General features: G+C 46.7%; 1 protein-coding gene across 1 annotated transcript; it reads right to left on the bottom strand.

Annotated features, from left to right (window-relative positions):
• Positions 1-42,950: 42,950 nt before the first annotated feature.
• LOC138283070 (indolethylamine N-methyltransferase-like) lies at positions 42,951-104,963 on the bottom strand. Its single transcript, XM_069221220.1, has 5 exons — positions 104,779-104,963; positions 80,354-80,561; positions 60,261-60,309; positions 59,905-59,954; positions 42,951-44,111 (listed from the first exon to the last, which is right to left on the bottom strand). The coding sequence occupies exons 1-5, from the start codon at positions 104,924-104,926 to the stop codon at positions 43,676-43,678; spliced, it is 891 nt and encodes a 296-aa protein (XP_069077321.1). The 5' UTR covers positions 104,927-104,963; the 3' UTR covers positions 42,951-43,675.
• Positions 104,964-144,179: the final 39,216 nt, after the last annotated feature.

The following is a 144,179-nucleotide window of genomic DNA, read 5'->3' as shown; positions in this document are numbered from 1 at the left end:
AAGACTGTCTATCCAAATCCAGCTGTTGCTTTTTAAGCTTCAGTCTGGTTTGTTCCACCCTCAACTTATTGAGTTCCCTCTCTAACATTCTGTCATCAGGGTTGGTGGGAGGGACATTTCTAGAAACAGAGCTATGATGGGAATGAACAGAAGGAGATCTGTCCCTTACAGAAGCCAACTTAACAGCTTGGTTTACAGAAACATTACTACCAGTATGGTGAGAATAAATGCTTTTGCTATGATGTGAGACAACACTATTTATTTGGTGTGGCTCATCATCATTACCATCTATGCTAGATTGTCTAGTAATGGGCAGGCTAGGAAGTTTCTTTCCTGAATCTTTTCCTGGGGGAGTCCCTGAATCAGATTGGGAACTATTAGGTACTTTTTCAACAGATAGGGCACCTATGGCCTTATCCTGTTCTCTAAGCATGTTAATTAACAGTTCCAAGGCAGGATTCTTCCCTACACTCAAACCTCTCTCTATACAGAGACTCCTTGCTCTTTTCCAGCTAAGGTTGTCATATGCAAGTTTGGACAGATCAACACTTTGGCCTGTGCCAGACATTTTTTAGAGAGAGTTAAAGTGATAGAGAAAGAGACAAAAGTTTTCAGAACTTTTTGGAAAGACAGAAAAAAAACTTTTAAAACTTTTAAGAACTTTTTGAAAGTTTAGGAGTACTTTTCAGCACTTTAGAAAAGAGTGAAAAGAGGAAATGCAAAACTTTTTGGCTATGTGTATATACACTGACCTTGTTTTGTATATTTTTCTCTTATGAAAAGTACAATGACAAGAGTGGTAAGTAGTCTCAAGCACTTATCCCACCACTGCACAACCAATGTAGGAGGCTGGACTGGCTTGTATTGAGTACCAAGGGGTACTTGCACCTTGCACCAGGCCCAGTTATCCCTTATTAGTGTATAGGGTGTCTAGCAGCTTAGGCTGATAGATAATGGTAGCTTAGCAGAGCAGCTTAGGCTGAACTAGGAGACGTGTGAAGCTACTACAGTACCACTTAGTGTCATATGCACAATATCATAAGAAAACACAATACACAGTTATACTAAAAATAAAGGTACTTTATTTTTATGACAATATGCCAAAGTATCTTAGAGTGTACCCTCAGTGAGAGGATAGGAAATATACACAAGATATATATACACAATAGCAAAAATATGCAGTATAGTCTTAGAAAACAGTGCAAACAATGTATAGTTACAATAGGATGCAATGGGGAAACATAGGGATAGGGGCAACACAAACCATATACTCCAAAAGTGGAATGCGAACCACGAATGGACCCCAAACATATGTGACCTTGTAGAGGGTCGCTGGGACTATTAGAAAATAGTGAGAGTTAGCAAAATAACCCTCCCCAAGACCCTGAAAAGTGAGTGCAAAGGGCACTAAAGTTCCCCTAAGGACAAAATAGTCGTGTTAGAGGAATAATGCAGGAAAGACACAAACCAGCAATGCAACAACTGTGGATTTCCAATCTAGGGTACCTGTGGAACAAGGGGACCAAGTCCAAAAGTCACAAGCAAGTCGGAGATGGGCAGATGCCCAGGAAATGCCAGCTGCGGGTGCAAAGAAGCTTCGACTGGACAGAAGAAGCTGAGGTTTCTGCAGGAACGACAAGGGCTAGAGACTTCCCCTTTGGTGGACGGATCCCCCTTGCCTTGGAAAGTCGTGCAGAAGTATTTTGCCGCCGGAAGGACGCCAACAAGCCTTGCTACACGCAAATCGTGAGTTTGGCGTTTTTGGACGCTGCTGGGGCCCAGGAGGGACCAGGAGGTCGCAAATTGGACCTGCAGAGAGAGGGGACGTCGAGCAAGACAAAGAGCCCTCACTAAAGCAGGTAGCACCCCGAGAATGCCAGAAACAGGCACTACAAGGATGCGTGAAACGGTGCTCGCCGAAGTTGCACAAAGGAGTCCCACGTCGCCGGAGACCAACTTAGAAAGTCGTGCAATGCAGGTTAGAGTGCCGTGGACCCAGGCTTGGCTGTGCACAAAGGATTTCCGCCGGAAGTGCACAGGGGCCGGAGTAGCTGCAAAGTCGCGGTTCCCAGCAATGCAGCCCAGCGAGGTGAGGCAAGGACTTACCTCCACCAAACTTGGGCTGAAGAGTCACTGGACTGTGGGGGTCACTTGGACAGAGTCGCTGGATTCGAGTGCCTCGCTCGTCGTGCTGAGAGGAGACCCAAAGGACCGGTGATGCAGCTTTTTGGTGCCTGCGGTTGCAGGGGGAAGATTCCGTCGACCCACGGGAGATTTCTTCGCAGCTTCTGGTGCAGAGAGGAGGCAGGCTACCCCCACAGCATGCACAAGCAGGAAAACAGTCGAGAAGGCGGCAGGATCAGCGTTACAGAGTTGCAGTAGTCGTCTTTGCTACTATGTTGCAGGTTTGCAGGCTTCCAGCGCGGTCAGCGGTCGTTTCCTTATCAGAAGGTGAAGAGAGAGATGCAGAGGAACTCGGCTGAGCTCATTCATTCGTTATCTAAAGTTTCCCCAGAGACAGAGACCCTAAATAGCCAGAAAAGAGGGTTTGGCTACCTAGGAGAGAGGATAGGCTACTAACACCTGAAGGAGCCTATCAGCAGGAGTCTCTGACGTCACCTGGTGGCACTGGCCACTCAGAGCAGTCCAGTGTGCCAGCAGCACCTCTGTTTCCAAGATGGCAGAGGTCTGGAGCACACTGGAGGAGCTCTGGACACCTCCCAGGGGAGGTGCAGGTCAGGGGAGTGGTCACTCCCCTTTCCTTTGTCCAGTTTCGTGCCAGAGCAGGGGCTAAGGGGTCCTTGAACCGGTGTAGACTGGCTTATGCAGAATTGGGCACATCTGTGCCCAACAAAGCATTTCCAGAGGCTGGGGGAGGCTACTCCTCCCCTGCCTTCACACCATTTTCCAAAGGGAGAGGGTGTCACACCCTCTCTCAGAGGAAGTTCTTTGTTCTGCCATCCTGGGCCAGGCCTGGCTGGACCCCAGGAGGGCAGCTGCCTGTCTGAGGGGTTGGCAGCAGCAGCAGCTGCAGTGAAACCCCAGGAAGGGCAGTTGGGCAGTACTAGGGTCTGTGCTACAGACCACTGGGATCATGGGATTGTGCCAACTATGCCAGGATGGCATAGAGGGGGCAATTCCATGATCATAGACATGTTACATGTCCATATTCGGAGTTACCATTGTGAAGCTACATATAGGTAGTGACCTATATGTAGTGCACGCGTGTAATGGTGTCCCCGCACTCACAAAGTTCAGGGAATTGGCTCTGAACAATGTGGGGGCACCTTGGCTAGTGCCAGGGTGCCCTCACACTAAGTAACTTTGCACCCAACCTTTACCAGGTAAAGGTTAGACATATAGGTGACTTATAAGTTACTTAAGTGCAGTGTAAAATGGCTGTGAAATAACGTGGACGTTATTTCACTCAGGCTGCAGTGGAAGGCCTGTGTAAGAATTGTCAGAGCTCCCTATGGGTGGCAAAAGAAATGCTGCAGCCCATAGGGATCTCCTGGAACCCCAATACCCTGGGTACCTTAGTACCATATACTAGGGAATTATAAGGGTGTTCCAGTAAGCCAATGTGAATTGGTAAAATTGGTCACTAGCCTGTTAGTGACAATTTAAAAGTAATGAGAGAGCATAACCACTGAGGTTCTGGTTAGCAGAGCCTCAGTGAGACAGTTAGGCACCACACAGGGAACATATACATGCACACCTATGAGCACTGGGGCCCTGTGTGACAGGGTCCCAGTGACACATGCATATAGGCCACAAACCTATGAGCACTGGGGTCCTGACCAGCAGGATCCCAGTGACACATAACAACCATACTGAAAACATAGTGTTTTCACTATGAGCACTGAGGCCTGGCTATCAGGATCCCAGTGAGACAGTGAAAACAGTGACAAACACCCTGACATACACTCACAAACAGGCCAAAAGTGGGGGTAACAAGGCTAGAAAGAGGCTACCTTCTCACACAACCCCCCCCCCAAACGAAGGACAATAAGGCTAACCTTGGCCAGTTGAGACTTTATTGTCTAAGTGGTGATAAGTAGAGAGTAGCTCTGCAATAGACTGGTTACTCCCTTTATCATCCACTATATGGTTACTTCCCTGTGGGGATGTAAACCACCCTGTTTGAAGTTTTTTAGCTAAACAACAATGTGAAGATGTATTTTCAGAGTTTCTATCAGTAAGTTTTAGTTTAGAGCAGTGGGAATTGTCCACTGAACCTATTTGTAGTGATGGAAATGCCAGACAGGGATGCTGTCTCAGAAAAGCCATAGCTGGGCAAAAACTTTGTCCATCTGGCTGGAATAGAGAACAGGGATGCTGTTTCTCTTGAGTTGGAGCAGGGCAGGGATGCTGTCCTATGAGCTCCACACTAGGGCAGGGATGCTGTCCTAAGTGTTGTGAGGTAGTGCAGGGTTTCTGCACTAAAGTTTCTCTGGGAGGGTTGGAGGGATGCTCCATGTTAACTAAAATGGTGCTCTTTTTCTCACCAATGTTAGTTATCCCACAGAGAGGTACTTCCACCTCAGGGAGTCCAGCTTTGCCAGCTGATGATTCCCTTGGAACAGGTGCCACCCCAGGAGAGGTTTCTCCCACCACAGGAATAGTATCCTGAATGGTAGGGTGGTTAGGGGATACTGTGATACCCTTTTTACCTGTTGATGGAGAGGGATCCTGAGTTTTCAGGCCTTCTCTCCTTTGCTTTTTCATTTCACTTGAAATGAGAGGGAACAATTCCTCAGGGATGCCTAGCATGGCTGCATGGGCATAAAACTCTACATCAGCCCAACCTGAGGCCTCTAGGTCATTACCTAAGAGACAGTCTACAGGTAAGCTAGGTGATACCACCACCTGCTTAGGGCCAGTAACTCCACCCCAACTAAACTGAATTATAGCTAAGGGAAGAAACTTAGTGGAGTTATGGACATCAATAATCTTATACTGGTGTCCAATGATGTGTTGATCAGGGTGCACTAGGTTTTCAGTCACCAAAGTGAAACTGGCACCTGTGTCCCTGTAGGCCAAGGCCTCAACACCATTTATTGAAACTGTCTGCCTGTACTTATCCATTGTAAGGGGACAAGCAGCCAGTGTGGCAAGGCCAATGCCACTAGGTGTGACAGAAACTGTCTTGGGAGTGACTACCCCAGTTTCTACTATGGACCCAAAAGTGAACCCAACTACACCCTTTGCTTGACTGTTGCCAGCAGTCCCACCACTAGTACCACTACTGCTAGGGGCACTAGAGCTTGATGTATTAGTGGTGGTAGGCTCAGGGGGTTTACCTGGACAGGACTTATCCCCTGGCCTATGGCCTCTGTTTTTACACACAAAGCACCAAGGCTTTTTAATGTGTGCAGGTTGGGAAGAAGAGGAAGAATTTGTTTTATCCCCACCCTCTGAAGAGTGTTTAAGATTTGAAGTGGGATCTTTGGTTTTACCCTTATCCCCATGCTTATCTTGAGATTTTTCACCATCTTTCTTCTTATTGCCATCTTTGTCACCCCCTGTATGAACTTTTCTGTTCACCCTTGTTCTGACCCATTTGTCTGCCTTCTTTCCCAATTCTTGGGGAGAGGTCAGATCAGAGTCTACCAGGTACTGGTGCAACAAATCAGACACACAATTATTAAGTATATGCTCTCTCAGGATTGTGTTATACAGGCTTTCATAATCAGTAACTTTACTGCCATGTAACCACCCCTCCAAGGCCTTCACTGAATGGTCAATGAAATCAACCCAGTCTTGTGAAGACTCCTTTTTGGTCTCTCTGAACTTTATCCTGTACTGTTCAGTGGTTAAGCCATAACCATCCAGGAGTGCATTCTTAAGAACTTGGAAATTATTAGCATCATTTTCTTTCACAGTAAGGAGCCTATCCCTACCTTTTCCACTAAATGATAGCCATAGGATAGCAGCCCACTGCCTTTGAGGGACATCCTGTACAACACAGGCCCTCTCAAGTGCAGCAAACCACTTGTTAATGTCATCCCCCTCCTTATAAGGGGGAACTATCTTGTGCAGATTCCTGGAATCATGCTCTTTTGCAGGATGACTATGGGGAATACTGCTGCTGCCACCATGGGTATCTAAACCCAACTTCTGTCTTTCCTTCTCTAATTCAAAAGACTGTCTATCCAAATCCAGCTGTTGCTTTTTAAGCTTCAGTCTGGTTTGTTCCACCCTCAACTTATTGAGTTCCCTCTCTAACATTCTGTCATCAGGGTTGGTGGGAGGGACATTTCTAGAAACAGAGCTATGATGGGAATGAACAGAAGGAGATCTGTCCCTTACAGAAGCCAACTTAACAGCTTGGTTTACAGAAACATTACTACCAGTATGGTGAGAATAAATGCTTTTGCTATGATGTGAGACAACACTATTTATTTGGTGTGGCTCATCATCATTACCATCTATGCTAGATTGTCTAGTAATGGGCAGGCTAGGAAGTTTCTTTCCTGAATCTTTTCCTGGGGGAGTCCCTGAATCAGATTGGGAACTATTAGGTACTTTTTCAACAGATAGGGCACCTATGGCCTTATCCTGTTCTCTAAGCATGTTAATTAACAGTTCCAAGGCAGGATTCTTCCCTACACTCAAACCTCTCTCTATACAGAGACTCCTTGCTCTTTTCCAGCTAAGGTTGTCATATGCAAGTTTGGACAGATCAACACTTTGGCCTGTGCCAGACATTTTTTAGAGAGAGTTAAAGTGATAGAGAAAGAGACAAAAGTTTTCAGAACTTTTTGGAAAGACAGAAAAAAAACTTTTAAAACTTTTAAGAACTTTTTGAAAGTTTAGGAGTACTTTTCAGCACTTTAGAAAAGAGTGAAAAGAGGAAATGCAAAACTTTTTGGCTATGTGTATATACACTGACCTTGTTTTGTATATTTTTCTCTTATGAAAAGTACAATGACAAGAGTGGTAAGTAGTCTCAAGCACTTATCCCACCACTGCACAACCAATGTAGGAGGCTGGACTGGCTTGTATTGAGTACCAAGGGGTACTTGCACCTTGCACCAGGCCCAGTTATCCCTTATTAGTGTATAGGGTGTCTAGCAGCTTAGGCTGATAGATAATGGTAGCTTAGCAGAGCAGCTTAGGCTGAACTAGGAGACGTGTGAAGCTACTACAGTACCACTTAGTGTCATATGCACAATATCATAAGAAAACACAATACACAGTTATACTAAAAATAAAGGTACTTTATTTTTATGACAATATGCCAAAGTATCTAAGAGTGTACCCTCAGTGAGAGGATAGGAAATATACACAAGATATATATACACAATAGCAAAAATATGCAGTATAGTCTTAGAAAACAGTGCAAACAATGTATAGTTACAATAGGATGCAATGGGGAAACATAGGGATAGGGGCAACACAAACCATATACTCCAAAAGTGGAATGCAAACCACGAATGGACCCCAAACCTATGTGACCTTGTAGAGGGTCGATGGGACTATTAGAAAATAGTGAGATTTAGAAAAATAACCCTCCCCAAGACCCTGAAAAGTGAGTGCAAAGTGCACTAAAGTTCCCCTAAGGACAAAGAAGTTGTGTTAGAGGAATAATGCAGGAAAGACACAAACCAACAATGCAACAACTGTGGATTTCCAATCTAGGGTACCTGTGGAACAAGGGGACCAAGTCCAAAAGTCACAAGCAAGTCGGAGATGGGCAGATGCCCAGGAAATGCCAGCTGCGGGTGCAAAGAAGCTTCGACTGGACAGAAGAAGCTGAGGTTTCTGCAGGAACGAAAAGGGCTAGAGACTTCCCCTTTGGAGGACGGATTCCTCTCGCCTTGGAGAGTCGTGCAGAAGTTTTTTCCTGCCGGAAGGACGCCAACAAGCCTTGCTAGTCGCAAATCGTGCGTTTGGCGTTTTTGGACGCTGCTGGGGCCCAGGAGGGACCAGGAGGTCGCAAATTGGACCTGAAGAGAGAGGGGACGTCGAACAAGATAAAATGCCCTCAATGAAGCAGGTAGCACCCGGAGAAGTGCCAGAAACAGGCACTACGAGGATGCGTGAAATGGTGCTCGCCGAAGTTGCACAAAGGAGTCCCCCGTCGCCGGAGACCAACTTAGAAAGTAGTGCAATGCAGGTTAGAGTGCCGTGGACCCAGGCTTGGCTGTGCACAAAGGATTTCCGCCGGAAGTGCACAGGGGCCGGAGTAGCTGCAAAGTCGCGGTTCCCAGCAATGCAGCCCAGCGAGGTGAGGCAAGGACTTACCTCCACCAAACTTGGGCTGAAGAGTCACTGGACTGTGGGGGTCACTTGGACAGAGTCGCTGGATTCGAGGGACCTCGCTCGTTGCGCTGAGAGGAGACCCAAGGGACCGGTAATGCAGCTTTTTGGTGCCTGCGGTTGCAGGGGGAAGATTCCGTCGACCCACGGGAGATTTCTTCGGAGATTCTGGTGCAGAGAGGAGGCAGGCTACCCCCACAGCATGCACAAGCAGGAAAACAGTCGAGAAGGCGGCAGGATCAGCGTTACAGAGTTGCAGTAGTCGTCTTTGCTACTATGTTGCAGGTTTGCAGGCTTCCAGCGCGGTCAGCGGTCGATTCCTTATCAGAAGGTGAAGAGAGAGATGCAGAGGAACTCGGCTGAGCTCATGCATTCGTTATCTGAAGTTTCCCCAGAGACAGAGACCCTAAATAGCCAGAAAAGAGGGTTTGGCTACTTAGGAGAGAGGATAGGCTACTAACACCTGAAGGAGCCTATCAGCAGGAGTCTCTGACGTCACCTGGTGGCACTGGCCACTCAGAGCAGTCCAGTGTGCCAGCAGCACCTCTGTTTCCAAGATGGCAGAGGTCTGGAGCACACTGGAGGAGCTCTGGACACCTCCCAGGGGAGGTGCAGGTCAGGGGAGTGGTCACTCCCCTTTCCTTTGTCCAGTTTCGTGCCAGAGCAGGGGCTAAGGGGTCCCTGAACCGGTGTAGACTGGCTTATGCAGAATTGGGCACATCTGTGCCCAAGAAAGCATTTCCAGAGGCTGGGGGAGGCTACTCCTCCCCTGCCTTCACACCATTTTCCAAAGGGAGAGGGTGTCACACCCTCTCTCAGAGGAAGTTCTTTGTTCTGCCATCCTGGGCCAGGCCTGGCTGGACCCCAGGAGGGCAGCTGCCTGTCTGAGGGGTTGGCAGCAGCAGCAGCTGCAGTGAAACCCCAGGAAGGGCAGTTTGGCAGTACCAGGGTCTGTGCTACAGACCACTGGGATCATGGGATTGTGCCAACTATGCCAGGATGGCATAGAGGGGGCAATTCCATGATCATAGACATGTTACATGGCCATATTCGGAGTTACCATTGTGAAACTACATATAGGTAGTGACCTATATGTAGTGCACGCGTGTAATGGTGTCCCCGCACTCACAAAGTTCAGGGAATTGGCTCTGAACAATGTGGGGGCACCTTGGCTAGTGCCAGGGTGCCCTCACACTAAGTAACTTTGCACCTAACCTTTACCAGGTAAAGGTTAGACATATAGGTGACTTATAAGTTACTTAAGTGCAGTGTAAAATGGCTGTGAAATAACGTGGACGTTATTTCACTCAGGCTGCAGTGGCAGGCCTGTGTAAGAATTGTCAGAGCTCCCTATGGGTGGCAAAAGAAATGCTGCAGCCCATAGGGATCTCCTGGAACCCCAATACCCTGGGTACCTCAGTACCATATACTAGGGAATTATAAGGGTGTTCCAGTAAGCCAATGTGAATTGGTAAAATTGGTCACTAGCCTGTTAGTGACAATTTAAAAGTAATGAGAGAGCATAACCACTGAGGTTCTGGTTAGCAGAGCCTCAGTGAGACAGTTAGGCACCACACAGGGAACATATACATGCACACCTATGAGCACTGGGGCCCTGTGTGACAGGGTCCCAGTGACACATACATATAGGCCACAAACCTATGAGCACTGGGGTCCTGACCAGCAGGATCCCAGTGACACATAACAAACATACTGAAAACATAGTGTTTTCACTACGAGCACCGAGGCCTGGCTATCAGGATCTCAGTGAGACAGTGAAAACAGTGACAAACATCCTGACATACACTCACAAACAGGCCAAAAGTGGGGGTAACAAGGCTAGAAAGAGGCTACTTTCTCACACTCCCTAAAGCTAGGGCTAGTAGAAGCAAACCACTTCCTACTATCCCTCCCTCTACAGTGGATTCTACTTCTGAGGAAGAAGAATTTCCACCCTGTGCAGAACCTACACCAGAGGAGCTGGAAGCAGACACTGCTGAGCTTTTGGGTGAAGGGGGGCCTGCCAGGGAGGTGCTGAGTGTGGCACAGCAAACCTGTCCCACACTAGAGGGTCTAAGACAGCAAGCTGTCAAACAGGCTAATGGGGATGTCAGTGACTCTCACAGAGTTTCTGGGAGGACAACCTCTTGTACACTGAAGCAAGGGATACTAAACCTGGAACTGCCAGGAGGGTAGTGATTCCTCAGGAGTACAGAAAGTTCCTCATAACTCTAGCCCACGACATTCCCCTAGCTGGACATCTGGGACAAATGAAAACTTGGGACAGGCTTGTTCCCTTGTTTCATTGGCCTAGAATGTCTGAGGACACAAAGGAATTTTGTAAGTCCTGTGAAACCTGTCAAGCCAGTGGCAAGATAGGTGGCACTCCAAAGGCACCCCTTATTCCACTGCCTGTGGTTGGGGTTCCCTTTGAAAGGGTAAGGGTTGACATAGTTGGCCCCCTTGACCCTCCTACTGCTTCAGGCAATAGGTTTATCTTGGTGGTAGTGGACCATGCCACAAGATATCCTGAAGCAATTCCTTTAAGGACCACTTGTAGGAGGCTGGACTGGCTTGTAGTGAGTACCAAGGGGTACTTGCACCTTGCACCAGGCCCAGTTATCCCTTATTAGTGTATAGGGTGTCTAGCAGCTTAGGCTGATAGATAATGGTAGCTTAGCAGAGCAGCTTAGTCTGAACTAGGAGACGTGTGAAGCTACTACAGTACCACTTAGTGTCATATGCACAATATCATAAGAAAACACAATACACAGTTATACTAAAAATAAAGGTACTTTATTTTTATGACAATATGCCAAAGTATTTTAGAGTGTACCCTCAGTGAGAGGATAGCAAATATACACAAGATATATATACACAATACCAAAAATATGCAGTATAGTCTTAGAAAACAGTGCAAACAATGTATAGTTACAATAGGATGCAATGGGGAAACATAAGGATGGGGCAACACAAACCATATACTCCAAAAGTGGAATGCGAACCACGAATGGACCCCAAACCTATGTGACCTTGTAGAGGGTCGCTGGGACTATTAGAAAATAGTGAGAGTTAGAAAAATAACCCTCCCCAAGACCCTGAAAAGTGAGTGCAAAGTGCACTAAAGTTCCCCTAAAGACAAAGAAGTCATGTTAGAGGAATAATGCAGGAAAGACACAAACCAACAATGCAACAACTGTGGATTTCCAATCTAGGGTACCTGTGGAACAAGGGGACCAAGTCCAAAAGTCACAAGCAAGTCGGAGATGGGCAGATGCCCAGGAAATGCCAGCTGCGGGTGCAAAGAAGCTTCTACTGGAGAGAAGAAGCTGAGGTTTCTGCAGGAACAAAAAGGGCTAGAGACTTCCCCTTTGGTGGACGGCTCCCTCTCGCCGTGGAGAGTCGTGCAGAAGTATTTTCCCGCCGAAAGAACGCCAACAAGCCTTGCTAGGTGCAAATCGTGCGTTTAGTGTTTTTGGATGCTGCTGTGGCCCAGGAGGGACCAGGAGGTCGCAAATTGGACCAGAAGAGAGAGGAGACGTCGAGCAAGACAAGGAGCCCTCTTATCAGCAGGTAGCACCCGGAGAAGTGCCAGAAACAGCAACTACAAGGATGCGTGAAACAGTGCTCACCCGAAGTCGTACAAAGAAGTCCCACGTCGCCGGAGAACAACTTAGGAGGTCGTGCAATGCAGGTTAGAGTGCCGTAGACCCAGGCTGGACTGTGCACAAAGGATTTCTGCCGGAAGTGCACGGAGGCCGGAGTAGCTGCAAAAGTCACGGTTCGCAGCAATGCAGTCTAGCGAGGTGAGGCAAGGGCTTACCTCCACCAAACTTGGACTGAAGAGTCACTGGACTGTGGGGGCCACTTGGACAGAGTTGCTGGATTCGAGGGACCTCGCTCGTCATGCTGAGAGGAGACCCAAGGGACCGGTAATGCAGCTTTTTGGTGCCTGCGGTTGCAGGGGGAAGATTCCGTCGACCCACGGGAGATTTCTTCGGAGCTTCTAGTGCAGAGAGGAGGCAGACTACCCCCACAGCATGCACCACCAGGAAAACAGTCGAGAAGGCGGCAGGATCAGCGTTACAGAGTTGCAGTAGTCGTCTTTGCTACTATGTTGCAGTTTTGCAGGCTTCCAGCGCGGTCAGCAGTCGATTCCTTGGCAGAAGGTGAAGAGAGAGATGCAGAGGAAGTCGGCTGAGCTCTTGCATTCGTTATCTAAAGTTTCCCCAGAGACAGAGAACCTAAATAGCCAGAAAAGAGGGTTTGGCTACTTAGGAGAGAGGATAGGCTAGCAACACCTGAAGGAGCCTATCACAAGGAGTCTCTGGCGTCACCTGGTGGCACTGGCCACTCAGAGCAGTCCAGTGTGCCAGCAGCACCTCTGTTTCCAAGATGGCAGAGGTCTGGAGCACACTGGAGGAGCTCTGGACACCTCCCAGGGGAGGTGCAGGTCAGGGGAGTGGTCACTCCCCTTTCCTTTGTCCAGTTTCGCGCCAGAGCAGGGCTAAGGGGTCCCCTGAACCGGTGTAGACTGGCTTATGCAGAATTGCGCACATCTGTGCCCAACAAAGCATTTCCAGAGGCTGGGGGAGGCTACTCCTCCCCTGCCTTCACACCATTTTCCAAAGGGAGAGGGTGTCACACCCTCTCTCAGAGGAAGTTCTTTGTTCTGCCATCCTGGGCCAGGCCTGGCTGGACCCCAGGAGGGCAGATGCCTGTCTGAGGGGTTGGCAGCAGCAGCAGCTGCAGTGAAAAAACCCAGGAAAGGCAGTTTGGCAGTACCAGGGTCTGTGCTACAGACCACTGGGATCATGGGATTGTGCCAACTATGCCAGGATGGCATAGAGGGGGTAATTCCATGATCATAGACATGTTACATGGCCATATTCAGAGTTACCATTGTGAAGCTACATATAGGTAGTGACCTATATGTAGTGCACGCGTGTAATGGTGTACCCGCACTCACAAAGTTCAGGGAATTGGCTCTGAACAATGTGGGGGCACCTTGGCTAGTGCCAGGGTGGCCTCACACTAAGTAACTTTGCACCTAACCTTTACCAGGTAAAGGTTAGACATATAGGTGACTTATAAGTTACTTAAGTGCAGTGTAAAATGGCTGTGAAATAACGTGGACGTTATTTCACTCAGGCTGCAGTGGCAGGCCTGTGTAAGAATTGCCAGAGCTCCCTATGGGTGGCAAAAGAAATGCTGCAGCCCATAGGGATCTCCTGGAACCCCAATTCCCTGGGTACCTCAGTACCTGTAGGAGGCTGGACTGGCTTGTAGTGAGTACCAAGGGGTACTTGCACCTTGCACCAGGCCCAGTTATCCCTTATTAGTGTATAGGGTGTCTAGCAGCTTAGGCTGATAGATAATGGTAGCTTAGCAGAGCAGCTTAGGCTGAACTAGGAGACGTGTGAAGCTACTACAGTACCACTTAGTGTCATATGCACAATATCATAAGAAAACACAATACACAGTTATACTAAAAATAAAGGTACTTTATTTTTATGACAATATGCCAAAGTATCTTAGAGTGTACCCTCAGTGAGAGGATAGGAAATATACACCAGATATATATACACAATAGCAAAAATATGCAGTATAGTCTTAGAAAACAGTGCAAACAATGTATAGTTACAATAGGATGCAATGGGGAAACATAGTGGTAGGGGCAACACAAGCCATATACTCCAGAAGTGGAATGCGAACCACGAATGGACCCCAAACCTATGTGACCTTGTAGAGGGTCGCTGGGACTATTAGAAAATAGTGAGAGTTAGCAAAATAACCCTCCCCAAGACCCTGAAAAGTGAGTGCAAAGTGCACTAAAGTTCCCCTAAGAACAAAAGAGTAGTGTTAGAGGACTAATGCAGGAAAGACACAAACCAGCAATGCAACAACTGTGGATTTCCAATCTAGGGTACCTGTGGAACAAGGGGACCAAGTCCAAAAGTCACAAGCAAGTCGGAGATGGGCAGATGCCCAGGAAATGATAGCTGCGGGTGCAAAGAAGCTTCGACTGGACAGAAGAAGCTGAGGTTTCTGCAGGAACGAAAAGGGCTAGAGACTTCATCTTTGGTGGACGGATCCCTCTTGCCTTGTAGAGTCGTGCAGAAGTGTTTTCTCGCCGGAAGGACGCCAACAAGCCTTGCTACACGCAAATCGTTTGTTTGGCGTTTTTGGACGCTGCTGGGGCCCAGGAGGGACCAGGAGGTCGCAAATTGGACCTGCAGAGAGAGGGGACGTCGAGCAAGACAAAGAGCCCTCACTAAAGCAGGTAGCACCCGGAGAAGTGCCAGAAACAGGCACTACGAGGATGCGTGAAATGGTGCTCGCCGAAGTTGCACAAAGGAGTCCCACGTCGCCGGAGACCAACTTAGAAAGTCGTGCAATGCAGGATAGAGTCCCGTGGACCCAGGCTTGGCTGTGCACGAAGGATTTCCGCCGGAAGTGCACAGGGGCCGGAGTAGCTGCAAAGTCGCGGTTCCCAGCAATGCAGCCCAGCGAGGTGAGGCAAGGACTTACCTCCACCAAACTTGGGCTGAAGAGTCACTGGACTGTGGGGGTCACTTGGACAGCATCGCTGGATTCGAGGGACCTCGCTCGTCGTGCTGAGAGGAGACCCAAGGGACCGGTAATGCAGCTTTTTGGTGCCTGCGGTTGCAGGGGGAAGATTCCGTCGACCCACGGGAGATTTCTTCGGAGCTTCTGGTGCAGAGAGGAGGCATACTACCCCCACAGCATGTACAAGCAGGAAAACAATCGAGAAGGCGGCAGGATCAGCATTACAGAGTTGCAGTAGTCGTCTTTGCTACTATGTTGCAGGTTTGCAGGCTTCCAGCGCGGTCAGCGGTCGATTCCTTATCAGAAGGTGAAGGGGGAGATGCAGAGGAACTCGGCTGAGCTCATGCATTCGTTATCTAAAGTTTCCCCAGAGACAGAGACCCTAAATAGCCAGAAAAGAGGGTTTGGCTACCTAGGAGAGAGGAAAGGCTACTAACACCTGAAGGAGCCTATCAGCAGGAGTCTCTGACGTCACCTGGTGGCACTGGCCACTCAGAGCAGTCCAGTGTGCCAGCAGCACCTCTGTTTCCAAGTTGGCAGAGGTCTGGAGCACACTGGAGGAGCTCTGGACACCTCCCAGGGGAGGTGCAGGTCAGTGGAGTGGTCACTCCCCTTTCCTTTGTCCAGTTTCGCGCCAGAGCAGGGGCTAAGGGGTCCCTGAACCGGTGTAGACTGGCTTATGCAGAATTGGGCACATCTGTGCCCAACAAAGCATTTCCAGAGGCTGGGGGAGGCTACTCCTCCCCTGCCTTCACACCATTTTCCAAAGGGAGAGGGTGTCACACCCTCTCTCAGAGGAAGTTCTTTGTTCTGCCATCCTGGGCCAGGCCTGGCTGGACCCCAGGAGGGCAGCTGCCTGTCTGAGGGGTTGGCAGCAGCAGCAGCTGCAGTGAAACCCCAGGAAGGGCAGTCTGGCAGTACCAGGGTCTGTGCTACAGACCACTGGGATCATGGAATTGTACCAACAATGCCAGGATGGCATAGAGGGGGCAATTCCATGATCATAGACATGTTACATGGCCATATTCGGAGTTACCATGGTGAAGCTACATATAGGTAGTGACCTATATGTAGTGCACGCGTGTAATGGTGTCCCCGCACTCACAAAGTTCAGTGAATTGGCTCTGAACAATGTGGGGGCACCTTGGCTAGTGCCAGGGTGCCCTCACACTAAGTAACTTTGCACCTAACCTTTACCAGGTAAAGGTTAGACATATAGGTGACTTATAAGTTACTTAAGTGCAGTGTAAAATGGCTGTGAAATAACGTTGACGTTATTTCACTCAGGCTGCAGTGGCAGGCCTGTGTAAGAATTGTCAGAGCTCCCTATGGGTGGCAAAAGAAATGCTGCAGCCCATAGGGATCTCCTGGAACCCCAATACCCTGGGTACCTCAGTACCATATACTAGGGAATTATAAGGGTGTTCCAGTAAGCCAATGTAAATTGGTAAAAATGGTCACTAGCCTGTCAGTGACAATTTGGAAAGAAATGAGAGAGCATAACCACTGAGGTTCTGATTAGCAGAGCCTCAGTGAGACAGTTAGTCACTACACAGCTAACACATTCAGGCACACTTATGAGCACTGGGGCCCTGGGTTACCAGGGTCCCAGTGACACATACAACTAAAACAACATATATACAGTGAAAAATGGGGGTAACATGCCAGGCAAGATGGTACTTTCCTACAGTACCATATACTAGGGAATTATAAGGGTGTTCCAGTAAGCCAATGTAAATTGGTAAAATTGGTCACTAGCCTGTTAGTGACAATTTGAAATAAATGAGAGAGCATAACCACTGAGGTTCTGGTTAGCAGAGCCTCAGTGAGACAGTTAGGCACCACACAGGGAACACATACATAAAGGCCACAAACTTATGAGCACCGGGGTCCTGACTAGCAGGGTCCCAGTGACACATAACAAACATACTGAAAACATAGGGTTTTCACTATGAGCACTGGGCCCTGGCTAGCAGGATCCCAGTGAGACAGTGAAAACACCCTGACATACACTCACAAACAGGCCAAAAGTGGGGGTAACAAGGCTAAAAAGAGGCTACTTTCTCACACAACCCCCCCCCCCCCAAACGAAGGACAATAAGGCTAACCTTGGCCAGTTGAGACTTTATTGTCTAAGTGGTGATAAGTAGAGAGTAGCTCTGCAATAGACTGGTTACTCCCTCTATCATCCACTATATGGTTACTTCCCTGTGGGGATGTAAACCACCCTGTTTGAAGTTTTTTAGCTAAGCAACAATGTGAAGATGTATTTTCAGAGTTTCTATCAGTAAGTTTTACTTTAGAGCAGTGGGAATTGTCCACTGAACCTATTTGTAGTGATGGAAATGCCAGACAGGGATGCTGTCTGAGAAAAGCCATAGCTGGGCAAAAACTTTGTCCATATGGCTGGAAGAGAGAACAGGGATGCTGTTTCTCTTGAGTTGGAGCAGGGCAGGGATGCTGTCCTATGAGCTCCACACTAGGGCAGGGATGCTGTCCTAAGTGTTGTGAGGCAGTGCAGAGTTTCTGCACTAAAGTTTCTCTGGGAGGGTTGGAGGGATGCTCCATGTTAACTAAAATGGTGCTCTTTTTGTCACCAATGTTAGTTATCCCACAGAGAGGTACTTCTACCTCAGGGAGTACAGCTTTGCCAGCTGATGATTCCCTTGGAACAGGTGCCACCCCAGGAGAGGTTTCTCCCACCACAGGAATGATATCCTGAATGGTAGGGTGGTTAGGGGATACTGTGATACCCTTTTTACCTGTTGATGGAGAGGGATCCTGAGTTTTCAGGCCTTCTCTCCTTTGCTTTTTCATTTCAGTTGAAATGAGAGGGAACAATTCCTCAGGGATGCCCAGCATGGCTGCATGGGCATAAGACTCTACATCAGCCCAACCTGAGGCCTCTAGGTCATTACCTAAGAGACAATCTACAGGTAAGGTAGGTGATACCACCACCTGCTTAGGGCCAGTAACTCCACCCCAACTAAACTGAATTATAGCTAAGGGAAGAAACTTAGTGGAGTTATAGACATCAATAATCTTATACTGTTGTCCAATGATGTGTTGTTCAGGAGCCACTAGGTTTTCAGTCACCAAAGTAATACTGGCACCTGTGTCCCTGCAGGCCAAGGCCTCAACACCATTTATTGAAACTGTCTGCCTGTACTTATCCATTGTAAGGGGACAAGCAGCCAGTGTGGCAAGGCCAATGCCACTAGGTGTGACAGAAACTGTCTTGGGACTGACTACCACAGTTTCTACTATGGACCCATAAGTGAACCCAACTACACCCTTAACTTGACTGTTGCCAGCAGTCCCACCACTAGTACCACTACTGCTAGTGGCACTAGAGCTTGATGTATTAGTGGTGGTAGGCTCAGGGGGTTTACCTGGACAGGACTTATCCCCTGGCCTATGGCCTCTATTTTTACACACAAAGCACCAAGGCTTTTTAATGTGTGTGGGTTGAGAAGAAGAGGAAGAATTTGTGTTATCCCCCCCCCCCTGAAGAGTGTTTAAGATTTGAAGTGGGATCTTTGGTTTTACCCCTGTCCCCATGCTTATCTTGAGATTTTTCACCATCTTTCTTCTTATTGTTCTCTTTGTCACCCCCTGTATGAACTTTTCTGTTCACCCTTGTTCTGACCCATTTGTCTGCCTTCTTTCCCAATTCTTGGGGAGAGGTCAGATCAGAGTCCACCAAGTACTGGTGCAACAAATCAGACACACAATTATTAAGAATATGCTCTCTCAGGATCAAGTTATACAGGCTGTCATAATCAGTCACTTTACTGCCATGTAACCACCCCTCCAAGGCCTTCACTGAATGGTCAATGAAATCAACCCAGTCTTGTGAAGACTCCTTTTTGGTCTCTCTGAACTTTATCCTGTACTGTTCAGTGGTTAAGCCATAACCATCCAGGAGTGCATTCTTAAGTACTGTAAAATTATTGGCATCACTTTCTTTCACAGTAAGGAGCCTATCCCTACCTTTTCCACTAAATGATAGCCATAGGATAGCAGCCCACTGCCTTTGAGGGTCATCCTGTACAACACAGGCCCTCTCAAGTGCAGCAAACCACTTGTTAATGTCATCCCCCTCCTTATAAGGGGGAACTATCTTATGCAGATTCCTGGATTCATGCTATTTTGCAGGATGACTATGGGGAATACTGCTGCTGCCACCATGGGTATTTAAACCCAACTTCTGTCTTTCTTTCTCTAGTTCAAAAGACTGTCTATCCAAATCCAGCTGTTGCTTTTTAAGCTTCAGTCTGGTTTGTGCCACTCTCAACTTATTGAGTTCCCTCTCTAACATTCTGTCATCAGGGTTGGTGGGAGGGACATTCTTAGACACAGAAGAATGAACAGAAGGAGACCTGTCCCTTACAGAAGCCACCCTAACAGCTTGGCTAACAGAAACATCACTACCAGTATGGTGAGAATAAATGCTTTTGCTATGATGTGAGACAACACTATTTGTATGGTGAGGCTCTCCATCATTACCAACTATGCTAGACTGTCTAGTAAAGGGCAGGCTAGGAAGTTTCTTTCCTGAATCTTTTCCTGGGGGAGTCCCTGGATCAGATTGGGAACCATTTGCTACTTTTTCAACAGATGTGGCCCCTATGGCCTTATCTTGTTCTCTAAGCATGTTAAGCAATAATTCCAAAGAAGGATTCTTCCCTACACTCAAACCTCTCTCTATGCAGAGACTCCTTGCTCCTTTCCAGCTAAGGTGATCATATGCAAGTTTGGACAGATCAACATTTTGGCCTGTGCCAGACATTTTTAGAGAGAGTTAAAGTGATAGAACAAGAGAAAAAAAAGTTTTCAGAACTTTTTAGAAAGACTGAAAAAAACTTTTTAAACTTTCAAGAACTTTTTGAAAGTTTAGAAGTACTTTTCAGCACTTAGAAAAGAGTGAAAAGAGGAAATGCAAAACTTTTTGGCTATGTGTATATACACTGACCTTGTTTTGTATATTTTTCTCTTATGAAAAGTACAATGACAAGAGTGGTAAGTAGTCTCAAAGCACTTATCCCACCGCTGCACAACCAATGTAGGAGGCTGGACTGGCTTGTAGTGAGTACCAAGGGGTACTTGCACCTTGCACCAGGCCCAGTTATCCCTTATTAGTGTATAGGGTGTCTAGCAGCTTAGGCTGATAGATAATGGTAGCTTAGCAGAGCAGCTTAGGCTGAACTAGGAGACGTGTGAAGCTACTACAGTACCACTTAGTGTCATATGCACAATATCATAAGAAAACACAATACACAGTTATACTAAAAATAAAGTTACTTTATTTTTATGACAATATGCCAAAGTATATTAGAGTGTACCCTCAGTGAGAGGATAGCAAATATACACAAGATATATATACACAATAGCAAAAATATGCAGTATAGTCTTAGAAAACAGTGCAAACAATGTATAGTTACAATAGGATGCAATGGGGAAACATAGGGATAGGGGCAACACAAACCATATACTCCAAAAGTGGAATGCGAACCACGAATGGACCCCAAACCTATGTGACCTTGTAGAGGGTCGCTGGGACTATTAGAAAATAGTGAGAGTTAGAAAAATAACCCTCCCCAAGACCCTGAAAAGTGAGTGCAAAGTGCACTAAAGTTCCCCTAAAGACAAAGAAGTCGTGTTAGAGGAATAATGCAGGAAAGACACAAACCAACAATGCAACAACTGTGGATTTCCAATCTAGGGTACCTGTGGAACAAGGGGACCAAGTCCAAAAGTCACAAGCAAGTCGGAGATGGGCAGATGCCCAGGAAATGCCAGCTGCGGGAGCAAAGAAGCTTCTGCTGGAGAGAAGAAGCTGAGGTTTCTGCAGGAACGAAAAGGGCTAGATACTTCCCCTTTGGTGGACGGATCCCTCTCGCCGTGGAGAGTCGTGCAGAAGGGTTTTTTCCCGCCGAAAGAACGCCAACAAGCCTTGCTAGCTGCAAATCGTACAGTTAGCGTTTTTGGATGCTGCTGTGGCCCAGGAGGGACCAGGAGGTCGCAAATTGGACCAGGAGTGAGAGGGGACGTCGAGCAAGACAAGGAGCCCTCTTAGCAGCAGGTAGCACCCGGAGAAGTGCCAGAAACAGGCACTACGAGGATGCGTGAAACGGTGCTCACCCGAAGTCGCACAAAGAAGTCCCACGTCGCCGGAGAACAACTTAGGAGGTAGTGCAATGCAGGTTAGAGTGCCGTAGACCCAGGCTGGACTGTGCACAAAGGATTTCCGCCGGAAGTGCACGGAGGCCGGAGTAGCTGCAAAAGTCGCGGTTCGCAGCAATGCAGTCTAGCGAGGTGAGGCAAGGACTTACCTCCACCAAACTTGGACTGAAGAGTCACTGGACTGTGGGGGCCACTTGGACAGAGTTGCTGGATTCGAGGGACCTCGCTCGTCGTGCTGAGAGGAGACCCAAGGGACCGGTAATGCAGCTTTTTGGTGCCTGCGGTTGCAGGGGGAAGATTCCTTCGACCCACGGGAGATTTCTTCGGAGCTTCTAGTGCAGAGAGGAGGCAGACTACCCCCACAGCATGCACCACCAGGAAAACAGTCGAGAAGGCGGCAGGATCAGCGTTACAGAGTTGCAGTAGTCGTCTTTGCTACTATGTTGCAGTTTTGCAGGCTTCCAGCGCGGTCAGCAGTCGATTCCTTGGCAGAAGGTGAAGAGAGAGATGCAGAGGAACTCGGCTGAGCTCTTGCATTCGTTATCTAAAGTTTCCCCAGAGACAGAGACCCTAAATAGCCAGAAAAGAGGGTTTGGCTACTTAGGAGAGAGGATAGGCTAGCAACACCTGAAGGAGCCTATCACAAGGAGTCTCTGACGTCACCTGCTGGCACTGGCCACTCAGAGCAGTCCAGTGTGCCAGCAGCACCTCTGTTTCCAAGATGGCAGAGGTCTGGAGCACACTGGAGGAGCTCTGGACACCTCCCAGGGGAGGTGCAGGTCAGGGGAGTGGTCACTCCCCTTTCCTTTGTCCAGTTTCGCGCCAGAGCACGGCTAAGGGGTCCCCTGAACCGGTGTAGACTGGCTTATGCAGAATTGGGCACATCTGTGCCCAACAAAGCATTTCCAGAGGCAGGGGGAGGCTACTCCTCCCCTGCCTTCACACCATTTTCCAAAGGGAGAGGGTGTCACACCCTCTCTCAGAGGAAGTTCTTTGTTCTGCCATCCTGGGCCAGGCCTGGCTGGACCCCAGGAGGGCAGATGCCTGTCTGAGGGGTTGGCAGCAGCAGCAGCTGCAGTGAAAAACCCAGGAAAGGCAGTTTGGCAGTACCAGGGTCTGTGCTACAGACCACTGGGATCATGGGATTGTGCCAACTATGCCAGGATGGCATAGAGGGGGTAATTCCATGATCATAGACATGTTACATGGCCATATTCGGAGTTACCATTGTGAAGCTACATATAGGTAGTGACCTATATGTAGTGCACGCGTGTAATGGTGTCCCCGCACTCACAAAGTTCAGGGAATTGGCTCTGAACAATGTGGGGGCACCTTGGCTAGTGCCAGGGTGCCCTCACACTAAGTACATTTGCACCTAACCTTTACCAGGTAAAGGTTAGACATATAGGTGACTTATAAGTTTCTTAAGTGCAGTGTAAAATGGCTGTGAAATAACGTGGACGTTATTTCACTCAGGCTGCAGTGGCAGGCCTGTGTAAGAATTGCCAGAGCTCCCTATGGGTGGCAAAAGAAATGCTGCAGCCCATAGGGATCTCCTGGAACCCCAATACCCTTGGTACCTCAGTACCATATACTAGGGAATTATAAGGGTGTTCCAGTAAGCCAATGTAAATTGGTAAAATTGGTCACTAGCCTGTTAGTGACAATTTGAAATAAATGAGAGAGCATAACCACTGAGGTTCTGGTTAGCAGAACCTCAGTGAGACAGTTTTGCACCACACAATGAACACATACATATAGGCCACAAACTTATGAGCACTGGGGTCCTGACTAGCAGGGTCCCAGTGACACATAACAAACATACTGAAAACATAGGGTTTTCACTATGAGCACTGGGCCCTGGCTAGCAGGATCCCAGTGAGACAGTGAAAACACCCTGACATACACTCACAAACAGGCCAAAAGTGGGGGTAACAAGGCTAGAAAGAGGCTACTTTCTCACACCACTACAGCACCTGCAGTGGCAAAGGCCCTCCTGGGAATATTTTCCAGGGTGGGCTTCCCAAAGGAAGTAGTATCAGACAGGGGAAGCAATTTCATGTCTGCATACTTAAAGGCCATGTGGAAGGAGTGTGGTGTGACTTACAAGTTCACTACACCCTATCATCCACAAACAAATGGACTGGTGGAGAGATTTAACAAAACTCTCAAAGTCATGATTATGGGTCTCCCTGAAAAACTCCGTAGGAGATGGGATATCCTGCTACCATGCCTCCTTTTTGCCTACAGGGAGGTACCCCAGAAAGGAGTGGGTTTCAGGCCCTTTGAACACCTCTTTGGACACCCTGTTAGGGGTCCACTAACACTTGTCAAGGAGGGTTGGGAACAACCTTTAAAAGCTCCAAAACAAGATATTGTGGATTATGTACTTGGCCTCCGATCAAGGATGGCTGAGTATATGAAAAAGGCCAGTAAAAACCTCCAGTCCAGCCAAGAGCTCTAGAAGCAATGGCATGACCAGAAGGCTGTTTTGGTTCAGTACCAACCAGGGCAGAAAGTGTGGGTCTTGGAGCCTGTGACCCCAAGAGCACTCCAAGATAAATGGAGTGGACCCCACACAATTGTTGAGAAAAAGGGTGAAGTCACCTATTTAGTTGACTTAGGCACTGCCAGGAGTCCCCTTAGGGTGCTCCATGTCAACCGCCTGAAACCCTACTATGACAGGGCTGATCTCACCCTGCTCATGGCAACTGATGAGGGACAGGAAGAAGACAGTGATCCTCTACCTGATCTCTTCTCTTCCACAGAACAAAATGCTCTAGTGGAAGGTGTAGTTTTGGCTGATTGTCTTACTGCTGAGCAGAAAGACCATTGCATAAATCTCCTGGGTCAGTTTTCTGAACTCTTCTCTACTGTGCCAGGTACCACTTCTTGCTGTGAGCACACTATAGATACTGGAGACAGCTTGCCTGTCAAAAGTAAGATCTATAGGCAACCTGACCATGTCAGGGACTGCATAAAGCAAGAGGTGCAGAAAATGTTAGAACTGGGAGTGGTTGAGCACTCTGAAAGTCCATGGGCTTCTCCTGTGGTACTTGTACCAAAACCTCATTCCAAGGATGGAAAGAAGGAAATACGGTTTTGTGTAGACTACAGAGGTCTCAACCAGGTAACCAAAACTGATGCTCACCCTATACCCAGGGCAGATGAGCTCATAGATACACTGGCATCTGCCAAGTATCTAAGCACTTTTGATTTGACTGCAGGGTATTGGCAGATCAAATTATCAGAAGATGCTAAACCTAAAACTGCATTTTCAACCATTGGAGGACATTACCTGTTCACAGTAATGCCTTTTGGATTGAAAAATGCACCTGCCACTTTTCAGAGGTTGGTGAATACAGTCCTGCAAGGGCTGGAAGCTTTCAGTGCTGCATATTTGGACGATATAGGTGTCTTTAGCTCCAGCTGGGATGATCACCTGGTCCACCTATGGAAAGTTTTGGAGGCCCTGCAAAAGGCAGGCCTCACTATCAAGGCTTCAAAGTGCCAGATAGGGCAGGGAAAGGTGGTTTATCCGGGACACCTTGTCCGTGGGGAACAGATTGCACCACTACTGGGGAAAATCCAAACAATTATTGATTGGGTTCCCCCTACCACTCAGACTCAGGTGAGAGCCTTTCTAGGCCTCCCTGGGTATTACAGGAGGTTCATTAAGAACTATGGCTCCAATGCAGCCCCTCTTAATGACCTCACATCCAAGAAAATGCCTAAAAAGGTATTATGGACAGCAAACTGTCAGAAAGCTTTTGAGGAGCTGAAGCAGGCCATGTGCTCTGCACCTGTCCTGAAAAGCCCTTGTTACTCTAAAAAATTAAATGTCCAAACTGATGCATCTGAATTAGGAGTAGGGGCAGTCCTATCACAACTTAATTCTGAGGGCCAGGATCAACCTGTTGCTTTTATTAGTAGGAGGTTGACCCCTAGAGAAAAGCGTTGGTCTGCCATAGAGAGGGAGGCCTTTGCTGTGGTCTGGGCACTGAAGAAGTTGAGGCCATATCTGTTTGGCACTCACTTCATTGTTCAGACAGACCACAAACCTCTACTTTGGCTAAAACAAATGAAAGGTGAAAATACTAAATTGTTGAGGTGGTCCATATCCCTACAGGGAATGGACTATACAGTGGAACATAGACCTGGGAGTAGCCACTCCAATGCAGATGGACTCTCCAGATATTTCCACTTAGACAATGAAGACTCATTAGGTCATGGCTAGTCTTATTGTCCTTCGTTTGGGGGGGGGGGGGGGGTTGTGTAGGAAAGTACCATCTTGCCTGGCATGTTACCCCCATTTTTCACTGCATATATGTTGTTTTGGTTGTATGTGTCACTGGGACCCTGGTAACCCAGGGCCCCAGTGCTCATAAGTGTGCCTGAATGTGTTACCTGTGTAGTGACTAACTGTCTCACTGAGGCTCTGCTATCCAGAACCTCAGTGGTTATGCTCTCTCACTTCTTTCAAATTGTCACTAACAGGCTAGTGACCAATTTTACCAATTTACATTGGCTTACTGGAACACCCTTATAATTCCCTAGTATATGGTACTGAGGTACCCAGGGTATTGGGGTTCCAGGAGATGCCTATGGGCTGCAGCATTTCTTTTGCCACCCATAGGGAGCTCTGACAATTCTTACACAGGCCTGCCACTGCAGCCTGAGTGAAATAACGTCCACGTTATTTCACAGCCATTTTACACTGCACTTAAGTAACTTATAAGTCAGCTATATGTCTAACCTTTACCTGGTAAAGGTTAGGTGCAAAGTTACTTAGTGGGAGGGCACCCTGGCACTAGCCAAGGTGCCCCCACATTGTTCAGGGCCAATTCCCCGGACTTTGTGAGTGCGGGGACACCATTACACGCGTGCACTACATATAGGTCACTACCTATATGTAGCTTCACAATGGTATCTCCGAATATGGCCATGTAACATGTCTATGATCATGGAATTGCCCCCTCTATGCCATCCTGGCATAGTTGGCACAATCCCATGATCCCAGTGGTCTGTAGCACAGACCCTGGTACTGCCAAACTGCCTTTCCTGGGGTTTCACTGCAGCTGCTGCTGCTGCCAACCCCTCAGACAGGTTTCTGCCCTCCTGGGGTCAAGCCAGGCTTGTCCCATGATGGCAGAACAAAGGACTTCCTCTGAGAGAGGGTGTTACACCCTCTCCCATTGGAAAATGGTGTGAAGGCAGGGGAGGAGCAGCCTCCCCCAGCCTCTGGAAATGCTTTCATGGGCACATTTGGTGCCCATTTCTGCATAAGCCAGTCTACACCGGTTCAGGGACCCCTTAGCCCTGCTCTGGCACGAAACTGGACAAAGGAAAGGGGAGTGACCACTCCCCTGACCTGCACCTCCCCTGGGAGGTGTCCAGAGCTCCTCCAGTGTGCTCCAGACCTCTGCCATCTTGGAAACAGAGGTGCTGCTGGCACACTGGACTGCTCTGAGTGGCCAGTGCCAGCAGGTGACGTCAGAGACTCCTTCTGATAGGCTCCTTCAGGTGTTGCTAGCCTATCCTCTCTCCTAGGTAGCCAAACCCTCTTTTCTGGCTATTTAGGGTCTCTGTCTCTGGGGAATCTTTAGATAACGAATGAAAGAGCTCATCCGAGTTCCTCTGCATCTCTCTCTTCACCTTCTGCCAAGGAATCGACTGCTGACCGCGCTGGAAGCCTGCAAAACTGCAACAAAGTAGCTAAGACGATTACTGCAACTCTGTAACGCTGATCCTGCCGCCTTCTCGTCTGTTTTCCTGGTGGTGCATGCTGTGGGGGTAGTCTGCCTCCTCTCTGCACTAGAAGCTCCGAAGAAATCTCCCGTGGGTCGACGGATTCTTCCCCCTGCAACTGCAGGCACCAAAGAACTGCATTACCGGTCCCTTGGGTTTCCTCTCAGCACGACGAGCGAGGTCCCTCGAATCCAGCAACTGTGTCCAAGTGACCCCCACAGTCCAGTGACTCTTCAGTCCAAGTTTGGTGGAGGTAAGTCCTTGCCTCCCCACGCCAGACTGCATTGCTGGGAACCATGACTTTTGCAACTACTCCGGCCTCTGTGCACTTCCGGCGGAAATTCTTTGTGCACAGCCAAGCCTGGGTCCACAGCACTCTAACCTGCATTGCATGGCTTCCTAAGTTGTCCTCCGGCGACGAGGGACTCCTTTGTGTAACTTCGGGTGAGCACCATTTCACGCATCCTCGTAGTGCCTGTTTCTGGCACTTCTCTGGGTGCTGTCTGCTGCTGAGAGGGCTCTTTGTCTTGCTCGACGTTCCCTCTGTCTCCTGACGCAATTTGCGATATCCTGATCCCTCCTGGGTTACAGCAGCATCCAAAAACACTAACCACATGATTTGCAGCTAACAAGGCTTGTTGGCAGTCTTTCGGCGGGAAAATACTTCTGCACAACTCTCCACGGCGTGAGGGATCTATCCTCCAAAGGGGAAGTTTCTAGCCCTTGTCGTTCCTGCAGAAACCTAAGCTTCTACTGTCCAGTAGCAGCTTCTTTGCACCCACAGCTGGCATTTCCTGGGCATCTGCCCATCTCCGACTTGCTTGTGACTTTTGGACTTGGTCCCCTTGTTCCACAGGTACCCTCGACTGGAAATCCATCGTTGTTGCATTGCTGGTTTGTGTCTTTCCTGCAGAATTCCCTTATCACGACTTCTATGTCCTTTGGGGAACTTTAGTGCACTTTGCTCTCACTTTTCAGGGTCTTGGGGTGGGCTATTTTTCTAACCCTTACTTTTTTCTAATAGTCCCAGCGACCCTCTACAAGGTCACATAGGTTTGGGGGTCCATTCGTGGTTCGCATTCCACTTTTGTAGTATATGGTTTGTGTTGCCCCTATCCCTATGTGTCCCCATTGCATCCTATTGTAATTTTACATAGTTTGCACTGTTTTCTAAGACTATACTGCATATATTTGGTATTGTGTACATATATCTTGTGTATATTTTCTATCCTCTCACTGAGGGTACACTCTGAGATACTTTGGCATATTGTCATAAAAATAAAGTACCTTTATTTTTAGTATAACTGTGTATTGTGTTTTCTTATGATATTGTGCAAGTGACACTAGTGGTACTGTAGGAGCTTCACTCGTCTCCTAGTTGTGAGAAGGTAGCCTCTTTCTAGCCTTGTTACCCCCACTTTTGGCCTGTTTGTGAGTGTATGTCAGGGTGTTTGTCACTGTTTTCACTGTCTCACTGGGATCCTGATTGCCAGGCCTCAGTGCTCATAGTGAAAACACTATGTTTTCAGTATGTTTGTTATGTGTCACTGGGATCCTGCTCGTCAGGACCCCAGTGCTCATAGGGTTGTGGCCTATAGGTATGTGTCACTGGGACCCTGTCACACAGGGCCCCAGTGCTCATAGGTGTGCATGTATATGTTACCTGTGTGGTGCCTAACTGTCTCACTGAGGCTCTGCTAACCAGAACCTCAGTGGTTATGCTCTCTCATTACTTTCAAATTGTCACTAACAGGCTAGTGACCAATTTTACCAATTTACATTGGCTTACTGGAACACCCTTATAATTCCCTAGTATATGGTACTGAGGTACCCAGGGTATTGGGGTTCCAGGAGATCCCTATGGGCTGCAGCATTTCTTTTGCCACCCATAGGGAGCTCTGACAATTCTTACACAGGCCTGCCACTGCAGCCTGAGTGAAATAACGTCCACGTTATTTCACAGCCATTTTACACTGCACTTAAGTAACTTATAAGTCACCTATATGTCTAACCTTTACCTGGTAAAGGTTAGGTGCAAAGTTACTTAGTGTGAGGGCACCCTGGCACTAGCCAAGGTGCCCCCACATTGTTCAGAGCCAATTCACTGAACTTTGTGAGTGCGGGGACACCATTACACGCGTGCACTACATATAGGTCACTACCTATATGTAGCTTCACCATGGTAACTCCGAATATGGCCATGTAACATGTCTATGATCATGGAATTGCCCCCTGTATGCCATCCTGGCATTGTTGGTACAATTCCATGATCCCAGTGGTCTGTAGCACAGACCCTGGTACTGCCAGACTGCCCTTCCTGGGGTTTCACTGCAGCTGCTGCTGCTGCCAACCCCTCAGACAGGCAGCTGCCCTCCTGGGGTCCAGCCAGGCCTGGCCCAGGATGGCAGAACAAAGAACTTCCTCTGAGAGAGGGTGTGACACCCTCTCCCTTTGGAAAATGGTGTGAAGGCAGGGGAGGAGTAGCCTCCCCCAGCCTCTGGAAATGCTTTGTTGGGCACAGATGTGCCCAATTCTGCATAAGCCAGTCTACACCGGTTCAGGGACCCCTTAGCCCCTGCTCTGGCGCGAAACTGGACAAAGGAAAGGGGAGTGACCACTCCCCTGACCTGCACCTCCCCTGGGAGGTGTCCAGAGCTCCTCCAGTGTGCTCCAGACCTCTGCCATCTTGGAAACAGAGGTGCTGCTGGCACACTGGACTGCTCTGAGTGGCCAGTGCCACCAGGTGACGTCAGAGACTCCTTGTGATAGGCTCCTTCAGGTGTTAGTAGCCTTTCCTCTCTCCTAGGTAGCCAAACCCTCTTTTCTGGCTATTTAGGGTCTCTGTCTCTGGGGAAACTTTAGATAACGAATGCATGAGCTCAGCCGAGTTCCTCTGCATCTCCCTCTTCACCTTCTGATAAGGAATCGACCGCTGACCGCGCTGGAAGCCTGCAAACCTGCAACATAGTAGCAAAGACGACTACTGCAACTCTGTAACGCTGATCCTGCCGCCTTCTCGACTGTTTTCCTGCTTGTGCATGCTGTGGGGGTAGTCTGCCTCCTCTCTGCACCAGAAGCTCCGAAGAAATCTCCCGTGGGTCGACGGAATCTTCCCCCTGCAACCGCAGGCACCAAAAAGCTGCATCTCCGGTCCCTTGGGTCTCCTCTCAGCACGACGAGCGAGGTCCCTCGAATCCAGCGACACCGTCCAAGTGACCCCCACAGTCCAGTGACTCTTCAGCCCAAGTTTGGTGGAGGTAAGTCCTTGCCTCACCTCGCTGGGCTGCATTGCTGGGAACCGCGACTTTGCAAGCTTCTCCGGCCCCTGTGCACTTCCGGCGGAAATCCTTCGTGCACAGCCAAGCCTGGGTCCACGGCACTCTAACCTGCATTGCACGACTTTCTAAGTTGGTCTCCGGCGACGTGGGACTCCTTTGTGCAACTTCGGCGAGCACCGTTTCACGCATCCTCGTAGTGCCTGTTTCTGGCACTTCTCCGGGTGTTACCTGCTTCAGTGAGGGCTCCTTGTCTTGCTCGACGTCCCCTCTCTCTGCAGGTCCAATTTGCGACCTCCTGGTCCCTCCTGGGCCCCAGCAGCGTCCAAAAACGCCAAACGCACGATTTGCGTGTAGCAAGGCTTGTTGGCGTCCATCCGGCGGGAAAACACTTCTGCACGACTCTCCAAGGCGTGGGGGATCCATCCTCCAAAGGGGAAGTCTCTAGACCTTGTCGTTCCTGCAGTATTCACAGTTCTTCAGCCTAGTAAGAGCTTCTTTGCACCAACCGCTGACATTTCTTGGGCATCTGCCCATCTCCGAGCTGCTTGTGACTTTTGGACTTGGTCCCCTTGTTCCACAGGTACCTTCAGACAGGAATCCATCGTTGTTGCATTGCTGATTTGTGTTTTCCTTGCATTCTCCCTCTAACACGACTATTTTGTCCTTAGGGGAACTTTGGTGCACTTTGCACTCACTTTTCAGGGTCTTGGGGAGGGTTATTTTTCTAACTCTCACTATTTTCTAATAGTCCCAGCGACCCTCTACAAGGTCACATAGGTTTGGGGTCCATTCGTGGTTCACATTCCACTTTTGGAGTATATGGTTTGTGTTGCCCCTATCCCTATGTTTCCCCATTGCATCCTATTGTAATTATACATTGTTTGCACTGTTTTCTAAGACTATACTGCATATTTTTGCTATTGTGTAAATATATCTTGTGTATATTTCCTATCCTCTCACTGAGGGTACACTCTAAGATACTTTGGCATATTGTCATCAAAATAAAGTACCTTTATTTTTAGTATAACTGTGTATTGTGTTTTCTTATGATATTGTGCATATGACACTAAGTGGTACTGTAGTAGCTTCACACGTCTCCTAGTTCAGCCTGAGCTGCTTTGCTAAGCTACCATTATCTATCAGCCTAAGCTGCTAGACACCCTATACACTAATAAGGGATAACTGGGCCTGGTGCAAGGTGCAAGTACCCCTTGGTACTCACTACAAGCCAGTCCAGCCTCCTACATTGGTTGTGCAGTGGTGGGATAAGTGCTTTGAGACTACTTACCACTCTTGTCATTGTACTTTTCATAAGAGAAAAATATACAAAACAAGGTCAGTGTATATACACATAGCCAAAAAGTTTTGCATTTCCTCTTTTCACTCTTTTCTAAGTGCTGAAAAGTACTTCTAAACTTTCAAAAAGTTCTTAAAAGTTTAAAAAGTTTTTTTTCTGTCTTTCCAAAAAGTTCTGAAAACTTTTTTCTCTTTTTCTATCACTTTAACTCTCTCTAAAAAATGTCTGGCACAGGAAAAAATGTTGAACTGTCCAAACTTGCATATGATCACCTTAGCTGGAAAGGAGCAAGGAGTCTCTGCATAGAGAGAGGTTTGAGTGTAGGGAAGAATCCTTCCTTAGAACTGTTAATTAATATGCTTAGAGTACAGGATAAGGCCATAAGTGCCCAATCTGTAGAAAAAGTAGCTAATGGTTCTCAATCTGATCCAGGGACTCCCCCAGGAAAAGGTTCAGGAAAGAAACTTCTCAGCCTGCCCATTACTAGACAGTCTAGCATAGTTGGTACAGAGGTTGAATCACATCATACTGATGATGTGCTCTCACATTATACTGGTAGCCAAGCTGTTAGGGTGCCCTCTGTAAGGGACAGGTCTCCTTCTGTTCATTCCCATCATACCTCTGTATCTAGAAATGTCCCTCCCACCCACCCTGATGACAGATTGTTAGAAAGGGAGCTCAATAGATTGAGAGTGGAACAAACCAGACTGAAGCTCAAGAAGCAACAGCTGGATTTGGATAGACAGTCTTTAGAAATAGAGAGGGAAAGACAGAAGTTGGGTTTAGATACCCATGGTGGCAGCAGCAGTATTCCCCATAGTCATCCTGCAAAAGAGCATGATTCCAGGAATCTGCACAAGATAGTTCCCCCTTATAAGGAGGGGGATGACATTAACAAGTGGTTTGCTGCACTTGAGAGGGCCTGTGTTGTACAGGATGTCCCTCAAAGGCAGTGGGCTGCTATCCTATGGCTATCATTTAGTGGAAAAGGTAGGGATAGGCTCCTTACTGTGAAAGAAAATGATGCCAATAATTTTACAGTTCTTAAGAATGCACTCCTGGATGGTTATGGCTTAACCACTGAACAGTACAGGATAAAGTTCAGAGAAACCAAAAAGGAGTCTTCACAAGACTGGGTTGATTTCATTGACCATTCAGTGAAGGCCTTGGAGGGGTGGTTACATGGCAGTAAAGTTACTGATTATGAAAGCCTGTATAACACAATCCTGAGAGAGCATATACTTAATAATTGTGTGTCTGATTTGTTGCACCAGTACCTGGTAGACTCTGATCTGACCTCTCCCCAAGAATTGGGAAAGAAGGCAGACAAATGGGTCAGAACAAGGGTGAACAGAAAAGTTCATACAGGGGGTGACAAAGATGGCAATAAGAAGAAAGATGGTGAAAAATCTCAAGATAAGCATGGGGATAAGGGTAAAACCAAAGATCCCACTTCAAATCTTAAACACTCTTCAGAGGGTGGGGATAAAACAAATTCTTCCTCTTCTTCCCAACCTGCACACATTAAAAAGCCTTGGTGCTTTGTGTGTAAAAATAGAGGCCATAGGCCAGGGGATAAGTCCTGTCCAGGTAAACCCCCTGAGCCTACCACCACTAATACATCAAGCTCTAGTGCCCCTAGCAGTAGTGGTACTAGTGGTGGGACTGCTGGCAACAGTCAAGCAAAGGGTGTAGTTGGGTTCACTTATGGGTCCATAGTGGAAACTGATGTCATCAGTCCCAAGACAGTTTCTGTCACACCTAGTGGCATTGGCCTTGCCACACTGGCTGCTTGTCCCCTTACAATGGATAAGTACAGGCAGACAGTTTCAATAAATGGTGTTGAGGCCTTGGCCTACAGGGACACAGGTGCCAGTTTCACTTTGGTGACTGAAAACCTAGTGCCTCCTGAACAACACATCATTGGACAACAGTATAAGATTATTGATGTCCATAACTCCACTAAGTTTCTTCCCTTAGCTATAATTCAGTTTAGTTGGGGTGGAGCTACTGGCCCTAAGCAGGTGGTGGTATCACCTAGCTTACCTGTAGACTGTCTCTTAGGTAATGACCTAGAGGCCTCAGGTTGGGCTGATGTAGAGTTTTATGCCCATGCAGCCATGCTGGGCATCCCTGAGGAATTGTTCCCTCTCCTTTCAACTGAAATGAAAAAGCAAAGGAGAGAAGGCCTGAAAACTCAGGATCCCTCTCCATCAACAGGTAAAAAGGGTATCACAGTATCCCCTAACCACCCTACCATTCAGGATACCATTCCTGTGGTGGGAGAAACCTCTTCTGGGGTGGCACCTGTTCCAAGGGAATCATCAGCTGGCATAGCTGGACTCCCTGAGGTAGAAGTACCTCTCTGTGGGATAACTAACATTGGTGACAAAAAGAGCACCATTTTAGTTAACATGGAGCATCCCTCCAACCCTCCCAGAGAAACTTTAGTGCAGAAAACCTGTACTGCCTCACAACACTTAGGACAGCATCCCTGCCCTAGTGTGGAGCTCATAGGACAGCATCCCTGCCCTGCTCCAACTCAAGAGAAACAGCATCCCTGTTCTCTCTTCCAGCCAAATGGACAAAGTTTTTGCGCAGCTATGGCTTTACTGAGACAGCATCCCTGTCTGGCATTTCCATCATTACAAATAGGTTCAGTGGACAATTCCCACTGCTCTAAACTAAAACGTACTGATAGAAACTCTGAAAATACATCTTCACATTGTTGCTTAGCTAAAAAACTTCAAACAGGGTGGTTTACATCCCCACAGGGAAGTAACCATATAGTGGATGATAAAGGGAGTAACCAGTCTATTGCAGAGCTACTCTCTACTTATCACCACTTAGACAATAAAGTCTCAACTGGCCAAGGTTAGCCTTATTGTCCTTCGTTTGGGGGGGGGTTGTGTGAGAAGGTAGCCTCTTTCTAGCCTTGTTACCCCCACTTTTGGCCTGTTTGTGAGTGTATGTCAGGGTGTTTGTCACTGTTTTCACTGTCTCACTGGGATCCTGATTGCCAGGCCTCAGTGCTCATAGTGAAAACACTATGTTTTCAGTATGTTTGTTATGTGTCACTGGGATCCTGCTCGTCAGGACCCCAGTGCTCATAGGGTTGTGGCCTATAGGTATGTGTCACTGGGACCCTGTCACACAGGGCCCCAGTGCTCATAGGTGTGCATGTATATGTTACCTGTGTGGTGCCTAACTGTCTCACTGAGGCTCTGCTAACCAGAACCTCAGTGGTTATGCTCTCTCATTACTTTCAAATTGTCACTAACAGGCTAGTGACCAATTTTACCAATTTACATTGGCTTACTGGAACACCCTTATAATTCCCTAGTATATGGTACTGAGGTACCCAGGGTATTGGGGTTCCAGGAGATCCCTATGGGCTGCAGCATTTCTTTTGCCACCCATAGGGAGCTCTGACAATTCTTACACAGGCCTGCCACTGCAGCCTGAGTGAAATAACGTCCACGTTATTTCACAGCCATTTTACACTGCACTTAAGTAACTTATAAGTCACCTATATGTCTAACCTTTACCTGGTAAAGGTTAGGTGCAAAGTTACTTAGTGTGAGGGCACCCTGGCACTAGCCAAGGTGCCCCCACATTGTTCAGAGCCAATTCACTGAACTTTGTGAGTGCGGGGACACCATTACATGCGTGCACTACATATAGGTCACTACCTATATGTAGCTTCACCATGGTAACTCCGAATATGGCCATGTAACATGTCTATGATCATGGAATTGCCCCCTCTATGCCATCCTGGCATTGTTGGTACAATTCCATGATCCCAGTGGTCTGTAGCACAGACCCTGGTACTGCCAGACTGCCCTTCCTGGGGTTTCACTGCAGCTGCTGCTGCTGCCAACCCCTCAGACAGGCAGCTGCCCTCCTGGGGTCCAGCCAGGCCTGGCCCAGGATGGCAGAACAAAGAACTTCCTCTGAGAGAGGGTGTGACACCCTCTCCCTTTGGAAAATGGTGTGAAGGCAGGGGAGGAGTAGCCTCCCCCAGCCTCTGGAAATGCTTTGTTGGGCACAGATGTGCCCAATTCTGCATAAGCCAGTCTACACCGGTTCAGGGACCCCTTAGCCCCTGCTCTGGCGCGAAACTGGACAAAGGAAAGGGGAGTGACCACTCCCCTGACCTGCACCTCCCCTGGGAGGTGTCCAGAGCTCCTCCAGTGTGCTCCAGACCTCTGCCATCTTGGAAACAGAGGTGCTGCTGGCACACTGGACTGCTCTGAGTGGCCAGTGCCACCAGGTGACGTCAGAGACTCCTTGTGATAGGCTCCTTCAGGTGTTAGTAGCCTTTCCTCTCTCCTAGGTAGCCAAACCCTCTTTTCTGGCTATTTAGGGTCTCTGTCTCTGGGGAAACTTTAGATAACGAATGCATGAGCTCAGCCGAGTTCCTCTGCATCTCCCTCTTCACCTTCTGATAAGGAATCGACCGCTGACCGCGCTGGAAGCCTGCAAACCTGCAACATAGTAGCAAAGACGACTACTGCAACTCTGTAACGCTGATCCTGCCGCCTTCTCGACTGTTTTCCTGCTTGTGCATGCTGTGGGGGTAGTCTGCCTCCTCTCTGCACCAGAAGCTCCGAAGAAATCTCCCGTGGGTCGACGGAATCTTCCCCCTGCAACCGCAGGCACCAAAAAGCTGCATCTCCGGTCCCTTGGGTCTCCTCTCAGCACGACGAGCGAGGTCCCTCGAATCCAGCGACACCGTCCAAGTGACCCCCACAGTCCAGTGACTCTTCAGCCCAAGTTTGGTGGAGGTAAGTCCTTGCCTCACCTCGCTGGGCTGCATTGCTGGGAACCGCGACTTTGCAAGCTTCTCCGGCCCCTGTGCACTTCCGGCGGAAATCCTTCGTGCACAGCCAAGCCTGGGTCCACGGCACTCTAACCTGCATTGCACGACTTTCTAAGTTGGTCTCCGGCGACGTGGGACTCCTTTGTGCAACTTCGGCGAGCACCGTTTCACGCATCCTCGTAGTGCCTGTTTCTGGCACTTCTCCGGGTGCTACCTGCTTCAGTGAGGGCTCCTTGTCTTGCTCGACGTCCCCTCTCTCTGCAGGTCCAATTTGCGACCTCCTGGTCCCTCCTGGGCCCCAGCAGCGTCCAAAAACGCCAAACGCACGATTTGCGTGTAGCAAGGCTTGTTGGCGTCCATCCGGCGGGAAAACACTTCTGCACGACTCTCCAAGGCGTGGCGGATCCATCCTCCAAAGGGGAAGTCTCTAGCCCTTGTCGTTCCTGCAGTATTCACAGTTCTTCAGCCTAGTAAGAGCTTCTTTGCACCAACCGCTGGCATTTCTTGGGCATCTGCCCATCTCCGAGCTGCTTGTGACTTTTGGACTTGGTCCCCTTGTTCCACAGGTACCTTCAGACAGGAATCCATCGTTGTTGCATTGCTGATTTGTGTTTTCCTTGCATTCTCCCTCTAACACGACTATTTTGTCCTTAGGGGAACTTTGGTGCACTTTGCACTCACTTTTCAGGGTCTTGGGGAGGGTTATTTTTCTAACTCTCACTATTTTCTAATAGTCCCAGCGACCCTCTACAAGGTCACATAGGTTTGGGGTCCATTCGTGGTTCACATTCCACTTTTGGAGTATATGGTTTGTGTTGCCCCTATCCCTATGTTTCCCCATTGCATCCTATTGTAATTATACATTGTTTGCACTGTTTTCTAAGACTATACTGCATATTTTTGCTATTGTGTAAATATATCTTGTGTATATTTCCTATCCTCTCACTGAGGGTACACTCTAAGATACTTTGGCATATTGTCATCAAAATAAAGTACCTTTATTTTTAGTATAACTGTGTATTGTGTTTTCTTATGATATTGTGCATATGACACTAAGTGGTACTGTAGTAGCTTCACACGTCTCCTAGTTCAGCCTGAGCTGCTTTGCTAAGCTACCATTATCTATCAGCCTAAGCTGCTAGACACCCTATACACTAATAAGGGATAACTGGGCCTGGTGCAAGGTGCAAGTACCCCTTGGTACTCACTACAAGCCAGTCCAGCCTCCTACACTAGTTCAGCCTAAGCTGCTCTGCTAAGCTACCATTATCTATCAGCCTATGCTGCTAGACACCCTATACACTAATAAGGGATAACTGGGCCTGGTGCAAGGTGCAAGTACCCATTGGTACTCACTACAAGCCAGTCCAGCCTCCTACAGTTACTGAATTTTACTCCTACTTTCCTGGGCACGGGGTGGGTTCTAGTACCTACCTATGTAATTTTCTAGTTCTCCCAGCGCCCTTCTACACACTATACTTGCCTAGGTGGGAGACAGATGATTGCATTCCACTTTCTTAGCTTACGGTTTGTGTTCCACGTGGGCCCATTTCTAACTCTTGTGATTTTCACTAATTACACTGTTTTGTAACAGTTTTTATGCCTAGTCCTGCATACTAGTGTATATAATTGTGTATTACTTACCTTCTAAGGGAGTATAGTCTTTATGGTATTTTTGGTATTTGTGTCACCAACATAAAGTACCTTTATCATTGTAACACCGAGTATTTTCTTTCATGTGTGAGTACTGTGTGACTGTAGTGCGATTGCATGCGCTTCGCATGTCTCTTAGATAAACCTTGACTGCTCATCCACAGCTACCCCTAGAGATCCTGGCTTCTAGACACTGCCTACATTTCATTAATAAGGGATAACTGGACATGGTATAAGGTGTAAATACCATATGTACCCACTACAAACCAGGCCAGTGCAAATGGAGACCCACAACACAAAGGGATCCCACGCCACTGGAGAATCACTCAGGAAGCTGTGCGTCACATGATGGAGTGCTGGGGGCCTAAGCTGGGCTGTGCACAAAGAACTTCTTGGAAGATCGCACACAAGCCTTGGCAATTGCAAGTCACGCTGTGCAAGGGGGTCTTGTCTTGCTTGTAGTGGCAAGCTGTTACCTCCACCAAAAATGGACAGCTGGACATTGGGACTGTCGGAGTCACTTTAGTCCACCACCAATGTTGCTGGATCAACGCCTATCATCTGGAGGGGGGACCCACGCCACTGGTTGTTGCTGCAGAGAGGTCACTCCACCGGAGATTCCTTCAGTTCTTCTGGTGCAGGCGGAAGACAGTCAGTCCTCGGAGGACGCATGACCTGGAAACTGTTGCAGTTGCTGTCAGGAGCTGAATATACAATGTTGAAGAAATCGTCTTTGCTTCTTTGTTTCAGTTTGTAGAGTTCCTAGGGGTTCAGCTGCGGTTCCGTCGGTAGAAGATGAAGTAAAGGATGCAGAGGAGTCCTGCTTGAGTCTTGCAGTCTGAATCTGAGGAAACACCCAGAGGAGAAGACCCTAAATAGCCCTGAAAAGGGAATTGGTCACCTAACTAGTTAAGCACCTATCAGGAGGGGTCTCTGACATCACCTGCTGGCACTGGCCACTCATATGCTCCCATAGTGCCCCACCAACTTGGAATCCAAGATGGCAAAACACAGGGGCACTCTGGAGGAGCTCTGAGCACCACCTCTTTGCATGGGCTACGTGTGGGTGGTAAAAGAAATGCTGCAGCCCATAGGGATGCACTGGAACCCCAATGCCCTGGGTACCTCAGAACCATATACTAGGGAATTATAAGGGGGGTCCAGTGTGCAAACTTGGAGTGAAATACTGAGTTACCAGTATGTAACGACAAATTTGCAGGACTCCAGTGACATTTTAGAAAACAGTGAAACATACTGACAAGCAGGCCATAAACCATAAGCACTGGGGTCCTAACTAGCATGATCCAAGGGACACAGTCAACAACACACTGACATTAGGCAGAAATTGGACACACGCTGATTGCAAGTCTGCACCATATCGGCATCCATCAGAAAGCTAGTAGGTGGATTGCCTCCTTTCCCACTGGAAGAACATAGAAGATTGGCCTACCACCGAACCAAAGGAAATGGCCAATAAAGTCAGATCCCATGGACTCAGCATCATATCTTACGTGGATGATAACTCCACCACTCCCAGGAATGCCTACTGGTGGCCTTCAGAGCTAGGACCCTCACCCACCTTGACTGACCAAACCAGAAACCTCAGCATCACCCTAAACAGCAAGATAAACATGAAGTCCAAGATCAACTCAGTCTCTTCTACCTGCTTCGTCACCCTGAGCTTGGTTTGAAAAATCTGCAAGTGGCTTTCCAAGAACACAAGACACACTGTCACACAGGCCCTCATCACCAGCCAACTGGACTACGGCAATGCTCTCTACTCAGGTATTGCCCCACTCCTCCTTCAGATATTTCAGACCATACAGAATGTCATAGTCAGGCCCTTCCTCAACCTACCTCACCCAACTCACATCACCCCTCATCTCAGAGAACTCTACGGGCTCCCAGTACAGAAGAAATGCCAATTTGAGCTGCTAACAGACACATACAAGGCTCTACACAAGCAAGGACCTGCCTACATCAGCCACCGCCTGTACTTCCACTAACCAGCCAGACATCTTAGCTCCACCTCCCCTCTTATGCGGCCATTCCACCTACATCTACTGAAGTACAAGCTGAGGACACTCCTTTTCCTGCCTTGCAGCACAGGCATGGAATGACCTCCCCTGCCAGTCTGGATCTCCCCTTATCTACCGGAATTCTGTAAAGTGCTGAAGACCTGGCTGGTCGACCAGTCCCTCAGGAGAGTATCTGGATACCCTCAATGGTGATGAGCAGTGCTATATGAATTGACTGAATGATTGATCAATTAGGAATGTGAAGGACAAGGTAGGAAATCCTGGGGCTGTGCGTGGGCCTGGAACGTGTGCCGGAAGCAGTGGTGGGAAGGGAAGGTGAGAGTGTGCCATGGGTGAACAGGTTTAAGAAAAAGGCTATGAAGATAGCAAAGAACCAAAGGAGCACGTAAAGCTCATACTGTGGGTGAGAAAAAAATGAAAAAAGGAGTGACAGAACTTAACCGAGGAAGGATGTGAAAAAAAGAGTAAAAAATTGATTAATAGTGGCAGAAGATAATCCAGTGTGAGTGAGTGAGGACTAGTGAGAGTGACAAAAATGGGACAAAAGGGAACAGAAAAAGCAGCAAAAAGTTAGAAAAGAAAGTGAAAGAATGAAGGACCACGTGTGATGGTAAAAAAGCCTGTAGTCCAGTCAGTAGTAGCATTAATGTATAGACACTGGAAAGTTAAAAGTAGTTCCACTGGTGCTGAGCTGCAGAGATGTTTACTGCCAGATAAGTAAATATTTACTTGGCGGCAGACGTATCTAAGTTTATGAAGGCTGATGCTTGACCTAAGAACCAATAAGAAGTCTGAGATCATTGGGAGTCATACTGTCATTTAGTCCTTCTGGCACTAAGTCCTCCTGGCACTTAGTCCTTCTTCTGGTGCAGAGTCCTTCTTCTGGCTCTGATTTCTTCTGGTGCTAAGTCCTTCTGGTGCTTAGTCCTTTATCTGGCACAGAGTTCTTCTTCTGGTGCTGAATTCCTTTGGTGTTGAGTCCTTCTGGTGCTGAGTCCTTCTTCAGATGCAGAGTCCTTCTTCTGGGGCTGAGCCCCCCTTCTGGTTCTGGGTCCTTCTGGCTCCGGATCCTTCTTTTGGAGGTGATTCCTTCTGGCAGTGAGTTTTTTTGTTTTGTTTTGCCGCTGGGTATTTCTTCTGGCTCTGCGTCCTTCAGGCAATTTTGGACAAACATCACGACATCAGGTGTTACTGCTTCAAAACAAAATGCAAAGATTGTGGTGATCACTTGCTAGTGGCCATTCACAAATAATGAAATAAAGAGCAGCATGTCACAGGGTGTAGTGTTGTTGCTTGCAAGCAGCCGAATGTGGAATGACAAGATATAAGCAGTGAGGTGGCATGAGTGTTATGGAGGAAAAGGTTCTGTGGGTGGCCTTTGGAGAATGGATTGGGCAAGAAGGAGGGTGCATACCTGTCGGGTCCTGTGATAGGGAGTTGAGAATAAAGAAGGTGAAATCACATATGGAGTAAAAAGCTCTTATTTGAGGAACAACAAAAGAGAGAAATTGGTTTTGGCAGTAATGAGAAACTACTGCCACTTACATCAGTAAGTAAATACTGGAAACCATTGAGTGTACCACTACTGTGGGATCAACATAAGTGCATAACAGAGCATGAGGATCTACTTACATCACAGGATTGTGATGAGCAACAATCTAGAAACACATCACAAGCAGACAGGAACAGATCTAGTGATCTGGAAGTGCATCACAGGCAAAACAGAGACAGCGTGCTAGTACGTGACCCAACGTGGGAGACGTCCTCACACAGACATCGTACAATGTGCAGCCATCTTGGGAGAGCCAAGCGCCAGCCAACATGATACGTGGAATACACTGCAGTGACACGCACACCAAATACAACAGAAAAGTGTGTGCATACCGTCAATGATGTGCACACCTCAAAAGAAAGCTAAGAAATGTAAAACTGTTACTATCTGACCAGTCCAGGCTCCCCAGTTCAACCATAAGATAAGAAAACAAGTCTCCTTTCTCCAAACCATGAAGACTCAGAACAACTTCCTACTTTCATGCCTCTTCTGCCTCTTTCTGACCGTGGCCAGTGACCCGTAGGCTGTGCTCAGACTGCTCGACTCCTCCTCCTTGTTGCTCCTTGGTAATGCCTGACCCGCATATCCAGCGTCACAAACTTCCAACGTCTCAGTTTCTTCTTCTTGTTTCCATTCTGCAGCACAGGTACAAAGAAAACAATGCCTCTCTAGATTGTTTTCGTGCAGGAAGGTACTTCTTCTTGTACAAAAGCAGTCCTGCCAACAACATAGACTTTCTTCCAGCATAGTGCAAGGATGTCTGCGTTGGCTCTAGGAAGCAAATCGTGCACTGGTGCTGGCTGAAAAGACTGGAATGCGCCACCCCCCAGGGCTACACTTTATTTGGAGGGCCGCATGGTGGAGATAGAGATGAGATGCTTCAGCATGCACGGAGCTACTGTCAAAGCAGCTCCGTGCTTGCTGGAGCAATGGCACTGCCTTAAGACTTAACTTCATAAGACTATAACTTGCGCCCTTGCCATGCACAATTTGTTTGTTAAAAACGTTACTGCAAATAGTACAATGATATTGTTAATGAGGTTATCAATGAGAGGCATAACTTGTAGGTAATTATCAGTGCATGGGGAGGGTGCGAGTTATAGTTACTTGAGATATCTCATATTTCTGTGGTTTTGTATGTTTAAAATGGGAGCCTAACTATAACGTCCCTGTAACCTTTGGTTTTTCAGTGAATATATATACAGATACAGGGAGAGAGAGAGTGATTTATACAAAGCAACACCCTGAATTTGCTCACACTAAATATCTGTTTTGCTAACAATGTTTTTAGGCTTCGGATCAGTGCAGTGCCATCCACACTGAGCTAGAAAGGTAGAAAGTCCTTTCCCACTTATGCAGCAAAGTCTTTACGCATAGGATTAGCACTGTGCTGTACATTATACACAAGATGTATCCTGCTCCAGCCATCTACAGAGGATTGTATATGTGAAGAATGGCATCACCAACAACTTTATGCACAATGCATCTGTTTCCCAATGAGTTTATCTGGAATGTAGGACAAAAAGGACAGAGACAGATACAGAGTTCACGGATTTTATTAGTTCACTTACAGGTTCACTTCCCAAGTCTGTTTCAGATTCAGAGTGAATGAGTTAAAGAGTGCTAAAAAGTGTGAATAATAATGCTGTCTCACACTTAACCAGATACAAGGTTCCTATGTCTTCTGACCAAAACTAACATTTTGTGTTGTGGTGCTGACATGTGAGGATTCACAGAACAAAACATGTCTGTGTGTTGATTTGATGAAAGAGGAGTTTAAGCCTCTGATGCTCTGCTCATGATATAAAGTTGAGCACCAGAGGAAGGCCCTGTGCTTCTTTGATGGAGAAGGAACAAGTGACCCACACACCATAACCTAAGTGGTTAGAAACCAAGAAGAAGAAGCGAGAGGAGTAAGAAAGGTGAGAAGCAGGTCCACAAGTACCAAGCAGGCCCAAGAGGGCATGAGGAAAGCACAAGGCTGTGATCTAAGGTGAGCTCACTCCTCGCCAGAATGAGTTTAATCAGAAATCATTGATGAGCCGGCTTCAGCAAGGCTTTACTAGACTGAGATCATGCTGCCTCAACTCTGAGCTGAATACATTTCAATTGTGCTAATATATATCATTAAACTAATTTATTAAACTTGCCTAGTTTGCATATTATTTTCAAGAGAGTAATTACAATCATCATGAAAAAAGTGCAGTATGAAGGAGTTTGATGCAGGCAAGAACTGATCTCTCTATGGTTGCCCCCCCCGTGGTTCTAAATGTCCCTTTCTTTGGTTGCTTTTAAAATGATATAACTTTTAAAATCAAAAACATCGTATGAACCTCGAGTTTTCCGTTCGAAAATGTGAGATTCTTTAATGGTATAACCATGTTCAATGAGAGTCTCTGTAAGAAAATCCTGTTTGAGGCAGAAGGCAGGAAACCTGACATCCCCAACCTTGAAAAAGGTTCCCTCAAGGCATGCAAACATCACTAGATGACCTCCCTTTTTCAACAGAGGGGTGACATTCTTCAGGGCATCACAGAAGGACTTCTCATCCACTGCGAAGAGCTCCAGTGAGTAGGACAAGGCCAGACAGTCCACCGGGGGCAGGACGGTGGGGGCCACTGGATCACTGCGCATGAAATTACATAGAAGGACATTCTTGACTTGGCTTCGAAACAAACCTTGTATCTCGTTCAAAACAACACTGAAAATAAAGATAAATGTCATTACTAACATGCAATGAATCCTTCACCAGCAGGTTTTATAGCAGAAGCTCCCATCATTTTATCACAAAGAGCAAACGCGGCATAATGTGTCAAGGTGGCCTCTGATGTGCACTTTGGGGCTTCTTTACAAGTCCAGAGGCGCAGAGCGGCACAGTAAGGGGCATATTTATGCAGCGCCACTGTTCTTGCGTCCCTTAGAGCCCCCCCAATGCCATCCATGTCCGCGCCATGTTTAAAATATGGCGCACCGTGGCGGTAGCTGGGGGACTAGCATCAGAATTTTTGATGCTAATTCGGAGCTTTGCAGGATTAGCATCACATTTTTTTACACGAACCCCACAAACCACTCAGAGGCCCATTGTACCCAATGGAAGCCTCCTTTTAACGCCTGCGCTAAGCAGGCGCTAAAAGTGCCGAAAAAATGACACAATCTCTTATATTTCTTTGCACCATTTGTTCAGCCCTCTAACGGGAGAATGCCCCCTTCGCATACATTATGCCTGGCACAAGCATAATGTAGTGCATAGGGTTGCAAAGTGGAGCAAGGCATGCATTGCACACTTTTGTAAATATGGCACCGCGTTTTTGTCCCTCTAATGCCACATTAGCATAAAACAAATGACACTAATATGGCATTATAATGGGTGCTGGGGGCTCTTGCATATGCCCCTAAGTGACCTTCCTGCACTGCCCTGCTCTGCAGGGAGAGGGCAGAAATGCACTGTGGGGCTTATTTACAAGGTTTTGGCACAGGGCAGTGTTGCAAGGATTCCTGATGCGCTGTCCTATGTGTCTATGGGATACAGCACATTCCTGTCCCTTTCTCATGCACTGGCACACAATGGTCCACAAAGCATCCTTGCACCATGAACAGGTGTCTGTGTTGTATGGGTGATTGTTTTTGAGCAGGAAGGGACACCTTCCTGCACAAAAACAATCAATAGAGGTGATTTCCTCTTGCTTTGTGTGCTGCAGAATAGAGCACACATAGAAAGAGGAAAAAACGAGGAGAAAAAAATATATTTCTCCTCATTGCGCCTCCTGTGGGGAGGCATATGTTTTTGACACATTTTTAAGGCATTGTAAACCCTGGAATGTGGCAAAACCCATGGATGTTGCGTGGGAAATCCCACTGCAGTGCCCTGGGAATACCTCCACCATGCAGTGTAAGGCAACACAGCAACTCGTGCTACGTTGCCTTACACCTTACAATTCTGTGCACTTTTTGTGATGCACCAACGATGCATTGTGCAGACCCATATCTACAAGGCCACGCAAAGCCACTTCGTGTGGCCTTTAATGGCCTTGTAGATATGGTGTAAGGGTGCTTGTGTCGGTGCTAGGCAGCCCATTGTCCACCAGCGCAGGGCGAGAGGACAGAAATACGCCGTATCCTGTAGATGCGGTGCATTTCTGCCCTTTCCCTGTGGCCCAGGGCAGCGCAGCAAGATCACTTGCTGGCCTGCGCCACGTGGCCTGTAAATATAGTCTCACATCTATAAGGCCATGAAAAGTCGCACAAAGTATCTTAGCGTGGCTTTGCAGATATGGGCCTGCACAATGCACCACCAGTGCTTCACAAAAAGTGACACACCTGTGACACAGGGGGCTTGTAATCGTCCCCTTTGTATCACACACTTCTCTAGAACAATTCATCTCTTTGAATTTATAAATGAATTGACATCAACCTGACCAATGCACATGAGATTATACTTGGGGAAATGTTGTTATTGCCAGATACACTGTCTGCCACCATAACAGTGAGGCCATTTATAATGTCACAAAGATAATATACCCTAAATATCATATACAACAATGCTACCCCATCAGAAAATCTACACCCAATTGAGCTATATGTTTGTAAATAATATTATTTGTGCCAACATATTTATATGAAATAGTAACTATTTCATTGATTTTCACACCCTTCAGGAGCTCCCGTCACGTTCCATGGCTAATGTCGAGACATCGGAGGCATAGGAGGGAGCAGCGCGTCGTCAGATGACACGGAATGGGAGCCGTGCGGTTGTTTGGCTACAGAGCTAACATTTCCACGCCGGGACACAGGCGCAATACCGGGTGGTAGAACGTGAAGGTTTCCATAAACCTGTTTCATTACCCAGAGGAGCCCATGAACCTCCCTCCCCCCATCAGAATCAGAGCCTATCTTCGACTCAGAATCGTAATTGGGAACTCATAAAAGCAGCGCAAACTTCAGCGACAAAGCAGGCAGGGGTGAGGGTGCTGTGAAAAACAAAAAAGTGCCATAGCAGTGAAGTGGAGGGGCGTGATGCATCGTGAAAAGCATCCGAAATAAACCCCCCCACACAGCCCTCCCATAGATGTTGGCACTAGGCCCTCTTTCAGGGTCAGTGCCAGCTTGACGTGCTGCAGAAGCACGTAGGCGTGGGTGTAGCTTGTGGCATCTAAGTTGGTGCAAATAAATAAATAAAGGGGGTGCTTTGTCATACTTACCCAGCATAATGAAAAGTATTGCTCGTGAATTCCAAACAAAGGCACGCCGACTGGTAAAAATATGAAGGTGGTGCAAAACTGAAGGCCAAGCACCCCTCTTCATTGCATAAAACCTCCAGTCCAGGCTTAACCTTCTCAGTACCGCAACCCCCTGCTCAAACACCAGTTTCCTCCTTCACCTCTCAAGCTACTCCCAAAGAAAAAGTGTGATTGTGGAATCTGAATGCAATGAACTCGTACTTGGTAGCCGGATAGGGGCAACTTGCAGAACCTGAGCGATAATCTTAGCCTGCCACAGGACTTGTGCCTTACCGAACAGATGAAGGATGATCAGGTACGAACCCAACAAAATAGGAATGGGCAACTACAGACGTATCCGCTATTTACCTCGAGCGGATCCAAAGAGGCCAAGTAACCCCCTAAACAGCACCTCCAGTGGAGCACTTCACGGGAGGGGCCTGGCCAAACGCAACTCAGTATCTTTTCTGCAGTCTCCATCTCCGTATCATTTACTGACCCTTATATTTCTGCCGGGTCAATAGATTCTCCCCTTACTTCGGACTTAATTGAAATGGGGCCACAACAGGGCATCAGGAATTGGGGAAAATAGTGGAAAATATGGGCTCTTTGTCCTGTTCAGGTCTTGCGCATTCCGGGCTGGCTCTCCACAATCAGATAGGAGGTGAACAAGTGGGAGAAGGTTCTTCAGCTACAGGGTGTCGGCTTCTTCAGATCCTCAGTGAGCTAAAGGCTCTAAAATTGTCACAGGAAGAGGCAACTCGAAAGACGGAAGCCTAGCTAAGCCTCATAAACAACAACATGCAGCAATTGAGTACACATGTTAAGGAAGTTGAACAACGGGTATCAGACTTAGGAGATGGTGGATGGGACATGGAAGCTTCAATTGCCAGATATCAAGCTGATTTGGCCGATTTGCAGATTCGGGCGGACGATGCTGAGAATCGTTCTCGCTGCTCTAACATAAGGTTCACAGGGATACCAGAAGGGTGAGAGAATGGTCAGACAGTCATTAAATTAATCACAGATTTGATGAAACAGCATGTTTTAACAGAGCCAGCTGACAGTAAGACGGATCTTACCATCACACATGCCCATCGGGTTCCAGCAGTCCAGTCCTCCAGTGCAAAATCTCCATGGACGACAGTGGTTAACTTTGGAGACTATCGCATTAAAGAAAGAATTCTTTCATTGGCCATTAAAGCAAGGGCCTTTGCAACTCCTGGGGATTACTCATTTAAAATCTTTTCTGACATGTCCACACTTGCAGCAGGCAGACACAGAGAGTTTAAAGAGCTGATTCCGGTTTTACAGAAAATGGGGGCACCGGCCGGTCCTTGTTACTTCCTCTTTCCATGTGTGCCTGCATTCTGCAGCACAGATAGAAAAGATGAATAAGCATCTAAGGACTGTTTTTTCGCAGGAAGGATTTTACTTCCTGCACAAAAACTATCTGGATATACTTTTGACGAACCATTCTGTTTTTTTTTGCCATCCAACATGTATGATTTAATTTGTTGCTCAATAGATTTGAACTTGCTTAAATGAGACAGGTAGCAGCAGTAGCCAAACATGGCTAAATCATGGGAGGACCACAAGACTAATAATCTGAACCGTGTCCTATAATAGGAGCCGGAAGAAAAATGTTTCCACTTAGTAAAGTCTTGCTTTATTTGCTCCATCAATGTTGATAGATTTGCACCAAACAGCAGAGTGCCATGCTTGCAAGGGGTTGTATGGAAAACCTTTTGAACACAAATACTGACAGACAGTAAAACAGGTAAAAAATATTGCTAAACAAAATATTATGGTTCTATCATTGTAATCAAAATGACAAATATTCTCTTCCACAATATTTTTCTACACAATATATCTCTCAGCCTTGAATAATAAAGTGTCAGGCTTCGATAGCGCCACTCTCATGCTTACTGACAGAAATGAAATCCATGCATTTTCACTTCACTTCAGTGGAAAAACAACTTAATAGAGTGGATAGGAAGCTTGAGGAACAGGGACGATAAATGGACCAGCAGCCGGACTGAGTGCCAGAACTTTGACACCTCAAAAAGAAGGTCAAAGGTCTGGAAGGCTGCATTCATGGGATACAGGAAACTGCTGAGAAACAATACATGGCTGCCTTCCTAGAAGCTGTACCTCCAATGATCCTGGAAATACCATTTTTGTTGACACTTTAAAGACTCAAGTAGTACACAGAATTTGACCTCGATGGCCTCAGGCCTCCTTTCACCCCAAAGCAATTATAGCTTGCTTGCTTTGACATAGACAGGTGCAAATGGTGCTACAGGCAACTGGAAAACAACATGAAGGTTAACGGATCCTCACAGTGGCAGACCTTTACTACAATAGATCACTGAAAAGAAGCCAAGTTCAACATTTCCTCTTCATCAACTAGGGCCTGCTTTTTGTCTTTCAATGCTCTGATGGCAAGCTGAAATTTCAAAGCCTTCTCTGTCTGCCTTTATCCAGATCTGGGGAGAGGGCAACCTGTGGGCTGATACACTGCTCCCTGCCCTGGACAATGCAGGTGAGGTTCTCCTGGAGTGACACACTAGTCTAGCACTGGAGCTTCCTCAATGGCATTCTCCTCTCCCTCTCTTCCACCTCATCTTCATGCTCCTTTTGGGTAGATTGTAGGAGTTGGATCTCTTCCCAAGAATTGAGGCTGATTTGTTACCCCTCCTTCGTGAAGTCCCTGCTCAACCTCAGACCCTTCTCACTGTACATCTTCCTCACCTTTGCCTGCTTCCCATGTTATTAAAAACGTAGGCCCATACTTATGCTTTTTGCCGCAAAACTGTGCTAATGCAGTTTTGCTGCAAAAAGTTTATGGGGTCCCCCATCCTCAGGTGTTCTTCTGGCAAGCTTTGCACCAATATTTAATCCCTCCTCCCACCCGTGCGTCATTTTAGCACAGGGTATAAATATGAGGCTATGGGGATAGCACGATTTTTTAGATGGGAACGCCTACCTTGCATCTCATTGATGCAAGGTAGGTTCACGCATCCAAAAAATGGTGCAAACTCCTATATTTTGACGTTAAACGTGTCTAAAGTCAAAATATAAATATGGAGTTAGGCTAGCAGCGAGTTTACGTAAAAGAAATTATGCTAATTCAGCGCGAACAACGTATAAAAATGCCCCTTAAAGTGAAAAAACTGAGAGAAGGAATGAAATTAGGAAAAATCAAAAATGACCCTACAAAAATAAAAAGCCAATTAGAAATACAAAAAGTTAATTTTGATATGAATTAAAAAAGGTATTTTTATTATTATTATTTTTTATTCAACTTATATCACTGTGTGGTACTGCAAACCACAAATCCTGGATCTAGTGCTGACCACAAATGAGGAAATTGGGATATTAGTGAAGTTGGCATGACAATCAGTTAGAATCCCTTTCAGGGTGAACCATCAAAGTCACCAAATGTACCTAAATTCAACCCGCCTACACAAAGATAGCAATTTTAAATGTTCTGAATAAAAATAATGACAAAGTGTTTTGCACAAACCACAGTCAATTGTTAGCTGTAGACCGGGATGTGAGTGTGATTTGAAGCAGTCTACAAAGGCACGTGAGTCAGATGTAGAAATCTAATTTGCCCAGATTGGAGGTTTTACTTTAGAGCTTGGTCTCAAAAATGGAATTCAAAAATCATCAGCATGGCAAAGCAACAAACTGTAGCCGAAGAGAACTCCACAAGATCGGACAGCCACCGGATGCTGTCCCAGGAAAGCTGTTAGTTTTGGCAGGAAAGGATCGGAGTGGGAGAAATTTGAATTTTGCATCCAGGGAAGTCCTCTTGACAGTTGGATACTATCTGTGCCTTCACTTGGTCAAGACTTCTACTTTCCCACTTAGGGCCTGATTTAGATCTTGAGGGATGAGTTTCTCCGCCCCAAAGGTGATGGATTTCCCATCTGCCGAAACATAAATCCTATTATATCCTATGGGATTTATATTTTGGCGCACAGGAAATCTGTCACCTTTGCAACAGAGTAACTCATCCGTCAAGGTCTAAATCAGGCCCTCCGTCACTTTTTTGGAGCTCAGAGTCCTTCAGCAGGCAAGATGGCAGGCTATAGCCATAGATGGCTTCATGAGGCCGGATACCTTCTCTGCAAGGTCCTACTGGATTGGATGTGCTGCTGCAGAGATGCTTTAAGTGGGAGAATCCGGAATCCTTAGCACATCTTGGGAGAATCTGTTTGGCAGGTTTGTCTCCTTACTTTGAAGGTCTTAAAATTGGAAAAGCTTTTAATTCCCAGTTTCTCATGGATGGTAGAAGCCTAGTGAGATACAGCCAAGGGGGTCAGGACCTCAGGAAGAGCATCACTAGGAATTCAGGGCTCACTCCAGCAGAGCCCCACAGCAGGGTTCAGGGAAGTTCCAGTTGGAACTGCTCAGCTGGGCAGTTGCAGGAAAAGGCCTTGTGTCCCTGTAACTTGAATAGGAGTCAGCCCTATGGGCATTGGGATTCAATTCCGTGTCCTGGGTACAAAAGAAAGCAGGTTCGTCCCTTCCAGGCACCTTTCAGGTCACTGAGAGCAGGTTCAGTCCTCTTCTGAGCAGTGTCTGACTAGTGTGTCAGGGCATGCTGCATTTTAGCCTGGCACTGGTTTTTGGGTTAAGATGACTCCTGCCCCCTCCCCAACCAATGGGGTAAAAGTTTTCAGGGATAACCCTACCCACTTTTGTAGCAGTTCCTATATGTCCTACTGCAAAGAATACTACAGTTCCTCATTCTTCTAAAATATGAAATGTTAAAACCATTCTTGTGTGCAGATCCTGTGTGAGCACACCAAGAGGTGTAGTCAGGATAATTAGCAGCCCCTCCTCTGTGGTCACTACAAATATGTTCTGGGTATAGTTTTCCCCCATGGGTTTGTTGCTTGTCTGACTGGAGGACAAAAGAAGGGGCCTATCAAGGTGTCATCTGATATCTGCTTGTGATAGGAGAGGCTGCTTTGAACTAAATTAAGTCATCCTGCCAGTGGAACAGAACACCTCCCCACATCAAGGCCTTTATCTCCACTCAGGGAGCAGTTTACACCAGCGGGGTGACAGTCAGAATGCTTATGTAAATTATCCTTTTATTACCAATAGAGGGCAATAGATGTTTTTTAAGTGGGTTCTTTCCCTTTCCAATTTCGCTATGAACCACATCAATACCGAGGGAACCCAATGATTGGTGGAGATGTTTATCTCAAGCCACTCAACGTGTCTCCAACCCTTCTTGAGGGAATCCTTTTTAGTTGTTAGAAGGACTCTCCCCCCTAGAAGTATCTAGTGACATGCTTCATCAGGTATCTACCGTGTCTGGTTAGGTTCAACCTTGTGGTTAAGGAAGTTGTTATCTGGGTTGTTGGTGGTGGGACTTGAAGAACTTGCATTAACATTGCTTCATGCTCCCTCTCCTTAATTTAATATTGTGTAGGGTGCCCAGGCAAGACTATAAACAGGGTGATGCTTAGAGGGAACACTAGTGCTCACTTGCATCAAAAGTAGGTCATCTATTTTGTCATTGCTCTGAATTGTGAGTAGGGAGACCTTCAGCATCAATCATGGATATAGCAGCTTTTAATTTGAGGATCTCTTTACATTCTTCTGGACCTTCTGCCTTTTCGATTGTGTGAGGAAGTTCTTCAGCTGAGGATGTGCCCACACCGAGGATGGTTACTTGAAGAGTCAGGTCTTCAGCTTCCTGCAGAACTTGAGCGTTGATGAGGAGACTCTGATGAGCTATGCCAGGTCATTTCAGGATTTGGGGGCAATGTGAAAGAAAGCGGGCCTTCCAGTTCTGTGTGTGTGTGTGTGTGTGTGTGTTGTGTGTGTGTGTGTATGGTTACCTGTGCTAGTGAGAGTCCTGTGGATCAAAGGTATCTGGGGGGTGGTGGAGGTCACAGCATTTATCTGGGCTGACATGTCGAGTTTGTCATCATGGATGATTCCGAGGTTCTTGGTGTGAGCGGTGGGGACTGGTGTGGGGTAGAGGTCTGCTGACCACCAGGTGAAGTCCCATGCCGAGGTCTTCTTTCTGAAGATTCCTACTTTGGTCTTGTCTGTGTTGAGCTTTTGGCTGTTGGATCTCATCCGGTTCTTCACAGCAGACATGCATCTGCAAACTTGTTTTTTGTTGCCAGGGTCTCATCTGACAGGGGGTGTATCAGTTAAGTGTTGTCTGAGTATGAAAGAATGTTGATGCCATGTGATCTGATGAGGTCTGCCCATGGGGTAATGTAGCGGTCATCTAGCTGTTGTGTAATGCCAGGCTGAGAGATGATTCTTAGGGGACTGTGTGATTATTGGCTTCTGATTTGTATGGTGGCAAGCTGACTCTTTGGTTTCTTCCTGTAAGGAAGGATCATATCCAGTTGAGGACAAGTCCCTGGATACCCACTTCATGAAGTCTTCTGATGAGGGCAGAGGGGGAGACTGTGTCAAAGGAAGCAGAAAGGATGAGCAACATGAGTGCCTCTGTTTCTACTCAGTCCAGGATCATTCTAATATCATTGATCACCGAGAGGAGAGCTGTTTTAGTCCTGTGATTGGCTCAGAAGCCTCCTGATTATGTGGTGTCCAAGAGATGGAACTTGTCAAGGTGGTGGGTCAGTTAATTGTTGATAATTTTCTTCACTATCTTGACTAAGGGTGGCAGTTAGCTAGCAGTTTCCAGGTCTCCAGGAATGTTGCCATGGTAATGGAGGAGTTCAGTGTGTGGGTGAGAACTTCACTGATAGGAGAGGCACCCACGTTGAAGACTTCGTAGAGGCAATGGTCTGTCGAGCCTTAGAGTGGTTCAATCTCATGATGTTGTTTGTCTCTTCCTTGGTGGCTGTTTTCCAAGCTGTCTGAGTGTTTCCAAGGTCTTTGGTGGCAGGCTGGAAGTGAGATTAGTGGTATCTGGCTGTGAATCAAAATTGTTGTACATGGTTTTGTTTATGTTGCTGAAGAATTCTGACAGGTCGTGCAAAATCTTGAAGGGGGCTACATGATGGTGGTGGTGGAGGCTGATGCAGCAAATTCTTCGATGATTTTGAAGACTTCTTTTCATCTGCTGTTTTTAATTTGCATACGATCTGCTAGGATCTTCTTTTTGGTTTCTTTAATCTGCTGGTGGAAGAGTCTCGGGCCCCTTTTAAGGTGTCCTTGTCTGCTTCTTTGCAATGGATTTTCCACGTTATCTCCAGTTCCTTCCAGCGTTGTTTTGTTGCTTGTAGTTCATATGCGTACCAAGCTGCTTGCTTCCTGGTTCTCTTTTGGTTGCTGTTTTTGCTGTGTGCCAAGGAGTAGGCATAGTCAGTTATACATTTGTTGAGTTGTTTGATATGAAGTGAGGGTGCTCCATGTAGGAAGTGGAGTTCCCGGAGGTCTTTGTGTAGTTGATGAACTCTTCACACAATCCTATTGTAAATACATCTCATTCTAACAGGTATCATTTTTCCTATACTATTAGTCTGTATGGAGAAGTTGTTCTGACGTTTTGGTACCAGGATATCAAGTTTTAAATATTGAGACTGTACACACAGGCCCTGCAATGGCAGGCCTGAGACATGGTTAAGGGATACTTATGTGGGTGGCACAATCAGTGCTACAGGCCCACTAGTAGCATTTAATTTACAGTCCCTGGGCACATGTAGTGTACTTTACTGGAGACTTATAAGTAAATTAAATATGCCAATCGGGTATGAGCAAATCTTATCATGTTTTTAGTGAGAGAGCACATGCACTTTAGTACTGGTTAGCAGTGGTAAAGTGTTCAGAGTCCTAAAGCCAGTAAAAATGAGGTCAGAAAAAGAAGAGGAAGAAGGCAAAAAGTTTGGGTGTGACACTGCAGAGAGACCATTTCCAACATATCCTCCTTCCAGCCTAAAGTCAAGGTTGGCTAATCAATACTTTCATGGACTTCCCTGTTTAAGTCTTGGTGAGTACTTTTAAATGTCAAGTTGAATTGGCAGTGAAACTGCACACACAGGCTTTGCAGTGGCAGGTCTGAGACATGTTTAAGGGGCTACTTATGTGATTGGCACAACCAGTGCTGTAGGCCCACTAGTAGCATTCAATCTAAAGGCACTGGGAACACGTAGTGCACTTTCTTAGGGACTTACAAGTAAATCAAATATGCCAATTGGGTTTGAACAAATGTTACCATGTTTTAAGGGAGAGAGTATATGCATTTAAGCACTTGTTAGCAGAGGTAAAGTGTGTAGAATCCTAAAACCAGCAAAAACAGTGTGAAAAAAGAGGAGGGAAACAGGCAAAAAGTTGGAGATAACCACCCTAAGGCTGTCAGGTCTAACAAAGGATTAAGTGGGTGGCACAATCAGCGCTGCAGGCCCACTAGTGGCATTTAATTTACAGGCCTCGGGCACATGTAGGGCACTTTACTAGGGAAATGTAGGTAAATTAAATATGTCATTTGGGTAGGAACCAAGGTTACCATGTTGAAGGGAGAGAGCACTGGACAGCAGAGGTAAAGTGTAGAGAGTCCTAAAACCAGCAAAAACTGTTTCAGAAAAATGGAGGGAGGTAGGCAAAAAGTTGGGGGATGACCACCCTAAGGCTTTCAGGTCTAATATGTGTCCCCCCAGCTGAAAGTGGGAGCTCTCATCACTAAGGCGGAAGAATCTGGAGAGACCATCGGCGTTGGCATAGTCAGTCCCCGGGCAATGCTCCATCATAAAGTCCATTTCCTGTAGGGAGATGGACCACCTCAAGAGTTTAGGATTTTCACCCCTGATCTGCATGAGCCATCTGAGGGGCCTGTGGTCTGTCTGAGTCCAGAAGTGAGTCCCAAACAGGTATGGTCTCAGCTTCTTCAGTGCCCAGACCTCAGTAAATGCCTCTCTTTCAAAGGCACTCCACTTCCGTTCCTGTGGAAGTAACCTCTTGCTAATGAAGGTTACAAGTTGGTCTTGGTTCTCCTAATTCAGCTGTGCTAAGACTGCCCCATGCCATGCTCTGAAGCGTCCATCTGCAATATGGGTAACCAGGGGCTTGAGCACAGGTGCTGTGCACATGGCGTCTTTTTGGGAATCAAAGGCTTTTTGACGAGCCTCAGTCCAGATCACCAACATGGAATGCTTTTCAGAAGTCGGCTCAGTTAACTGGGCCACAGTGGTGCCATATCACCTAACAAATCTGTGGTAGTAACCAGTGAGGCCTAGGAAGGCTCTCACTTGAGTTTGGATTATCAGTGGTTGGCAAGCCATGATTGTTTCAGTCTTGGCCTGGAGGGGCTGCACCTTGCCACCGCCTACTAGGCGTCCCAAGTACACCACAGAACCCTGCCCGATCTGGCACGTACTGGCCGTTATTGTCAGTCCTGCCTGTTGCAGGGCCTGGAGCACCTCCTGGAGGTGAAGCAGGTGTTCCTTGTAACGTGGTACATGCACAACACAATTCACAAATGGGATTTATGAAGCCACACAAGGCCACCCTGTGTGGCCCTGAGCGGCTTCACAAATCTAGACTAAAGCAACTCAGGACTAATCGCTGCACTGCCTTAATCTGCACCAGGGAGTCATTCCACGGGTGTTGTGTGAACCTGGGAATGCAGCAAAAACCTGTGCCTTCCCAGGGCATGTGTAACAAGGAGAAACATCATCTTGTCTCCGCGTTGCTTCCTTTTTCTCAGTGTGCTGCACTCTGCAGCACACGTAGAAAGAGAAAAAAAGTATTTGGGGATTGTTTTGTGCAGGAAGTTGCCCCTTCCTGCACAAAAACAATCCTACATGCAACAGAGCCTGCATTGGCAAGGGTGCCTGTGTTGGAACTACGCTGTCCATTGTGTGCCAGTGCTGGGGAATGGACAGGAATGGACGGGAATATGCCGTACTGGGATAAATACAGCTCATTCCTGCCACCTGACTGTGAAGCAGCGCAGCAAGGTGACTTGCATCACTGCACCACTTGGCCATAAATATGATACTAATTTTTTTGTAAACATATCTTGCACATGAAGTTCCAGTAGTCTAAATCCCTCACATAAGTATCAATGCAATGGTGATGTGGGACAACATGCAATTAAACAAACAAGGGGGGCATTTGGATCATTAGGAGTTTAGCGATGCAGGAATACTACTATAAATTGGCAATGCACCCACTCAGCTAAACGTGTGCTCCCGTTAGTGCCTTAGAGGTGGGGGAGATGCTGGGTTTCCACCTTGTCTTGCAAACCCATCCACACAGGGATGTAAAGTCACAATGATGATGACTGTTCAAGCACCTTTTGTGTGATCTTCCCTCAGACCTTTTCCCCTTCTCTCTTCCTGGTTGCTGAAATTCATGTTTGTTGGGTTAGGACTCTGTGCACTTTACCACTGCTAACCAGTGCCAAAGTGCTAGTACTCACTCCTTTCAAGCATGGTAGAATTGGCTTCCACCCAATTGGTACAATTAATTTACTGGTAAGTCCCTAGTGAAGTGGCTTTACATGTATCCAAGGCTGTAAATGATATGTTAATAATGAGCTTTCAGCACTTATTGTGGCACCCACTTAAGTAGCCCTTCAAAGTACGTGAAACCTACCGCTCCCATTGGATAACATTGGATTACCTTATTACATTTAATAATTGCTAGATTTTGATTGGGGGCATATTTTGGCGTCAAAAAAGAATTCTAATTTTATGTTACAGTTCTAATAATACCACTTTTAAAAAGTTGTTATTCTCTTGTCCTAAACATTTGGTCCAGACCCAATCCACCTCATATATTTGATCTGTGCTCTACCGCAGTCAGCCATAACTTTTGACTCCACCACTAGATGGTAAAACTTTAGGAATTCATAACTCTGGTTCTTCAGGTTGGATTGATTTTGTGTTCGTATCATTATATTCTTTAAACCTTTCTCTTTTTTCTAAATTGGGATGTTTTTTTCTTCTATGTGGTGCATAAATACTTAATGCAGTGCTTCTAAGTTAAGCCTGACTGCTCTTCTTGCCAACCTGCTAAAGGGTTAAGCACTGGTTAATTTTGTGACTTTTGTGGTTCACACTGACAAAGGCTGTGCTTGTTGCTAAAGAAAGGTTAAGAGCACCTCACCCAATAACTAGGTTTCTTACAATTACCTTCTAACCTCTTTATTTTTTCAGGTATGCACATGAAAATAAACTCCCTTTGTGTCATAAACATTTGAATTTTGCCTTATCCAGGAATGCACTCCCATTACAGAGACCCCCAAAAAAGGTGTTTTTCTCTGGGAGAGCAGAGGCCAAAGCTCCTCTGATTTGTTTGGATGCTGGGCCACCTGACAATTTTTAAATAACCTCCACATTATTGCAGTTTCACAGTCAGTTTTCTTAAGGTGTCAGCCGAGTACTCACAGCTGTGCTCTTTGAACAGTTAGACATTTATTAAGTTTCAAAACTGAATTAATTTACATGTTAATAAATGGTGTACATCCCCACAGTGCCTCTCATCCCTTGGGCCAGAGAACTGGCCCTAATCATGGTTTTAGCTCCTAAGAGGTAGGTGATAAATTTAAGTTTTACATTAAGAGATGTGGACAATAATTACTTATGTGGTGCCATTTTGTTGTGTCCTCTTCATCTGTCTAAGATACTTGAAAGTCTTTTTAAGTAAAATATCAAAGGATTCAGGTAATAAGTGTGGGGTTTCAGTATGCAGTGACTGCATTCAACAATGCACTCTTTGCACCAGCCAGAAAATGAAAAATACTTTAAAATAAGTGAAAGGATCCAACCCTAAACTAATGAAGGTCTGGTCCCGTAAAAACAGTCCTTTAGATGGTTCCTAGAGGCATATCTGTGTCTGGGGTTTCTGGGCTGCTATGAATGACCAAATATCCTCTCACAATGCCTGGTTTGAGGACACAATTTAGTCATTTGTTTCCAGGTCCAATAGCCACTGGGCTACTTGGGAGTCAGTGGCTGACACTGGTGCCATTTCACCCTCATTTTCTCCAGGTGGTTAGTGTGGATAGGGGACCTGTACCATAAAACTCATCAGATAGAGATGTTTAAGTAGCGTAGGCTCCCACAAGTCAGGCGGCATTCACATAGGTACCACAAAGTGCAGCCATGACAAGTTAGATGAGGATGTGTTGAGCAGTCTCCATCTTTTGTTCAAGAGACTCTTTTGATGTTGAACAGTACAAGAAAAATAAAGTATGTTATTTTCCAAAGTGACAATAAGATCACAAGTGACATAAAAGCATCATGTTCAATCGATGTTAGGGTGAAGAACATACATGAAGCTTCTTAAAGACTTCATACTAATGTTGCAAAACATTCCCTTTACATTACAAATGCCTCCTTTTTCCAACAGAAATAAAGCCGTTCAGACAAAAATTAGTCAAGTGATAATGGAAATAGATTCTCCATCCTTAAAAAAATGTTCAACACATCTGTGAAACAAAAAATAATGTCTGATACCTGATGTGCAAAGGGAGTTGAAGATGTCTAATTTGTTTGGTAGTGCCTTGTTCACAAAAACTCAAGATTACACAAATTCCCAAGTTAAGGAGCTGCGTATCCAGTACTCCTCCTCACTATACCATCTGATGTATATATTTAACTATAATTCTTCCATGTTAGCTGGGGGTTTATTCGACAGAATGTTCCCTTTTGTAGATGTCTTTTACTGTGTTCAATGTTTTGCAGTCTGGTGTGTGGCCACTGGAGGTACTACATTTGTGATGTTGACACTATGGGAAGAAATAAAGTATAACAGTGACTTGCTCTCAGACATACACTCTTCTGCCTTCAGCAGCAATGCCCAGAGGTTTAGTGTATTTAGAAAAAACTAAAGGAAGTAGAATTTCCAAACTTCTGAGATCGTCAGATAATGTAGGAGGAGACAAAGAGGGCACTGAAGATCCCTGATATGAGGAAGGTTTTGGTGTATTAAGCACAACAGAGATGTTTTAAGCCATGAGCAAAGTGGCAATTGCCCATGGCCCGACCTTCCAAGGGCCCTCTGGGAAAGTAAACTTTCTCTGTATCTCACCTCTCTGACTTTCTCTCTCTTTCTCTCCAGCATCATGTTCAAGGTTTTTGTGTTTAACTGCATTTCTAAAAGTTTGTTTTGGATCACACCAGCTTGAACTACCAAATGGGTAACAAGATTAAAAGTTATTCTGAACTCCTAGCCCTCAAAATATGTCTGTTTTCCAGGGCAGCAAAAATCCTTAATTTGACACTGAGGCACACACCTATTAGTCTAGATGTAGATCGAGCACTATAGAGTGATGTCACAAGAATCATAGGGGAATTGTGTTACTCTCATGGGAATCCTTACCTAGTTACAGATGTGACAGTCTGAGTAACGGATCCAAGAAGAGAGCCAAGCTTCAAAGGAAGGAAAACAGAGAGAGAACATGAGTGAGAGAACAAGAGTGAAATACTCAAGCAAGAAAACACAAAACCCTTGTGGAAGGAAATTACTCTATATATGTTCCCCTTTTCAACAAAACTTTTTTCATTCTTACTGGTGATAAGTAGAGTCAAGGAACTGTAAGAGGATAAGTTTAAACATACATAGAGAAATTGGGGAAAATAGAAGGAGAAGAAGACTTGTTAGGGAGAGAAGGATAAGGAAAAGAGAATAAATATAGGCAAGAGATTGAGTAAGAAAGAAAGAGATACCATACTCACCAAAGGTACACTTGTGCCTCCAAGGGTGACGCCAAAGAGGTTCTCCACACTACAAAGACAAAAAAATACCTTATGATTGTTAGTTGGGAGAGTAAAAGTAAGATATGTATGCAGAGTAATGATTGCACCCCAAAATGTATTGTTAGTGTCTACTATCTTATTATTAAATAATGTCATCTTTTTCTCAACTCTCTTCGGACAGTATATTCAAGTCCATAATATTAGGTGCTTTGAAGTGATAGCAAAGAACTAGTGATTTACTAAAGGTGAGTTGGTGTTTGTTTAGTTGTGATTTGAAAGCAGCGAGAGGACTCAGGCAGGCCATTTGTGCTGGTTCACACATGTCAGAGTTATTGAATGAGCTGGAGGCAGCACACAACACCTATTGTGAGATTGTCAGTGATACGGCTGCTAATGCAGGACCTTTCAAAAATCACCTCTGGAGTGTGACCCCCACCCAGGGTGTTGCCTGTGCACAGTGGTTCTGCACTAACCACAGCACTGACCCTGGCACTTGCCACGCAGCCCTAGATAGTACTGTACAGCTGTATAGAAAGGCGAGAAGACATAAAGTGGCAAGATGAGAAGTGGCTTCAGAAGAGGTAAGTCTTGGAGTGGGTAAAAGGTACAAATAAAGTGTAGTAAATTTGCCCTTTCTGCATGGTCACCCCAGATCTTTGCCTTCCTTTGCTAAAACTGTTTCTTTGTTGGCCATAGGATTCTGTGTCATTTACCTCTGCTAACCAGGGCTTGTGCTCTCCCTTCCACACATGGTACAATTGGTATATGCGCTTCACTGATACATTTGTTACTTAGAAGTCTCTAGTATATGGTAGTACATGTACCCAGGGCCTATAAATTAAATACTACTAATGGACGGCAGCACTGATCGTACCACCGACTAACGCAGCACAGTAAAACCGGCCCGAGGCTGCCATTTCAGCCTCTTGTGCAGCTAAAGCTGCATTTGGACCTAGCAATTTAAATCTTTTGCCAGGCCTCAATTGGCCCTTTTAATACTTATGATCCACCCCAAAATAGGTCCTAAAGGCTCATAGCATGGGGTTTATGGAATTAAAAAAGAAAGTCATGTATATTTACTTTTTTACATGTCCTGGCAGCGAAAACCCTCCAAAGTGGTTCTCAGTGTGACAAAGCTTGTCTCCCCCGACCTGTCCTATTACATTTAATAAGAGCTAAATTCAGTTTAGAAGCAGCTCGAATGATATTTCAAAGACTACTTTTATTAGTAACTCAAAATCCAACTTAATTCTACAGTCGGATTTTAAGTTACTTATTTGGAAATGACACTTTTAGACAGTTGTAATGTTCCAGCCTGAACCCAAAGCTGCCTTACTACCACTGTCCAGGTGTTACCCGACCCCTGGTGGCTCCCTCGAGTGAGATGTGTATTGCTCCCAGACAGTGGACAAAGGGACTTGGTGTGGGAGGTGTGTGTCTGCCTGGCAAGATGACTGGGGAGGAATTAAGCACCTGCCCTGATTACCCTTCAAAGGGACCTGCCCTGACGCATTCAGAAGAATCTGACACCACGCTTGCCCCTGCCTTCGTTTCACCAGCCAGGCTGGAGCCAAACCCACAGGAGAGGGGACAACTGGCCAGGACTGGTTTGGGGGTGGACAAAGGGATTGCCTTCCACCACAGTCTGGCACTTGATATAAAAGTAGAAACCCCAAAAACTCTCATCACAAGCCCCTTTGGACCTGTGAAGGGCAGACAAAGGACTATCGTACTTTCTGTGACCAGAGAAGAGCCCCACAGACTGGATCTGGGCAAAGAAGTGGATTCTGAGGGTCAGATCTACTTCTACATTTACAGTTTGGTGTCACTTTGTTTAATAGACTGTTTGCTGTTTTATTTTGCTAATAAATTTGGGGTGTTTATTGTTTCTTATTTCAACTTTATTACTGCTTTAGTAATGCATAAAACCCTAAGCATAGGTTCATCTAGTGACTTTTGTGGCTGATCCTGACAAGAACTGTGGCTATTACAAGCAGTGGGTTGTTGGAGAGTCTCACCCCCTCTCACTTATACTCCCATTTCCTGCAAAGAGAAAGGCAGAGAGCCTCTTTATACCTTCTAGGGCCAGAATGAATAATTTCATCTTGCACCTCCCATACATTAACAGGGTCACAAGTTAAAATACTAGAACTTGGAATAACCTGTCAGGCTATTGGATCCTCTTTAACATGTTTTTCCAATTGGTTGGAAGTTTAATATTCCCATTTGTGGCCTCTCACAGAAGACAGAATATGGAATTGGGGGCCGAGAGCAGCTGTTTGTGAGGGGGATATGCAGTGGAGAGGATGGAGGGGGCAAGTCATGGTCTGGGTTTTTAGAAGAAGCACTACTGGCCTCTGGCCTGGGTGTGTTTTGCACCATTAAACTGGGGCCAGGATGCCAACACCTGGCTATCTCTCCTGGGGATACCTCTCCTGCCAACTCATGATGGGTACTGGAAATTTAGAATGGACGGAGCTTGCCAGTAAAAAGCATAGAACCTAGAATTAGACACAGTGGGCACTACACGACAGATCAATCTATTTCTAATTATTGAAAGATGTTGCATAACCACTCCATTTGCATTAGCTTCCCAGCAGTTGCCCCAATTTAACCCCATAATTATCCACTGCAGATGAACCTTCACCTGGATTATTAACAGCAAAACAATGACATCTCTATCATTATCCAGGCCGGCAGACTATGGGAGTAGATCATCTGATTTAGAGGATGCCCAGAAACCCTCCCAACTAATCACCAACTCAGGTGCACCCCTCCTCCTCTCTCTTCCTTCAGAGCACCTAATTCTGCTATTGTCCATCTGCCTGTTCAACAAGAGCATGTATGATGGAGATCATCACCCCATTGCTATGTTCTTCTTTGCCACAGTAAATGCCAAATCTACAAAGCAGTCTGTAATCCGTTATTTTTTCAGTTTTTCATAACTCTCAGCAAGTACACTTTTTTCCTAGACAATCTCACCACTGAGGAACAATATTGTTTTGGCTTAATTACAGAGAGGAGGTGATAAGTCTTCTGAATTTGCAAAAAAAAGAACCTAAAATACCCAACTAGGCCATATTATTTAAAAGGTTGCTGGCTTACTGGAAGAATCAGCTATTAATGATAAAGATGTGTCAAGTTTAGTTTTAGGTTGCAAGGCACAGTCCAAAAGTCCTCACACCATGGCACTAACAGTGTGTAATCAAATATCACTCGGATATTCATTATATCCAATAAAATGACACGTTTCCCGCGGGCGTGCCCAAACAGAAGACTAACTTAGAGTAGACAAAACCTGAAATTGAACCCATGAAAATTCCTAGGAACAGAGTGAAGCCTCTGGACCCTTATTTTTCCAGAAGAATTAGCAATGACTATGCAGAGGATTTATGAAAATTGTATGCAAGTGTGGGTGGCCTGTGTTCTTTCACTTTATTCTAGTATTATGGTAGGAAAGTACTTTTGAAGGACCAATATGGTTGAATCCGTGACCATTCCCATACCATATGAATGAAATCTGCCTTTGAGTGCTGACACCTGGAGTATAGAGCCAATGGTCCAGGACACATTTTGGCCACTTTTTTTAAGGGGGGAAGGTGGATGCAATGTATTGTTTCTGGTAACAATGTTTGATACCTCAGAATACTACTCCAATCAGCGTCTGAAATTTCCTTCTCTGGGTTTTGATCCCAGCATGTCGTCACCATGGGCAGCTCTTTATAAAAGGCTGTAGCTTTGGTCTCATGTAGAAGTGCTGTGGCATGTGTACAAGCGCTCATTGTGACCTCTCTGCTGCCCGCATGCACCCGTCTGCCCCTACTGATGCCGTCCTTGCCAATGTCCCACTGCCAAGTCTGTTTCAATTCTCAGATTCTGAAAAGGAAACACCAGGATCCCCTGATACAGGTCACCTACAGTATGGACCCCTGCCTCATTCTGTGGGGTCATATTGAAAGCATGAGTTAATGATTCAAAATCCGGCAAGAACTGCAGAGGCACCTATAGTGCATAGAGCATCCTTCCCCATAGTCTGTCCACATACCTGTGCAGTGATTTGTTCCTTTGTGCCTTTTCCTATTCCCAATAACATCTCCTCTACCCTCTTACCCCGAAACAATCAAGACATCAAGGGATTCCTGGCTCTCCACCTTATGGGCCATATCTCTTAGTTACCCAAATATTATCTGTGAGTAAACTATTTCAGTCCAATGGAATTGCTTCTTGAAAATGATTGGGAGAGCCTTGAACATGTACAGTTGTGGTGGTAAGAGTATCATTCTGGAATCAGCTATTCAGCCCATCGGTGAGAGGGGCATTTGTGCCCGGAAAGTGACTGATACCTTAATTCCAGCGATCACTTTGCTATAGTTCCCACCAATAAGGTCATCAATTTCTGTTATACACCTGTACCCCTAATTACATCAAGGAGACAGACTCTCAACTAAGAGGAAGAACAGAGCCATTCTACAATGGGACCCCCAAACCCCCAGCTGGGGCATTAATACATTCAAAATGTAATGACTAGCGCTTCAGAAAGGACATTAATCAAAGACCCCTGGAAGGCGTGCCATCGTCCTAATGGTCCAGGTCAGAAAATTATAACCAAAGTTGTTGCTGGACATATAGGGGGTCATTTTGACCCCAGCGGTCGGTGATAATGTGGCAGTAGTACCACCAACAGGCTGGTGGTACATACGGCCACAATATGACATTGGCGGGTTGGCTGGAGCCAACCCACCAATGTACCACTCTGACCGCCACGGTGGTAGCAGCCGCCGGGCTAGAGATAAGAATCTCCACCCTGGCGGCCGCTATTGTACCACCTGAAGTTTTTTGGCCCTGTCTACCACCATGGTTTCCGTGGCGTTCATAACACCATGAAAACCATGGCGGTAGACCCTATCAGTGACAGTGAATTCCATCCCTGTCACTGATAGGAGGCCCCCTCCTCCCCAAAGACTCCCCAGACATATGCCCAAATCCCCCCTTCATCCCCCCCCTACACACACACATGCAAACATGCACCACGCATACATGCACATACACACACTCACTCACACAGGCATACACACATTCATACACACATGCATCCATTCATTCATGCACACATCCGTATCACATTCACACTGACATGCAGACACTCATTTACATATCCATTCATAACACGCATTCTCACACATGCATACATGCACGCCAACAACACTATACATACATTCACATTCATGCACACACTCACACATTCATGCATACACACCCCCACACACACACACAACACCTCCACCCCCCTCCCCTGTCGGAAACCCAACTTACCTGGATCCAGGGGGTCTTCCGGCAGGGGACGGGGCCTGCTAACACCAGCAGCCCCCGCCAGCAGAACACCGCCAGGCTGTATTACTTGACATAATACAGCTGGCGGCGGTCTACTGTCGGGGAGCTGCTGGTGGTAGCAGCGCCACCTTAGCGCCATCTGCCAGCATGGCCACAGCTGGATTTCTGCCCTTCTTGAGGCAGAAATCCGTCTGTGGTCATTATTTGGTGGACGGTTGTTAGCTGCGACAACGGCCTTTTAGCGGATGTCGCCGTGCCGGTGTAGGAGGTTGGCCTGGCTTATAGTGGGTACCTTGTGGTACTTACACCTTGTGCCAGGTCCAGTTATCCCTTATTATTAGAATAGAGGTGTTTCTAGCAGCTTAGGCTGATAGAAGGTAGCTATGGAAAAGTAGCTTAGGATGAACTAGGAGACATGCAAAGCTCCTACTATACCACTTATATCATAGAGCACAATATCATAAGAAAACACATTACTCAGAGTTACTAAAAATAAAGGTACTTTATTTTAGTGACAATATGCCAAAAGTATCTCAGAGAATACCCTCACTTATGAGGTAAATAATATACACATGTTATATGTACACAAACCAAAAACAGGTAATTCAATGTAGAATTACAATAGGTTGTAATAGGTGAACATAGGTCTGGGGGCAACACAAACCGTATACTCCAAATATGGAATGCGAATCACGAATGGACCCCAGACCTATGGGAGATTGTAGAGGGTCGCTGGGGCTGTGAGAAAACAGTAAGGGTGTCCAAGATACCCCACCCCAAGACCCTAGAAGGTAGGAGTAAAGTTACCCTACTACCCCAGAATGACACAATAGTCGTGATAGGGGGATTCTGCAAGAACCACAAGCACCAGCAAAACACTGAAGACGGATTCCTATGCCTGAGGACCTGCAAAGCAAGGGGACCAAGTCCAAGAGTCGCGATAGTGTCCGGGGGGGCAGGAGCCCAGGAAACCCCGGATGAAGGTGCAAAAGGGCTGCCTCCGGATGGAAGAAGCCGAAGATTCTGCAACAACGAAAAGGGCTAGGAACTTCTCATTTGGATGGAAGATGTCCCACGGCATGCTTGATGTTGCAGAAGTATTTCCACGCAGAAATACTGCAAACAAGCCTTGCTAGCTGCAAGGGTCGCGGTAGAGGTTCTTGGGTGCTGCTGGCGACCAGGAAGGACCAGGATGTCATCCCTTGCAGCAACTCAGAGAGCCCCCGCAGAAGCAGGCAGCACCCGCAGAAGTACCAGAGCAGGCACTTGGAAGTTCTGTGAACTCAGAATCACAAAAAGAGGGTCCCACAATGTCGGAGTCCAACTCAGCGGGTTGAGCACTGCACCACTGAGTGCTGGGGACCCAGGCTAGACAGTGCACAAAGGAATCCTTGGAGAAGTGCACAGAAGCCGGAGCAGCTGCAAATCACTCAATACACAGGTTTGCTGTCTGGCGTGGGGAGGCAAGGTCTTACCTCCACCAATTGTGGACAGAAGGGCCACTGGACTGTGGGAGACACTTAGACCCAGCTCCTGTGTTCCAGGGACCACGCTCATCAGGATGCGAGGGGACCCAGAGGACCGGTGATGCAGTCTTTTGGTGCCTGCGTTAGCAGGGGGAAGATTCCGTCGACCCACTGGAGATTTGTTCTTGGCTTCCAGTGCAGGGTGAAGGCAGACAGCCCTCAGAGCATGCACCACCAAGAAACAGTTGAGAAAGTCGGCAGGATGAGGCGCTACAATGTTGCTGGTACTCGTCTTGCTACTTTGTTGTGGTTTTGCAGGCGTCCTGGAGCAGTCAGCGGTCGATCCTTGGCAGAAGTCGAAGAGGGAAGTGCAGAGGAATTCTGGTGAGCTCTTGCATTCGTTATCTGAGGAATAGCCCAGAGGAGAGACCCTAAATAGCCAGAAAAGGAGGTTTGGCTACCAAGAAAGGAGGTTTGGCTACCAAGAGAGGTAAGAACCTATCAGGAGGGGTCTCTGACGTCACCTGCTGGCACTGGCCACTCAGAGCAGTCCAGTGTGCCCCCAACACCTCTGAATCCAAGATGGCAGAGGTCTGGGCCACACTGGAGGAGCTCTGGGCACCTCCCCTGGGAGTTACTGATCAGGGTAGTGGTCACTCCACTTTCCTTTGTCCAGTTTCGTGCCAGAGCAGGGCTGGGGGATCCCTGAGCCAGTGTAGACTGGCTTATGCAAAGATGGGCACCATCTGTGCCCATCAAAGCATTTCCAGAGGCTGGGGGAGGCTACTCCTCCCCAGCCCTTCACACCTATTTCCAAAGGGAGAGGGTGTAACACCCTCTCTCAGAGGAAATCCTTTGTTCTGCCTTCCTGGGCCGGGTCTGGCCAGATCCCAGGAGGGCAGAATCCTGTCTGAGGAGTTGGCAAGAGCTGCAGTGGAAACCCCGGAAAAGCAGTTTGGCAGTACCCGGGTTCTGTGCTAGAGACCCAGGGACATGTTACATGGCCATGTTCGGAGTTACCATTGTGACGCTACACATAGGTAGTGACCTATATGCAGTGCACGCATGTAATGGTGATCCCCGCACTCACAAAGTTTGGGGAATTTGCCCTGAACGATGTGGGGGCACCTTGGCTAGTGCCAGGGTGCCCTCACACTAAGTAACTTGGCACCTAACCTTCACGAAGTGAGGGTTAGACATATAGGTGACTTATAAGTTACTTATGTGCAATGATAAATGGCTGTGAAATAACGTGGACGTTATTTCATTCAGGCTGCAGTGGCAGGCCTGTGTAAGAATTGCCTGAGCTCCTTTTGAGTGGCAAAAGAAATGCTGCAGCCCATAGGGATCTCCTGGAACCCCAATACCCTGGGTACCTAGGTAACATATACAAGGGAATTATATGGGTGTACCGGTGTGCCAATGAGAATTGGTAAAATTAGTCACTAGCCTGCAGTGACAATTTTAAAAGCAGAGAAAGCATAAACACTGAGGTTCTGGTTAGCAGAGCCTCAGTGATACAGTTAGGCACCACACAGGGAACACATACAGGGCATACATTATGAGCCTAGCAGGATCCCAGTGACACAAGGCCAAAAAAAAAACATACATATAGTGAAAATGGGGGTAACATGCCAGGCAAGATGGTACTTTCCTACAGCCGGTTGCCATCATTTACTGCCATTGTTTTAATGAGGGTCATAGTCTTACAAATATAAGGACCCATAACCCCCCACCCCCAACACTCCCAGACATTCCCATCACCTTTTGACAATATCTTTGTTCGTAAGAAATAATTCCCTTCATTGATTTCACACTAGCTCATATAGTCAACTACTCACATACTACAACGGCATCCAACCCTGTGCTTCGAGTGTGTTTATACCCTCCCTAAAGACTATTGTCTGAACGACCCTGCCACTTCAACCAACAGCAAATAAACATAAGCTCTCAACGGCACTAGATTTGTGTGGTGCAAGTAGTTCAAGAGTATGCTTTATCAACCTGCTAAAAGCAATTCCATGTCCCCTGAAATTCTAGTAATGACACCAGTAACCTCATTCCTCACCAGACAACCCTCCCCAAAAGAGGCATTTCTAACCCATGAATGTTAACCGTCAAGCAAAAAGGCACCATCTCACTCATGAGACTATTATGTACTTGTGTTTCAGACTGCCATGCCGGCAGTGGCGGAAAAGACTGCCCCCGGCATGGCGGTCTGAACTGCCATATTACGAACACAGGGTGGGCGGCCTGTGGCGGCCCTCCGCCACCGCCACGCAGCCTGACGATGGTTGATTACATTATCTGAAAGGGCAGCGCTGCAAGCAGGATAATGTACCCAGTTTCCCCCAGCCTCTACCTGGCTGGTTCCCCCACCATGGAAAGGCTGGCGGAAGGGGTGCTCCAGGGCCCGTGCACTGTCCATGCACTTGGCATTGGCAGTGCAGGGGCCCCTGTGTAGTGCCCGATCGAGCAGGTCACTGCCCGATTTACATGTGGAGCCGTCGGCAATGTCCCGGCCCTGCAAACACTGTTTCCGCCCGCCGGCCCAGCCAAACAGTAATAAAGGCAAAATACCAGACAATATAAATCCCAAACTGAATTAGAAAAATAGAGTAAAGTGGAATATAATGTATTAAACAAAAGGACAACAAAAGGACACAAATCCAATACGGGGAACCAGTGATAGGAATGTTTTAAGTTTTACCTAGAAAAAAGGGCCAAAAAGAGCTAACGGCCTAATTTATGAAAGTTAGCGGCGCCTTTGTGTCATATTTTGATGCAAAAGCAGCGCAAACATGCAAAATATAATTATATTTTGTAAGTTTACGCAGCTTTTGTGTCAAAAAATGACACAAAGGCGGCGCTAAGTTTTTATAAACCAGGCCCCAAGTGATCGCAACAGCTTATGGAAGCTGTAAACCAGACCTAGGTCCTGTTTCTGGCCAAGAGCGATTAAGTGTAGGTCGGATACCCAAAACAGGTTCCTCCCGGTCACAGATTTTATTGTTTGACTTAGATTTTCTATGTAGCTCAATTTTCTTCAGCGAGCCAAGCCTGATGCTGTATCTGAGGAGAGCGCACCGAAATCAGTCAAGGCCAACCAGCTTTGAAGATTGACCCACATGCACCATAAAGATAATGTAGAGTTTATGGGGCTTTTTGACCTCTTTTTAAAGATGGTTAACCTTTTTGATTTTGGACTTACCAAGCATTGGCAAATCCAAAAGGTCTAGTTTTAGCTGCCAGCTTATTGATTTGCAAGGTGAGGTGTTTTGAATTATTTTGTGTATCAATTTAACACAGCAATAAAAATGGTGGTCTGTGTGTGCATGTGGACACAGTCACAGATAAACATCGCTTATGTTTTTTTTGCAATAATATTTTACAAGAACATTGGAAAATGGCAGCTTGAAAGTGTGCCTGCATGTACATGGGCATATACAGGTGTCCATCTTTGAACTGGTTTAATGGTCAATCCAAGATATCAGCTGATCTGTCCCCATGGCATGGAGGCATACACATGGGACCATTCAGAAGTTGACACCATTTGAAGCATACAGACATGCGTCACACTCCAAGAAGAGGCTTGTTTGCAGTGTCTGGGGAGCTGCATTGGTTTTTCCAGAAAGAAAAAACAGAAATTTAAAAGAAAAATTGGGCCATAATTCCTAGCTTGTTATGGAGACCACTATTTTAGAAGCAGTAAACTATTAGCAGTGGCAGAATATTGCCACTCACAGTGCAGGGAGCCTGTGGATCAAGTGGGATGACCCATGGACACATGCTGTGGTCAGTGGTGGTCAGCCAAGTGGGAATGACATTGAAGAATACAAATGGAAGAAGAGCAGTGGCCTGACATCCTCCCAATTAAGGATACTTTTAATACCTCTAAAGATATTGGCTAACAGCAGAACTAACAAAAGCAGACACAGGCATTTGAGAAACTATAGATGGCCAAAATGGCTACTAGAAATAAATGCACTAGCAAGCATAATATGATCCAATGTTACAACAGCAGCGGTGGTAACAATTAACCTCACATTCCTGAACAAAGTACAAAGGCTGTAGCTGTTTTCACACAGATTGAATAACAATATGCTCTCTATGTATTTGAAATTGATATGTAGAATATACATATTACATTCCTTACAGCAAGAAGGCCAACAGTGTAAAGTTCACAGTCAGGTAGTAATATCACAAATATCAAAGGCAGTTGTAATGAAAAAAGAAGAAAGAGCCATCTGAGCATGAAATGGTTTCATATTTCAAATGCAAAATACATATGTGACAGTCTCTGTAGCAATAGGGCTAGAATTATGAAGTTTGCAGCCAGGTGGTAATGTGATAGGTATCAAGGATAGTTTTGTTGGAAAGGGAAAGAGCCTTCACGTGTTTCAATAAAATGTGACTGTCTGGGGACGGTTCTGGCTATCTGGCCCACCCTGATTTTAGATTTTTTTTTTTGCTTGTGGATCACATGGTTTTTTACCTTATATTATGAGGGAGCCTCATAATTTGGGACTCACCAAAGTAAACTTAATGTGTAAAGGATTTCGCATGTTTACCACTGGTGCCGCCATGTTAAGCAAAAGCTGCTGTGACGCATCAAGGGTAGGAGGCCCAGGGCTGGTTCCACATGGTTACAGTAGTGATTGAGTGTGGACCCATTACTGGTGCCAGCCACACAACTAATGACCCATCTTCCAACACCGCCACCTCCCCAGTGCAGAATATTTGTAAAGAAATGTGGGGGCCGCCTGCCCCCCCCACAGTCCTGGGGACTGCCACCTCCCTGGGAAAGAATGTTTCTAAAGAAATGTGCGGGGGCACCTTGCCCCCTGCAGCCCCAGTGACTGCCATCTCCGCGCGGCAGAATGAGTTTGAAGAAATAGGGGGGCTCCTGGCTTCCACAGCCACCTCCATGGGGCAGAATGTGTGTAAAGGAATGCAGGGGGCCACTGGACCCCCGCAACTCTGGTGAATGCCACCTACTCAGGATAGAATGTTTGTAAAAATGTGGGGGCGTCTGACTCCCTTATGACCCCAGCGACTGCCACCTCCCCAGGGCGGAATGTTTGAAAAAAATCCAGGTGGGCTACTTGGCCCCCCACAGACCCAGTGACCACTACCTCCCTCAGACAAAATCTGTATAAAGAAATGCAGGGTGCCCTCTGATCCTCCTATAGGCCCAGGGACCTCTTCCCCCCAGGTCAGAATACATTAACAAAATAGCTAGCATTTTCCTGGTCCTCCCACAGCCGCAGGGACTGCCACCTCCATCGGGCAGAATGTGTGTAAAGAACTGAGGGGGGCAGCGCCTGCCCCTTCAGCAGCCCCAGGGACAACTACCGCCCCTGGGCAGAATGTTTGTAATGAGATGTAGAGGGCCACCCCCCTTGCAGCCCTAGGGACTGGCAGCTCCCTGGGGCAAAATGTTTGTAACGAAATGCAAGGAAGTCACCTGGATCCCCCCACCCCAGAAACCCCTGCATCCCTTGAGCAGAATATTTGTAAAGAAATACTGGGGGATACCGGGCCCCCTTACAGTCCTGGGGACCACCACCTCCCTGGGACAGAATGCTTGTAAAGAAATGTGCGGGCACCTTGCCCCCTGCAGCCCCAGTGACTACCACTTCCCCCTGGCAGAATGAGTTTGAAGAAATAAGGGGGTCCTGGCTTCCACAGCCACCTCCATGGGGCAGAATGTGTGTAAAGAAATGCAGGGGGCCACTGGACCCACGCAACTCTGGTGAATGCCTCCTACTCAGGATAGAATGTTTGTAAAAAATGTGGGGGTGTCTGACTCCCTCATAGCCCCAGCGACTGCCACCTCCCCAGGGCGGAATGTTTGTAAAAAAATCCAGGTGAGCTACTTGGCCCCCCACAGACCCAGTGACCACTACCCCCCTCAGACAAAATCTGTATAAAGAAATGCAGGGTGCTTCCTGACCCTCCTATAGGCCCAGGGACCTCTTCCCCCAGGGCAGAATACATTAACAAAATAGCTAGCATTTTCCTGGTCCTCCCACAGCCGCGGGGACTGCCACCTCGGTCGGGCAGAATGTGTGTGAAGAACTGAGGGGGGCAGCGCTTGCCCCTCCAGCAGCCCCAGGGACAAGCACCGCCCCTGGGCAGAATGTTTGTAATGAGATGTAGAGGGCCACCCCCCTCGCAACCCCACGGACTGGCAGCTCCCTGGGGCAAAATGTTTGTAATGAAATGCAGGGAAGTCACCTGGACCCCAACCACCCCAGAAACCCCTGCATCCCTTGAGCAGAATATTTGTAAAGAAATACTGGGGGATAACAGGCCCACTCACAGCCCCGGGGACCACCACCTTCCGAAGATAGAATGTCTGTATAGAAATGCGGGGGAGGGGCATCTGGCACCCCTGCACCCTTACAGCCCTTGGGACCACCACCTCCCTGGGGCAGAATGTTTGTAAGGAAATGCGGGGGGCACCGAACCACGCTGCCACCCCAGGGTCTGTTGCTTCAACAGGGCAGAATGTAAAGAAACTGGGGGGGTTGCTGGCCCCCCACCATCCCAGGGCCCTTCACTCTCCTGGATCAGATTGGGTTTGAAGAAATGCGGAGGGGACTCCTGGTCTCCCGCAGCTCTGGGGACCGCCACCTCCCAAGGGTGGAATGTGTGTAAAGATATGCGGTGTGCAGCTGGCCCCTCTGCAGCCCCACAGACCTCCCTGGGGCAGAATGTTTGTAAAGAGATGCAGGGGGACCACACAGGCCTCCTGCAGCCCCAGGGACCACCACCTTCCTTAGGACAACATGTGTGTGAATAAATGCAGGGGGACTGCTCAGCCCACCTGCAGCCCTGGGGACAGCCACGTCTCCAGGACAGAATGCTTGTAAGGAATTGCATGGGGACACCTGACTGTTCCACAGCCCCATGGACCACCACCTGCCCAGGACAGAATGTGTGTAAAGAAATGCATGGGGGCCACCTAGCCCCCAGCAGTCCCGGGGATCACCGCCTTACCGGGACAGAATGTATGTAAAGACATGCAGGAGCCATCTAGACCCCTGCAGCCCCATATATCACCTCCTCTCTGGGGCAAAATATTTGTAAAGAAATACAGAGGGCCACCCAACCCCTCACAGCCTCATGGACCACCACATCCCCAGGGTAGAATGTTTGAAAAAGAAATGTGGGGAGGTGCTCAAATCCCATGCAGACCCGGGGTGCACACTTGCCCAGGGCATAATGTGTTTGAAGAAATGCAGGGAGGCCACTTGTTTCTCAGCAGCTCCTGGTAATACCACATCCCCAAGGCAGAGTGTGTTTAAAGAAATGCGAGAGGCCACCTAGCATCACCACAGTCCTGGGGGCCACCACCTTCTGAGGCAGAATATTTGTAAATAAATGCAGGGGGGCACACAGCACCTCAGCATTCCTGTGGACGGCACCTCTCTGGGGCAGAATGTTTGTAAAGAAATACAGGTGGCCACCTTTCCCCCTGCCTTCCCAGAGACTGCCACTTCCACTGAGCAGAATATTTGGGGGGGTGCCTGCCCAGCCCCCGACAGCCTCTGATGACTCCCACCTCCCCGGGACAGAATGTGTATAAAGAAATGCGGAAGGGCTGTCTAGCCCCCTGCATCTCCAGCGACCACCACCTACCTGGGGCAGAATGTTTGTAAAGAAATAAGGGGGGAGCTGTCCATCCCACACAGCTCCAGGGACTGCCACCTCACCAGGGCAGAATGCGTTTGAAGAAATGAACGGTGGCCACGCAAACCCCCACAGGCATGGGGACTGTAACCTCCATGGGGCAGAATGTGTGTAAAGAAATACAGGGGGCCTCCCCCGCAGCCCTGGGGACTGCCTCCCTCCCAGGATGGAATGTTTGTAAAGAAATGTGGGATGCTGCCCGGCTCTCCAGCAGCCCCAGGGACCGCCACCTCCCCAGGGCAGAATATTTGAAGAAATAGCATGGTCCAACTGGAACCTCGCAACCCCGGGGACCACCACCTCCGCAGGGCACAATGTGTGTAAAGAAATGTAGGGGGCCTCCTGGCTCTACTGCATCCTTGGGGATCACTACCTCCCCAGGGCAGAGTAGGTTTAAAAGAATGCTGGGGGGTTGCCTGGCTCCCCCACAACCCCAGGGACTGCCAACTTCCCAGGGCATAAATATTATGAAGAAATGCGTGGAGACCCCCTGCCCCCCTGCAACCCCCGGGAGCGCCACCTCCTTGGGCCAGAATGTTTGCAAAGAAATGTGGGGGTGCCCAACCACCCACAGTCCCAGGGACTGCCACATCCCAGGGCAGAATATTTGTGTGAGAGGACAGTTCTGACTATCTGGTCCACCCTGATTTTTCATTTTTGGATCACCTGGTTTTTGACCTTTTACTGTGAGGGAGCCTCATAGTTTGAGACTCACCTACAGTAAACTCATGGTAAATTGGACTGCAAGTGTTTACTCCTCGTGCTGCCTTGCTAGAGAAAGGCTGCTGTGACGCTGCAAGAGTAGGAGGCCCGGGGCTGGCAACATCTGATCATGTGCGCACACACATGTCCACCTGTCTGAAGGCTGCACAGGGCGGATTCCTGGCATGCACAGTCCAAGAACTGTACTTAGGTAGTTGTCTTGCACAAAAGGGACTATGCAATGTGGGTGGTGACCGATGTAGGCCTTATGAGATGGGTGTACGTATGTGAGGAATAGATAGTTAGTGTGCTTACTGTATTTTCCTTACAGTAACACTCCATTAACCGGCAATGGGTAAGAGGGCCTAGGGTGCAACTCCAGTCCCCTGGGGTCCACAGAGTCAAGAGTCACACCAATGTACATTGTAACCTGTATGAAAAGAATAATGCAGTAGGTTACAAAATTACATTTGCACACCTTAAGGGTCATCCAAGAAGGTTATCTTTCGCTGACTCAGCTCAGGATTAGGGTCAATTACTGCCCTGTCCAGCTGCAGGAGAAGAGCCTTTCATCAATCAGCTGGCTGTCATCCCATGCCAGGAATTTGGCCTGGCCCAAGCCCCTCTCAATGAGGGGCTCCGTGGAGGGATTTCTGGAAGAAGGCCCTGGCAGGAATGTCAGGGAGGAGGAGCTGAGTCTCTAGGAGCACATGTGACAACCGACTCCTGGATGACACCATCCTTTAGCTATCCCAGACAACTGTGTTGGAAGGTTGGAAATGGAGCGGACATGTGATGTGGCACATCACGATAGGTAAGAACCTCAGCCCTGGTGGACACTTCTGCCCCCACTTAAAAGGTCTTGATCAGGGGAGGGCTCTCTCTCTTCGCTGTGCTTCTCTGCAGAACACAAGGTTTGAAGATGGGTATCATGGACAACTGGAATCCCCTGACTGCTCACTGGGACAAGGACTCTGCCCCTAAATGACCCCAGACCCACGGAGCACACTCCAGGACAGGTAAGCTGGTCTCCTGATAGCTCCAGAGGACCAGTTGGGAGAAAGAATGGGCCCTGGCTCAAGGAGAGCGCAACGCCCACATAAAAAGGAGGCAAACAGACAAAAGGCTGGCGCGGGTAGTCAGTGGGACTGGCTTGCTACCAATCTGGGAACCTTCCAGGCCATGGGGCCTAAAGAGATGAGCCTAAGATTGTTCACAACAGACCACCAGGGCGTGAGATGCACATGGAAAAGCTGGTTGACCTTTAACCTTTGTCCGGTCCGGCGATGAAGCACGTGGGGCTCCAAAGCCATTTTTGTTGAGGCCCCTGGGGTGGGGCTAGGACCAGGGACCTTCGACAATTAATAACAGAGCTGGGGAGTGCCGCTGCGCTTCCCCGTTGAACAGGCAGTGTGGAAGGAGTGCTGTTGCACTCCATTGAGAGTGAGGTGAAGGTGCCCAGGACCTCATCCGTGGGCCCTGGCACACAGAAGTTAAGCTGGAGGATTCTATCACGCCCGTGCGCAGCTGGTCCAGAGGGGCCCCACAAAGAAGTAAAAACATGGGACTCAGTTGATTCCTCCGCAAAGATGGTGGAGGTGGACCCAGGGCCCCACCCCGGGGCCCCGCAAAGAAGTCTAGTCGGCAGACACTATCTCGCCCCATCATGAAGATAGCAACAGGGACCCTGACCCCATCCTGGGGCCCCACAAAGAAGCAAAGTCGGTGAGTGATGTTGCGCTTCCCCCGAAGATGGTCGACCTCAGCAGAAGCAGAAGTTGGGGAGGAGCACTGTTGTGCTTTCCGTGAAGGTGGAGGAGGGGACCCAGGACCCCATCCCTGGGCCCCGAGGATGGTCAGGAAGCGAGGGTGTGTCACCTCAAGCCCCCTTTGGTCCGTCCAGCCACAGCTCCAGACGCATCTGGCCAAGGATATGACTTGTGTAAGGTCATATGAAAAGGCACCTTCTATGGGTGAAAGATGATATTACATCATGACTAAGAACCAAGTGATATCCTTTAGGAAGTGTGTCAATTGTGCATCAGTTTTATGTTGAATAATTCACTGGATTATGATGAATCTTGGGCCACACCCTTTAGTGGTGTGGGTACACTGCGCAGATCATGCTGAGAGGAATTATAGCAATGCCAACCACTCCAGCCTGCTTAGACTTGTTCCTTGTTGATGCATTTTTTAATAAGGAGTCTGACAGCCCCTAGTGATCAGATCAGAGTAGATGTACTTTATTGCCAGTATCAGGTGCTCTCATCCCCAGTTGCAGTCAAATATTTCATTTGACTACAAGTGAATGTTCTGCCATGAAGGTTGTTGGTTTATATGTTCCTTTGGGAGAGACTAGAATGATTGTGCAGTGCCATTCAGAAGTAATTCCATCAGCTTGGGAATATTTGTAAATTGTTGCATAGTACTGAGCAGTGTACTGTACATAGTACTGAGCAGTGTATGTGTAAGAAATGTACTTTTACTTCATCAAAAGAAAAAGCACAGACTGGACCATCATTCATTGAGTGCTGTTCTTGTGTGGTTGTGAATGGTGAGTACCAGCCCACACCACCTCCCTTGACTAAGCCTTGGACTGCTCTGCAACGCTACTCTATGAGAGTCAAGCGCTACAGTGGGATATTTGGTTCCCAGTGGTGGTCGAGTGTCGGACCATTACTTGTGCAGGCCACCCTCCAACAATGACTTTCTCAAGGCTATACCTGTCTATAGGAGGGAATTAAAAAAAATTATATGTCTCATTCCAACACACTCAACGGTGAGGTATAGCTCATGTACTAGTCACGTTGCATTGCTGTAAAACGGGAAGTCATGATCCCCAGTTGAATGTGGATATAATGTAATCCAAAAATGATTATAGGGGATGTTGTTTGTTGACAGTAATAATGGGAACAAAGCGTGCACAGATTGAAGGTAGTTCAATGGCCTGAAGGGGATGGGGACCGCCTTATTGTTTTTTCTCAAACCTTGAACATATGTTGTAACTTCTGACTATCTGCTCAATGTACCCTGTCAGCAATACACTGACTAGACTGTGTAGTACACTGAGTGGACTCTACATGTCATCAATGTGCTACTCAACTGCTTCTCATGGACATGGACATCAGCTTTGTTCTCAAGCCAGCAGGTGGTACTAGCCTCCATCATGCATCACCAGTCCATCTTCCTGTCATGAACACTTCTTTGTTTTGGCCATTTGCACATGATTAAATGAATGACCTGATTCAACACGTCCTCTTCATTCTTGGCTCCACGCTAATCCTGTTCAGAACATGCACTCAAGGTTTCTACTTCCACAACTAGCACTGAGGAGTTTTCTTCCTCATCATCAATTACTTCATCCACACAACTACCAACCTTCGAAAACCTTGACAAATATTCAACCTGTCCATTCTTCCCACCTGGAATGTGAACATTTTCAAACTGTGAGTGTGTTTCTTAGTCCAGTCTCCATCTAGAATGTACACACTGTTTTGTTGTAGGTCTGAATTGAACACTTTCACCCAAATACATAGATCCAACATTTCTGCACTGCCTACCAACAGATTTAGAGCTCTTTTTCAAGGCAGTTGTTAGTACAATAGCATCAAAATTATTCACGCTAATGTGGCCTTTGCAGCCAAGCACAGGGAGGCCTATTGAACATAATAGGTGCATCATCTTAACTCCTCCCCTGAGCAGGCTTAAAAAATGATGCAAAAAATGGCGCAGTGAAATCTTGTAAATTTCACTGCACCATTTTTTCAGGTCTCCCAGCGCCGGAACGCCCCCCTTGCCCACATTATGCCTGGCACAGGCATAATGTGGAGCAAAGGGTTACAAAGTGACGCAATGCTTGAATTGCCCTGTTTTATAAATATGGCGAGTCGGAAATGCCGAGCTAACACCACATTAGTGTAAAAAAGTGATGCTAATCTGGCGCAAGGAGGTGCAAGGGGCTTGTAAATATGCCCCTCAGTCCTTTGGGAACGGTGCTGGGGTGATCATTAATTAAAGGAATAAAACACCCTTTGGCACATAATAAAAACATATGGAAAATCATTGTGGAGGTCCTTGACTTTTTAAAGGAAGTCAGCCTTCAGCCTCATTCTTCTATGTGTTTCTGGAACTCCTCCTCATGGAACTCTTCGATATCCTCAATATAATTTATATCGAGGGCGCATTATCCGATAAATATGGTTCATGTTTTAACTTGTGAATATTGTTTTCGTTTTGACTAGGGTATATTATTCTTACATTGTCTTGGTTATAAAGTTCTTGCTTTGATGTACATATATTGTTCTTATTTTGACCTGTGTACATTGTTTCTGCTTTAAACTGTGTATTTTGTTCTTTTTTGACTTGTTTATATTATTGATGTTCTGACTGGTCCATATAGTTTTGACCTACGTATATTTTTTACATAATCCAACAAATCTTTAAGGTGGAGCCTCAAACTTAGCAAAAAACATGAAAAAGAGAGGCAAGGAAACCTTGCAGAGCTTTGATTAACCTTTGATTTAAATAGTGTTTGCATTGTGGAACCTCTCACAAAAGACACATGAGATGTTCCCTTCTTTTTCGGTCATGCCCTGATTAGCAGCAGGTCCTTGTTGTTGGAATTATGAGTTGAGTGTTATTTCAGCACCAGGTAATCACTGGGTTTGTTCAATATTTCACCCTTTGTTCCATTTAACGGGGAAAAGTATAGATAATGTACTGTTCCTTGCTGATTTGCATCAGTAAGCACCACAATCTGCATGTTATGCCCCAAGAACTCATGATCAGTGTTAATTTTTCATCCAAGAAATAGAGAAGAGAGTGAATATCAGTAGGAAGAAGAAGTATACGTTTGATACAAAGTTGAATCCTTACCTGCTGCCCAGTAGGTCAACAACACCCTTGACAACGTCAGTGACGTCCAAACAGCCAGGTTCATTCTTCACCCACATGTGGACCTCCTTGATGGCCTTCTCACTGGGGCAGGCGAAGTAGGTATCGGTGAAATGGTTGCTGGCAGGGAGAAAGCAATGAACCAACGGGGCGAAGGACATTTCCAGTAGAGTGCCTCCATCTACAGCACCTGTTTGGAGAAATAGTCCATATGAGTACATTTTATTTTATAATATGAGCCAAATGTCTTCAATACCATCAAAGTGTAGATTTCATGCATCTGCAGCGCCCCATCATTAGCATTACACATCATATATTGTAGCTGCCTAGGCTCCCTCAGAATGGAACATATTTAACCTTCACAGAAGAACAGCAAAATAACATTGTTTACAAGGGGACTGGGAACCTGTCCATGTGGAATCTGGTGACTCCTGAGGTACACACAACAGAACAGGACTCTAACATAATCTAGAAGATGCCTCTGGAGGAGTAGAAGTCCTAAGAGGGAACTTGTTAGGTTAATTAGGGAAATAGTTAAAACATAAGGTCTTAACCAGCATTCTTAATAGTCTTTGTAAGTTGTTTACAAAAAGAGATCCCAGGATTCCTCTCCAGCATCTTTGGATCTTCAGAAAGGGATTAGAGGGAGTAAAATAAGCAACTAATGAACTAAACTAATTGCAACAGGAAATGTGTTAGGGTAAAAGAGATGAGGGATAAAAAGATACCCGGATCCAAAAAAGCCCCAAGTAAGGAACCTGGGAGGTGAGGATTAGTTTCATTTGGAAACAAACTTGTCACCATGCAGCAATTGTTTGTGTCCCTTCCCCCGAAAGAAAAAAAAAGGCCTTGAGTTTCTATTTTCTCCCCTATTGCCCCTCACCTGTCCCTTTGTGCCAACAGGCATCACACTTGCTTGAGGCCACAACCTGAGCTTTTAGTCATAGCAAGGATAAATGTAGAGAATGGTCCAGTCCAGTGACATCGTTCATAAGAAGGTTTATTTGGAAGGAAGACATATGTTCTTGAGTCATTCAAGTGGGAGTAACACTGGGATTTGAGGCCTCCTTTTATGTTGTCTGTAAAACAGCCCTGCCCTTTTCACCTCTTTCGCAAGCCTTCTAAAGGTTCCTGCTCCTATCTCTGATCTCCACTTCCCACCTAGTTTCTTTTTTGTGTGCCTCTCTTTTCTGATTACCACTCCTCTCCCTTTTCAAAGAGTTGTCATTTTATTATGTTTATCATTCCATCAGTTCTTTCTCTCTCACGCTTGCTCCTTGGATACAATATCAATAAAAGTGTTGAGACGACCTGCCTAGATGCAAGCTGACTCTTTCTAAGAAAACACCGGCCCTTGTGTCTCTAACAGCCTCTAATTTACGCAGATCAATTTATGAAAGATGGAAAGGGTTCTATGCCCTAAAAATGCTTGTATAGTTGTTGGACCTGACATACATGGTGTGGTATCTCCCCCAAACCTTTTGCCTTCACCCCTCTAGTATTGCTGTAATTGGTTTTGTTGGCCTAAGGACTCTGCAAACTTTACCACTGCTAACTAGTGCTAAAGTACTTGTGATCTCTCCTTCAAACTTAGTGAGATTGGTCTATACATCATTGGCATACGTTTATACTCATAAATCCCTAGTATATGGTGCAACATGTACTGTAAATGAAATGCTACCAGTATTGTCTGCAGCACTCATTGTGTCACCCTCTAAAGTAGGCTTTTAAAACATGTCTCAGGCCTCTCACACCAGCCTGCAGTGCAGGTTCAAACAGATCTGAGTGCAGGTTACTGGTTACAAGAGCCTGTCCTGCTACTAAGTTCAACACACTAGAGGTCTCCTCAGCCAAAGGTCCTGGCATGTTCCTCCAGACCACAGAGCCTTTTGTATTTGATTCCATGTCACAACAGAACCTAGGGTCAGACTGGCCAATGGAGAAATCATGCAGGGCCCACGGGGCTTTACTGATGGGTCAGTGTGCGGTGTGTGTTTTTTGGGTTCTTGTGGGACAGCCCTATATTCAGCTGGGACAGTTTTCCCTGGAGGTGTTTTATGTGAGGAAGTGCGGATTATTATATGGTATGGTTCAGCGTCCTCACCATGTAATAATGACACAAACCTGTATCAGGTTCAGTCAGGTTTTTTTGTAAAACCTTAACTCAGCCCTGGGTAATTGTGGCTCAGAGCTGTGAGGCTTCCTCAAAAGAACAAGTGTAAAGCTTTAACAAGTACCAAAACAGTATAATGAGATGTAGGAGGCTGGCCTGGTGTGTGGGGGGCACCTGTGGTACTTACACCGTATACCAGGTCCAGGTATCCCTTATTAGTGAAATGTAGACAGTGTCTAGAAGCCAGGCTCCTAGGGGTAGCTGTGGATGAGCAGCCAAGGCTCATCTAGGAGACATGTAAGGCTCATGCAATACCACCGTAGTCACACAGTACTTACACACAAGAAGATGCTATACTCCCTTAGGAGGTACGTAATACACAAATTATATACACTAGTACATAGACATAGGCATAAAAACAGTTAGAAAACAGTGCAATTAGTGAAAATCACAATAGAGAGATATAGGCCAGGAGGAGCACAAACCATACACTAAAACAAGCATTTGCAATGCAATAGGTCTCGCATTTACAAGAGTTAGAACTATTGGCATTGTAAATGCATAATTGGGTTTTTCTTGCCACATAAATTGGTCAATCCTGCCTCCTAATTTGGTCCTTTCCTGCCACATAATTCCAGTGGCTCTGCATATAACTAAAACACGTCCACTTATCTTCTTCCTCTATCTGTAGCAAAAATTTAAAATGTTTCCATTTAGCATTCCAAATTAAATCTGCCATGCTAATTCCAATAGAATACCACTTTTCTGGCTGGCTAACACAATTCCCTCCAAAAATACACAGGACAGCCACAGAGGAGTAACGAGAGAAGTAAACTAGAAGTGTCACCCAAACATATCAAGAGTGTTCAAGCAGTCATAGTGTAATAAGGATGTTACGCTGGCCTAAAGCATGGTCATAACTGCAATAAGGAGATATTAATAAAACACATACAAGCATCATGTAAACCCAAAAAAACATTTATCAGGAACACTTTTTTGGCATTAGTCTGCAATGCTCAAAACAGCCCATAGAGGGCAGCACAACGCACCCATATATATTCACCATCCCACATAATTCCACTACACAAATACACTCTGTACCACACGATTCCACACTGCACAGTTCCACGGGTAACAATTCAAATACAAGCCACACATTTCCACTCCACACCATATACATCCTCTACACCCCAAAACAAAAGACAGAAATAAAAGACATTGCCATTTACAATGTATATAGCTCTAACTCTCGCAAATGCGAGACCTATTGCATTGCAAATGCTTGTTTAAAAATGTCTGCAAAGAGCAGGGTTTGCATGTGCTGAATGCAAGGCACTATTAAAGGAAATGTATGTGTGTGTCACTACATCTGTGAAAACCTCATACTGGCATGCAGATTCAAAGCTCCAGTCTTTGTTACACAAAAAATAGCGCTTAAAAGCCTCTGGCTGCTGCACAGACAGCACTTTAAAGACAGACCGGATCTAGTTTTTGCTTTACTGTCTTCAGATTCTTGTGGCGCAGGTGAGATGTTATAGAGTAAAGGGAATGGGATTACTGAGATGTTTTACATGGCTGACACACAAAAGATCTCAAAGTGCGGGTCATTTATCCAATTGCGTGTATTTGTTTGTTTTTTGCATTCTGGTAAAAGCTAAACCTGAAAAAAGATGCTCCGAAATGCAAAAAAAATAAATAGTAATGAAAAGAGACAGAGGCCTAGCACACTTGCAAATGTTTTATCTAGGTGGGATTGCTCGGCAGTCTCTTTGATATGTTCAACATTTTAACAGAACACCAGATCAGACCCCCGGGTGATAACAATGTTAGACGCAGCATCTTTGCCACTCTCCGCAGCTGTGCACTTCATCACTCATAATCAATATATTAAGGGCAGCATCAGCCAACAGAACTCGTACGACACCACCTATCGAGCAACACTGCTGTGTACAACGGACCATCCCATCACCCGAACAACTGGTACAATGGAGCTCAAGGAATTTTTGAAAATCAACACAAATTAATGAAACTGAGGTTTTGAGTTATAAGGTGTGCGTGAGAGCCGGTTTGTTTCATGTGCCTCAGTCCATATTTGTGTTTCCAAGTGCTAGTGTTTTGGCTAGGAGTGTATTGTGTCTGTGTGAGAGATTGCGGGTGTGCACCCATACCCTGCTGGGAGTCTACAGACCCCCACCCCACTCTAGCCTGACTCTGAGAGGCTTTAAAGGGTCTTCAGCTTGTCTTGTGCTTGTGCTCAGTGCCCTTTCATAAAGCTGAGAGGTTGAAGTGCAGGCTCCGGATAAAGAGCCGCACATGTGACTTGTGGTGGGGGCCGGACCTCACATTCTGCATCCATGTAAGCACACCCCTTTTCTGTCTGGGGTGCTGACGGTATAGTAGGTTAATAAACAGAGAGGGGAACACAGGGAGAGAATATAATGAAAGAAAATGGGAGGGGAGAGGAGGGAAGTCCGGGGAGAGGCAATCAGGTCACTGGTGTTTGTCAGCGGCCCTTTAACCCCGTTCTCATCCTGATCGGAATTCTGTTTCCTCTACACGCCCCTCCCTGGCTCTCCAGAAGCCCCCGCCTGTCATAAATGGAAAGGTGTGGACCACGTGTGCTTTTAGGCTTTTCTTAACTTTTGCAACATTTCTCATACATGCACAGTCAGTAGCATTGCTCAACGAGGGGGCCCTGCCCAGTTCATGCCACTGCCCTTGCTTCCTGAGCATATGCCCGAATGCCCTCCTCACTGTTGTGCGGCTTCCTGTGTGGACCATGGATGTGATGTCAGCAGGAGGGGCACGCACCGTGCTCTTAAAAAAAACTTCCACTTGAACAAGATAAGGGCCGCCCGGGGCAAGGAAAACAAACAGCTGTGAGAACTGTGGGCTGCAAAAAAAAACACGTCAGCGTGGATGAATGAAAACAGAACAAGTTAGAGCTATTAGAATGGTAAATTCGTAATTGGACATTTCTTTCGACACAAACTGAAAATAAAAAGTAAAACAGTTGACATAAGCGAGCCGATTCAAAGCACCACCGCAGCCGTGAGCGTGTTTGCAAAGAAGAGACAAAAGGAAAAATCAGAAAAAACAGCATTTAGAATGCAGTGGTCTCGTGTTTGCTCGAGTTAGAGCTCTTAGCCTTGTGAATTACTGACTGGACTTTTCTTGCCACACAGACTGAAAATAAAAAGAGTGGGAGGGCGAGCTGGTCCTGGAAAACCCCGCTTCTGCTGTTGGTTTATGTTTACAGAGGGAGCTGGTGGGGAGGAGGGACTGAACACGCCCACAGTGTAAGACAAACAAGCAAATACTGAGAAAAAAGTCCATTACAGAAGAGATAAACAGGACATCCGTAATTAGACAGTAGTTTGTGCTGCTCCCAAAGAGAAAAAGGCAGGACAAAGAGGTAGAACTGACCACTAGCAAGCAAGGAGTTTTGAAGGACACTGGAACCAACAAATAAAAACGCTGGAACTCACAGTATAGTATACTTAAAAGTATACAACAAATCGAACGCTAACGCTCGACCTAAAAATGGAATGTGAAAGTCAGTCCCCCATCTAGGTAAGTGTAGTGTGTAGAGGGGAGCTGGCAGTACAAGGAAAGCCCAAAGGTAAGTACCACAACCCACCCCAGCGACCAGGAAAACAGGAGTAAATTACAGTAAGTTTCCCTGAACACACTGAACAGAAAAGAAGAATATTACAAAACCCAGAAGAGACTGCAAGACACCAAAAGTGGATTCCTGGACCGGAGCGCCTGTGGAAGAAGGGGACCAAGTTCAAGAAGCACAGAAGAGTCCAAGAAGGGCAGGATCCCCTACCCACCAGACTAAAGGCGTAAGAGGTGAATCGACATGGAATAAGGAGAGTCAGCACTGCACCCAAGAAGACAAAGTCGAGTTTCTGGAGGATGCAAGTGATGTCGCGCACCAGATTGAGGATTGAAGTCGGGTTTGCATCTTTGAATTCCGCCAACAAGTCTTGGCACACGCAAAACTCACAGTTAGCGGAAAGTGGAGCTACTGGTGACCAGGAAGGACCAGGTGGACTCTACTAAGGAGGGGGAGCCAGAGAGCCCACAGAAGCCCAGGCAGCACTCACAGGACGGGGACACAAGGGTCGAGGAAGATGCCCACACAGCACTACGACAAAGGCTCCCACGCTGCCGTGGAACCACTCAGGGAGCTGTGCATTGCAGGACGGAGTGCTTGGGGCCAGAGCTTCAAAATGCCTGAAGATCTCATGGAAAGGATGCCAACAAGCCTTGCAGCTGCAAAGGATGTGGTGTACGGCAGTATTGTCCTGCGTGGGCAAGCAAGGCCTTACCTTCACCCAAGTTGGACAGCTGGAAGAGAGAACCGTCGCGACCAATTTAGTCCACCACCCGTGATGCAGGATCGAGGTAACTCAGCAGGAGAGGGGATCCGCGCAGTCAGTTGTTGAGGAAGTTGGTGCCTGCAGAAACATGGGAGTGACTCCTTCACCCCAAGAGAGATTTCTTCTTCCTTCTGATGCAGGCTGAATACAGGCTGTCCTCAGAGGATTCATGACCAGGGAAATGTTGCACTTGCTGGAAGGTGTCTTGCTTCTTTGTTGCAGCTTGCCAGGACCTGGAGCATAGAGATGCAGTTTCTTCAGTCAGAAGTCGAAGTGAAGGGTGCAGAGGATTCCTGCTGGAGTCTTGCAATCCGAATCTAAGGAACCACCCAAGAGATAGACCCTAAATAGCCCTGAAAGGGGGATTGTCACCTAGCTGGGTGACCACCTATCAGAAGGGGGCTCTGACGTCACCTGCTCACACTGTTTACTCAGATGCTCCCGGAGTTCCCTGCCAACCTTGAATCCAAGTTGGAAAAACCTATGGACCCTCTGGAGGAACTCTGAGCAGCCTGGAAACCATCAGAAGGCTGTAAAGGCAATATTGAGGGTCTTCTCAGAAGCCCCCAGAGTGCATGGAATCATACAACCGATGCTTGCAAACATGCCTATGTTCGGAGTTACCGTTATGTAGCTGGACATAGGTATTAACCTATGTCCAGTACACGCATAAAATGGCGTCCCCATACTCACAAAGTCTAGGAAAATGGGCCTGAAGTTTGAGAGGGCATGACTGCTAGTGCAGGGGTGCCCTCACACACAGGTACTTTGCACCCTGCCCTCTGGGCTAGAGAGCCTACCATAGAGGTGACTTATAAGTGACCTGGTATATTGAAGGTTTTGGCCTCACAACTGAACAATATAGAATCAAGTTCATGGAGACCTGAAAAGAGGCCTCACAAGATTGGGTTGACTTTGTGGACTGTTCTGTTAAAGCTTTACAAGGCTGGTCGCATGGCAGCAAAGTGTCTGACAACGAGGGCATGTACAATCTATTAGAACATATTTTGAATAATTGTGTGTCTGGCTTATTACACCAGTACTTGGTAGACTCAGATCTGACCTCTCCCCAAGAATTGGGAAAGAAGTCAGACAAATGGGTCAGAACAAGGGTGAGCAGAAACGCGTATACAGGGGGTGACAAGGACAAGAAGGATGGTAAGTCTAATGACAAAGGTGGAGACAAAGATAAAAGTAAAGAGTCTACAGGCACACAAAAATCTTCTGGGGATGGGTCTAAATCCTCTTCACATCACAATCAGACCAAAAAGTCTTGGTGCTATATTTGTTGAACCAAAGGCCACAGGGCAGGAGACAGCTCTTGCCCTAAGATAAGCACCAAACCTCCCATCACCACTACCCCCTCTGCTACAGCTAGTGCCCCTAGCAATAGCAGTGGTGGTGGAAAAACTCATTCTACAAATAGTCAGTCGAAGGGTGTAGCCTGACTCACTCTGGGAAATGTAGTGTTGGTTGATTTAGTTACGGAAACCACTGAGGCTGTTTTAGTCTCTGATGGTGGCATTGACCTTGCCACCCTTGTTGCTTGTCCCCTTTATATGTATAAGTACAAGCAACAACCCCTAATAAATGGTGTCGGGTTGAGGCCTTCAGGGACACAGGTGCCAGTATCACAATGGTGACTGAAGAACTAGTGGCCCCTGAGCAACACCTACTTGGTCACCAGTACTAAGTGACTGACGCCCACAACAATACTGTGAGCCACCCCATGGCATCTGTTGATCTCAACTGGGGGGGGGGGGGTTCGCTGGTCCTAAAAAAGTTGCAGTGTCCTTAGACCTACCTATAGAGTGCCTCTTAGGGAACGACTTGGAGACTTCAATTTGGGCTGAAGTAGAGTTGGAGGGCCATGCTGGGCATTCCTGGGCATATCTTTGCTTTAAAAAAGGGCTCAGGCCAAGAAGCAAAGGAAACAGGGAAACATGGATCCTGAAAATGTGTAACAAGAGCTTCCCAAAATTAGGGCTAGGAAAGGTAAAGATGTATTTCCTATCCCTTCCTCCACTGATGATTCCCCCTTTGAGGAGGAGGAATCAACCTACACCTGAAGAACTTCAAGCTGACACAGCTGAACTTGTAGATGCAGGGGTACCTGCCAGGGAGGAGTTCAGTGTGTCTCAGCAGACTTGTCCCACACTTGAGGTTTGAGACAGCAAGTTGTCAAAGAAGAAGTGGATGTCAGTGGCACCCACAGGGTGTACCGAGAGCACAACCTCCTGTATTCACAATCCAGGGAACCCAAACCTGGTGATACCAGAAGAGTGGTCATCCCTCTGCAATACAGGGAGTTTTTCTTGCCCTTAGTCCATGACACCCCCCTTGCTGGACATCTGGGGCAAGATAAAACTTGGGACAGACTGGTCCCTCACTTTCACTGGCCTCATATGTCAGAAGATACAAAGGAGTTTTGTCGCTCCTGTGTCACCTGCCAAGCCAGTGGCAAGACAGGTGTCACCCCAAAGACCCACTTAATCTCACTGCCACTGGGGTACCCTTTGAAAGGTTAGGGGTTGATATTGTTGACCCCCTTGATACTCCCACAGCTTCAGGGAACAGGTTTATACTGGTGGTGATGGACCATGCCACCAGGTATCCAGAAGCCATACCTCTGAGGACCACTACAGCTCTTGCACTGGCCAAAGCCCTACTGGGAATCTTTTCCAGGGTGGGTTTCCCAAAGAGATAATATCAGAAAGGGGTAGCAACTTCATGTCTGCATACTTGAAAGCAATGTGGAAAGAGTGTGGTATAACATACAAATTCATCCCACCTTGACATCCCCAAACAAATGGGTTGGTTGAGCATTTTATTAAACACTCAAAGGCATGATAATGGGACTCTTTGAAAACTCACGAGGAAATGGGATGGCCTGTTAGCATGCCTCCTCTTTGGCCACAGGGAGGTACCCCAAAAAGGAGTGGGCTACAGCCTCTTTGCACTCCTCTTCGGTCACCCTGTTAGGGGTCCATGAGCACTTGTAAAGGAGGGTTGGGAGCAACCCCTCGATACCCCTAAACAAGATATAAGGGATTATGTTCTTGGCCTCACATCGAGGATGGCTGAGTCATGAAGAAGGCCAGTAAGAACCTTCTGGCAAGCCAAGAATTGCAAAAAACAATGGCATGACCAGAAGGCTGTCCTGACTGTGTACCAACCAGGGCAGAAAGTGTGAGTCCTGAAGCCTGTGGTACCAAGAGCACTCCAAGACAAATGAAGTGGACCACACATAATAGTGGCAACAAAGGGTGAGATCACCTACTTAGTTGACCTTGGCACTCCAAGAAGTCCTCTCAGAGTACTTCATGTGAACCGCCTAAGGCCCTACTATGACAGGGCTGACTTAACCCTGCTCATGACCACTAAAGAGGGACAGGAAGATGAGAATGATCCTCTCTCTGACCTCTTTTCAATTCTGCAGCTGATGGTTCACTTGAGGGAGTGGTCTTAGCAGACTGCCTTTCTCAGTCTCAAAAGGAAGACTTCTGAAATCTCCTAGGACCATTCTCAGAACTGTTTTCCCTTACACCTGGTCAAACCACATGGTGTGAATACACCATTGATGCAGGGGGCAGTCTGCCTTTCAAGAGTAAAATCTACAGGCAACCTGATTGTGTAAGGGATTGCATCAAAGCAGAGGTGCAAACAATGCTTGGCCTGGGAGTCATTGAGCACTCAGATATCCCCAGTGATGCTGGTCCCATAACCATACTCTCATAATGGGGAAAGATTAGGTTTTTTTGTTGACTATAGAGGGCTCAACAGAGTAACCAAGACAGACGATCAACCAAACCATTCCCCAGGGCAGATGAGCTCATAGATACACTGGCTTCTGCCAAGTATCTAGGCACTTTTGACTGAACTGCATGCTATTGGCAGATTAAGTTGTCAGAAGATGCTAAACCGAAGACAGCATTTTCAACCATTGGAGGGCACTGGCATCCCACAGTAATGCCCTTTGGTATGAAGAATGCACCTGCCACTTTTCAAAGGTTGGTGAATACAGTCCTGCAAGGCCTGGAAGCCTTTAGTGCAGCATATCTAGATGACATAGTTGCCTTTAGCTCCACCTGGGATGACCACCTGGTCCATCTTTGGGAAGTTTTGGAGGCTCTGAAAAAGGCAGGCCTTACTATCAAGGCTTCAAAGTGCCAGATGAGACAGGGGAAGGTGGTTTATCTGGGACACCTAGTAGGTGGGGAACAGATTCAGCCACTACAGGGGAAGATCCAAACCATTTTGGATTGGACTCCCCCTACCACGCAGACCCAGGTTAGAGCCTTCTTAGGTCTCACTCGGTATTACAGGAATTTCATTAAGAACTATGGATCCATTGCAGCCCCTCTTAATGACCTCACCACCAAGGAGATGCCTAAAAAGGTATTATGGACAGCTAGCTGCCAGAAAGCTTTTGAGGAACTTAAACAGGGCATGTGCTCTGCACCTGTCCTAAAGAACCCAAACTACTCCGAGAAGTTCATAGTTCAGACTGATGCTTCAGAAGTAGGGGTTAGCACAGTTCTCTCACAACTCAATACAGAGGGCCAGGATCAACCAGAAGCTTTTATTAGCAGGAGGTTGACCCCCTGAGAAAAGCGTTGGTCAGCCATAGAGATGGAGGCCTTTGCTATGGTCTGTGCTTTAAAGAGGTTGAGACCATACCTCTTTGGTACTCACTTCATTGTTCAGGCAGACCACAAACCTCTCTTGTGGCTCAAGCAAATGAAAGGAGAAAACCCCAAATTGTTGAGGCGCTCCATTTCCCCACAGGGTATGGACTTTACAGTGGAACATCGATCTGGGAGTAACCACTCCAATGCAGATGGATTCTCTAGATATTTCCACTTAGACAGGGAAGACTCATCTGGGCAAGGTTAGCCTTCATGTCCCTCGTTTGGGGAGGGGTGTTGTGTAGGAAAGTACCTTCTTTCTTGGCATGATTATCAACTTTTACTGCTTGATGTCAGTGTACATGACTGTGTTGACTGGGATCCTGCTAACCAGGAACCCAGTGGTTATGCGCTCTCACCGAAAACTAAGTATTTCATTTACAATTGGCACCCAGGTGCCCCATTATAAGTTGGTAGTTTATGGTACCTAGGTAGCCAGGGCATTGGGTTTCCAGGGGATCCCTATGGGCTGCAGCATATATTTTTGCCACCCATAGGGATCCCAAGCAAATGCTTCTGCAGGACTGCCATTGCAGCCTGGGTGAAACGGTGCAAGCACCCTTTCACTGCCATTTTTCACTACACCTGGTCACTTATAAGTCACACGTATGGTAGGGCCTCCAGCGCAGAGGCCAGGGTGCAAAGTACCTGTGTGTGAGGGCACTGCTGCACAAGGATAGGAGCCCTCACGAACTCCAGGCCCATTTTCCCGGACTGCGTGAGTGTGGGGACATCATTTTACACATGTACTGGACTTCGGTCACTACCTATGTCCAGCTAAATAATGGTAACTCCGAACTGAGGTGTGTTTGGTATCAAACATATTTGAATCATACTCCAAAGCTTTTGCAAGCATTGGTTGTATGATTCCATGCACTCTGGGGGCTTCTTAGTGGACCCCCAGTATTGCCATTTCAGACTTCTCAGGGCTTCCAGGCAGCCCCAGCTGCTGCCTCCTCCCAGATAGGTTTCTGCCCTCCTGTTGCTTGAAAAGCTTGAGCCCGGGAAGGAAGAACAAAGGATTTCAATTGGGAGGGGGTGTTCGTAGAAAAGTAGCCTCTTTCTAGCTTGGTTACCCTCACTTGTGGCCTGTTTGTCAGTGTGCTTGACTGTGTCTACTGGGATCCTGCTAATCAGGACCCCAGTAGTTATGATCTCTCCCTTCTAAATGGTTGTTGGATTCTGTTAACAGAGTATTTCATCCACAATTGGCATACTGGTGCCTCCTTATAAGTCCTTAGTATATGGTACCTAGGAACCCAGGGCATTGGGGTTCCAGGGGATCACTATGGACTGCTGCATAAGTTTTGCCACCTATAGGGAGCCCATGCAAAGGCTTATGCAGGACAGCCGTCGTAGAATTCCTGTAAAGATGTAAGCACCCTTTTACTGCCATTTACACCGCACCAGGTCACTTATAAGTCACCCCTATAGCAGGCCCTCCAGCCCTGAGGGAAGGGTGCGAAGTACCTGGGAATGAGTGCACCCCTGCACTAGCAGAGGTGCCCCCACAACCCCCACCACCATTTCCCCAGACTTTGTGGGTGCGGGGATGCCATTTTACGTAAGTACTGAACATAGGTCACTACCTATGTCCAGCTACATATGATGTAGGAATCATAGCCCCACTTTTACAAGCATTGGTTGTATGATCCCATGCACTCTGGGGGCTCCTCGGAGGACCCCCATTACTGCCATTACAGCCTTCTGAGGTTTTCCAGGCAACCCAAGTTGCTGCCACCTCACAGACAGGTTTTTTGCCCTCCTGTTGCTTGAGAAGTTCAAGCCCAGGAAGGCATAAAAAATGGTTTTGTTTGGGAGAGAGATGTTACACCCTCTCCCTTTAGAAATAGGTGTTAGAGGCTTGGGAGGAGTAGCCTCCCTAAGCCACTGGAAATGCTTTGAAGGGTACATTTGATGCCCTCCTTGCATAAACCAGTCTACATCAGCTCTGGCAAGAAACTGGGCAAAGGAAAGGGGAGTGACCACTCCATTGTCCATCACCTCCCCAGGGATGGTGCTCAGAGCTCCTCCAGAGGGTCCCTAGGTTTTGCCATCCTGGATTCAAGGTTGGCAGGGAACTCTGGGAGCTTCTGAGTGGCCAGTGCCAGCAGGTGACATCAGAGCCCTCCCCTGATAAGTGCTTACCTGGTCAGGTGACCAATTTACCTTTCATGACTATTTAGAGTCTCTCCTTTTGATGGTTCCTCAGATTCAGATTGTAAGACTCCAGCAGGAATCCTCTGCATCCTCCACTTTGACTTCTCACTGAAGAAACTGCATCTGGACTTTCCAAACTGCAACAAAGAAGCAAGATGTCTTCTGCAACATTGTATGTTCAGCTCCTGACAGCAAATGCAACCGTTTCCCAGTTGTGCATCCTGAGGAAAGCCCGTCTTCAGTCTGCACCAGAAGAGTGAAGGAATCTTCCTTGGGGGAGAAGGAGTCACTCCACTGCTACAGCAGGCACTGACTGCAATGACAAGTGGCTGCATGGATCCCCTCTCCTGCTGAGCTGCGTGAATCCTGCATCACAGGTGGTGGACTTAAGTGGTCCCGACGGTCCTTTCTTCCAGCTGTCCAACTTTGGTGGAGGTAAGACCTTGCCTCTCAATGCAAGACAGTACCCCCTTGCATTGCATCTTTTGCAGCTGCCAAGGCATGTTGGCATCCTTCCTCCAAGGTCTTCCTGCATCTTGAAGCTACGGCCCCCAACATTCTATCCTGTAATGCACAGCTTCCTGAGTCGTTCTCCGGCGGCATGGGAGCCTTTTTCATAGTTCTGCATAGGACTCTTCTACAACTTTTTTTGTCCCTATTCTGTGGGACTCCTGCATGCGCTGCCTGGAGTTCTGTGGGCTCTCTATGACTCTGAGGGCCCCCTCTGATTCCCCATCCTGTGTAGAGTCCACCCGGTCCACGTCGGCATCACTTTCCGCTAACCTCAAGCTTTGCTTGTGCCAAGGCTTGTTGGCGGACTCCAACAACTGCAATCCTCCATTCAGCGTGGGACATTACTTGTACCCTCCAGGAACCCAACTTCATCTTCTTGGGTGCAGTACTGACTTTTCTTCTCCACCTGTGGTTCTCCTTTTGCACCTTCATCTGGGTTGGCAGGGGCTCCTGCTTTTCCTGGACTCCTCTGTGCTTCTTGGTCTTGGTCCCCTTCCTCTATAGGTGGTCTTGTCCAGGAATCTACTGTTGGGGTCTTGCAGTCTCTTCTGGGTTTTGCATGGTTTTTCTTCTTGTTTCAGTGTGTGATCTGCGAAACCTACTGTGATTTACTCATATTCTCCTGGTCGCTTGGGGGGGGGGCTGTATGCCTCTAGCATACATCATACTTTAGTCTTGTATTCCTTTCTTGGTACCCGTGTAAGGCTGAAACAGAAAACATACTGCAGGCGCAAAGCAATTTGCATTTATGGTAAAGCTCCATTGCTCAGGAGCCTGTAACTGTTGTTTAGCACTGTTTCTTCTGCCCTACCTTCCTTTCAGAACCATCCTCCCCCGCAGTCTCCAGGGATTCTCTCTGAGGTCCTCAGAAGGATTGGGCATGATGTGAAAAGTTGAACTACACTGCCTTGAGTGAGGATAGACTCAACAAGAGACCCAATTTGCATCATGTCTGCTTAGCGAAATTCACCTTAGAGCAAGTAAACGTCAGTGCTCACTAACATCACAGGGCGACAGTACACTGTGCAAATGGTGTCTGTTGAGGAAGAGCCGGCCCCACGCCACGCGCAGGAATGGATATCTTACCGTAGAAATTCACAAAAAACTTGGATTAAAGTAATGTTTATAGTTAGGAATTGTCTTACTTTAAGTTAAAAAGAAAACTTAAATTTGCAAAAAAAGAAGCAGGGAACTCTGGGTAGTTCACAAGGTTAGGTGGAGAGCATCTTCTTTTTATGAGCACTTTAGAGCACCACCGGCACTCTGAATCTGTTCACTTCAAATGTTTGTTTTTACAGCAAAGTCTTCAAGCATAGATTAGATAAGTGCCACCCACACAAAGCTAGAAGTGGCAGATGACAATGGACATCTTACTTTACATTTAAAAACATAGAAATTCACTGAAAAAAAACACAAAAGTTAAAGTGGTGTTATAGTTATGAATTGTAATACTATCTTACCTTAATTAAAAAAAATTAAAAACGTATATTCACAAAATCAAAACTTGGAACTCTGGTTATTTTCCAGGCTTAGGTAGAGAACAGATCCTTTATATGAGCACCCTAAAACACCAGCGACACTCTGAGTCTGCTCACCTTGAATGTCTGATGTTCTGGCAGTCTTTAAGCATAGGATTAGCGCAGTGCCATCCACGCCATTTTAAAATAATGTAACAATGTTATTAAATGTATTTAAATTACTTTTAATTAATTGTGTAAATTACTTTGAATAATTAGTAATTTAATAAAATATTTTTACAGTACGTGGGGATTTATTTCTTTAATTTAAACTTGGGAAACATATAGTTACTGTAATTTAATATATTTATTTTTACATGCACACTTATTTTAAAATAGTTTTAATGCTTCATTAAATAATCACTATCGCTCCTCACTTTTGTGAGCATAGACCTATTAATGTCAGTTATACAATAGAGGTGACAGACAAACACTGGTCTATCCTTGCAGAAGCCTCCTGACTTGGCTAGCTTCACATCTTCCTGATTTAGACAGTGTCAAGTCAGGAATGATGAAGGAGTGAGGGTCAAATGATGGTTCAGGCTACTGAGCATGTAGTCATGTAGTGGTCATACAGACTGTCATGGGAGTGGCTGTTGAGCAAATGTACACATACCATCTGGCGATAGTGGTACCTGTGAACTTTCAAATGAAGCCCAGCAAAGAGAAGGAGAACCCCCGCTTCTGGTAGAAGCCAAAGGTACTCAGGAAATACCAAATGGAGTAACTCAAAAAACAAAGAAGCTCACTCCTGGCGGTGGAAGGTACTCAGGAAACACCATATGGAGTAACCAGGAGACAGAGAACCATGGCCCATGCCGGCAGTGGAAGGTAGTCAGGAAACACCATGTGGAGTAACCAGGAGAGCGAGAAGTTCGCCCTCTGCTAGCAATGGAAGGTACTCAGGAAACACCATATGGAGTAGCCAGAAGACAGAGAAGATCGCCCGGGTGGCAGTGAAAGTTAGCCAGGCAGTATCATACGGAGTAACTCAGAAGACAGGGAAGCTCACCTGCTGGTATCAATCGAAGTTACTCAGGAAACACCATATGGTGATACTAGGCCAGAGAGATCCTTGCCTGCTGGCTGTGGTGGTAGGTACTCAGGAAATACCATATGTAGCAACCAGGAGACAGAGAAGCTCACCCACTGGCGGCAGTGGATGATACTCAGGAAACACCATATGGAGTAACCAGACAACAGAGAAGCTCGCCCTCTGGTGGCAGTGGAAGATACTCAGGAAAGAAAATATGACATAACTCAGGAGACAGAGAAGCTTGCCCACTGGCGGCAGTGAAAGGTACTCAGAAAGCAACATATGAAGTATCCAGGAAACGAAGAAGCTCACCTCCAGGTTGCCTTGGAAAGTAGTCAGGAAACATCATATGGAGTAACCACGAGACAAAGAAACTTGCCCCTTTCTGGCAGTGGAAGGTACTCAGGTAGTACCACATGGAGTAACTCAGAAGACAGAGAAGATTGCGCACTGGCGGCAGTGATAGCTACTCCGGAAACACCATATGGCATTACTAGGAGACAGAGTTGCTCACCTGCTGGCTGCAGTGGAAGGTATTCAAGAATTATCATGTAGAGTAACCAGGAGACAGAGAAGCTCACCCGCTGGTGGTAGTGGATGGTACCCAGGAAACACCATATGGAGTAACGAGGAGACAGAGATGCTCGCCCCCTGGTGGCAGTGGAAGGTACTTAGGAAACACCATATGACATAACTCAGGACACAGAAGTTCGCCCGCTGGCAGCAGTGGTAGGTACTCAGAAAACACTGAATGGAGTAACTTAGGAGACAGAGAAGCTCACCCGCTGGTGGCACTGATAGGTACTCTGGAAACACTATATGGAGTAACCAGGAGACAGAGAAGCTCGCTCCCTGGCTGCAGTGGAAGGTTGTCAGGAAACACCATATGGAGTAACCAGGAGACAGAGAAGCTCATCCCCTGCTGACAGTGATAGGTACTCAGGAAACACCATGTGACATAACTCAGGAGACAGAGAAGCTTGCCCTCTGCCTGCACCATATGAAGTATCCAGGAAACATCATATGAGTAAACACAAGACAAAGAAGCTTGTCCCCACTTGGCAGTGGAAGGTATTCAGGAAACACCATATGGAGTAACTCAGGAGACAAAGAAGCTCACCCCCTGCCAGCAGTGAGAGGTACTCAGCAATCACCATAAGGAGTAACCAGGAGACAGAGAAGCTTGCCTGCTGCCTGCAGTGGTAGGAATTCTAGAGACACCATGTTGAGTAACTCAGGAGACAGAGAAGCTCACCCGCAGGTGGTAGTGGATGGTACTCAGGAAACACCATATGGAGTAACCAGGAGACAGAGATGCTGGCCCCCTAGTGGTAGTGGAAGGTACTTAGGAAACACCATATGGAGTAACCAGGAGACAGAGATGCTCGCCCCCTGTTGGCAGTGGAAGGTACTTAGGTAACATCATATGACATAACTCAGGAGACAGAAGTTCAACCGCTACTAGCAGTGCAAGGTATTCAGAAAACACCATATGGAGTAACCAGGAGACAGAGAACCCCCAACCCCCTTGCTGGCACTGGAAGGTACTCAGGAAACACCACATGTAGTAACTTAGGAGATAACGAAGCTCGCTCCCTGGTGGCAGTGACAGGTACTCAGGAAACACCATATGGAGTAACCAGGAGATAGAGAAGCCCACCTACTGCCTGCAGTGGAAGGTACACAAGAGAAACTATATAGAGTATCTCAGGAGACACAGAAACTTACCCGCTGGTGGCAGTGATAAGTACTCTGGAAACACTATATGGAGTAACCAGGAGACAGAGAAGCTCGCTTCCTGGCTGCAGTGGAAGGTTGTCAGTAAACACCATATGGAGTAACCAGGAGACAGAGAAGCTCATCCCCTGCTGACAGTGAAAGGTACTCAGGAAACACCATATGGAGTAACCAGGAGACAGATAAGCTCACCCCCTGCTGGCAGTGGAAGATAATCAGGAAAAACCATATGACATAACTTAGGAGACAGAGAAGCTTGCCCTCTGCCTTCCGTGGAAGTTACTCAGAAAACACCATATGAAGTATCCAGGAAATGAAGAAGCTCACCTCCAGGCTGCAGTGGAAAGTAGTCAGGAAACATCGTAAGGTGTAACCACGAGACAAAGTGCAAAGTACTCAGGAAACACCATATGGAGTAACCAGGAGACAGAGAAGCTCCCCCCCTGCTGGCACTGGAAGGTACTTAGGTAACACCACATGACATAACTCAGGAGACAGAAGTTTGCCCGCTACTAGCAGTGGAAGGGATTCAGAAAACACCATATGGAGTAACCAGGAGACAGAGAAGCTCCCCCACTGCCGGCACTGGAAGGTACCCAGGAAACACCACATCTAGTAACTTAAGAGATAGAGAAGCTGGCCCGCTGGCAGCAGTGATAGGTACTCAGAAAACACAGTGTGGAGTAACTCAGGATACAGAGAAGCTCACCCGCTGGTGGAAGTGATAGGTGCTCCGGAAACACCATATGGAGTAACCAGGAGATAGAGAAGCTCTCCCGCTGGCAGCAGTGATAGGTACTCAGGAAACACCTTATAGAGTAACCAGGAGCTAGAGAAGCTTGCCCGCTGCCTGCAGTGGAAGGTACTTAAGAGACACCACATGATATAACTCAGGAGACAAAGAAGCTCACTCCCTGGTGGCTATGTAAGGTACTCAGGAAGCACCATATGAAGTAACTCAGGAGATAGAGAAGCTCACCCCCTGCCGACAGTGATAGATAATCAGGAAACACCACATGACATAACTCAGGAGATGAGAGAAGCTCGCACCCTGACGGCAGTGAAAAGTACTAGGGAAAAAACATATAAAATAACTCAGGAGACAGGATCTTCCCCACTGGCCGCAGTGAAAGGTACTCAGGAAACTCCAGATGGAGTAACCAGAAGACAGAGAAGCTCCCCCCTGCTGGCACCGGAAGTTAGTCAGGAAAACCACACGTAGTAACGTAGGAGTCAGAGAGGCTTACCCGCTAGCGGCAATGATGGGTACTCAGGAAACACCATATGGAGTAACCAGGGGCAGAGAAGCTCACCCGCTGCCTGCAGTGGAAGGTACTCAAAAGTAACCATATAGAGTAACTCAGGAGACAGAGAAGCTCGACCGCTGGCGGCAGTGATAGGTACTCTGGACACACCATATGGAGTAACCAGGAGACAGAGAACCTCACCCCAGGATGCAGTGGAAGGTGCTCATGAAACACCATATGGCATAACTCAGGAAACAAGAAGCTCGTTCACTGCCAGCAGTGGAAGGTACTCATGAAATACCATATGACATAATTCAGGATACAGAGTAGCTCGCCCGTTGCCGGCAGTGAAAGGTACTCTGGAATCACCATATGTAGTAACCAGGAGACAGAGAATCTCGCCCCCTGGTGGCAGTGGAAGGTACTTAGGAAACACCATATGACATAACTCAGGAGACAGAAGTTCGCCCGCTAGCAGCGGTGGAAGGTACTCAGAAAGAGAAACTTCTCCCCTGCTGGTACTGGAAGGTACTCAGGAAACACCACATGTAGTAACTTAGGAGACAGAGAAGCTTGCCTGTTGCCTGCAGTGGAAGGTACTCAGGAGACACCATATGGAATTACTCAGGAGAAATGGAAGCTCGCCCCCTGGCAGCAGTGATAGGTACTCAGGAAACACCATATGGAGTGACCAAGAGACAGTGAAGCTCACCAGCTGGCTGCACTGGAAGGTTGTCAGGAAACACCATATGGAGTAACCAGGAAACTGAGAAGCTTGTCTGCTATCTGCAGTGGAAGGTATTCAAGACACACCAAATGGAGTAACTCAGGAGACAGGGAAGCTCGCCCGCTGGCAACAGTGATAGCTATTCCTGAAACACCATACGGCATTACTAGGAGACGGAGTTGCTCACCTGCTGGCTGCAGTGGAAGGTACTCAAGAATTACCATGTAGAGTTACTAGGAGACAGAGAAGCTCATGAGCTGGTGGCAGTGGAAGGTATTCATGAAACACCACATGGAGTAACTCAGGCGACAGAGAAGCTCACCCCCTGCCAGCAGTGAGAGGTACTCAGCAATCATCATATGGAGTAACCAGGAGACAGAGTAGCTCGCCCCCTGCCAGCAGTGGAAGGTACTCAAAGAAAACATGCAGACACATGGATGGGCTTTCCAGATGTTGCTGCATGGACTGAAACTATTACCCTTCGTAGGCCACATGTTTCAGGGGGAGAAAGTGTTTCAGACTCTCTCTGGGACCAGCACAGTGCAACAAGAGACCACCTTACGTGCACCATCCCTGCTGGGTGGGCTTCACCTACGAGGCACTGATCTCCTGGATCACTGGCGTCATCCACACACTGAGTTCAAAGGGCATCAGTGGAGGTGAAGGGGTTCACAGCACTCTCTGCCAGGGACTCCCCATTTTATACACTACCGATTGATGATGCAGGTTATCGGATGGTGACGCCATCCCTGGGCCACAAAGGACACTTACAGGAGATCACATTCAGGCAGTTTGTGCTCTGTGCATCTGTGGTTAAAAACGTATCCCCGTCGCCACTGCACTGTATTTACCAAAATAAGTCTGACCCTATATTACAGGTAACACTGTTATCTTTATACAACTGGACTGCTACAGACTTCACATGTACTAACACATTGTACAGCAGTCAAGCGCAGTCTGCCTTCGACCTGCCCCAGTGCTCGCCGTGGTGCACTGAGAAGCACGCCCACTGGATCGCCATTGGCGTCACTGACACAGTGTGTGATGGATAGGTCACAATCTGGACCTAATATCTGGTCATTCCGATTTTTATTATTTCACCAACTCGTCAAAGTATTTTACGAAATCTTTTACCATGGCGCGAGTCCACTGATTTTTTTTTTCAGAAACATGGGGCCATGTTTGTCTTTGTGTTGCTGCAACAAAAAAGTCATATTTATCAAGCCAGGCAAGGCCATCTTGTGTGGCCCGCATGTTGTGTGGCCCTGCATGGTATGTGGCCCCGCATGTTGAGTGTCTCCGCATGGTGTGTGCCCCGCATGGTGTGTGGCCCGCATGGTGTGTGTCCCCGCATGGTGTGTGCCCCGCATGGTGTGTGGCCCCGCATGGTGTGTGGCCCGCATGGTGTGTGTCCCCGCATGGTGTGTGGCCCCGCATGGTGTGTGTTCCCGCATGGTGTGTGGCCCCGCATGGTGTGTGCCCCGCATGGTGTGTGTCCCCGCATGGTGTGTGGCCCCGCATGGTGTGTGCTCCGCATGGTGTGTGGCCCCGCATGGTGTGTGGCCCCGCATGGTGTGTGTCCCCACATGGTGTGTGTCCCCGCATGGCTTAATAAATCCGGAGCAACACAAGGCAGAGCAAGTCTCTTCCTTGAGGTACTCTGCCTGGGAAGGCTTTCCATGGGTGGAGTGTGGCTGCCCCTTCCTACCTCGTAGGCACCCTTGCGCCACGGCTCAAGGGTGCCCCCATTGGCACGAGGCAGCCAGAGGGAGCCAGTGCAGGGAAAGGACAGGAATGTGCCATATTATGTAAAATACTGGCCAAGGGGGCATCTTGTGCTGCGTGAAATACTGATACATGTGCCCCGCAGAGTATAAACAGATAGTAATAGCAACGCAGGAGTATGTCTGGCTCGTTAGTGGTTTCCCTCACCTTTATCGGTGTGTCTATGATGTAAGGGGTGTCTATATAAACAGGAAGTGTTTGTGAACTATGGAAAAAGTGTAAACTGGCATCACACATAGGTCATTTCTATGCTTGTAACTTTCTCCTGTTTTTGTAACTCAGGACAAAGCTTCCATTCAGAAGAAATGGACCCGTTTTTACGATTTTCACGATTGTCAATATCACCTTCTTCAAACTTTAGAAATATGACATTTTGACAGCATCCTCCTGAATCTCTGTGCACAGCAGACCTGGAGTGATTGCCTCTGAGGTCTCCTTCCCACTACAGAGGTGATGTACTGCAGTGGTTCCCAACCTGTGGGCCTGGGACTCCAGGGGGTCCGCGAAGCCTCTTCAGGGGGTCCGCGGATGCTTAAAACATTTAATAATATTAGGTCCCAGCTATCAGTAATGACTCCTCGGGGGTCCCCGTATTCCAATAATGATTCAGTGGGGGTCCCTGGGCTCCAGTATTGATAAAATGGGGGTCCACAGAAGTCAAAAGGTTGGGAACAACTGATGTACTGCATTTAAGAGTTTGGGACCTTGAAGAGAGCAGGTGAGTCCCAAACCTCGATGTGTCTAGAATATTTACTCCCGACTGCATCACTTCTGCAACATCTTGCACTCACTCACCAGGACAGCATCAACTGCTCTTTCTTCTTGGCTCAACACAGATTAAGAAACAGAGACATCTTTTCAATACTTACTGCATTTGTTTTCACTCATAGGGGTATATTTCCAAGGCCCTACGCCGCCTCAGCGTAATTGTTTTGTGTGCTCAGGCAGCGGTAACCAGTCCCCCAACCACCGCCATGTGCTTGCATTGCACCACTTTGTAACCCACGCTCCACATTGTACCCGAGCCAAGTATAATGTATGAAAGAGGCGTTCCGCCGCAGGAGGCCCAAGCAAATGGAGTGATCAAATCTACAAGGTTTCACTGCACCATTCTAGAGTCATTTTTTAACGGCTGCTCAGTGACGCTAGTGCATTAGCTTATGGGCCTCCCTGAGCTTTGCTAGACTAGCGCAAACATTTTTGGCGCTAATCCAGCAAAGGGCCACAATAGCGTAGCACTATTGTCCTAATGTGGGCCATGGTGGGGTGTATTGTAAATACAGTGCTAACACGCTAACATGGTGGCGTTAGGGGGATACAGGGTGACGCAAGGCATCGGTGACCATGCGTCAGTTCCTTGTAAATATGCCCCGTAGTATACAAAGATTGTGACTCAAAAATGTGTTTTATTGAAATCGTATATCTCCGATAAAAATAAGTGTCATACTTGTGCAGCCAGGAAAATAACTGGTAGGAAAGCATTTAGTTATATTCCCTGTTATAGGGAAGAGATTTAAAAAACAAACTGAATACAAATTTGAATCAAGAACAATCATGGCCCAGATTCATAAAAAAGAAAAAAAAACAGACATTTACTCGAGTACATTGCACACATTGTGGGCCATAAGTGGGGGCCAAGTTACCTTGCTGCCCTGCATCACTGGCAAAGGGCAGGAATGTGCAGTTTTTAAGGTAAGATGTGCATCCCTGTCCTTTGCCCTGCAATGGCGCACAATGGGCTGTCTAGTGCCAACACAGGCACCCATGCACCCTGTACAAGCGTGCTTGCATTGCATGCAGGGTTGTTTTTGTGCAGGAATGGGAACCTTGCTGCACAAAAACAGTCCTGAGAGGGTCTTTCCTCTATGTGTGCTACAGAATGCAAATTTACCAGATAAACCCACGAATGCACCAAAAATACACGCCTCCCCAGGAGAGGAGTAAGGAAGAGAAAGGACTTTATTTACCCGCGTTTTTTCCTCTTTCCCATTCCCACGTTTCTCTGGTAAATCTGCATCAGACGCACACATCAAAAGAGGGAAGGGACACCTTCCTGCACAAAAACAATCCAGGAGGCATATTTCTCTTTCTATGTGTGCTGGGGAGGGATAGCATTTTGGTGCATTCCCAATTTGACAGTCCATGGGAGTTGTGTTGGAACACCCATGCAACGCCCATGGAACTCCTCCCTGGGGCAGAGTATCGCATCAGAGAGATTTGTGCAGCTCTGCGTTACTCCAGATTTATCCTATGGACCATAAGGTGTCCTTGTGTGGCTTCATAAACCTGCTTTAAGAGTTGCGTCACGCATGCACTACAGTGTGTGGTGCAAGCGCAACGCAACGTAATCTTTTTACAACTGTAACCACAAAGATCACTGAAGAGTTGGGAAAATAAATATTTGTGCTAGAAGGCTGGTGCTGCAGTTGCAAATAGCTCTATGACGTAGGACCAACTTCCATGACGTCATACTGGTGAAAGGGAGACAGTACATACCTGATGAGAAGAAGTTGTGCACATGAGGAATCGCTTGAATAAAAGAATCAACATGATATTCAGATGTTGGAGACAAATACATTGCCACCATTTTTCTTGCATCCAAATGCTGGTCATAGAGCGCCTTGAGGTCAGCGGTAGACGCCATTTCTGCTGGTGCTGTGTTCACCTGATATCCTACACTGCTACCCACACTCGCGCTATATATATGAAGCAGTTTTAAATTTATATGATCTGCAAACACAAAAACTTTATTTACATATGTGAGTCATCTCAGCTCAAACCCAGTTTCTCATTTACATTTAGTGTTTAAACTCTCGGCTGCAGCAGCCCTCTGAGATGCTGCTCAGTATTTCAGTATTTCTGATGGGTCCCTGGCAAGTGATGTGGAAGGAATCTCTGCAGCTCAGCCCCAGTGGAGCTGCTCTTGGCATGGGTCATTTCCCATGTCTGTGCCTTGATGCAGCTACTGACTGGAGAACACACTTTGTCACCATCAGCACATATCCCTGAGGGCTTTTACTGTGGTCTTTCTTTTGCAACATGCTACTGGTTTTTCTGTTCCTTTTCACCCTGCTTTTCTCACTCTCTCTAGTCCTCTCTCACTCTCTCTTACACGGGATCATCTTTTCACATGATTGGTCTCTTTTAGACTCACACTTTACCTCAGTTACACTTCATCACTATTCTTTCCATTTTTTTACTGTCAGAATGAATGTCTCTTGCTCCTTTGGTTCTTTTCCGCCTCCATAGCCTTTTTGCCACCTCTGTTCCCCCATGCCACACTCTCGCCTGGTCCCCATGCCACACTCTCGCCTGCTCCCCATGCCACACTCTCGCCTGCTCTCCATGCCACACTCTCTCCTGCTCCCCATGCCACACTCTCTCCTGCTCTCCATGCCACACTCTCGCCTGCTCTCCATGCCACACTCTTGCCTGCTCTCCATGCCACACTCTCGCCTGCTCTCCATGCCACACTCTCGCCTGCTCCCCATGCCACACTCTTGCCTGCTCCCCATGCCACACTCTCGCCTGCTCTCCATGCCACACTCTCGCCTGCTCCCCATGCCACACTCTCGCCTGCTCCCCATGCCACACTCTCGCCTGCTCTCCATGCCACACTCTCGCCTGCTCCCCATGCCACACTCTCGCCTGCTCCCCATGCCACACTCTTGCCTGCTCAGTTGATTTATATAGCGCTGATTATCACCCGAGAGGGTATCCAGGCACTTGCCCAAGGGACTGGCGAACAGCATGACTTTAGCACTTTACAGAACTCCCCGTACAGAAGGAGAGGTCCAGAGCTGCAGGGGGAGGTCATTCCTTGTCTTTACTGTGAGGTAGGAGAATGAGCGTCCTCTGCTTCAGTGGACGCAGAGGTGTGGGTGATGGAGCGGGATGCGGAACGCAGAGGTCTGGCTGGCTGGTAGAGGTTCATGCAGTAGTTGATGAACACAGGCCCTTGGTTGTGTAGAGCCTTGTGAGGATTTGGTTTTACTATATGATATGGCTGGGTAGCCCTATCGTGCAGTACACTCTCTAATATGCTTTGGGGTGCCCAGTGTTCGGTAGCAGCAAAACTTCTGGAGCGGCTACCAGAGATGTGACTTGGGGCCAGATGTATCAAAGATCCGCTTTGCATTTCTTAAATAGCGAATTTTAAGAAATCGCTATTTAAGAAATGCAAAATGGGATGTATGAATTTTGCGATTCGGTAATAGCGATTTCTTAAAATTCGCAAATGCTATTACCGAATCGCAAATAGAGAATCTGACCCCATTTGCACCTATGAGCCTTTTGCGAATAGTTTTCCATTTCCCGAATTGCGAATTCCAGCTAGGAATTCGCAATTTAGGAAATGCAAATCCCAGGGTGCTGGGGGCCTAAGGCCCCCTCTGCTGCACCCCAAAAATATTTTTACAGACATGTGTGGCACACACATGTGTGTGCTACATGTCAATTTTAAAAATGTACTTGTAATGCATTTTTTAAATTTGCACATGGTTACTACCAAACTTTAGTTTGTGCTAATTGCATTTGGTAAATGCCCAATTCGCATTTAGGAAATGCTTGATACATGTGCTTTGGAAATCACAAATAGGAATTCTCTTTTTGCGATTTCCTATTTACAGAATCACAATTTGTGATCCTCTAAATGGGGTCCAAATTTTAAGGAATCACAATTTTAGCGACTCATTAAAATTGCACAGCGAATGCCGTTCATACATTGGGAAAGGCAATTTTGCATTCGCAAATGGCTGAATCTTACAATTCCCACCATTTGCGAATGCAAAAAAGCTTCATACATCTGGTCCTTGGGGTCTTCCAGCTTAAATGTCCACATTGCTAATTCTAGGGGGGCCCCCACCTGACCCTTGGAGTCTCTGCTTCGGACTGGGTATGGGAATCAACTTTTCCTCAAGCAAGGCACGCAGAGCAGAGTCCAGAGTCTGTTGGCCCGAAGTGCAGCAGGTGCAGTCTCTCGGGAGTCACAGCCTTTCTTTGTGCGCTTCCAATGTGTACAAAGTGGTCTTCTTCTCATCTTCAGTCCACGTCCAGTGAGTACTATGGGTCAGCATGCCAGGGATGCCATATTTATTCCAGAGAAGTGCCCTGAGGGGACCATGAGGTCGCTAGTCAGCAGGCTACTGGGTCCCCCTGCAACCTAGTGATGAATTTCCTATGATGTGTGGCATCTGGTTTCCAAGAATGCCACGATTGTGCCCCCTTCAAGATGGCACATGTAGGAGGCTGGCCTGGTTTGTAGTGGGTACCAAGGGGTACTTACACTCTGCACCAGGTCCAGTTATCCCTTATTAGTGTATAGGGTGTCTAGCAGCTTAGTCTGATAGAAAAGGTAGCTTAGCAGAGCAGCTTAGGCTGAACTAGGAGACGTGTGAAGCTCCTACAGTACCACTGGTGTCATATGCACAATATCATGAGAAAACACAATACACAGATATACTAAAAATAAAGGTACTTTATTTTTATGACAATATGCCAAAAGTATCTCAGTGAGTACCCTCAGTATGAGGATAGCAAATATACACAAGATATATGTACACAATACAAAAATATGCAGTAATAGCAATAGAAAACAGTGCAAACAATGTATAGTCACAATAGAATGCAATGGGGGCACATAGGGATAGGGGCAACACAAACCATATACTCCAAAAGTGGAATGCGAACCACGAATGGACCCCAAATCTATGTGAGCTTGTAGAGGGTCAGTGGGACTGTAAGAAACCAGTGAGCGTTAGAAAAATAGCCCACCCCAAGACCCTTAAAAGTGGGTGCAAAGTGCACCTAAGTTCCCCAGAGAGCACAGAAGTCGTGATAGGGGAATTCTGCCAGGAAGACAAACACCAGCAATGCAACAATGATGGATTTCCAGATGAGAGTACCTGTGGAACAAGGGGACCAAGTCCAAGAGTCACGATCAAGTCGGGAGTGGGCAGATGCCCAGGAAAGGCCAGCTGTTGGTGCAAAGAAGCTGCCACCGGGTGGTAGAAGCTGTGGATTCTGCAAGAACGAAGAGGGCAAGAAACTTCCCCTTTCGAGGATGGATGTCCCACGTCGTGAAGAAGCTTGCAGAGGTATTTCTGTGCAGAAAGACCACAAACAAGCCTTGCTAGCTACAAGAGTTGCGGTTAGGGTTTTTGGATGCTGCTGTGGCCCAGGAGGGACCAGGATGTTGCCAATTGCGTGAGGAGAGAGAGGAGGCATCCTGCAAGACAAAGAGCCCACTCAGAAGCAAGCAGCACCCGCAGAAGTGCCGGAACAGGCACTAGGAAGTGAAGTGAACCGGAGCTCACCCGAAGTCACAAAAGAAGGTCCCACGACGCCGGAGGACAACTCAGGAGGTCGTGCACTGCAGGTTAGAGTGTCGGGGACCCAGGCTTGGCTGTGCACAAAGGTAATCCTGGAATAGTGTACAGGAGCCGGAGCAGCTGCAAATCACGCGGTACCCAGCAATGCAGTCTAGCGTGGGGAGGCAAGGACTTACCTCCACCAAACTTGGACTGAAGAGTCACTGGACTGTGGGAGTCACTTGGACAGAGTTGCTGAGTTCCAGGGACCTCGCTCGTCATGCTGAGAGGAGACCCAGAGGACCGGTGATGCAGTCTTTTGGTTCCTGCGGTTGCAGGGGGAAGATTCCGTCGACCCACGGGAGATTTCTTCGGAGCTTCTAGTGCAGAGAGGAGGCAGACTACCCCCACAGCATGCACCACCAGGAAAACAGTCGAGAAGGCGGCCGGATCAGCGTTACAAGGTCGCAGTAGTCGACTTTGCTACTTTGTTGCAGTTTTGCAGGCTTCCAGAGCAGTCAGCGGTCGATTCCTTGCCAGAAGGTGAAGAGAGAGATGCAGAGGAACTCTGATGAGCTCTTGCATTCGTTATCTACAGAATTCCCCAAAGCAGAGACCCTAAATAGCCAGAAAAGAAGGTTTGGCTAATTAGGAGCGAGGATAGGCTAGCAACACCTGGAGGAGCCTATCAGAAGGAGTCTCTGACGTCACCTGCTGGCACTGGCCACTCAGAGCAGTCCAGTGTGCCAGCAGCACCTCTGTTTCCAAGATGGCAGAGGTCTGGAGTACACTGGAGGAGCTCTGGGCACCTCCCAGGGGAGGTGCAGGTCAGGGGAGCGGTCACTCCCCTTTCCTTTGTCCAGTTTCGCGCCAGAGCAGGGCTGGGGGATCCCTGAACCGGTGTAGACTGGCTTATGCAGAGATGGGCACCATCTGTGCCCATCAAAGCATTTCCAGAGGCTGGGGGAGGCTACTCCTCCCCAGCCCTGACACCTTTTTCCAAAGGGAGAGGGTGTAACACCCTCTCTCTGAGGAAGTCCTTTGTTCTGCCTTCCTGGGCCAAGCTTGTCTGGACCCCAGGAGGGCAGAAACCTGTCTGAGGGGTTGGCAGCAGCAGCAGCTGCAGTGAAACCCCGGGAAAGGTAGTTTGGCAGTACCCGGGTCTGTGCTAGAGACTCGGGGGATCATGGAATTGTCTCCCCAATGCCAGAATGGCATTGGGGTGACAGTTCCATGATCTTACACATGTTACATGGCCATGTTCGTAGTTACCATTGTGACGCTATACATATGTCGTGACACATGTATAGTGCACACGTGTAATGGTGTCCCCGCACTCACAAGGTCCGGGGAATTTGCCCTGAACAATGTGGGGGCACCTTGGCTAGTGCCAGGGTGCCCACACACTAAGTAACTTAGCACCCAACCTTTACCAGGTAAAGGTTAGACATATAGGTGACTTATAAGTTACTTAAGTGCAGTGGTAAATGGCTGTGAAATAACGTGGACGTTATTTCACTCAGGCTGCAATGGCAGGCCTGTGTAAGAATTGTCAGAGCTCTCTATGGGTGGCAAAAGAAATGCTGCAGCCCATAGGGATCTCCTGGAACCCCAATACCCTGGCTACCTCAGTACCATATACTAGGGATTTATAAGGGTGTTCCATTATGCCAATGTAAATTGGTGAAATTGGTCACTAGCCTGTTAGTGACAATTTGGAAAGAAATGAGAGAGCATAACCACTGAGGTTCTGGATAGCAGAGCCTCAGTCAGACAGTTAGTCATAACACAGGGAACACATACAGGGCACACTTATGAGCACTGGGGCCCTGGCTGGCAGGGTCCTAGTGACACATACAACTAAAACAACATATATACAGTGAAATATGGGGGTAACATGCCAGGCAAGATGGTACTTTCCTACAGCACATCCCTTCTTTGGCCGTGAGAACCAAAGTATCCCACCCTGGAGGTGTGGCTACCTAAGGGCAACGTGCCACCGGTAAACCCAGTTTGGAGGTTAGTCTTCCCTCTCAGGCCCTCCCTGTCCCCATTCTGTCGACAGGACTAAAAGGCATCCTTCTCAAGGGTGTTGAGCCAGGCAGCTCATCAAATGTAGCTTCCCCTTTGAAGCTCACCTCTGGGCTAACCCCCATGTGTGGCCATCTGAGCAGAGGAGGTGACATCTCAAGGCTGCAGCACTGCCCTTTGTTCCTGGGTCCGGGAGTCATTCACAACCCTCCTGAGGTCAGAAACCTGTCTGAGTGTGTACTCCTTTGTAAGGTTGCTGTACAAGCAGAGCACAGAGTGGCCACTTTCCAAAAGATGCCTACGATTAATAGTGACATTAATTTCGACCTGGGTTTCAGATCACATTTAAAGTCACAATCAATTCAATACCTCACATGACTTAGTTGGTAGTCCCAGGCAAAAGTTTGTTGGGTGGGGATGCCACGCGATAACACTTTACTGGCCAATGGGATTTCCAGCTTTACCTGCAGCAAAACGGCAATTTAGAAGTGTTGCTGCCAAGGCATCTCTTAATCCATATATCTTACTTAAGAAAATATTTCTCCCTGTCATAGGATTCAACAGGGCTTCTTTAGGGGGAATTTACAGATAATGCTAAGGGATGGAGTGGCTTTGTCATGGGTTCATATGGCAAAGTTGAAGTGTCAGTATAAGCACTGCCCTTCCAGTTTGCATGAAGGGCGGGACAAAGAGTGCTGCAGCCTTGAATGGACACTCTGGGGGTCATTCTGACCCTGGCGGTAATTACCGCCATGGCGGAGGTCGGCGGTAGCACCGCCAACAGGCTGGCGGTGCTCCGCCGGGCATTCTGACCGCGGCGGTACAGCCGCGGCCAGAAGCGGAAAGCCGGCGGTGTACCGCCGACTTTCCACTGCCCATGGGAATCCACCATGGCGGCGCAGCTTGCTGCGCCGCCATGGGGATTCTGACAGCCCATACTGCCATCCTGTTCCTGACGGTTCACCCGCCAGGAACAGGATGGCGGTATGGGGTGTCGTGGGGCCCCTGGGGGCCCCTGCAGTGCCCATGCCAATGGCATGGCACTGCAGGGGCCCCCGTAAGAGGGCCCCACAAAGAATTTCAGTGTCTGCTTTGCAGACACTGAAATTCGCGACGGGTGCAACTGCACCCGTCGCACCTTCCCACTCCGCCGGCTCCATTCTGAGCCGGCTTCCTCGTGGGAAGGGTGTTTCCCGCTGGGCTGGCGGGCGGACTTTCGGCGGTCGCCCGCCAGCCCAGTGGGAAAGCCAGAATGACCGCTGCGGTCTTTTGACCGCGGAGCGGTCTTTCGGCGGGAACCGCTTGGCGGGCGGCGACCGCCGTCCGCCGCAGTCAGAATCACCCCCTCTGTCTTCCATACCCTGGGTATCCTGGGTACAATATAGCAACCAATCAATCAATCAATCAAATAATTTCTTAAGCACACTACTCACCCGTTAGGGTCTCAAGGCGCTGTGGGGGGGGGGGTTCCCGGTTACTGCTCAAAAAGCCAAGTTGCTGGACTCAGGTGCTCTCCCAATGTATGCTGGACTCAAGTGCTCTCCAGTTGTATGCTGGGCCTCAGGTGCTCTCCAAATGTATTCTGTACTCAGGTGCTCTCCGGATGTATGCTGAATTCAGGTGCTTTTGGGATGTATGCTAGACTCAGGTGCTCTCCGGATGTATGCTGGGCTGAAGTGCTCTCTGGATGTATGCTGGAGTCAGGTGCTCTCTGAATGTTTGCTGGACTCAGGTGCTCTCCGGAAGTATGCTGAACTCAGGTGTTCTCCAGATGTATGCTGGACTCAGGTGCTCTCTGGATGGATGCTAGGCCTCAGGAGCTCTCCGGATGAATGCTGGACTCAGGTGCTTTCCGGTTGTATGCTGGGCCTGAGGTGCTCTCTGGATGTATGCTGGAGTCAGGTCTTCTCCAAATGTGTGCTGGATTAACCTGATCTCTGGATGTATGCTGGGCCTGAGATGCTATCCAGATGTATGCTGGACCTAAGGTGCTCTCTGGATGTATGCTGGACTAAGGTGCCCTCCAGATGTATGTTGGGCTTCAGGTGCTCTCCGGATGTATGTTGGACTCAGGTTGTATGCTGGTCTCAGGTGCTCTCCCAATGTATGCTGGACTCAGGTGCTCTCCAGATGTATGCTGGGCCTCAGGTGCTCTCCAAATGTATTCTGCACTCAGGTGCTCTCCGGATGTATGCTGAATTCAGTTGCTTTTTGGATGTATGCTAGACTCAGGTGCTCTCCGGATGTATGCTGGGCTGAAGAGCTCTCTGGATGTATGCTGGAGTCAGGTGCTCTCCAGATGAATGCTGGAGTCAGGTGCTCTCTGAATGTATGCTGATTTCAAGTGGTCTCCGGATGTATTCTGAATTCAGGTGCTTTTTGGATGTATGCTAGACTCAGGTGCTCTCCGGATGTATGCTGGGCTGAAGTGCTCGACAGATGTATGCTGGATTCAGGTGCTCTCCGGATGTATGCTGAACTCAGGTGCTCTCCAGATGTATGCTGGACTCAGGTGCTCTCCAGATGTATGCTGGGCCTCAGGTGCTCTCCAAATGTATTCTGCACTCAGGTACTCTCCGGATGTATGCTGATTTCTGGTGCTTTTTGGATGTATGCTAGACTCAGGTGCTCTCCGGATGTATGCTGGGCTGAAGTGCTCTCTGGATGTATGCTGGAGTCAGGTGCTCTCCAGATATATGCTGGAGTCAGGTGCTCTCTGAATGTATGCTGACTTCAAGTGCTCTACGGATGTATGCTGGACTCAGGTGCTCTCCTGATGTATGCTGAACTCAGGTGCTCTCCAGATGTATGCTGGACTGAGGTGCCCTCCGGATGTATTCTGAACTCCTATGCTGGACTCAGGTGCTCTCCGGATGTATGTCAGACTCAGGTGCTGTCCAAATGTGTGCTAGACTCAAGTGCTCTCTGGATGTATGCTGGCCTCAGATGCTCTCTGTATGTATGCTGGCCTCAGGTGCTCTCCGCATGTATGCTCGCCTCAGGTGTTCTCCAAATATATGGTGGACTCAGGCGCTCTCTGTATGTATGCTGGCCTCAGGTGCTCTCCAGGTGTATGCTGGACTCATGTGCTCTCCGAATATTTATGCTGGCCTCAGGTGCCCTCCGAATGAATGCTGGACTCAGGTGCTCTCTGGATTTATGCTGAACTCAGGTGTTTTCCGAATATATACTGGACTCAGGTGCTCTCCGGATGTATGCTGGACTCATGTGCTCTCCGGATGTATGCTGGACTCAGGTGCTCTCCGGATGTACGCTGGATTCCTATTTCTGGACTTGGGTGCTCTCCGGATGTATGCTGGACTCAGGTGCTGTCCGAATGTATGCTTGACTCATGTGCTCTCCGGATGTATGCTGGACTCAAGTGCCCTCTGGATGTATGCTGGACTCAGGTGTTCTCTGGATGTATGCTTGACTCAGGTGCCCTCTAGATGTATGCTGGACTCAGGTGCTCTCTGGATGTATGCTGAGCTCAGCTACTCTCCGGATGTATGCTGAACTCAGGTGCTCTCTGGATGTATGCTGGACTCAGGTGCTGTCCGGATGTATGCTGGACTCAGGTGCTCTCCGAATGTATGCTGGACTCTGGTGCTCTCTAGATGCATGCTGGACTCAGGTGCCCTCTAGATGTATGCTGGACTCAGGTGCCCTCTAGATGTATGCTGGACTCAGGAGTTCTCCGGATGTATGCTGGACTCACATGCTCTCCTGATGTATGCTGGACTCAGGTGCTCTCTCCGAATGTATGCTGGGCCTGAGGTGCTCTCTGAATGTATGCTGCCTTACATGCTCTACGGATGTATGCTGGACTCAGGTGCTCTCCGGATGTATGCTGGACTCAGGTGCTCTCTCCAAATGTATGCTGGGCCTGAGGTGCACTCTGGATGTATGCTGGACTCAGGTGCTCTCTGGATTTATGCTGAACTGAGGTGTTCCCCGAATATATGCTGGACTCAGGTGCTCTCCGGATGTATGCTGGACTCATGTGCTCTCCGGATGTATGCTGGACTCAGGTGCTCTCCGATGTATCTGGATTCCTATTCTAGACCTGGGTGCTCTCCGGATGTATACTGGACTCAGGTGCTGTCCGAATGTATGCTAGACTCAGGTGCTCTCCGGATGTATGCTAGACTGAGGTGCTCTCCAGATGTATGCTGGATTCAAGTGCTCTCTAGATGTATGCTGGACTCAGGTGTTCTCTGGATGTATGCTGGACTCAGGAGCCCTCTAGATGTATGCTGGACTCAGGTGTGCTCTGGATGTATGCTGGACTCAGGAGCCCTCTAGATGTATGCTGGACTCAGATTCTCTCTGGATGTATGCTGGACTCAGGTGCTGTCCGGATGTATGCTCGACTCAGGTGCTCTCCGGATGTATGCTGGACTCAGGTGCTCTCCGAATACATGCTGGTGTCAGGTGTTCTCCGAATGTATGCTCGACTCAGGTGCTCTCCGGATGTATGCTGGAGTCAGGTGCTCTCCGAATACATGCTGGTGTCAGGTGTTCTCCGAATGTATGCTGAACTCTGGTGCTCTCTAGATGTATGCTGGACTCAGGTGCTCTCCGGATGTATGCTGGACTCATGTGCTCTCCGAATGGAATGTATGCTGACCTCAGGTGCTCTCTGGATTTATGCTGAACTCAGGTGTTCTCCGAATATATGCTGGACTCAGGTGCTCTCCGGATGTATGCTGGGCCTGAGGTGCTCTCTGAATGTATGCTGGACTCAGGTGGTCTCCGGATGTATGCTGGACTCAGGTGCTCTCTCCGAATGTATGCTGGGCCTGAGGTGCACTCTGGATGTATGCTGGACTTAGGTGCTGTCCGGATGTATGCTGGGCCTGAGGTGCTCTCTGGATGTATGCTGAACTCAGGTGCTCTCTCCGAATGTATGCTGGGCCTGAGGTGCACTCTGGATGTATGCTGGACTTAGGTGCTGTCCGGATGTATGCTGAACTCAGGTGCTGTCTGGATGTATGCCTGGCTTGAAGTGCTCTACAGATGTATGCTGGGGTACAGGTGTTATGGGGAACTATGACCGTCAAGTGCTCATGCTCTGGGGGACAAGCGCTATCACATGGAGAAGTGTGGCACAATGGTTAGAGCGGCAGACCCTGATTCAAAGATCGTGCCTGGGACCAGTGTTCAATTCCCACCTTGGTGGGTCTTGGGCTCAATTCCCTTGGACCAGATAATTCTCGCCTCGGTGCCTAACCTAATTAATGGGTCCCACTCTGTAACTCTGGGCAATAGCTTGTTTAATCTCCATAACGGCCCTGACAGCGCTTGGATGCCTAGCTTTATCCTGGGGGTTGCCTAGGAGTGGGTGCCTCACAGGGAAAAGCCAGGAGGGGTTCCACAGCGGTATGCGTACAGCGCCTTGAGACCCTAATGCGTGAGTAGTGCGCTATACAAGTGCTACGTTTAAGTTTTATCAGGTGCTCGGTACTGGGGTCTGGCAGGCAGATCATTGGTTTTAAAGGAGGACAGTAACTGTTAGTGCATTCTCAAACAACAGTGCAGGGTGTACTTGTTTTAGAAATGTTACCCTGCAGTACCAACACGGAGGTGCTTAACTGCAGATACTGCCTTCTTTCAATTAAGTGTATAAATGTTGGAATCAATGAACTCGATAGATCAAGGGTTGGCCTTTAGTACACTAGGCTTGGCTAGGTACCAGGGCATATAAATACGGCTCACACTGATATTAGTCACTGATGATTGTCTAAACCAGTGATTAATTTGTGCTTGATGCTTCGGTGCGGGGCCCCGGCACTTATTTTGGGGGGCCGCACTTATTTTTCTGCCTCAAGCATTTACTAGGAGCAATCGACACAGAGTGGAAAGCCGCAGGGAGAGAAACACGAAAAAGCGTCAGAAAGGGGAAAAGCAGGAAGCTGCAGGAGTGAGCTGAAGGGGCAGGGAGCGGCTGTATATGGATTGATGAGGCCCGAGAATGCTTCAGGATTATGAAGCCTCAGTATTGCTCACACGCAGGATTAAGTACAGGAGCCGCGTGTTTAGGAGGAGGGCTTGGAGCACCGGCACGTTTTTGTTTACAAATGAAGCACTGGTCTGAACATACAACATGCTGTATTAGAGTGTACACGGCGCGGTTCATGACTTCACATTGTGCACTAACAGAACTCCTGTGCGTTTTCAGAAGTTACAGTGTCCGTGCCTGGCACGGAGAGGCCTCGGAGTCTGACCGCTTCTGTACATGTGCTGTACCAGAATGGCCTCGCAGCGCTTCCAGAGTGCCGCCAGTACCCCGGCAAGGCTGCGTCTCCTTCTCTTCCTTGCCGCAGGCCTGAGCAGCCGGAATCACTGACCTCCGTCGGGAGAGCCATGTTCACATGTCGAGGCCGTGTAACATGCTTCCTTGTTTCCCATGGAGTCTCACAGTTCCTGCCACTGCGCCCAGGGAAGCAGGTTGTGTCCATCCATGAGTACATAGACATGATTCACACATCCATGAGTACACAGACATGATTCAGACATACATGAGTACACAAACATGATTCAGACATCCATGAGTACACAAACATGATTCAGACATACATGAGTGGACAAGCATGATTCAGACATCCATGAGTACACAAACATGATTCAGACATACATGAGTGGACAAACATGAGTCAGACATACATGAGTACACAGACATGATTCAGACATACATGAGTACACACACATGATTCAGACATCCATGAGTAGACAAACATGATTCAGACATCCATGAGTACCCAAACATGATTCAGACATCCATGAGTACACAAACATGGTTCAGACATCCATGAGTACACAAACATGATTCAGACATCCATGAGTACACAAACATGATTCCACAAACATGTTTCAGACATCCAGGAGTACACAAACATGATTCAGACATCCATGATTCCACAAACATGATTCAGACATCTATGAGTACACAAACATTATTCAGACAACCATGAGTACACAAACATGATTCAGACATCCATGAGTACACAAACATGATTCCACAAACATGTTTCAGACATCCAGGAGTACACAAACATGATTCAGACATCCATGAGTACACAAACATGGTTCAGACATCCATAAGTACACACACATGATTAAGACATCCATGAGTACACAAACATGATTCAGACATCCATGAGTACACACACATGATTCAGACATCCATGAGTACACAAACATGATTCAGACATCCATGAGTACACAAACATGGTTCAGACATCCATGAGTACACAAACATGATTCAGACATCCACGAGTACACAAACATGGTTCAGACATCCCGGGTTCAGACATCCACGAGTACACAAACATGATTCAGACATCCACGAGTACACAAAAATGGTTCAGACATCCATGAGTACACAAACATAATTCAGACATCCATGAGTACACAAACATGATTCAGACATACATGAGTACACAAACATGATTCCACAAACATGATTCAGACATCCATGAGTACACAAACGTGATTCAGACATCCATGAGTACACAAACATGATTCAGACATCCATGAGTACACAAACATGATTCCACAAACATGATTCAGACATACATGATTCCAAAAACATGATTCAGACATACATGAGTACACAAACATGATTCAGACATCCATGAGTACACAAACATGATTCAGACATACATGATTCCACAAACATGATTCAGACATCCACGACTACACAAACATGGTTCAGACATCCACGAGTACACAAACATGATTCAGACATCCAGGAGTACACAAACATGGTTCAGACATTCATGAGTACACAAACATGATTCAGACATCCATGAGTACACAAACATGATTCAGACATACATGAGTAGACAAACATGATTCCACAAGCATGATTCAGACATACATGAGTACACAAACATGATTCAGACATACATGATTCCACATACATGATTCAGACATACATGATTCCACAAAGATGATTCAGACATACATGAGTACACAAACATGATTCAGACATACACGAGTACATAGACACGATTCAGACATAAGGGTTGTGTCCAACAGGATCACATGATTTGTACATACATGCAACATTACCACAGTCTAAACAGTTTACAGTGATCAGTGGGGGCACGTTAACATGTCTAAGGACATATGCATGCTATTGCACATGAACACAGGGTCATGGCACCTACGTATCAGCCCTCCTCCCTACCACCTGCAGCTCAGAGACCCCAAGCAGTCAACCTTAACCAAACTGAGAGGTAACATCGGCAATACCTCATAGAAAACCTTCTCCGTATTGAAGGAATTCACCTCCCTCGCTTTGAGTACACGGATGTGGCCCCCCTCTGAACCTGTGCTCCAGTCCGTGCTTTCCTTTTACAACAAGATAAGCACAGCCTATGACAACTTTACATCCTTCTGGACCCCACCCCTCTGGCAGCCCTCCTCCTCAATGATAATAAGATACCAGGCACTGCCCTGGCTTGTTGACCCACCTCACCCCCACAGAAACTGCAGTTAATATGTGCTCTGTCTACTCGAGAGGGGCCTCAGCCACCCTACACACCTTCACCCCAATCCTTGACAACTCCCTCACCACAGCTACTTTCCTGGACACCTGGAAGCAAAGCACCATCCTGCCTCTATGGAAGGAGCTTAAACCCCTCTGTCTCCTACCTTTCCCAGTGAAGGTCATCATCACCAAGAGAATACCAGACCGCCTTAAGGCAACCACCTCCTGGTCCCATCTCAGTCAGGTTTCAGACCTAACCACAGCACTGAGGCTGCCCTCTTTGCCACCATATATCACGTCCAGCTTCACATGAATCAAGGCAACTCTGCCTTCCTCCTCCGTCTCCACATCTTTCAGGATTTCAATATTAACTCCCACTAGATTCTTATCTAAAGCCTCCACCAGACAGGAATGGGTAGAACAGCTCTTCACTCAATCAGATCCTTCCTCTCAGGCCTCATGCAGAAGGTCACCCTAGCACTATACTTCTGAACCTTACAAGTTGATCTGAGGCTTTCCTAGGGACTATCTCTCAGTCTCACCCTCTTCAATAATGTACAAGGCCTAACATCATACGAACCATATACACAAGGAGTATGGGGTGTGGCGAGGGGACCAGTGGCAAATAAGTTGTCCTTAGTCCTTTAACAGGCCACCACCCTTGTGGGAAGTGTGTCGTCTGCCAATTGACACATACAATTACTAGTGTAGACCTAGGCCTAAACACACCTTGGGAACTGAAATACTTCACAAACTGTGATGGTAAAAATGTGATTTACATGATCACATGCCCTTGTAAATTGAAATACATTGGCATGACAAGGAGGAGAGTGGGGACCCGCATCTGCGAACATAGAAGTACCATCCGATGCAAACGGGATGCAACAAAACTCAGTAGTCACTTCATTAGGAGTAACCACTCCCCAGACGACCTTGAATGGATAGTACTAGACAAGCTATCTCCTTCTACAAATAAGATGAACCAGAAACTTCTGTATTATGAACAGAGATGGATCTGGCGACTGCACACAGACACCTATGGATTGAACAATGAAATACCATGATCATCACTGACCAAGTGAGATGCCGCATGGACATCATCTATAACCTCTCCACTTCAACACTAGCTCAGTACATTGGTCCTTGATCCCCAGCACCAGGCCCCCTCTTTCTGTTTTCCTTTTTCTCCATCTCTTCTTCTCTTCTGTTCTTTCTTTTCCCTTTTTTTCCCGCCTTTGTTCCTGTTCTTGTCTGCCCTTCCGTTCTTAGGTTTTTTCTCGTCTTTTTCTTTTCCCTTTTTTCACTTGCCCTCCATCCCCTCACCTTTCTTTCTATTTCTACAAGCCCTCTTTGTCTTCTTGCTTTTTGTTTCCTCCTTTTGTCCACATCCCCATCCTCAACCCCCCTTTTTTTTTTCTTTTTTCTCCTTTTGTTTCCCTTTTTTCTTTTCCCATTCTTCCCTTCCTTCTTCCCTCCCTTTTCTTTCCCCCATCCCTTCTTCTCTCCCTTTCTCCCTCTCCTTCTCCTTTCTCCTTTCAGATAAGACTGTAGTGGCTATTTTGATGACAGGTGCTAGCTGTACCTCAATTATTTCATTTTGTGTATGTCTGTGTGTGAGCCTTCCACTTCTTTTATTTTAAGTGTAAGATTACGCTGCTATTATGTATGTGTATGAGTGTATTTATATAACTTTTTATTCTTATACTGCATCCTTCCCAACGACACACATACGATCCCAGTGTAACAGTGGATCCTTGTATACAACTTTTATTTGAGCCTGTGTGTACTGACAATGACTTTTTCCCTTGAAACCTGCCTTTATAACCAACACCCTTCAGGGATTACCTACATTTTGCGCTTGTGAACAGTGCGCACCTATGGCGTTTTTGTCTCTTAACTAGTAGTTACCTAGAGCTTTTCTTGCCTTCTATTTCTCCCTGTTTTTAGTGTGTGACTATAAGGGGACTCCCCCCCTCCCATAGACCAGGGGCAAATAGCCTACAATGAATAGGGTAAGAGAGTGTCTTTCCCCGTTCCATTATATAAGACCTGCTACCACTTTTTAGGGCGTCAGGTCTTCACCATCTTAGTGCATGCACTTGTGACTCATCTAAGCGTGCTCAGTCACTCACTCGTGTGTTGTGGTTTGCTGTGTCACACTTTGATGAAACTTTATAATAATTATCATTCTTATTTTAGGCTGCCGTGGTCAAGCTGCCCACAGGTAGGCCTCCTTTCGTTTCCTTACTAGACCACCTCTGTAGGATGTAATCCCCTCTTACTTGAATATTTAATATAGATATTTAGGGATCCTAGGCCCTGACGAATGCCCCCAGACCTCCTTTGACTCTCCGCAGTGGGCAGAAACATGTTGGCCATGCATTAACAATTAGGTGACCCTTTGAGTCATTATTCTCAGTAGGTGTCCCATCACTTCTTTTATCCATACCATCAGTCACCACGATTAAAGGTGTGCCACTACACAGGTGACTGATTAGGTACTTTTATATCTTCCCTAGCACAACTGGATCCCTTGTTTATCCAGATAATTCTAATGTCAGCACTCCCCCTAGTTCTTTTAACTTGGAGGTTGAGTCCGTCCAGGTGGCACTGTCCTACCTGGATGGGGCTAGGTGGTCATATGATGAAGCAAGACACTATAATGTGTGAGACAACCTAGTCCGTAAAGGAAACTTTCCTTTCCTCTTCACAGTTACTCTTGAAACACCACCAAGTCTCAAAATCTGGGATTCCAGGGCTAAGGGCAACTTCTTTGCCACTGGTCCCCTCACCACACCCCATACTCCTTGTGTATATGGTTCTGTAATAAAGGGGAGACAGTATGGGGTACTGGCTCTTTCTCTGAGCCAAATTCTCCCCCACGCTCTTGTGTGTGTTATGCTAACATTATCCTAACCCATGGCCTTAACATCATCCCACATGCTACAAACACCTACTCATCCTCGCAGAAGTATCAGTTGTTGATTCAGGTAGCTCTGCTTATCAAGGACCCCCAGGGTGTACTTTTATTTTCACTTGTTACAATTTTACAATAAAGATTTGACTAATTCTTTTTGCTATTTATTTGAGCAATCATTTTGTTGAAACCTATTGGTTCTGGTACCACACTCCAACCTCGATTTTTGTTTTGTGGTAGTTTTATTGCCAAAGTCGTGGACTTGCCCGAAGAGTTGGGGTTTACGGGTTTAGAGGGAGACAGCTGAGGACATTTGTATTCTTATCTGATCTTGTAGGTGGAATCAATTTCTTTCAGGGAAATGGCCAAGTCCATCGTCCTATAGGAGGAGGGGGTGGGCATCTGTTATTGATTATATATTTGTTCCAAGGTGCTCTAACAGTTTCATCATAGAAACCCAATGGGGGATCCGAATGCAATGTCAATGGAAGGGTCTTCCGTGTGGACAGGGATAAACCACCAACAATATGTACTGAAATTACCCGCATTCACGAGATGGGCTTGGATTGGTTTGGTGCCTCAAAGATCCTAGCTCTACACTCGGTGTTCTTTTTCAAACCCATCAGACAGTGTTTATGGGGTGCTTAACAGAGGGTTTAGGGTGAGTTGTAACCTCCAGTTATCAACTCTTATGCTCTTGAATTAAGGATCACTTGTTGAAACCCTACCGTCTCGCCCCAGACCGCCCGCGCTGGCTCGATGCGAGCTGTTTAGTGGCCAATCGCTGTGTGAGGAAGGCTCTGACAGGGCACCCAAGAGATGTCAGGGAGATCCGGGAGGCTAGGAGCGACTATAAAAGGTCTAATAAGAACAGGAAGAATTCTCTGAATAAAAGGATTGAGAAAAGCTGGAATCAGCAGTAATATTTTGGGATACTGTTAACAGGTTTCCTCAGCGGGATGCTCCTTCCATCCAAGTCCTAGTCTGTAATATTTCTGGTTCAAAGTGGGTGAAGCATTTTACCTTAATTTACCAGCAGCAGCAGGCAAGCTGTGCAAGGATGGGTTACTTGTGGAATTTGATAATTCCGCCCTTTCTGGGTTGTCCTTCAGGAAGTGGTTGAAGCTATCAGACAGCGCTCATGCGTAAAGTCCCGCATGAACTTGCTTAATTGTAGTTTAGATGTTTAGATAGCGTATGCAGACTTGGGCCAGTAACAATAACATCTTGTTCCCATCTCAGTTCGGCTTTCGCCCAGGGCTAAGGACACTGGAGCAGTGCCTGAACTTGCACTTGATTGTGAGTAAATACACCATCGCCAGGCGCTGCCCGCTTTGCAGGATTTATCTTCCACATTAAACTGCATGAGTAGGGCCTAGCTATGGATGATCCTGGGAGAGTTAGGGGTGGAAGCTCCCCTGGTAAATTGTTTGCACTCCTTACATGAGAGTTTAGGGGCCAGGGTGCATCATGGTAGAACAAGTGAACCTCCTAATATTTCTCCGCCAGAGGTGGGGTGCGTCAGGGGTGCGCTTTGACTCCTCTGCTTTCTATCATCTATAGGAATGACTTAGGCACCCGCTTGTCTAGTTCTACCACTGATGCCCCAAACACTGCTAATTCATTGTCTCGGAGTTCTTAGTGCCCTTTTAATGGCTAGGACGTCTAGATCCTTCTGTTTTCTGGTAGAGTCCTCTGTTTCATTTATGGGTCAGGCCTTGAGACTCTCACGGGTGTGTGGTGCGCTTTACAAATCCATGATTGATTGATTGATTGATTGATGGGTAATCTAGATATGTTAAATAATGAGAATGGAGACGTGATGGCCTGGGGGCTAGGCAAAGAAATCTGTCCTCCCTAAAGTTGCAAGATCATTAACGCAGCACAGATGGAACTAGGCAGGGCAGCCGGGCCCCTATTAAGTCTTTTTTAGAGGGAAGGTAGGAGCCTTATCACCTATTACATCAAAATGTACAATCCGCAGTGCGTTCCCACATCCACATCACGTCACGGGGGTCTGGGGTGGAAGGGGAAGGTCTTCCCCTTCTATCCCTGCCTTGGGGGGATGGGGGGGAACACCACAGAGGGAGCGCTAGCGCTCCCTCTAGATGTGCCCAGGACATAATGGTTACGTCCTGGGCACACGAGCACTGTGCCTCAGGACGCAACCATTACGTCCTGGGCACAGGTGCCTCAGCCCTTCTTTGCAGAATTAAAAACCATTACCAGAGCATCTATATGGGGTTCTGGGTGTCGACGGGTGGCGCTTTCCAATCTCCAACATCCCGTGTTGCAAGGAGGTTTAGCATTCCCAGAGTTTGAGTCTTTTTATCTACCAGCCCAGCCACAGTGGCAGGCTAGATGGCTGGCAAGTAGATGCAACCTGGAAGGGCCCATTGATGGCTTCACCCCCTCTCAAAACACATTACTAAGATTGGTGCTGGGGGCCACTAATCCTGCTGTTTGCTCTTTTACTCCCACAGAACTATGCAGGAATGCTGGGCGAGATGTGTGACAAAGCATTAAGATGCCCTATTCTTTGGAGTTACCCCTTACCGTTCTCCTGCTGATGAACACTGAGATTAGGTGGGAAGGGGTGACGGCTTGGGCTGAGGCAGGTATCAGCAAGTTAGGGGATTTTTTTCTGGGACGTCACTCTGGCCCTCTTTGAGACGTTTCGGGGGGAGTTTGGATTACCAGGAGGTCATTTCTTGCTCCATGGAGCTGCCTTGATGACCATTTACCGGCACTGGAAGATGAGGGACGCTGAACCCCGATCCCATCTTTGCTGTTATGTCCTCTAGGCAGCAGGGACGTTTAAGGCGATAACCTGTCTTTATCGCTGTCTGCAAATTGAGACGCTCCCACCCCTTGACGATCTTCGGGCCAAATGGGAGGCAGATCGAGGCATCCCGATTCCTGAAAGGGCATTGGAGATCGTAGTAGAAAGAATTCCTAAGGTTTTCAGAAATGCAAGATTCACACTCATTAGCTTCTATGTATTACATAAAGCACATTTGACCCCAGAAAAGATCAAGTGACACTTTAACACAGCGGAGGCGGCCTGTCCCAGATGTATGACAGTAGGGCCTCCTTTGTACATATGTTATGGGCATGCCCAGTTCTGACCCCAGATTGGGCTGAGGTCACTGGATTGCTGGCGGTGGTCACGGAGAAACCGGTCCCCACCACACCAGGCTTCTGCCTTCTACATTGTTTTCCTCATACTTCCTAAAACAAGGTGACTAGTAAGTTTCAAGACCTAGGGTTAATACTTGCTAAGAGAGAGTTAACTAGAAAATGGAAAGATCCCAGAGGGCCTGACCTACTCTCCTGGAGACGAGAACTGGAGAGGTAGGCAGAATCTGAGGGGGCTGTATTACTATAAAGACACAAAGGGGGCGGGTCGAATGGAGGAAGCACGGCTTGGAACTCTTAAGTGTGGGGTTTCATAGACTTTCTTCCTCCATCGGCCCTGGACATGTCAGATATTGTCCAGTGAGTGAATGGTCTTGTTGTTCACTGGAATTAAAAATGGGTATACAGGAGGGGCCCTCTCCGCATTACCTGAGACACCCATGAACTTTGCCGACTTTTGTAGCTGCTATTCCACCGACTAGGGGGGCTGAAGAAGGAGGTGCGGGGAGTGAAGAGTAATTCCGCTGTCCATGCACATGATTCATGGTGTGGAATAAGTTTTATATACTGCTAATTACTGATACATGTGACTGTCCTCTTTCTCTCAACAATCAAAGATCACTGCATGGAACTGTACTTGGTTGTGGATGGTTAATTTAAAACTTCTACTATAATCTGTTCACAAAAATCGGGCTAGTTGGCTGGCGTCCTGTTCTGAGCTACAAGGACACAACAGACTCCTCTGCGCTGGCACAACTCGACACATCTTGATGCAGGACCACGCATCACAGATTCTTTTCAATGGCTCTGCAAGAACAAACCCAACACAACTCATCTCTACCCAACAACCTTCCCAGCTCGACGCAGCGCAACCCATCTCAACCCAGAGTCACGCACTGCAGCTTCTGTTTGTTGGCTTCACAAGCAACGCTCAAGTGCGTTGCATCTCATGGCTGACATCTGGCCCAGCTTGAAATGTCTCCACCCAGCTCAATGTATCTTGATGCAGGTTCTCACAGCACCAGTGGCTTCTTCGAGTTTGACACAACACAAAGCAGCTCGACACCCACATCTCAGCTCCTGATCACCAGTTTCAACAGCACTGACATAGCACAATGCATCTTGACACAGGACCTCGCAAAACAAGCTCCCGTCGACAAACCCTCAGTGCCCGCACCATTCCGGCCAGTGCAAGAACTTTGTATCTCAACGCCCAAGACACAAGGAACATTTACCAGCAAATGACATTGCTGTCAGCCTGACTGTGTGACTTGGGCCCTGTCCACTGTGACCAAAGAAGTGCTTCTTGCTTCATTACTTCATTGCTGTTTGAAGGGCTTCATGAATACTTTACACATTCCCTCTTGGTTAAGCCTGACTGTTTTGTGCCAATCTACCAGGGGTTGAGGACAGGTTCAAATGGGAACTGCTTGTATTTCATTCTGACAGGAATTGTTGTTTGCTTGAGAGTGATTTCGCCCCCTAAACCAACAGTCCAATCTCGACCAGACATGAGTGCAGAGCAGGGTTTTCATATCACTCCTTTGTCGAGGCAAGTCTGTTCAACTGTTCTCAGAAAAGCATCAACACCATATATTCTGTTGCTGAATGAGCATAACCTTCAGATGTTTCTCTTTAGCTGGTCTACCTCAGAGCGCTTCTGCTGGAGGGTAATTTATAATATTCAACAAATATTTTTCACTTAAGCGATATTTGCACACTTCGCCAGGTTGCCCGTGCCTCACAGAATTAAAAAATGTCAGCATAGAACTAAACCTATCTCTGATGTTCCTAGATATTGTCACCATCTAGAACCTTGGAGGGACGGGCCAACCTGCCTTACTTTATAATTATCATGAAACATGGGAACCAGCAAGCCATTTATGAAAGCCTGCCTCTAATTTCTTAAGCACAGTCAAGTTCTGACATCTCTTACCTGTCTTAAAGAAGTTATAGATCTGCTCATCTTTCATAAGTGAAAGTGTGACCATGTATTATAAGGAATAAAGTACCCCCTTCAATGGGCTATATATGAGATAAGGTTATTGCAAGTTAGTGAGGAACACTGTGACCATATAGAGGAACGAGACCAAAACCAGATTTGCTTTGTAAGGCCATGGAACCATGAAGTAAATTGCAATAAGTGTCCTACACACAGTTGGGGTCCTTGCGAGCTTCATGAATCTCGAATAATGCAAGGCAGCACAAATTGCTGTGTTGCATTACTCTGCACCAGGGAGGCATTTACATGGGTGTTGCATCGGTGTTCCCATGCAATATCCGTGTATTTTGATGCATTCCCAGATTTACCAGAAGTGGTAGACCTGGAAATGCACCAAAAACATACACCTTCCAAGGTGAGGCATAACAAGGAGAAATATCTTTAATTCCCATTCTGCTACACACGTAGAAAGGCCAAAAAGTCTCAGGGGATTGTTTTTGTGCAGGAAGGTGCCCCCCTTGCATTATGGTGCAAAGGTGCCTTCATTGGTGCCAGGCAGCCAAGAGGGTGGCAGCGCAGGAGTAAAGGCCCGAGTGTGCCGCATCGACATAAATACCGCACATCCCTGCCCTTTCCCAGTCACACGTTGCAGCGTAACAAGTGGTCCTGCTGGGCTGCACTCAAGTATTGGCCACATAAATGGCCATGGGGGTTTTGCTCTTTATATGAAAGAATAAATATGCGTGCAGGCACGAAGAATAAAGGTAGCAAATTTAGTACAAAATAAAAGACACCAAAAAGCAGTTAGTATTTTTTAATGGAATCAGTTTACGTCAGATTAAGAGATTCTTTTGCTCCTAATATGTAGAAGCAGGCAGTGATTCTGTTATTCCTGCAGTGAGCCAGGGTTAAGGAAACATAAACATGCTGCCATAAAAATCTAATTTTTCACGAATACTGTTCATTTAAAAAACAGAAGAACAGAAAAGTGAAAATCCAGTTCTCCTTTTCCTTGTTTAAACTGCAGCAGCTCTCAGGCTCTTCAACCCCATTCATACCTGGGCTGCAGGGCTGAGAGCGAGCTTCACAACTAAGCTGTAATAATATACTACAGGTGAGTGGCCCAGACTTTCTTTAATCCAGGTGGCTCGAGATGTCACAACTTGAGCCTAAAAAGGAAATGAGAGAAGACCACGGTCATTTCAAGTCACCTCCGTCTTCCATTACCTCATGAAGGAAACCGACCTTCCCCTTGTTCCTTCACATGGACACAGAACTCCTCGATGAGATGCAATAACCTTACAATTTATATCAGGGGGAGCTTTTCTCCAAATGTTATTGACAGCACAGAACTGTGTTAGGGCGCCGCTGGGGAGGCCAGAACACATCTGTGCATCTCATTGGAGTACAGCTGCGCCACCCTGGTGTATCCCTGGACTGTGTGACTGCTCCCTCCACAATGTGTTGTGTTCCCTCCACAGCACACACAGTTCCTTAACAGGCGGCTCAAGGCCCGGTCTGCCACTCTGGCATTCACCGGATGTGTTGGGGGCAAGGAGGCTGGTATCAGAGCAGGGTGAGCTGAGATGCCCAGTCCTGCCCCATGGCATCACTGCTGGGAAAGTCTTGTGCAGGGTGTGACTGATTTGCACACTGTTCCAGGGCAGATGGTTTTCTGATCTGTTCCAGGGTGCACCACACCGTATTTGTGTTAACACAAAATAACCTGTCTGGACCTTCATGTCAGGGTAAGAAGTTGCAGCTGTAGCGATACCCCAAGGTACAGGGTCAGTTTGGCCTCTTGGTCACAACCTCTTCCTTTCATAAACCTGTGTTCTGGGAAGCCTGGGGGTGCAGAGAGATGTTGCACTGTTGACAGATTCAGATAGAAGCCCCCGAGGAAGGATGGTAGGTAACTGTCAGGTGTGTTGGGTGCAATGTTTATGCATGATGCAAAGGAGGGTAAAGTGATTAAGTCATCAAAAGTAATCTTTGTTCTGCACATTGTAAATTACCTTTACTGAATAAATAACTCATTGTGACACTTATTTGTAGTTTCATGAGAAGTGCTACAAACAGACACATTGTTTGCAGCTCACAATTCTGCTGTTGTTGGTTCTATGGAGAGTGTCACACCTGAATATCCTGATGGAATAAATACCTGCTGCTGGTGGTGGACACCACGGTGTGAGTGAGCTGAGCATCACTACCTTCACTGGCCTGAAATGGGCCTGTTCCAATCCTTGTACCCACCACAAGCAAGATGGAGCAAAGAGCCACAGATGTCAGATGTGCTGCTCATTCCAGAGAGCTGGAGGGGCACAGGCTGTGCTCACCCAACAGTGGTGATGTATGTTCCCCAAAAGTGATAATTAGCAGAATAAACATGCAAATCAGTCAACATGGCTGCGATGAAGCACTTTCAAAAGTATGCAAAGATGGCTCAGGGGGAGCTGGCCAGGTAGTTCAGGCTGTGCTGTTCCATTGGAGGAGGTCACTGCGGATTTGCATATGGTGGGTCAAGCCTGAGGTGACATGAAGGTCATAAAACTATGGATTAGGTGTGGCCCAAGTAATTATCAGCAGTGGCTGAGATTGAACCAACATTCCATCCATCACCTTGTTTCTGATGCTCCATGAAAGACTTTCTTCCATGTTTAGAAACTCAACCACGCTTTGTAAAGAGCATTTCATGAAGGCAACCAATGTGCATGCCGACTGTGGACAACAGTGAAGAGGTCTAATGACCTCTAGCCAAATTAATAGGTGCCTTTTACTTACAAACCAGGGATGAGGGGTGCTTTTCCCTCTATTGCACCCTTGAGCGTGCCTGCCTGTGATATGATATTGGCACGGTTCTTCCTTCTCCACACTAGTGACGCAACACTTGTTGTATTGGAAGAGAAGGTGTTTGGAAACATATAGGACCATTTAAAAGTTGTCAGGGTGATCATCATAAGAGGTTATTGTTTTGAAATGTAATTGGTTTACCATAACTCTTGCATGGTACTAGGTTAAGGATAAGCTTTGGTTTAAGACCAGTGTACACTGCATAAGATGGTGTACTCCTTTACCGGGTTGTTTTAGACCATAGTGGCGATGATACGTACAATTCCTAGCCCCCCCCACACACACAACCAGTACCAACTGGAGGATGGAATTGAGGCAGCCACCTGATTTCCTTTGTCTGATTAAACTCACTCATGTCCCACTTCCTATGTTTCAAGGGCAGTCTCCAGCCTGGAGTACAGGATCCTCCAGGTGTGAGCTATGTGCACCAGTGAACAGTGACCCTTTGCACAACAGAGACTGTAGTCCCACCATCTGCCATGTGGTAGTGCTCAGGAAGACTAATCGGCAGCCCTGCTCTGTAAAAGGACCTTAGCAAATGTCTAAAGGAGCCCTGTCACCCGTTTGCTACTTGAAAGTCTGGGTGTCAACCCTCCAGCTTCCTGAATGTCAGCAGTACACTTCCACTGTCGCATGGGCTCTCATTATCCTAAATGAGAATACTGGATTTCTAGGCAGCAGGATCGTTCACGGTGTGGGGGACTGAGTCAGACCCACTTGGAAGGACCTCTGTCACCCTAAACCCGGTTTTGCTCCGGCTAACTAGCAGTGCCTCATTTCTCCAAAAGGGAAGAGATGATTAGGCAGCCGAGCGCATGACATCTTTGGAACTTCTCAGGGAAGTCGTGGTCACTCAGATCCAAACCAACTCTCTCATTTACAATATGATCTCATATACAAATGACAAAGGCAGTGTAAGTTTTATATAATGTTTTAATAAAACGACTGCATTTTAGATATTAAGGCGTGAGCCGCAATAACCAGAACAATACAACACAGTAGGATTGAAATAGTCACGCGGAGAGTGAAACATAAGAATAACGCTATCATGGTGTTTAACAATTTCTACTCTCTCTCAGCTAGTTCTATTTCGAGCACAGCATGTTAAGCTACTAACTTGCCTTTCTGAATCCCTGGGGAGACATCAGCCCTCATACCTGAGCAAAGGCCTGTGATCTGGTTCAGCATCTGCAACGAGGCAGTCAGCGTCTAGTTGTGGTTCCCTGGTCGGAATCTCCCTCTTGCATGTATTGGGACAAGGAAGTGTTTTTATAACTAACATGTCAGCGTGATCACAAAATGTCCCAACGCAGGAATGCCAAAGACTAAACTCCTACCACGTCTATTGGCAATGTACCAGACTGTATCCTTGACTGAAGCACAGAGTGAACAAGAATGTGTTATTGAGAACTCCAGTGCTGAAGTAGGCTAAACAGTGTGATATAAAAAAATAAAAAAAGACCGTAGAACTGGTTATTTGAAAAATAACAGTACGAAGCCGAATAAAAGCATTTAGAGCAAAGTGCACAGAGGCTCTAAGCTGCAAGCAAAGGAATAAAATACATCCAGGGCAAAATGCACAAAGGCCTAAAGCCTGAAGCTAATGCGCAAAGGATACGTAAAACTGACCACGCTACACCACTGTCTATAAAAATAGCCTCACTTCCACCTTCTGCATAGGAAAAGATTGGAACTCACATGCCTCAATTACCCTTGCTCCCTCATACATACACAGCATGTACCATGCAGGCCACATACACAAACACGCAGAAAATATACTTAGGATGCTAGCGCAATAATCCTGGCAAGCACATAAAAGTAGTATTTGACAAGAGCGGGCCAGTAAGCCACTGTTTCCGTGACAAAGGTAAACACCTACTGACACACAAAACAGATATTCTGTCACCATTAATCCAGAATCCCTTTTCATAACCATGTGACAAGTAGCCTTCCACAGCAGAAGTAGTGCTTATCTATCTAACAATACCTCTCAGTGACTCAAGGAAAGCACAGGTGTAGACAAGTACCCTCTTTCTTGGCAATGTGACCCACTTTTCTGCCAGATGTCAGTGTGTTTGAATGTGTTCACTGGGATCCTGCTAACTAGGACCCCAGTAATTATGCTCTCTCTCTCCCAAAACTCTGTATTTCATCCCACACTTGGCACACTGGTGTCCCATTATAAGTCCCTAGTATATGGTACCTATGTAACCAGGGCATCGGGCTTAAGGATATATTTTGCAACCCATAGGGAGCTCAAGCAAAGAGTTCTGCAGGACTGCCATTGCAGCCTGCGTGAAAAGGTGCAAGCACCCTTTCACTGTCATTTACACTGCGCCAGGTCACTTATAAGACACCCCTCTAGCAGACCCTCAAGCCCTGTGGGCAGGGTGCAAGGTACCTGTGTGTGAGGGCACCCCTGCACTAGCAGAGGTGCCCCCACAAACTCTAGGCCCATTTTCCCAGACTTTGTGAGTGTGGGGACACATTTTACACGTGTACTGGACAGAGGTCACTACCTATGTCCAGCTACATAATGGTAACTCTGAACATAGGCATGTTTGGTATCAAACATGTTGGAATCATACCCCAAGGCTTTTGCAAGCATTGGTTGTATGGTTCCATGCATTGTGGGGGCTCCTTAGAGGGTGCCCAGTATTTCCATTACAGACTTCTGAGGGTTTCCAGGCATCCAAGCTACCGCCACCTCCCTGACAGGTTTCTGCCCTCCTGCTGCTTGAGAAGCTCAAGCCCAGAAAGGCATATCAAAGGATTGCCTTTGTGAGAGGGCTGTTACACCCTCTCCCTTTGGAAATAGTTGTTACATGCTTGGGAGGGGTACCCACTGGCAATGCTTTGAAGGGCACATTTGGTGCCCTCCTTGCATAAACCAGTCTACACCGGTTCAAGGACCCCCACTCCCTGCCCTGGCACGAAAGTGGACAAAGGAAAGGGGAGGTGATCAGAGCTCCTCTAGAGGGTCCCTGGGTTTTGCCATCTTGGATTCAAGGTTGTCAGGGATCTCTGGAAGCATCTGAGTGGCTAGTGCCATCGGGTGATGACTGAATCCCCTCCTGATAGGTGGTCACATAGCTAGGTGACAATCCCCCTTTCAGGGATATTTAGGGTCTCTCTCTTGGGTGGTTACTCAGATTCGGATTGCAAGACTCTAGCAGGAATACTCTGCACCCTCCACTTCGACTTCTGACTGAAGAAACTGCATCTGTATGCTCCAGGACCCAACAAGTCTGCAGCATTGTATCCACAGCTCCTTCCAGCAACTGCAACATTTCCTCAGTCGTGCAGTCTCTGAAGACAACCCGTCTTCAGCCTGCATCAGAAGGAAGATGGACTCTCCCTTGGGGTGAAGGAGTCACTCTCCTGCTTCTGCAGGCACCAACTGCGATGGCTGCGTGGATCCCCTCTCCTGCTGAGCTACATGGATCCTGCATCATGGGTGGTAGATTGAAGTGGTCCCGACGGTCCTCTCTTCCAGCTATCCAATTTGGGTGGGGGTAAGACCATACCTGCCCGCGCTGGACGGTACCCTGTGCACCTTGTCCGGTGCAGCTGCCAAGGCTTTTTAGCATCTTTTCCATGAGATCTTTGGGCATCCTGAAGCTCCAGCACTGCACTGCACAGCTCCCTAAGTGGTTCTCTAGCTGTGTGGGAGCCTTTTTCAGAGTGCTGCATGGGTCTCTTCCTTGACTTTTGTGTCCCCATCCTGTGGGACTTCTGTGGGTGCTAACTGGTCTTCTGTGGGATCTCTGTGTTGCTGAGTGCCCCCTCTGACTCCTCCTCCTGGGTAGAGTCTACCTGGTCGTTCCTGGTCCCCAGCAGTTCCACTTTCTGGTAACTATGATTTTTGTGTGTGCCAAGGCTTGTTGACGGAATACAAAAACGCAAATCCAACTGCAATCCTCCTACCAGTGTGGGACATTACTTGCATCCTTCGTCTTCTTGGGTGCAGTGCTGACTCTCCTTCTTCACCAACGACTCACCTCTTGCACCTTAAGTTTGGTGGGTAGGTGATCCTGCCCTTCCTGGACTCTGCTGTGCTTCTTGGACTTGGTCCCCTTCTTCCACATGTCCTCGTGTCCAGGAATCCACTTTTGGTGTCTTGCAGTCTCTTCTGGGTTTTGCATTATTCTTCTTTTCTTCAAAGTGGGTGTTCTGGGGAATTTACAGGGATTTACTCCTGCTTTCCTGGTGGCTGTGGTGGGTTGTGGTACTTATCTTTGGGCTTTCCTTGTACTCCCAGCTCCCCTCTACACACTCCACTTACCTAGGTTGGGGACCATCTTTCGCATTCCACATTTTGGTATATGGTTTGTACTCCCCCAGGACTATTTCTCTCTATAGTTATTTTCGCTATTTGCACTGTTTGCTAACTGTTTTTATGTCTGTTTCCGCATACTAGTGTATATAATTTGTGTATTACTTACCTCCTAAGGGAGTATAGTCTCTATGGTATTTTTGGTATTTGTGTCACCAAAATAAAGTACCTTTATTTTTATTACACAGAGTGTTTCTTTCATGTGTGAAAGTACTGTGTGTGACTGCAGTGGTATTGGATGAGCTTTGCATGTCTCCTAGTTAGGCCTTGGCTGCTCATCCACACTTCCCCTAGAGAGCCTGGCTTCTAGACACTGCCTACATTACACTAATAAGGGATAACTGGACCTGGTATAAGGTGTAAGTGTCATAGGTACCCACCAATCACCAGGCCAGCCTCCTACAACAGGTATCCAAGAATGAAACAGGTTGGGAAGTAGCCTAGTATCAAACCAGTTACATTGCTTGCATATCTCAATGAGATTTACTCATGTGCTCCAATGGCCTTTGGTTACTTTGTCTTTGTTGCAGCACTCAATATTAGCCCATAAAACACTGAGAATACCTTTTGAAAAGAAATATTTCCTGCCTTCCAGATATTAGCTATCTGTGTAGCATAATCAACTTCAATCTTTTGAGCAGAATGTTGTAAATATGAGAATAGTTGATGTGGAGTACACTTATTCAGCAACATTAGCATCAGTTCACCTACACATTCAATTCAAACGTAGAACTAAACACTTTTCAAAACATTCATCTTTTTTGTGTTAGTTACATTAAATTTGCATATACAAATTCATCAGACAAACCGGAGTTTGCACATATGGACATGGATAGGATTGTAAAGATGCAACATCCATATTTAAAATACATACTCTTCTTTAAATCTGATGAAAGTTATACCTCAAGCCTGTTTCTGAGATAAAATAAAAACCATTAAAACAGAAAACAGTCTAGAACTGATCTGATCATCTAATAATGATCTGAAATGCTAAGGCTCATGGCCGATTCGCAAAGGATTTTACGCAACAATCAAATTGTAATTCCACATACAGATTAATCGAAATGGAGTAGGTGGTTTTTCGCATCCACCTATGCATGTAGAAATTCAGACAGTGTTATGGCCTAAGAGCATTAGCAGGTTTAGAGCAGGATTGCTAATAACTTTGGGAGTGGCCCATAGAGTTGTAGGTGAACAGTTAGGCCCTTATTATGATTTGACCAGAATGGTATCCCGCAGATGGGTGCATGCGAAGTTAGTAGAAAATCACTCACAGCAACTACCTGAATTTCTAGGTCCAGTGATGCCTGTACACCCCTCAAGTCATCGTTAGATTCCTTTGGCCTCATTCATTTTATCTCATTATTTTATCTGTTTTATTTCATTTTTTATCTGTTACCTGGGCTTATGACTTCAGAGTATGGCATGGGCGCTTTACTGAGAGCTATGACTGCTAAAATTAGGACTAGGTCTATTTCAGTCTATGAAGAAACTGAGGGGTGGGCGATAGGGCAAAAGCTGAGTGAGAACACTTTTTATTACAAATAGAGCCTGTATGTTGACAATTTAGATCATCAATTTAGACCCTTGCTTAATGCTACAGCATCAAACACTGCACACAGTTTATTTCAATAGTAGAAGATTACGGAATTAGTGGCATGAGGTAGAGCACTCTAAAACTTAAAAACCTCCCCTTCACTGTCATTGTCAGTAACTCAGAAAAGTCTTGTTATGTTGTAGTTAGCGTGAGTCCTTCGGTGCTGCCATCGTAATTACCTTGGCAATAGAATGTACTGGGGATTCTACGAAGGACGGTTGAGGATCGGGGGAAAGGAGACACCGGTTGCTGTTTATGCTGCTCTGGGTGGATACAATAAAAGGGCATTGAATAAGGAAAAGGAGACTCTGTGTTAAGTGGCGACGAGTCGCATCCACCCTTTATCGGACCCACGTGATTTTGGTGAAATTTTAAGATTTTGTGTGTGATATTTGAGAGGTGCGCATTTCGGACTGTTTCGGTGGTTCGGAACGACAGCTGATCGTAACAGCTGATTGTCAGCAACGTGTTCTGTTTTCTGACGTGCATACATTCTTAAGCATACAACTGTGTAGAATAACAGCTGACCGTAACAGCTGATTGGTTGTAATGCGTTTTGTTGAAATATGCGCATTCATTTAAAAACGAACAATGTGTTTTACAAAACACGCGCGCACCTCCCTAAGCACAGCTGTCTGTGAACAACGCGCATTTTTTTCAGATTAAGACGCGTGCACTTTCTTGGATTTTTCTTTACAACTACTTTCAGCTTTTGAGAATGGCAGCTGAGCAATGCGTTTTTCTTCAGTGATAGGTGATGTGCTCTACAGTACACGCACGCACCTCGTACTGTTTTTAATCCTTCCTCGGCTACTTTCTTCATCTCTGACTGTGGCTGCCTGATGATTATTACTTTTTTTGCAGCATAGACTTACTGTATTCTGGTGAATCCTGCTCTCACTGATATTCATGAAACATAGTTTTTACAGGAAATTCTTTTATGACAGGAAGTGAATATAGACTAGTGTGCTAACATAACGAGAACTTTGGCACATTCAGGAAGTACAACGAAAGAATCTTTTACCGGACAGTTTTACCTACATTTTATATCCTTTTATTATCAATAATGACTCACCAGCCTCTCCTCAGCATGTCTCAGCCTCCACAATTCTTATCTGAACGAGGCGAACCAATTCTACCATGGAAAAAATTGATACATTTATTTGACTCATATTTAATTGGTATTGGTGGAGAGAAATTTTCACCTGCAAGAAAACAAGGCATTTTATTACAAAATTTAGGAGTGGAGGGACGGAACATTTATGATAGCCTTGATTTGATAACTATTGGTACAGCTGAGGGTGAACCTAGAGATGTTTATGACATGTCACTTATGATGCTCAAAAAACATTTTGGTGGTCGCATAAATGTTGTTATGGAAAGACACAAGTTTTTTATGAGAGTGCAAGCTAAAGATGAAAGGGTTGGCAACTACATTGCTTCACTCAAGACGCTGGCTCAAACATGTGACTTTGCTGAACTCACGGACTCCTTAATACGTGACCAACTTGTGCGTTGTACTAACAACCCTAGGATCCAAGAAAAACTACTGGCTAAGAACTCAACCTTGCAGGAAGCTCAGATCATCGCTGAGAGCATGGAACATGCCATTTTATGGGCCAAGGAGATGAAGGGTGCAGGTCTCAGTCATGGCATCCATACTGAATCTGCATTTCCGAGTTCTTCCTGTGATTGTGTTCAGGAATGTGACTTTGTGCAGAAGGTGTCCAGTAAAGCAAAAATTAGTAATGATACCGTAGAGAAAGGCAATGTCAGATGTTACAAGTGTGGCAATGTTGGTCATTTGGGTAATAACCCAAAATGCTTTGCTAGAAATGTAAATTGCAGGAATTGTGGAAAAAGGGGGCATTTAGCGAAAGTTTGCAAAAGTTCAAAAGTGAATATAGTCAGCGAGTCAACAAGCGCACAACAGATGATTTTGCATGTTGATTATACTAATCAACAGTGCAGTGAAAATGAGCTAGTAATGCCAAAATGTGATATTGGTATTGATGGGAAAACTGTTCCAGTACTTGCTGATTCAGGATCCCCGTTTACGCTAATTGGGGACAAGAATTGGGAAAGGATCTTTGCAGGTGAAAAGATTGAACTAACTCCACCTGACATCGATCCTATTGGATATGGTGGACAGAAAATTGATCTTATTGGATACTCTGTGATGACGATAGACTTTAAAGGGCGTGAAACGTTTGGAAAGGTTTACGTGGCAAAACGTGGCAACAATTTGTTGGGGTGGCGCCATCAAAGAGATTTAGGAATCGTTTTGAACCCTAACACTCCTGACCAGGTTCTTTCTGTTTCTAATTTGGGTGATGATGAAGGAATTGTAAGAAATTTCTCAGAGGTCTTTAATGATGGGCTGGGATTACTGAAAAATTTCAAACATAAAATCATATTAAAATCCAGTGCCAGTCCAGCTGTATTCAAAGTGAGGAAGGTGCCTCACCTGATGTTGCAGCCCTTGCAAGAAGAGCTTGACAGATTGTTAGGTTTGGGTGTTATAGAAGAGATTGAAGCCTCAGAGTGGTTAGCACCCATAGTTTTGGTTCCCAAAGATAATGGAAAAAAAATCAGATTATGTGTGGACCTTAGAGGTCTCAATCAATGCCTTTGGGTAGACCGCCAGCCGTTGCCTAATATCATTGAGACTTTGACCATGTTAACTGGGGCTTGTGTATTCAGTGTTTTGGATCCCTCTGCAGCGTATCATCAGATTCTGCTTGATGAAGATTCAAGACATCTTACTTCTTTTGTTACTCCTCTGGGGGCTTTCAGATATGTTAGAATGCCTTTTGGTTTGGCATCTGCTGCTGCTTGTTTTCAGAGAATTATGAAGGAGGTACTTAAAAATCTTGATTCTGTTTTGTTTTTCCAGGACGACATTCTTGTTTATGGCAAAGACACCGTCAAGCATGATACTATGCTTAGAGCTGTTCTTATGAGGTTGAGAGAAAATGGGTTGACTGTAAAGAAGGAGAAATGGAAATTTAGAGTTGGAACTGTTTCTTTTCTTGGTCACACTATCTCTGGAGATGGTATTAAACCAAAATTAGAGTTAGCGAGATCAATTATGTCAGTACCAATACGGTAGATAAATATCAAGTATGATCGTTTCTTGGTCTTGCAGAGTACTACTCTAAATTTGTCAAGAATTTTGCGAGTATTGTGCAACCATTAAGAAGGATCCTGAAGAAGGGTGTGAAGTATGAGTGGACTCCACAGTGTGAGGAGGCATTTAACGCTGTGAAAAATGACATAGGAAAGATGCCCACTTTAGGCCATTTTGAAGTTAAGCGCAAAACATTTTTATCCACTGATGCTAGTTTGAAATGCCTTGGTGTAGTTCTCTCGCAACATGTGGATGGAGAAGAAAGAGTAGTGGCGTTTGCATCAGGTTCTCTTAAAAGTCAAGAAGAACGGTATTCTGTGATTGAGCGTGAAGCATTGGCTTGCACCTGGGCTATAAATCATTTCAAATATTACTTATGGGGTTTACCTTTTGTACTCAGGAGTGATCACAAACCCTTAGTACAGTTATTCACCTGCCGAAACATTGAGAATACGACACCATGCATCAAGCGTTGGGTGGAGAGCCTGTTAGACTTTAATTATTTAGTGGAGTATTATCCTGGAAAGAAGAATATTCCTGCTGATTTCCTGTCTAGACTACCAGTGGTTGATTGTAGTTTTGATGAGCAAGTTCCGGTGTTGTGGATCAAGGAATCTGCTCTAGACAAAGTGGAATGGGATGGAGAATGTAGTAAAGACCCGGTTTTAAGAGTGGTCATTGAATATGTGGTTCAAGGGTGGCCCTGTTTGAGTGATTGTCATGAAGATACCAAAGTTTTTTGGAATGTTAGGGATGAGTTAAGTATCATCAATGGCAATTTGTTCAGGAATAATAGGTTAATTCCTCCTTCTAGTTTACGTGAAAAGCTGATTAATTTAGGTCATGAGGGACATCTAGGTAGGAATCTCACAAAAGCTAGTATCAGAGAGTGTTATTGGTGGCCGGGTTTAGATAAACAGGTTGAGGTTGTTGTGAAGGACTGTTTACAGTGTGCTGGAAATGATAAATCCAGGGTAATTCGGACTGCCCCTTTATCTCCAGTTTCCATTCCTGATGAACCATGGGTCAAATTGGGTTTGGATTTGGTGGGACCTTTTGAAATGTTACCATACAATGAAAGATTTGTGATTGTCCTTGTTGATTACACTTCTAAATGGGTCACTGCTAGTTGTGTACACTCTGTTACCACCAAAACTGTGATAGATTTTTTGACTGATGTGTTTGCCTGTGAAGGGATTCCCAGAGTGATAGTTACTGATAATGGTGTTCAGTTCACTTCTTCAGAAATGAAGGATTTTCTTAAGAATTTGGCAATCTCGCATTTTCGCACAGCACTTTAAGCACCCCAAGCTAACGGGTTGGTTGAGAAAATGAATCAGTTGGTGAAGGCAAGTGTTCAAGTAGCTCTGGAAAATAAATTTCCATTAAAAACTGTGTTGAGGGAGAAGTTATGGACCCACAGGAATGCACCAAATATTGTTATTGGTATGTCTCCGTTTCGTATTTTAAAGGGTAGATTAGCAGGCTCAAAGCTAAATCCTTTGTGGTTGCATCCTAAAACTCAAGTTAGAGCAAAGTTCAATGACTTAAGGAATATTCGAACTAGAGTAATTGCAAACCAGACAAAGTATAAGAAGCGTTTTGATGAGAGGCGTTGTGTACGTCAGAAGAGTTGGTGTGAGGGTGATTTGGTGTTTATTAAGAAACCTGTGTGGTGTCCTAAAGGAGAATCTAAATATATTGGACCAAAGAAGATTATAGAAGTAAAGAAGAATGTTGTTGTTCTAGAAGGTGCAGAAGTTTGGAGCATGTCGCGACTAGCCAAGTGTTCCAAGTTGTTGTTGGATAAACATGATGCTGAAGCCTGATGTAGATGTGAATGTAGGAGTAAGAAGGAGTGAAAGGAGTTGCACATATCCTAGACATCTCAGGGATTTTGTGTTCTAAAGTTATACTTTATCTATATCTTAAGAACCGTGATTAGAACTATTTCCATGAATTGTTCTGTAAGTCCTATATTATGTGTGTTTTTATGTAAATGTATATAGTTATTTTATGTTTTTTTATTTATTTATTAAGAGGGGAAGATGTGTTATGTTGTAGTTAGCGTGAGTCCTTCGGTGCTGCCATTGTAATTACCTTGGCAATAGAATGTACTGGGGATTCTACGAAGGACGGTTGAGGATCGGGGAAAGGAGACACCGGTTGCTGTTTATGCTGCTCTGGGTGGATACAATAAAAAGGTATTGAATAAGGAAAAAGAGACTCCGTGTCAAGTCTTCCTCCAGATTCACAGTACACTAACTCTTCTTGTCCAACCATTTCCTTTAAACACCACCATCACAACATCTTCCAAACCTCCTTCTACAAAATCCGATCAAAACACCCACACTTAGGATTCGATCGAGTCAAGATGGCTGCTCCCCTCGAGCTTTCATCATGCCCAGATATAATGGTGGTGTTTTTCATGAAAAGAGGTAGCCGCCGTGTTTACCACTCAGCTCTTTGTGCTTTTTAATGCCTGAACAACCTTCTGTGATCTGTTTGACGCCTGCTCAACTTCCTGCAACATCAGCGGCTCCTTCACATCACTGCTGGTGAGTTTTCATCAGGAAGGGCGGAGCAGCAACCATCAAAAGGAGAGGCCTGGGCCTAGAACACTCGTGCAGCCAGTTTTAGCTGCTGCACCTGTATATTAGGGGTGGGTGATAAATTCTGCTCCGCTGGTGGAGTTCACATAGTTTTGGCCATTCCGTGTTAGACTTGTAATGGTTTGTAATTGTTATTGCCAAACTCTGCCAACTGCTGTGTAGCTGAGTTGCGGTGCTGTTTGTGCTGATTTTGCAGTGCTGAACAAGCTCCCGCCGCTAAAAATCAGGCGAGCACCGCAATGTGACAACGTCTGTTTGCGGAACTCCACCGAGTCTCTTGGATATTTCATGTAACTCCGCGAAATTCTACGGAGTGAAACTCTGTGAGTTCCTCCCACTCCGACTGCATATTTATTGGTTGGTGTTTTCATACAGTTATTTAAAATTTACATATTCTATATTTGAAGGTTATTTACTGGTTCTCTTTGGTTATGGAAAGAACAAATACAGGAATTAATGCTACTGAGCGTTAAAAGGCAATTTCTCAATCACCCCTAAAATCAATTTTTTTTACTCTACTGAACCAGTGTTAACCGCTATATTGGAGGAATAGAAAGCTGACAGAGCAAATGCCGATGTTATTGCCTTAGAAATCAAAAATATCCTTAAAGATATGGCTGGGTTATCTATGAGACTTTCAGATAACAGAATTTAAATTCAAGATAAAAAAATTAAACTTGACCAATTACTACCTGCAGTTGCCAAAATTCCTACTATGAATACATTTTTACTGGACTATAAAATCGAAACAGACAATATAATTAAGATGTGGTCTTGGTACCTGAACGTATCAAAGGCAGAGACTGCAGGTCATATTTAGAGAATTTATAACCTAACCTTCTGCATCTTAAGTTCACAGAAATATTTGAAATTGATAAAGCACATAGGATTTCATCACACTGCAAACCTCCTCAAAATAAACCTTGCCAACTGACATGTAAAGTGTTGGGATATAATCACTTGGTCGTGGTTCGGAAGGCAGAAAGAGAGATTCCTTCTCTTCTTGTCAATGGCAATAAAATCTTTATTCATCAATATAACAGTTAACATATGTAAGGAATTCACTGCATTATTACATGGGCTACACAGTGCTGGTTTCAAGTATGGCCTTTATGACTCTTACGATGCGCTATGGAAAGGTGACATCTCATGATTCTTTCATGGCCCTGAAGATCTCCCAATTTATCTGGATAATGATTTCCCATAATCTATGGTACTCATGAGACTTTAACTTGAAGCTTCTATTATAACTCTTTGTGCTAATCCTGGCTTACCTCACCATATTTAATTTGGGGCGTAACACCTTTTCCTTGGCTGTTCTTGAAAGTGAAACTTTTATGTGTGCTTTTCAATTATCTTTTTATGTTACCTCACATGTTTATTTTTCTTCTTTGTCTTTTTTTTCTGTCAGAGCTACTTGTTCCATTACTTCTAGGTCGCAGTTTCATTCTCACCTATTTATGGCTGTTTTCTGTCTATTGTTTCTTTTATTTTCACAGATAAGGCGGAATGTAGTAAAATTAAAACTGTTTCTCCTAATGTTAAAAGTTTAATTTATCCAGTTAAAAGCACAAACAATTTAGACTATTGGGCAAGACAGAAGGCAGGTATATGCTTACTTCAAGAAACACATGTAGAAGATAGTATTTTATCACATATGAATAAAAAGTGGATTGTTTATTTTCTTTCTGCCCAGCTACAGGGAAAAAGAACAGAGCAGCAACTCTATTTTCTAAAAACAATAATCTTCCAATACTTGACAAAACTTCAGATACCGGTGGCAGGTTTTTAATGGTTAAAAGTCAATAAAATAATACCGTTTTATATGTGTTCAATATATATAATCTCAGAGCTTTTTGGAATGCTATAATTTCTGATGTTAACAATTTAGATAAAGTTTCACTTATTGTTGAAGGTGATTTCATCTTAATATGTGACCCTTTGATAGACAAATTTTCTTCAACTACATTTAAACCCTCCAAGGCTTTTCATATGCTCAAATCTTTATTTAAAACTTTCATACCTGTTGATATTTGGTGCTTACACTTTCCTGTATTTAAAGATTTTTTTATTGCTCTCGTTATAATTAAAATTCAAAAATGCATTACTTATTATCCTCACCAAATTTAATCCACTCACTATCTGACCCTATCATTGGAAACATTGATGTTTCAGATCAAGCTATGACATCCTTCTATATACAAATTAGCTTCACCACACGTCTCACTTCATATGGCATATGAATGTTGATAGTATTCTTAATTAAACCAATAAGTGTACATTTTTGTCAGCTATAGAATATTATTTCTTCCTCAATTTCGTTGGGATGCATTCAAAGTATATGTTAGAGGTATAGGTGTCACTAATGGCACATGAAAATAAACCAATTTGACTACACTTTATGACTTAGACGAACAAATAGATAAATTGGAGCTTTTTTATCACTTCTAATGACAGTATCTATATAAATCAACTACAAAAGCTCTATTATGAATATAATTGTCTCTTAAGCACATGAGCTGCTAATCAGATTTCAAAT

The sequence above is a fragment of the Pleurodeles waltl genome, chromosome 2_2 (genome assembly GCF_031143425.1).
Source record: "Pleurodeles waltl isolate 20211129_DDA chromosome 2_2, aPleWal1.hap1.20221129, whole genome shotgun sequence".
In the NCBI taxonomy this organism is placed as follows: domain Eukaryota; kingdom Metazoa; phylum Chordata; class Amphibia; order Caudata; family Salamandridae; genus Pleurodeles; species Pleurodeles waltl.
The sequence above is the reverse complement of the archived record's forward strand: the minus strand, read 5'-3'. Positions and strand labels throughout refer to the sequence as shown.

What these genes read in the sequence shown, in the direction of transcription:
- LOC138283070 (XM_069221220.1), bottom strand. Translation starts at nt 104,926, where the DNA reads ATGGCGTCTACCGCTGACCTCAAGGCGCTCTATGACCAGCATTTGGAT. An exon ending in GAGGCACAAGTGTACCTTTG is followed by an intron (nt 59,955 to 60,260) that starts GTGAGTATGGTA and finishes CTTCCTTTGAAG; the next exon opens with CTTGGCTCTCTTCTTGGATC. An exon ending in ACTGTCACATCTGTAACTAG is followed by an intron (nt 44,112 to 59,904) that starts GTAAGGATTCCC and finishes CTTTATTTTCAG; the next exon opens with TGTTGTTTTGAACGAGATAC.